At 41.3% G+C, this 111,554-nt stretch overlaps 9 protein-coding genes across 14 annotated transcripts; 3 read left to right on the forward strand and 6 right to left on the reverse strand.

Annotated features, from left to right (window-relative positions):
* Positions 1–351: 351 nt before the first annotated feature.
* Positions 352–11,615, reverse strand: LOC129717560 (uncharacterized). The gene is made up of 5 exons (XM_055667548.1): positions 11,210–11,615; positions 10,808–11,135; positions 1,825–2,244; positions 1,092–1,755; positions 352–1,032 (listed from the first exon to the last, which is right to left on the reverse strand). Exons 2-5 carry the CDS (start codon positions 10,952–10,954, stop codon positions 659–661), a joined length of 1,605 nt encoding a protein of 534 aa, XP_055523523.1. The 5' UTR covers positions 10,955–11,135; positions 11,210–11,615; the 3' UTR covers positions 352–658.
* Positions 11,616–14,718: 3,103 nt separating this feature from the next.
* Positions 14,719–20,475, reverse strand: LOC129717746 (uncharacterized). The gene is made up of 6 exons (XM_055667870.1): positions 20,284–20,475; positions 20,107–20,215; positions 17,771–19,402; positions 17,458–17,712; positions 16,540–17,393; positions 14,719–16,467 (listed from the first exon to the last, which is right to left on the reverse strand). Exons 1-6 carry the CDS (start codon positions 20,361–20,363, stop codon positions 15,120–15,122), a joined length of 4,278 nt encoding a protein of 1,425 aa, XP_055523845.1. The 5' UTR covers positions 20,364–20,475; the 3' UTR covers positions 14,719–15,119.
* Positions 20,476–22,031: 1,556 nt separating this feature from the next.
* On the reverse strand, positions 22,032–24,328 carry LOC129726330 (protein C12orf4 homolog). The gene is made up of 3 exons (XM_055682984.1): positions 23,680–24,328; positions 22,817–23,620; positions 22,032–22,761 (listed from the first exon to the last, which is right to left on the reverse strand). The coding sequence occupies exons 1-3, from the start codon at positions 24,214–24,216 to the stop codon at positions 22,552–22,554; spliced, it is 1,551 nt and encodes a 516-aa protein (XP_055538959.1). The 5' UTR covers positions 24,217–24,328; the 3' UTR covers positions 22,032–22,551.
* Positions 24,329–32,130: 7,802 nt separating this feature from the next.
* LOC129726988 (histone RNA hairpin-binding protein) lies at positions 32,131–34,200 on the forward strand. Its single transcript, XM_055684324.1, has 6 exons — positions 32,131–32,471; positions 32,556–32,798; positions 32,865–33,000; positions 33,078–33,453; positions 33,520–33,642; positions 33,849–34,200. Exons 1-6 carry the CDS (start codon positions 32,463–32,465, stop codon positions 33,865–33,867), a joined length of 906 nt encoding a protein of 301 aa, XP_055540299.1. The 5' UTR covers positions 32,131–32,462; the 3' UTR covers positions 33,868–34,200.
* Positions 34,147–35,297, reverse strand: LOC129726998 (uncharacterized). Its single transcript, XM_055684332.1, has 2 exons — positions 34,996–35,297; positions 34,147–34,934 (listed from the first exon to the last, which is right to left on the reverse strand). Exons 1-2 carry the CDS (start codon positions 35,097–35,099, stop codon positions 34,163–34,165), a joined length of 876 nt encoding a protein of 291 aa, XP_055540307.1. The 5' UTR covers positions 35,100–35,297; the 3' UTR covers positions 34,147–34,162.
* A 1,276-nt stretch (positions 35,298–36,573) lies between these two features.
* Positions 36,574–43,015, forward strand: LOC129717622 (protein dispatched). 2 transcript variants are annotated; one of them, XM_055667650.1, is made up of 9 exons: positions 36,574–36,800; positions 37,241–37,902; positions 37,963–38,375; positions 38,432–38,523; positions 39,196–39,473; positions 39,538–39,802; positions 39,864–40,096; positions 40,186–40,340; positions 40,415–43,015. In XM_055667650.1, the coding sequence occupies exons 2-9, from the start codon at positions 37,290–37,292 to the stop codon at positions 41,879–41,881; spliced, it is 3,516 nt and encodes a 1,171-aa protein (XP_055523625.1). In that variant the 5' UTR covers positions 36,574–36,800; positions 37,241–37,289; the 3' UTR covers positions 41,882–43,015. The 2 variants fall into 2 exon arrangements, with proteins under 2 accessions (XP_055523625.1, XP_055523626.1); XM_055667651.1 differs by having other exon boundaries at positions 37,259–37,902.
* Positions 38,327–39,383, reverse strand: LOC129717623 (uncharacterized). Of its 2 annotated transcripts, none has more exons than XM_055667652.1 (2): positions 38,710–39,383; positions 38,327–38,621 (listed from the first exon to the last, which is right to left on the reverse strand). In XM_055667652.1, the coding sequence occupies exons 1-2, from the start codon at positions 39,169–39,171 to the stop codon at positions 38,547–38,549; spliced, it is 537 nt and encodes a 178-aa protein (XP_055523627.1). In that variant the 5' UTR covers positions 39,172–39,383; the 3' UTR covers positions 38,327–38,546. The 2 variants fall into 2 exon arrangements, with proteins under 2 accessions (XP_055523627.1, XP_055523629.1); XM_055667654.1 differs by having other exon boundaries at positions 38,682–39,383.
* A 9,799-nt stretch (positions 43,016–52,814) lies between the features above and the next one.
* Positions 52,815–110,357, reverse strand: LOC129718576 (gamma-aminobutyric acid type B receptor subunit 2). 4 transcript variants are annotated; one of them, XM_055669507.1, is made up of 11 exons: positions 110,093–110,357; positions 61,634–63,001; positions 61,338–61,556; positions 60,981–61,276; positions 60,550–60,913; positions 55,676–56,011; positions 55,319–55,622; positions 55,190–55,262; positions 54,811–55,132; positions 54,608–54,752; positions 52,815–54,550 (listed from the first exon to the last, which is right to left on the reverse strand). In XM_055669507.1, the coding sequence occupies exons 2-11, from the start codon at positions 62,570–62,572 to the stop codon at positions 53,778–53,780; spliced, it is 3,771 nt and encodes a 1,256-aa protein (XP_055525482.1). In that variant the 5' UTR covers positions 62,573–63,001; positions 110,093–110,357; the 3' UTR covers positions 52,815–53,777. The 4 variants fall into 4 exon arrangements, with proteins under 4 accessions (XP_055525482.1, XP_055525453.1, XP_055525472.1 ...); XM_055669478.1 differs by having other exon boundaries at positions 54,608–54,755; XM_055669497.1 differs by having other exon boundaries at positions 54,608–54,755; positions 109,341–110,357.
* Positions 95,223–95,968, forward strand: LOC129718593 (E3 ubiquitin-protein ligase CCNB1IP1-like). Its single transcript, XM_055669517.1, has 2 exons — positions 95,223–95,523; positions 95,587–95,968. The coding sequence occupies exons 1-2, from the start codon at positions 95,290–95,292 to the stop codon at positions 95,917–95,919; spliced, it is 567 nt and encodes a 188-aa protein (XP_055525492.1). The 5' UTR covers positions 95,223–95,289; the 3' UTR covers positions 95,920–95,968.
* Positions 110,358–111,554: the final 1,197 nt, after the last annotated feature.

The raw sequence follows: 111,554 nt of genomic DNA on the forward strand, positions 1-111,554 counted from the left end.
AAATGCACTGTTAGATAAAATTGCAGCAAATACTAGAGTTGCAATTCTCTCTATTATTTGTTTTAATGGAATATAAGAATACCGTAGTCCAACGTCATGCGGTCGTGTCTTGAATACCACCCTCCTCCTTTTTTAGCATTTTAATATGAAGTGCGCAGAATTAGGGCGCATCACGGTAGGTATTTTTATTTTTTCGCCTAGACTGAGTTGGATTGGCATCGGGGTTCGAAACGCAGAATATTTTCAATAGTGACACTGAAAAGAGAACACAAAAGACAAAAACCTTACCAATCATTTCGATCGGATTTGCAGGTTACGGCTTTTCTTCGGTGTCCAAGGATACTTCAAATCTTCCTATTTATTAGCGTTTATTAAGTTTGGCAATTTACACAAAGAGGCCTGAACATACTTACCGGATACTTCCAAACTCATACTGCTTGCCGTCTCTCTTAGCTTTACTCTATAATTATAAATCTTACCATCTAGTCTTCTTGCTTAAAACCCCTAGGATCCTGCGCTCATGTGGCTACACAATTTAAAAATATATATTTTACTGCTGAGAATATCCGCACTGTTTGCTTACGCTAAGAAGTTTCATTCATTCATATTTTTGTTTTGTTTTTGTCGCTTCCGGTACTGTTGTTCAACTTCTGTGTGTCTAGTCATTAGTCGCATGAAGAACTACGTGTGGGCGTATTATTTCCTCGATGTCCATCGGCATATCGTCTTTTCCCACGTCATCGTCGACGACTCCGACCACGGCTGCATTGTGGACATCAGCGTCCACAACCGTGGTCACCAGTTGGTCACTACCGCTGCTGCTTTGTTGGACAAAATCTACGATCTCCGATGTGGACAAATGGTCCAATGACGAACTGTGACTGACGGTGGTGGTGACCGCGTTGAGATTCGCTACCGCATTGCTGGTAATCGAACTTGAGGCACCTCCAGTTACGGTTGCCGTAACCGCACTGCCAAGTGTCGTGGTGGCTACTGTCTGTGCATTGATACTGTTGTTGTTGCTGCTGCCGGCTGAGGAAAAAAAAAGACGGTTAGAAAAATAAAACATTCGATGGTTGCCGTGAACCGACCATGACTTGCAACTGTAGCGGCAATAGTGATTTGCTGTAATTCCGCTCCAGCGTGCAAACTTTCCTCCCCATCCGATGCCATCAGGACACCGTCGTTGCCGTTGGACGGTTTACCAGATATCATTCGATCTCTCAGTGACGGTTCGTGATTGTGTGGATTGCCAACTTCCTTCACCTTTTGATAGTCCTCGGTGATGTGAAGGATAGCCTGACAACCTTTGCGCCCATTCCAGGCGCATTTCCACGAAGCAATACCGTTGCGAATCTTCTGTTGCGTACGGAAACGATAGCCATTGAAAATCAGGAAAGTCTGATAGCCGTCCTTTGTGACAAGCTGGTAATGGTGGCGCTTTTGAGTCTCCACATCCACTAACCAACCGTCACCGACAAGGATGTCGTTGGAAATTTTTCGCTTGCTCGGTTGATCCTTTGCTTTACGCTTCTTGCTTGCGCTTCCTGAGGTGGTACTGGTACCCGGTGCTACGGAGGCTTTCGGTTGTGGTACAACAACTGTTTGTTGTTGTGAAGGCTGTGGCTGTTGTGGTTGTTGTTGCGGTTGTTGTTGCAATGGTGGGGTCAACATTGGCGGCTTAGTATCTTGTGGAGGATTGTCAGTTACTGATACCGGAAGTCCATGGTTGTGTTGTCCAATTTCCGCTACAACCTACAACGTCGGGTGGAGAAAAAGATATCACTAGCATAAATTTATCTTACAACTCATTCCACTGCTGACCTGCACATTTTCGTCAACCTGGATCATGGCAGGACATTGAATGTCACTACCAGACGCAACGCAAATCCAAATGCCCAGCTGCTCTGGTGAGGCGGTGAACAGCTGTTTCTTAAATTCGATAATATTTCCGTTGAGCGGCGCACCGCCCTCTATACTGATACGATGTTCGAGAGTCATCTGCTGATCGTCCATGGATCCCAATGGATCCTGGGTTGTGCCGTTGCTGCCGTTACTGTTGGCGACCTCCTCTTCCGACGGCATGTTGACCACGTTGTAGATGGCGGTCTGGTCGACAGTTTTTCGTTTCTCACGCAAGAGAGCGTCGTTTTCCTTACACTTTTCCTTGTAATCGTAGAACTCCTCCACGGTTGTCACGCATTTGGCGCAGATGTACGAGTTGTAATCATCATCGAATGTTATCTAAGGTGAAAAAAATTTTTTTTTCTATGAAAAATGTTGTTTAAATAACTCCTTTATGTGCATACTTCAAATCTTAACCCTCTCTCTACCATGGTTACTCTAGAGCATCACAGATTTAAAAAAGTCTTTCGAAATATTTAATAATGCTACTCGAAATGCATAAATATTAGGGTGGGGAAAATTGATCGATTTTCCAGAACCAAGTTTTTTTTGGTTCCTTTTGGGGCCCCAAACAACCCTAAACTTATCGGAAGTAGATGGTTTTGTCTCCGCTTGGCGCATTGCATTTCAAATTTGTATGAAAATTTATATGAGAAAACCTACTTTTTTGCATTCACCTTTCTAGAGAGCTCAGTAATGATCTAATGATGCACTACATTATGTAAAAGTATAGTATTTTAGATGCCTAACAACTTTGCAGAAGGCACTGAAGAGCTAGGATGTCCCCAAGAAGAGCTATAGCTGTTCAAAGTTCGGTTAGTCGATTTAAATGCAGAAAATCTTGTTTTCTGCCAACATTACAAATGTACCGGTGCCAGTAGCATTCCCATCAGAAATAACCTGTCGTAACGAGTTTATACACTCAGCTTGATTAAACAAACAAATTTAGGTCAATATTCTAGGTGTAGGTAAAATCTACAACGTGTTTCAGAGGTTACTTCTGATGGAAATCTGACTAACGCCGGTACACTGGCAGTGTTGGCAGAAAAAATGATTTGCAACATAAATTTCGACATACACAACTTCGAACAGCTCCAGTATTTTTTTGGGACACCCTAGCTCTCTGATGTCTTCGGCCAAGTTGTTAGGCATCAAAAAACCTACCATTTGAAGTCATGAAACCTATGGTTTGAGCCACTTTGAGCTCTTCAGAATGGAAAATGCAAAAACGTTGGTTTTTTCATTCAAATTTCCATATAAATTTGAAATGCAATGCGCCAAGCGGAGTCTAAACCAATCGACTTCCGATAAATTAAGGATTATTTTGGGCTCTAAATAGAACAAAAAAACTTGGTTCTGGCTTTCTGCTATCAAGTTTCGTTTTATCCATATAACGATTCCCCACCCTAATAAATATATTCTTGAACAATATACTGATTGTTCAAGTACATATTTATGCATTTTGAGTAGGATTGGTAAATATTTCTAAAGGCTTTTTGCATCCTAACCTAATGGTGCTCTAGAGTAACCATGGTAAAGAGAGGATTAACTCAGGAAAGCCTGAGCCGAAGCTTCAAGCTTGGCATACGTGCTACTTGTACGAAGAAGGTAGTCACAGGTATCTGCCCCGGACCCACCCACACTCAAATCCAGCTCTGGTCATATGCCTAAAATGAACGATTTAATTGCCCGAAAAATGAAACAGAAAGTTTTTCTTAAATCTTATGGGGCGACAAACTAAATGTTACGCGATCATTGTCGCGTAAACCATTAGGGCATCCCAAAAATGCATCAAGTCTGTAATCCCACGGGCTCACCCTCCAGATGATAGAAAATAGTGTTACGAACAAACTGTTGTTCGGCGGCAGCTCTAGAAAATGATGTTTTCAACTGATAAGGGATAAATTTGTATCGGATTGTTCATCGTCAATTTATTTTCCTAAAAAAAATTCTATCCTTTGAAACGGAGATTTTTAAAGTACATTTTGACATTCAATCAATAAAAGTGGGTATCAAGCGTTTTCCTACACTAAAATGTTTATTTGCCGTATCAGATAGTATTATCAATTCAACTAAACTTATTTTTTAAATCGAAAGCAAAAAAGGTAACAATAACAAAGGACAAAAAAAGAAATAAACAATACTAGGATGCTAAGTAACCAACAACTAAGCTTTTGTTGAATTATTTAGATTTTTGCGGTTTTCTGATCCAACCACGTTTGTTATACCTAATCTCCTGCTGCTCACGGGGTCGTTCTGCAGGGTCATTGATAACTGTTAAGCTGTCACATTTCGAGTTAGCATCAAGATAATCATTTCTTTCTATCTATGGGATCTTCCTTATTTTAAAAAATTGCTATCAAGCCGCAGTCTACTGGAAAAACTTAAGTGACTTCTCTGTGACGTAGTCCACAAAGTTTTTTACAGACGAACATTTTTGCACTCTTGAAATGTCATTTTCACTGCTTTCCTTTTTCAAGTTTTGTACCACCTTCCTTTTCGAATCATCATTAACATTTTCATCGAAAAATACCAGGCTAACATTGACCTCCAAAAGATACCACAAGTGCAGTCTGCAGACCCGGCCATTAGCCAAAACACCGTGCCGGAAACATCGGAGATTGCAGGTTCGAGTCCCATTTGAATGAGAATTTTTTCTGAGTTCTAGTCATACTTTCTGTCCTTGTTCATTTTTCACACCCACGAAAAATTACATTCATTTCTCCCCCTTTTACTAAACTTGATATTGTTTATTTTAAAATTGTTTTTAATTTTTATTTGAAAAATAAGTTTAGTTTAATTAATAATACTATCTGACACGGTAAATAAACATTTTAGTGTAAGAAAACATTCAAATGCAACTTTTTATTCTACAGTAAATCACGAGTAACTTAGAACCACGTTATTTTAGAGCTATGCAGTCTTTGGCAAAGTTTTCCCCATAAAATTTCCTATCTTTTGATGGTATTCAATTTGGGATAGCATTACGCTTCATACCCACTTTTATTGATTTAATGTCAAAATGTAGGGTATCGAACGTCTTCGTCAGTGGTTTTCTTCGGCCTCCTTTTGCATGAGATTGCTGCAGAAAAACTGCCGAAGAAAACCACTGACGAAGACGTTCGATACCCTATTTGAAAAATCTCCTTTTCAAAGGATAGATTTTTTTTTTTTTGGGAAAATAAATTGACGATAAACAATCCGATACAAATTTTTCCCTTATATTTTAGGCCCTAAGGAACCTGCAAAAAATATAACAGGATTGGATTTCATGGGAAATTGAATAATTGTACATGTTTTTTGGATTTAACATAAGAAAAATCAATTTTTTTCAAAAAAGTCATCGGGGCCAGTTGAAAACATCATTTCCTAGAGCTGCCGTCGAACAAAAGTCTGTTCGTAACACCATTTCTTATCATCCGGAGGGTGAGCCCCCGGGATTCCAGACTTGATGCAATTTTGGGACGCCCTAGTAAACCATACTCCAGCAGTAGAGGAAATGCTCTACCAACTGGCGCTCGGTGGGTGAAATTTGCAGCCTCTCGTCCGAAGTACCTTCTTCCTCCGCAAACATATCCAAAAAATCACCTTACCAACAGACATAGAATCAAACTGATTACGTTCTAATCGACGGCAGATTCTTCTCTAACGTCATCAACCTACTGCAGTGCGAATATAGATTCGGACCACTACCTAGTAGCTGTATAACTATTGAAAGTATAACTGTATAACTATCAAAGCCCTCAGAAAATGAATAGTTGTATTTCTGACATGTAATAATAATTGCTGAAACTCAAGGCTTGCTTCAGCTTAAACACTCCTCCACAAACCGCAGAGTCCCATCACCTTATGATTTTTCCAAGCCTTAATTCATTGTAGTGGTTTGATGAGACCATCCGCAGCTCCTCCGTCTTCTATGAAAGGGTGGCGTATGTCAATGTGCTTCGTGCGCGGGTTATAACCACCATTTTTCACGATCGCAATGCAGCTTTGGTTGTCGCATCAGAACCTTCATAGCAATGGATTCAATGTCATTTTTCGGGCTCGCATCTTTGGTAAGCTTTTCACTGCTGTTCATCGGTACCTTCAATGGTTTGCATCGTTTAATGTTGAACTGCTTCATAATCGACTCTGTGTAGGCTTCCTGGTCCAAGCTAATGGAATCATTAGCTCTTCTGACTCGGATTCCAAAGTAGTGTTGCGCTTGTCCCAGATCTTCCATCCGAAAGCAGCTGGAGATATACTTTATGCTTTAGTTTGTACTTCCATGCTGGATCGTTGCAGAAAATCATCAGATCGTCGACGTATATTACAACAATCATCATCTTGCCTCATCTTGGCCAAAACGTCGAAGAGCCGCATCGAGTTTGTGGTTCTAAACTCAGTTTGACTGCTTTAAGCCGTACAATGCCTTGTTCATCGTTGTTGGATTATCGTCCGCGAAACATGGAGGCTGCTCCATTTAAATCTTTTAATCGAGATCGCCTTGTAGAAAGGCCGTCACTGCATCCATCTGGTCAATCACAAGGTCGTATCTAGGGCGAAAAGGTATCACAGCGAACTATACCAAACGACGCGAGCGTACGTCTCATCGTAGTCTACCCCTTTTCGCTGGGAGAAACCTTTCATGACTAAATGTGCCTTGTGTCGTTGTACCTTGCCTTCAGCGTCCCGCTTGGTCTTGTAGACCCATTTGCACTGAAAGGAAGGCATCCTTTCGGTAGCAAAGTCCACCAGGGCGTCAAATTCATTCTGCATAGCACACTTCCAGGCATCACTACCGTCGCATGCAAGCGCTTCCTGATGTAAGACGGGATCGTCGACGAATTCGCCATTCATGCCCGATGTCACCGCCACAAAACCATGGTGCCTTCATCATCGGAAAAACCAGGGAAGTTGCTCGAGTCCGAATCTCTATCAGGGATTGGCTGTGGAAGACTAGGAAGGCCAGTGCTATCAATATGAAAGTTATTGTACTTGTCTGCAAAAACGTGCTCCCGTCCGCTGCGCTTCGACACCTTCGACCTAGGTGGTTGTGTAGATTGTCGCGGAGAGAGCACATGGTCAGTGAAGGTATCTGTACTGGTTTCGCTTTCGTCTCTTGGATCATCTTCTTCATTAAATTCGTCTTGGTTTCTTTATCCAGCAGTACACACTCCAGGGATTTGGGGTCCCACTTACGTCGCTTTTGCTTTGGGACCAGGACCATGGCTTCAGTCCCAAAAACTCGAATATGTGAAAGATCGGACTTTCTTCACACGTTTCTGCCAAGTAGATTCCACTAACTTCTGTGCTAATAGATGAAACATTTCATATCTACGTGGAATACACTCGCATTTCAGTTCACAGCACAAAATCAAGTGTCTTACACTTCAGTCAGCGTTGCAAATCGAGCGAGAAGCAAAACCTTTCTTCTCCTATCTGCTTGAGAACGAGACATATGCTACGCTTCTCAAGTCTTTTGCACACACGCTTTGGAGATACTCTTTCTTCTTCATGCATTCCCCTGAGTGGCAGCAAGCACGTACCGACACGAACAAACTCTTTCGTATTGCTTCTCAGCTACCGTAAAAGAGTACGCGAGTTCCTGCTAGTGAGTAGGAGTACTCGACTAAAATTGCTTGACTAGGAGGAGTGCTTGAAAAACTGTGCTCGAAAACGAAAATGCTTTCTTCCCGACATGCACCGACAGCCGACAGTGGGGCAACGTGTAGGGTATCGGACTGCTTCGGTAAGTTTTTTACAGCAGTCTAATGCAAAACCAGCCGAAGCGAACCGCTGCCGAAGTAGTCCGATACCCTATCATCGCAAAGCATCTTGAATCATGTCTTCGGCTGGTCGTTCTCGCGAGTTGGGGAGTAGGTATACACGAGTACACACGAGAAGAGTAGACGGGAGTGTGTGCATATGATCTCGGGAGTAAGAAAGAAAGCAGGAAAGAACGAGAAATAGCTTGAATGGAGAATTCTCTACTGTGTGAAAGCGGCGACACCGAGAACCTCACATGAGGTGTTGTATGCTGCTTGCGAGCGAGACTAACAACACTGACTTCAGTTTGCCATGTCATGCATACCAAAATCAATATTCTTACACTCAGACTTCCAAAACACGTCAAAATATCGTGGATTCCAATAAAAGTTGTTGTGGGTGGACATGTTAAAATGATTGGTTTAGTTTATTGGTATTCATGTGTCAAGAGCATTTGGTATGAACGTGTGATTTTTTTCAGTGCAGGTCACTTCGGGCCCTTGGATGAAGTTGGTTGCTTCACTAGCTTTAAAAATTTTTTATTTCGTTTGTTGATTGCGAAGGCCTGACTGTTTTTCTTGCTGCTAAGCAATGGTTGCTCCTGGAGAAGTTTGGTTCTCACGAAGTCCCCATTATGGCGACCCCGGACAAGGCCATGATCATGGGACAGTATTCATCTGGAAGACCAACCAACAGAATCATACCAACCCAGAGTTCTGACAATTTGAACCCGATGCCATTTAGTTGATGCGCTGTAGAAATAACCTGATTTACTTGAACTTGAATTTGTTTGAACTTGCAGTCATTTGCTAGCATAGACTGAGCCAGTAACCCTTTAAAGCAGGGTTAGTTAAGGCGTCCATCTTTGCTAGTAGTTAGAACATGAATAGTTCCAGAATACTTCGTGATAAGGGCGAATCTAACAAATTGTAAAGAAATAGATTTTACCGAAAATTCTACCTTCAAATATAGTATCTCTTTTCCACCTATTAAAAAAATCGATGTTTATTAAGGACGAAATCCTCTTTAATTCAAAATGAACATAGAATTAGGAACGCACCCTTTTTGTAATACTATAACGTGAATACGGCGTATAGTATAGGCACAGGGTAAAGGGCGATACTGTCGAGCAGATCGAAAAAGCACATAGTAAAAGGCGAAACAACATGTTCTCGAATATCCAGCGTACAGCGACTGAAATTCAAGTTTTAGATTTAAGGAATTTTAGGAATTTAGGAATTTAAATTTATGAGTGAAAAATTTGTTTGCCTTTTTTGAGTTCGGTTGTCATTGTAGGCTTCGCCCTAATCACGAAGTAGTCCGGAAATGTATTTCTGACATGTAATAATAATTGCTGAAACTCAACGCTTGCTTTAGCTTCAACGATATTTAACACCCGCCGAAGTTGAGTGTCGCAACCAAATATTAAGCAACTGCGGGACGCCGGAGACCACGTGATCTTTTTTCGGACTTATAATTCATTATTACCATCAAGTCAAGAATTATGACTGTTGTTACAGAAAACAAAGCATTCATGTTTGATTTATCCGCAGAGAAGTGTACAAGCCAAAGCTGAGAAGCGCTTGAAGCTTTTGCGATTTTTTCTTCAATCAATAAATTTATTTGACAAGGCTTAATAATTTATAATTGTCATGAAAAGTTGGCGATTCGCCAGCAATTAAATAATGTAATCAAATTTTCGAAGTCATGCCAAATATTGTAAATTTATCAGTACGAAAATCAAAAAATAAGTTTTATTTCCGGCTTTAAGGCTTTGGCTAATATGGCAGTTCGGCCGGAATTTCTCAGTGGCACGAGCTAAAACATCAATTGTACGACTCAATTCCAAGCATGATTCGAGTAACCTCTTCTGCCGTTGGAGACATAAGTATCACATGTGCTAAGGGATTCCAGGGCAATCGTGATAGATATGTGCCCTAATCTGACTGGAAAATCACAGTCTATATTTTTGAATGAAGAAATTGAATAATAATTTGAAAATTGAAAAATTGTGTGTGCAAAAATAAATTTCAATAATTCAAAGCGAGCTTCAGATAAAATAGTTTCTTTAATTAACAACATTGGAATAATAGAGCCTCCTCCAATATTGAACTAGTCGCTACACTCTTCCAACTTTCAAGCACATTTGAGCTTGACCGATCGTACATTTCGTAGTTGCTACTTCGTGATGGATCATGCACACAAAATCACCGTAAAATTTAGGATTAATTTACCAACTTAAATCTATAACATTTCAGCAGCGTCTGCTACTACTACATCCTTACGTTAATTGTTGCTTAAAACCGAGTTCACCTCTGCATCTTTGACGACTGCCACGAAAAGGAAAGGTTTGCCACCAGTGCAAGTGGCGGATTTTTATACTTTTATCCCTCTCATCTGGTCTCGAGCTACGATGCTGACTAACAAGTCAGTCATTGTAGGTTCGAGTCTCGGCTCGGGAAATACTGGTAATTACAGTTGTCTGGAACAGTTGTTCTGTGTATAATAAACAGAAGGTCGAGCTCTGCTTCGGAATGTAGTACCATGGCTTTGATTTAACCCTTTAGGTGTGATTGAAGGGTCAAAGTGGACTTTGTAACGTGCTCCTCGATCTCTCAACACTCAAGCATTCATGTTCAAACTAGTGACTATAGGGTAATGACGATAGATTTTTTGATAATTGTTTTTCTACTATTGAAGTTTTCCTGTTTAGAATCAATTCAGACAATTTTGATACCTTTTTTCATAAGAGTAAAAAATGCATGGACTCACTCTCCTCTTGTATCCATTTCTAGTCTTTTAACGTCTTAACTTGATGATTTCCAGTCGAAGTTATAGAATTTACAGAACATGTAGTACATGATTTTGAAGAAGAAAAAACTGTCCTCTAACGCGAACAATTTTGATATTATTTTCTGTTAATGTTATAAAAACGTTGAAGTGTATATATTCAATAGAGAAAATAACTTTTTCAACTGTTTGTAAAACTGTATAAAACGATTAAAGAGCAGTACACTCGAAAATGTTATTTTCTTGTTAGAAACGTCGATCGAATTTTCCTGACTTCCACAAAATTTTGTGGAAAAAGTGACAATAAATGTTGCCTTCGATTCGATACAGTAATATACAAATAATAAACAATACATCTACTCACGGCCACAGTAACGCAGTCCATAATCTTGATAAGCAGAGATTCGTTGTCGTTGCCAGCTCCCGGAAATATTTCGTACAGCTCGACGCCTTGGGTGAAGCAAAGTCGACAGAACGGCATTTCCGTTGTTTGTAGCTGTAAGTGCTCCATGGCGTTGCAATCTAGAGCGCGTTCCTGTTGATTACCTGCTGCTGGCGATACTACTGGAAGTCCTCGGAGTGCCTGTTAAGCCATTCACTAGGCTCCAACCGTGCTCGGTCGATGCCCTTTTCTCGATGCGCCTAAGCGAATAAGCCACTGTATAGCCAATATGTCAGCACATTCACAGCGTCTATGTTGGAGGAAGGAGGGAATATGAAGAAACGTGAAACCGCGAGGTTCCGAATGGTTGTCTTAAATACTAACTTCCCAAGCACAGATCTATGGTAAGAGCTGTAGCGGGAAAGGAATTCGTGTAGGAAAATACGGCACAGAAGGTTTACACTTCTAGACGTTGTTCACTGTTTTCGTAGTCCACTCTCTCTTCCTTCCCCCAGCAAAAGAATCACTAGCTGGAGGAATATCGCATCGAATCCTTGACTGGTTGGACAGAATTTTCCCAAAATGATATTGAATTAGCGTGTTTACAAACACCAAAAAACTGTCAAACAATTTGTTCTTGCTGTGCACTATGCTTTACGAACTTTTTTTTTGTTTTTTGATCTGGCTGCAGATCGGAATGGAAGGTTCTTTCATTCACTCTTTTTGGCTTGTGTTGGCAGTAGCAGCTTGGGCGCAGATCGTGATCGAAGCCGTTCGTGTTGGTTTGCTCGTGATTTGACAGCCGAGTTTAGACAGCTAAGTTTTAGCTCAAAGTCAATGAGCAGCGTGCCCGAGCTCATTTTAAGGGATAAGAAAATGGTTCGTCCATGACATCTAGTTGTCAATAGCGGCACCCGAAGCCAAGCAGCTGTGAGTGAATTAATTTTTTATTTTTTGTTTAATTAGTTCGATAGTTATTGTTATTTGCCCTGACGGAATTGAATCATCTCCTTCACACACATTGAACTGCCCGTTTGCGAATTTTAGGGAAAATTACCAAAATAGTTGCTATTACACTCACCCTTGAAAAAAATTCTATCCTCTGCTTTCATATAGTAAACAAATTGAAGGTGGCAGCACCGTAACTCCGTCAGAGCGAATTGAAAATCTTGCCAGTTGGTTCACAAACCAACGAATAACGATATTCGCGTCCAATGAGGTATATACAGGTGAGAAAAGAAGACATTCCTCTGTGTTGTAGCAAAAAATAGGCAAAGGAACACCCCCTTTTAGGTTTTAACGTAGATCTTCATCAACGAGCGAATGTCATTTAAAATGGTGTTCCGCGTTGTTAAATGGCACAAGAAGACATTTTCAACCGAAAACTTGTAAAAAAAAAAATTTGAAAAACAACACAAGGGTTGTAGGCAAGGTTGACGTGGAACTACATAAAGTTGTTTTTTACAATACTTGCTTCGAATATGTTTAAAATTTTGTGCAAAAGCAGAGTTGTAATGCTACCGAATTTCAGTTTGCACATGCATCATTGAACAGGAATGGGACAAACACTATACAACGCAAACAAGTTTCAACAGTCAGAGTGCATGCAGATTAAATTAACATTTTACTTTAAATTCAAACGCAAAACGAAAAAATATCAAATTTTCAATACTTTGTTTGTTGTCCTTATAAGGAAAATTGCTTTTCAATTTCATATCGGATATAATGGTGATCGCATTTGTGTGCTACCCTGACATAGGGGATTCAAGGCATTTTTCTGATAACATAGTTGAAAGTTGTTTTCACACTGAAAATTTGACGGCCCATATATTTTGAATGCCAGCGTCCCAAAACGTTTGCCAAATGAGGAGGTGGCCTGCTGATGTATCTGCTACTGATGCTGCCCCACTACCGTACAAAGGCAGCATTGTACTCTAAAGGAAGTCCCGCTGCATTAGCTGGCCCTACCACTATCGTAGCTGATATCCGCTGCAACTGCTGCTATCCGTTGCCAGCGGCAACTTGCCACAAGCTGCTGCTATCCGCTGTCACTGCTACTGCTTAGTTGTTAGCTGTTGTCGCTGTCTAGAACTAATATGAGCAGTTTCGGCTGAAACAGGCGCTTATATAGGTCATATAGAGTTCTACGAGCAAGATCTCACGAACATTAGCACCATTGCAATCTAAAATAGTGTGCGTGGAATTCATCTCTGTTTATTTATTTTTTGTTCGAGATTCTTACAACAACAAAAAAATCTTACAGCGAACAAAAACAACTACCTCACTTACACTAATGCATTACACCAATACATAATCAAATGAACTCTATAGTACATTCCGAATTACTAGGTCTATAATTACTTCGACCGTGCTTGGAAAAGCAAACATATGACGAACAATCAGAGGTCGAATTTTGCGTTTTGACAAGGCGTGACAATTATAATAAATTAAAAATAATATATAAATATTAAAATTACAATTTTCTGCATTTGGGACCAAAATTTCAAAATAATCGTTATTTTTCTGGTTGATGAAATCGTCATCGAGGGACACGTCTGTTTGTTTGTGCTGAAGCTATTTTGAATTGACCATTATTTTGATCCACGAAAATAAATTTCGTGGTACATCTGTTTGTCTGTGCTTGAACCACAGAGAATAGACATTCATGTTTATATGAAAAAAATCGAAAATCGTGTGTAAAAATTTGAATCAGGATACCACAGACTAACAGACATAACACTTCGAACAAATTTTCAATAAAATCATCGTTCGGACGATTCCAGTACCTTACGTTAGTAGCACTAGCACCATCTGCTGACGTGTTCGCGCTGCGCCATATATTTCGACATCAGCGCTAGCGTTACTGCATGTGTCAAATGGGGAACCACAAAATATGCATGAGATTGCATGACAGCGCCCCAAGCGGCGTTGTCGCGCGAAGACTGTTACTAGTTTGGGAATTTGAAATGATCGTTTTTTGTGACAATGGAGCTAGGTTCCAGTGTTACGTCTGTTAGTCTGTGCTAGCTCCATCGCCACAAAAAACGATCATTTCAAATTTCCAATCGAATAACAGTCTTCACGCGATAACGCCATCTGGGGCGCTGTCATGCAGTCTCTTACATATTTTGTGGTTCTCCATTTGACACATGCAGTAACGCTGGCGCTGATGTCGAAATACAACACGCAACGCGAACACGGCTGCAGATCTAGCACCAGTTACTAACGTAAAGTACTGAAATCTTCCGAACGCTGATTTTATTGAAAATTTGTTCGAAGTGTTATGTCTGTTAGTCTGTGAGGATACGTTAACATACTAACGACATCTGTCTTGTGGTGCCCCAGTTGTTGGTTTGTCGGTGACGCGAGTGTCACACAGTGGGAGCATTACTACTTACAGTTAAATGACGGTTGCAAGTTTTTACACATCCTTTGAAAATAAGATGAACGTTTGTTCTGTGTGCTAGAACCACGAACAGATGTTTAAGCGAGAGCAATATTAGTCGGAAACTCCGTGCAAATTTTCAAACAGAAATACGTTATAAAACACTTATACACTAGCGCCGCATAGTGACCTTATTGCGTCGCTAGTAGCGCTATCTGGTGACGTAGAGCTAGTACTATTATTACTGTAATTACTATAAAAGTTGTATAAAAGCTAGGAGCATGTGAAATTTGCAATTTGAAATTTTAGCGAAATATACTTATTCAAGTTTTCACAGAAAACTATCCCTATAGCGGAGAAGGTGAGCTTTAGAAAAATTAAAAAAATGTTCATTAGAAAAAGAAGCCTTAGCTAGTATTTAACATATCAGCAAAATTTTATTCTGAATAGAAATAACTGGAAAATACTCATATGTTATTTGAAAGAAAGGAGATTTTATTAAATAATTAAAAATTGCCCTTGCGTTCTACCTTACTTTCACGCAAACTTTAGTTTTACCTTCCTCTTGTGAATCGAAATGCGCGAGTTTACAATTAGAGCAAAGTAAAAATTGACCGCAACTGTCTGATCAGAAACATAATAACTGTTCGCAAGCTGTTGAGTTTTTCACTAGTGCGTGAATGCACTAGTGAGTAGGATACGTCCAACAACTTTCAAAAAGGACAGTAGTCAAATTTATTATAAAGGCAAAACTATTGAATACACGAGTATCATATATTTTAAAGGATGTTCTGTAACCCATGTGTTCACATTTTGATCATTCAAATGTAAAACGAGTTCTTATTCTATATGCTATTAAGATTATAAAACTAGAGATTTGATGCAAAAATATGAATTTTTTTTAAAAATCTATAGAGTTTGTCGTTTTTTACTCTTTTTGTCAGTGTCTTTCTCTTTAGCAACCTCTCCGGAAACGCCCTCAGCTACTGTTCGTTTACTCTCCGATTCAGTTGGCTCCTCAACAGGTTGCTCGTGACTGTGCGTAAACCTATTCCTAGCCATCGAACGGAAGTTTCCCTCCATCGTTAGAATCGCCTTGCATCCGTAGGTTTGTCGTTGAGCACACCGCCAGCAACTGACATCAGTTTTAGAAATCGTCAGGCAGCTATAAAAATACCCGTCGTCTAATTTCAAAAGAAACACGTTTTTCGGCCGCTTATAGAATGTGTATTGTCGTTGGCTTTGTGCAATAGAATCGAGTATGTAACCCTCTTCCTCTTGCGGGCGAGCCAAAAACATATCCTCAGTAGACGCCGGATGGCAATGGTTTACTCCGCTCATGACTGCAGTCCTACAATTCTCGTTGAGGTGAATTTTCCCCCGGCAAGCATACTGGGGAGACAGAACGCATTTCCAAACCGAATACAATTTGTCTATTTTATCCAATTGATAATTGAATTGGTTAAAACGAATGAAACATGATTCATTCTCTTGTGGTAGAACTTCGAAATTTCTATCTGGATTTGGTTCTCGCAGCCTCTGGTAGAAGGCTATTTCACGTTTCAATGCTGCCAATGAATTGGGATTGATATTTTTCGGCTTTTTCGTGCTTGGCTCCCCGTTGGTGGTACCTTTCAGCAACTCCTCAAAATCTTCATTTGGCAGGTCTTCCTCTGGTGTAAATTGCTGCGTGTTCTCCTCTACCTCGGGATCAGTGTCAAAGGGTACAATTTCCGTGATATCACCCTTTCGTCTGAATTGACCAGTCAACGGATCTAATACTTCCGCATCGTCATCATCGTCCTCATTACTACCCAACAGAAGTGCTCTGTTTTCCCGTCGGCGTATGTCGGATTTTTTGCAAAACTCCCCACTCAGAGGATCCAGAACGATTTCATCGTCATCAGACAATTCTTCTTGCTCATTCGGTGAGGTTGTTTCTGTCGGTTCTGCAGTTTTGGGGAACAAATCTTCAATTCCATCATCGTCATCATCAACTTTTTTATCATCGTTTTTGATATTTGTTTTACCATCATCGTCCGTCGTTTGTTCGACGGAATCGCCAGAAGCTGGGGTTTCATCCGACTCTGGAGTGGATGTTTTATCATTATTTTTTTCTGGCTTTTTGGTCACATCATCATGGATCAAATCAATCACCGGTAAAACAGGTTCATGATTGTGAGGCCCACCAAATTGTTTTGCTATACTGAACATCTCGTCCGTGTCAAGCCAACTTGGACAAGTTATGCATTTGCATCTGTATGATGAACAGAGAAAAAAAAATATTAGAGATTTAGTGTCGCAGTCAAATTAAGAAAAAGGTACTAACCTAAATCCAGGCTTTGTTTCCTCTAGGACCTCGTAAATGTAGTTGGCAAAATGTAGCTTAACCTTGTTCTCCTCCAACTTTATTGCAAAACTAAACGTTCTCCGTATCTTCAAATGCATCATCTGACCTTCCTGTTCTTTGATATCCGCGATGTGAACAGTTTGCACCTGCTTCACCTTCACATTGGGGATACCGGTCGAGGCGAGCATTTGATATTTTCCCACACCGTCTTCATTGGTAATAGGTTTAGGTACTTTGTGATTGTGCATCCCATATTTAGTCCATAAACGCTGATTGTTTCCCCGGGTTTCCAGAAGCGCTCCACAGTGCACTTGTTCCCGTAGCATACAATCCCAGTAATTGCAGTGTTCATGGAACCACTTGATTTTGTAGAGATGTCCTTCGTAATTGAGCATTTGGTCGGATTTTTGCAATTTCACCAACTGCACTGTTTTGGTTGGTTGTTTCTTGCGAATTGGTGTTTCTCTCTCTGGAAGCGGATTGCTTGCTGGTTCAGGTGCCGCAGGAGATGGCTCTTCGATCTGCCTGGGATTATCGGCCGAAATAACGTCAGTGGCCATGTCCGTGTCACTTGTTTTGTTGCTGCGATTTTGGTCCATACTAGCATCAGTGTCGTTACTCGCTTCATCAGCGGAATTCTGAAGCGGTGATACACTAGGGGGCGGTGCTTGGTCATCATCGTTTAACGCTTTGTATTCCTCATCGAAGCTGGATTCAATCTTTTCGTGCGGTTCAGTTGGAACAGCGATTGGGTCTTCCGCTTCCAAATCAGTACTCTCTGCTTCAGGGATAATTCTAGTGCATTTCACCCTTTTTATTGTTGTATTATGCAACTAAATGGAGAAAAAAATGTGTTTAAATATGTAGCCAAAAAATTGAAAACTGTAGCCATATTACGTTTATGCTGGAAAATCGCTTGACGCTTGCAAGAGATGACACCCGGACACCGCTATCTTTGTTTGCTAGCGTGGTCGGCCTAGTGGAACCAGGTTTTGGTTGTGGTCTAATAAGTATGGCAGAATTGATCCTGTTTAGCGGTTTCGGTGCCACAACTCTGGCAGATTGTTGCTTGAAGCGATTGCGAAACGGCGTTACGTCAATGGGAATGATAGGCGGAACTTCTTCATCGTCTTGAAGGTCGTTGAGGTTGTCCTAAGGAAAAATGGCATGTTAGAACAATCATACTAATTCGAACTAGTCATATTCTTACATCGTCCGTTTCTGTCGAATTTTGAGCTGCCATACTCGCGAATGATGCTACAGATATAGAGGAGCTCATACTCATTATTGGTAGGTTGTTATCCGATATATTATCAAGAGACACTGAATCAGCTGAGGGTGGTTTTTGTTTCGATAACCTAGGTGGTACTGGGATTATCTCATCCGTGATGGTTTCTGGTTCTTCCTCTTCTCTTTCAGGTTCATCAAAATCTAGCTCCTGTTTTATGTTCAGCTCCGATGCTGACACTTCCGATGAGGTATCGCCAGAGTTTGCCTGCTCCATAGCAAAACGCAGCTGCTTGTCTTTTTCAGCAGCATCTTTATTTAGTGACATAACGTGCAAGATTTTCGGCATACCCTGTAGGTTAGCAACGGCGGAGGGAATAAGTGGTGTGCTTGCTATAGGGCAAGGCTTTCTTATCTGATGTTCGGTTGAAGGAACTAACCTCCTCGCCGATTGGTGGACCTTATGTACTTGCCTATGTTCAACATTTGCAGATTTATTGGGTAACCTAACATGCGGAGTAGCTGTCGGTTGAGCTGCAGTTTCGGGGTTGAAAGTTATGTTATGTTTACTGAAAACACTGTTGGAAAACTGAACAATGGCAGGTTGAGGTATCGGTTCACAAGGTTCTGGGTTGTCAGAAATAACGTCAGATATTTCAACTTTTATATCTGGATCGCTTAATAATGGTATCGTATCTTTTGGCTGTTGAAAAGCTTGTGCTGGTGGCTTGTGAACTGGGGTTGGCGGTAATTCTTGCGGTGCTCCTGCAGGAACACCTGGCAGCACTCTTTTTTGCGGATTAATTACCTTCATCAGCACTGCCGGTTTGGGTTCGATGGACAGCTTATTCGCTAACGCACCCCACTTCAGCCACACTGGAAGGTGAAAATGTACACCATGGAATTCGACAATTCCGTTAGTCATGGTCATCGATCCTAAACAATTAGTCCGTATGCAGTTCCAGTAAGATATATTGCTTTGACGGGATACAGTCTCGTACCAAAAACCTTGGCACAAAGCAAGTTCACGTAACGGTCCTCGAATCAGTGCGATGGATTGTTTAACTTTTTTTTCAGCGTCAATCACCGCTGATTCTATAATAGTTTCCCTGGCATGGTTGTGATTACCCGCTGATAACACCTCACTCCTATCGTTTGTAATCAAAACTGCGTTACATTTGTTGTTAGGATCATTTAAGCTTTTGCAACTGAACAGTAAAGTACGATTCTGGGTTATCAAGTCGAAACTAAATCGAAAACCATCGTAAACGAATTCGCCATTGTTGTACAACTGCTTAACTTCTTCCATTTTCTGCTTATGCAAGTGTTGTGCATATTTTGCGCAAACTTTGCCGGAAGGGTATGTAACGATGTACGCTGGACAGCAGACCACACTGCAGCCCCAGTGGACAGATTGCAGATTTTTTCCCATACACGAGTACCAGTACCAATTTTCGCCGTAACGCAACAACTGCTTCCGGTCTGGCTGGTTTGTTTTGCGCATGGCCAAATAGGTCGCATAACGTGAGCAACGCGCTCGAAACTGATGAAACTGCTCGAGACACTCGTAGCATTTTTTGCACAGCATTGACTTGTTCAGCTCTCCGGCGGGAATCTGAAACGGACGGATATAATGAGCGTGACCTTTATTTTGAACAATCGATAGTTGTAACGAAGATTAATTTCAAGTATGGCTTTCAATGTTTTCAACCTTTTTGTACTACGTATTTGCTAAACTCATTTAAATAACGTTTTTAATCAAAAAAATGATTTTGCATTTATCTTAAAAAATATTCGCGCAGTTTTCTGGAAAATTAAAAAGCAAACCTAAAGCATAAGGAACAAACATTAACCCAATACTAAATTTATCCTCGTTCATTGCAAATTCACCCAAAAATAATTTTCTACTTATGGCAAAGTTGAATAAATTAACACATTAACACTGACCTTCCTCCCATGAAACAAATATCTTCAATATATAAAAACAAAATCATTTTTGTAAACAATATTATTTATTTTATATTTTATTTAATGAAATAAAATAATAAGTGAAGTTATCCATAAACGTGAAACTTCTGGTAAAACCATTGCAGTAAACAATAGAGCAACAGAAACAAAAACAATCGCTCAAGATCACAAAAAAAAACAAACACTTTTGACAAACAACTATCAAGTAAACATAAAAAACTAAGCACAGCTCACACAGATTTTCACATTTAAATCCATCATAATTACACTTTGCGCTTACCGGCGCCTCGCAACGCTAGTCTATCTAGACCGTAAAATAATACCAACTCGATTTTTGACCATTTGACTTACCGACATATTGAGACAATCCCTAATCTTCGTCGCTAGTTGACCGAGAGCTTTGTCGTCTTTGGGAACAACCATCTGTACATTCTCGGCAAGGCATAGCCGACAGTAATCGCTAAAATATAAGAAAAAAAAGTTTTCATTGACACGCACTATGAAGCTCACCTTAAAACGTATCCTTACGGTAACACTTGCTCCGCATCAGGTTCACCATACGGCAGAACGATCGAGTGTGAATTTGCCGACACGTTCAGCATCGCCATTATTTGTAATGCATTTACTTTTTTTCAAAATATGTATTTTTTTACAAACTATATTCCAAGTGCTGATCTACGAAACATCGATTTCTCTAGTTTCCGTAGTCACCACGAGAGAGCGACTTTTTGGTTTTCTGACAGCTGTCTTTCAACGTGACGTTTTGCCGTCAAACTATTTACGCTCGAGATATTTACATTAAAGATGGGTATGATGGAATGGATGAAACACGCTTCAATTTTTACTATTGAAGATAATCGTACAATGTAGTGAAATTTAATATGAACACAATGTTTATTATATTCTAATTTAAAAGCTCTTGACTTGAGCTCACAGAGGTGAAAATGAGTGGAAGTTTTCCTTATTATTCTCTAAAGATATATGTTTTTATCAACCAAAATTTAAAAGTTACTACTGAATGTAAAATCGAGATTTATAACATACAGCACTCAATAAATTGAAAGAACACAGAGAAAATAATTCGACAAGAATATGAAGGTTTTCATTTTACGATATGGTACATGTACCGATAGTAGAACCTTTTTCGTTTTGTATCATTTGACATTTTTATTTATATTATTAAAACAAACTAAAGTTCAGTTCTCTTTTTCATATAATGGACGCGGTCTTATTACCACTCTAAAGTCAAAGTTAACAAAAAAATGTTATTCGCAAAAAAAAAAATTCACCATTTGATTTGCGTGACGTGAAATTAGATATTTTAGTTTGCGGAGTAAATTATGATTAGGGTTAAACTAGGAAGAACATGGGTAGGAAATCATCAACATCAAAACCAATAATTATGTTGTTAAATCGAAACGTCAAATGACGGTCAAGAAAATCTTTTGCCATCCATAAATATATCAAATGTATCAAAAGCAAAACAAAAACTTTGTTTATTATCGCTCAACGTACCCTATACATATGAGCACAGAGCCAGACGCAGCTCAACTGCTGTCAAAAGCTACATGTGTGAGTATTATATTTGAAGTAAAAATTGCCGAGGTAAAATAAAAAGAACACATAAACAAGTGTCACATATGATAACTTGGAATAATATACACTTGTTCAAATGCAGAAAGCATGTTATTAGAAAAACAACCTTAAAAGCACTGTTTTTTTTTAGAGTATTTCGAGCATCTTCGTGATCAATTTAGTATAATCAATTTCGCCTTTCTGGATCATTAATCGTTTCCTTGCTTTTTTGTTATCTTTCAAGCTCATAGTTTTTATCTGAAAGAATCAGTTTTACCTTTTTTTGTTCGAATCAGATTCGTTCTGTTTGAATAAATTCGAACGAGCGTTCTCACGCTCATTCGAATCGATCTTTTACTATGAATTTTCTAACAATTTTATAACTAGCACGCAACTTGCTAGAAACGACGGAACAAAATAACAAAACTAAAAAAATTAAATCTTACAAAGAAAAAATAGAAACCGTAAAAAGTGTACTAAATAAAAATTGTGTTTAGGGTATCCGGTCATTTTGGTAGGTTTCCTACAGCAATCCAATACAAAACATCCTGAGGAAAATCGGTGCCGAAATAGTACAATACCTTATATACCAAACTTTAACTATTAGTTGAAATGAATGAATTGAATTGATTAGACTCTGTTTATTATTCTTAATATTAAAACAAAATAAAAATCTTTCTTTTTTTTTTTTTGATATTTGTTTTGTTTATTCCGTATTTATACTGTTCATAAAGCTAACGTAAACAATTTGTAATTAACCTGTTTTACATTTCGATCATACTTAATGGTTCGACAGAATAGTAAAAATTTCGATTGCTGCTCAACCGTCATTTTTTCCGAAATCTGTACAGTGTACAGAATCAAACCAAATTAACAAATGAATTATATAACATAATAATTAGCATTCAATTATCAAGATTAACTTTTTTGGCTTCGTTTTTTTTTTAAATTGAAACTAAAATTAATTCACACAGAACGAAACACGCTTCACATACAATTTTTCCAAATTGTCCCGTAACTTCTTTTTAGTTGAGAGTACAAAAACCGAATGCAGAATAATAACTCTGATTTATACTACATATTATAATATTTACATACTAGCATCTCATAACGATGCACAGAATGGATTTTATCATAAATTTGGATCCACCCCCACCCACGATGACTGATAACTGCGTTTGCCAGTGACATAGTATTCAGCTCCGTGCGGAAATTCACAGCTTACTGTAAAATTTTAGGATTCGCTACTCGAAATACGTGCGGAACCATGTCAGCTAGCGTTCGAAACAGTTCTTCGGAAATATCAAACGGCAAGAGTAACTGCAGCGTGTTCAGCTCTGCTCCACCCCAACTTGCTGATTCGATCATAAAGCCTTTGGCACACTTGAATACTAGTTCGGCACGGCGAACACACCAGCTTACCGTCATGTCCTGAAAAAATGAAGTGAAATTATGTTTATGTAATCCCTTAAATTAATACAATTACCTCTGACATGGTGTGCCTCAGCAAAGCTGGTATTGTTAGTGTCGTTACATCATGTCTGCTGGAAATTTTAAGAATATTGCGCAATCCCAGAATAACCGGATGGCGGGAGTTAATTTCGCTTGGGCTCTGGAATGTTTCGTCCGAGATTAGATGGAAGATTACATGCGAGTGCGACAGGTTCGAGTGACGGGTGATGTACACGTCTCCTGGTTTCAGTCGACAATCACTCTTACTGTCACGCTCAGCTTCCCCCGTCTGTCTGAGCTTTCGCAGATCATCCTGAATTTTTTCAATCTGATAATCTACTTGATCGAAATGAAATTCCGTTGACATGTTAGCATTCCGCCGTATTTCTGAATCCGGTGACACTTGTCCGGACGGCGTTAGCACCACTATCCCACAGAGAGAACTCGAATACAATCCCAGAGCAACATTTGGACCACCAAAGCTGTTCTCTCCGTACAATGGGTTGCATAAATCGGAAAGTTTGGTGCTCAGAATGCGAATGTTATGCATGTGCTTGAGTTGCGACCCCAAATGTATGGTGAAGCTTTCTTCCATCGATGGTCCCTGAGTTGAAATCATTGACCAACGATTTCCAATTTGGGTGGGGCTGTCCGATTCCGCTAAAAAGTTCTCATCAATATGTGTCGTAATCCAATCTCGATACTCATATTTCTGATGACCTCTCGTTGACTCCAGTTCCGATTCACATTGTTTTCGAATCATGTTCTGCATACCATACTGTTTAGCCAAAATGTGATTGATATTTTCAGAAGTAACAGATATGTCCAGTAGTTTCATCTGCATAAATGATAATTTTTTATCAATGAATAGGTACTCATTTTAATCATATTTTTTACCTTCGCTTCAATTTCGTCCTGGTGCAGTGTGTTCATAGTTGTAATCTGTTGGGTCATTTGGGCAGTCAAATTTGTTATCGTTTTGGCATAATCTCTCTCTTTGTTCAGAATCTCAGAAAGAACCGACGAGTGAACCAGCTGGTGATAGCTTTGTGCAAAAATCTCTTCATCCGAAGGCCCAACTCGATCGGCGTATTCCAATATTTCGTCCTTGTACAATTTCTCTAGATCCAATGCAACCGAATCGACGTCGATGTGACCTGTTGCAAGCTGTTCGAGTAACAGCTCATCCTGTTCATCGTAGAACTTTTGATTCTCCGTTCGAATAAAATGGTCAAGTGGTACTATTAATTCTTTATCGGCCAGCAAAAACTTCATTATAGGGTCCATTCGTTTTGCAACTATCCGATGCGCCAGTTCGTTCGTACTGCTGGTGTACGGGATGCTCACGGGATAAATTAGTTTTATAGTTACAGAATCGTTGTAGTTTTTGAACTCATAATAAAAATCTACCATTTTACTATTCCGAGAACACATAACGAGCTAGTTTTATCACAGATTCACACAGATCAATTTTACCGGAGCACTTTCCTTTCACAAATAATATAGCGTTAAAAAAAAACAAGGAGCAAGGGAGCAACACCTGAAAATGACAGACGTCTCAAACACTGCCAAAAATTGTTATGTCAAAGTCGTTGTTGCGATTACACACAAAGAAAATATTACAAAGCGAACATTAAAAAACAACATTAATTTACTTAAATCCACGTGGACACGAAAATCGTTATTTTAGACCCTCCCCCTCCCCCCCCCCCCCCCAACCTTCGTGGACAAGCGTGGACAATGACCCTCTTTGTCCATGTGGAATTTTTTTTCTTAAAAAGAAAAGTTGCAGAATGTTTATTTCTGTGGGTCATTTAGTGAATGAACAAAAAAATGTCAGAAAAATAATTACAATAATAATATCAGAATCAGCCCAAAACCACCTAGACCAGAAAAGAAATAAATGATAAGAATCCCATTTAAATTCGACGTAAGAGGGCTCAGAAATGCATTAAAAGAACGTTTTGCTCAGAAAATTACACTCTATTACCTGATATACAGTCGCCGTTCGATAACTGCAAGTCTTTTAACTGTAACGCTTTTTAACTGCAAGACCGATAACTGCAACAACTTTGCAGTTATCGGACCGCAATCCGTCAAATCTGAAGTCAAACTCATATTTGACATTGAAGTGACAAATCTCGCGGGGGGATTCTAAATGCATTCGAAAATAAAAATTGTTGAATCTCTAGAAACATTTCAAAAGGACTTTTCATTTTTCTCGATTTTTTTCGATTCCGTTTACTTGTTGTCTCTTCATTCTAGATGGGAGATTATAGATCTCCACTATTAATCAATGAAGTCAAATCACCATGTTATGTGGTTAACTTTCCGTAATTATTATAAGAGAAAAAAAAATCCTTGTGCATTGTTTGGCTAGCTTTCACGTCACGGATCCTGCTGACATTGATGTTGCTTTTACTTGCGTTATGTCAGCGGCTCCGAGCTTTCTGTCAAAATTTCATTCATGAATTGAGTTCAGAATCGCCTCGTAAAATGGTCTTCTGTAGTGATGAACTTTATCTTCGCCTACATATTGGTTATGTAAAGTAGTTACTAAAACGCAATAAATTATGATGCGGAAATATGACTATCAAATTGATTAATCAAAAAGCTTACCTATTTTGGTTTTCTGCTATTTTTTGCTACTATGTACTCCATTAAAAAAATACATTTCAGTTATTCATATTCTAACCACTACCAAAGACAGACGTCTTAACTAACCCTGCAATAGGTTATGGGCTTAGTCAATGCTAGAAAATGACTACGAGTTCAAATAGCACTTCAAGTTTCAACGGAGTTTCCGGATCATCCAACATTCCAGCCATTGAACGTTTGAGAGGACGTGAAAACTGGTCGTCATGGAAGTTTGCTGCGAAAACTTTTCTTCAGCTGGAAGGCCTCTGGGATGCCATCAAACCGAAGATAAAAGAAAACGGAACCATTGAAGCGGTGGATGAGCGAAAGGATTTACAAGCCCGATTGAAGCTAATCTTGCTCCTTGACCCTACAATCTATGTCCATATCGAAGACGCGGAGTCAGCGCGTACGGCGTGGGACAAATTGGAAACGGCGTTCGAGGACAAAAGACTCTCCCGGCAGATCGGATTACTCCATAAGCTCATCAAGACGAATTTGGATTTGTGCGACTCGATGGACGAATATGTAAATCAGGTGATTTCGACAGCGCATCAGCTGAATGGCATCGGGTTCAAATTGTCGGATCTCTGGGTTGGTATGATTCTGTTGGCTGGCCTTCCAGATGAATACCGTCCCATGATCATGGCCTTGGAAAATTCCGGGGTCGCCATAACGGGTGACTTCGTGAAAACCAAACTTCTCCAGGAGCAACCATTGCTTAGCAGCAAGAAAAACAGTCAGGCCTTCGCAACCAACAAACGAAATGAAAAATTTTCAGAGCAAGTGAAACAACCAACTTCTTCCAAGGGCCCGAAGTGCAGGAAATGTGCTCGATTCAATCACATCGCCAGGGACTGCAAGGACGGAAGGAAAGGTGAAACATTTCACACGGTGCTTTCTACGATTTGTAAGGAGGACAAGAACGATTGGGTTTTCGATTCTGCGGCGTATGCACACATGACAAGCAATAGAGAGCTCCTAACAAATCTCGAACAAGCGCACGGCAAAGTTGTCGCGGCTAATGGTGGCACGATGGATATCGTTGCCTGCGGAATGGCAAATCTTAAACCATTGTGCAGGAATCTTCAGGACGGCGTTGTGGTGAGTGACGTGCAGCTTATTCCTGGGTTGACTGCGAATCTTCTGTCAATTAGCAAAATTGTGCAGAAGGGATATTCCGTGATGTTCAACAACAATGGCTGCAAGGTTTTCAATCTCAACGACGAGCTGGTGGCAACAGGAAGCCACTCCAACAATCAATTCAAGCTAGACCAAGCGGTGGATAGCAAACAGGTTTTGTCGTGCACCGTTGCTGGAAGTCTTGATCTCTGGCACAAACGGATGGGCCATCTTGGTATCAGAAATTTAAAGAAACTTGTTGGTGGCTTGGTGACTGGAATTTCACTGAATGATGAAACTAATGCTACGGACTGTCGTGTTTGTCCGATGGGTAAGCAATCGAAGCTGCCGTTCCCAAAAGGTGGATTTCGTGTGTCCGAGGTACTACAGCTGGTTCATTCAGATATTAGTGGACCGATGGAAATGAACTCGATCGGTGGGAACCGTTTTTACATCACATTTATCGATGATAAGACCAGACGCATCTTCGTGTACTTCCTATAAACCAAATCAGAAGCGGAAGTGTTAGCAGTATTCAAAAACTGCCACGCCATGGCGGAGCGCCAAAGCGGAAAGACGCTCAAAGTGATTCGGACTGACAACGGTAAGGAATACCTAAACAAAGGTTTCCAAGGTTACTTACAGAAGGAAGGTATCCGACACGAGAAGACCAACGATTAAACACCCGAGCAAAACGGTTTGGCAGAGCGCGCTAATCGAACAATCGTAGAAAAAGCCAGGTGTCTCTTGTTCGAAAGCGGCCTATCGAAAGGATTTTGGGCAGAGGCTGTGTCCACAGCCGTTCATTTGATTAACCGATCGCCTACGTGTGGTCACGACCGGACCCCCGAGGAAGCATGGAGTGGAAGAAAGCCCAATCTTTCACATGTTCGAGTTTTTGGGACTAAAGCTATGGTCCAGGTCCCAAAGCAAAAGCGGTGTAAGTGGGACCCCAAATCCCACGAGTGCATTCTGATGGGATTCGATGAAGAAACCAAAGGCTATCGTCTGTACGATCTAAAAAAGAAGACTACAATCAAGAGCCGTGAAGTCGTTTTCCTGAACGAAGGCGTTCCATCCGAAGCAGCGTGCCCCGAAGCGCGGCGTGTCAAGCCATCATATGTTAGACTGGACATCGAAGATCCGGTTGAAACCGTGCTTGAGCCGACACTTTCGACTGCAACACCCTGCGAATCGGAATCAGAAGACGAATATGATGAAGGTGATTTAGAAGACGATAGCGAAACCAGTTCAAGTACCTTGGCTGATCTTGTGCTCCCTTCGCGACAATTTTCACAACCACCTAGGTCAAAGGTGTCGAAGCGCACCGAACGGGAGCACGTTCTTGCAGGCAAGTACAATAACATTTATGTTGATAGCACTGGCCTCCCTGGTATCTCACTTCCACAGTCAACCCCTGATAAAGACTCGAGCTCGGACTCAAGCGACTTCGCTGGTTTTTCCGATGATGAAGGCATCAACGATGGTTTCGTGGCAGTGATATCGGGCATGAATGGCGAATTCGGCAACGATCCAGTCTCACATCAGGAAGCGCTAGCCAGCGACGATAGTGATGCTTGGACTATCACTTCGCTACCGAAAGGAAGGAAGGCAATCAAGTGCAAATGGGTCTACAAGACGAAGCGAGACGCTGAAGGCAATGTTCAACGGCACAAGGCACGTTTAGTCATCAAAGGTTACTTCCAGCAAAAGGGGGTAGACTACGTTGAAACGTACGCTCCCGTCGTTCGGTATAGTTCGCTGCGGTACCTTTTCGCCCTGGCAATCAAACACGACCTTGTGATTGACCAGATGGATGCAGTGACGGCTTTTCTACAAGCCGATCTCGATGAAGAGATTTACATGGAGCAGCCTCCATGTTTCACGGACGATAATCAAAAAACGATGGTGTGCAAGCTGAACAAGGCATTGTACGGCTTGAAGCAGTCAAGCCGAGTTTGGAACCAAAAACTCGATGCGGCTCTTCGACGTTTTGGCCTGAAACCAACACAGTACGATCCATGTGTATATATTGGTAACAAAAGAGGCAAAATGATGATTGTTGCAAAATACGTCGACGACCTGATGATCTTCTGCAACGATCCAGCATGGAAGTACAAACTAAAGCAACATCTCTCTAGCTGCTTCCGGATGAAGGATCTGGGACAAGCGCAACACTGCCTTGGAATCCGAATCAGAAGAGCCAATGATTCCATCAGCTTGGATCAGGAAGCCTACACAGAGTCGATTCTGAAACGGTTCAACATGGAACGATGCAAACCAGTAAAGGTGCCGATGAACAGCAGTGAGAAGCTTACAAAAGATGCGAGCCCGAAAGATGACAATGAATCCACTGCTATGAAGGACGTTCCGTATCAGGAAGCAGTCAGGTGTCTCATGTATTTGGCGCAGAGCACTCAACCGGATATTCTATTTGCGGTGAACACTCTTAGCCGGTTCAACAACAATCCCGGGGAACATTGGAACGCAGTGAAGCATGTTCTGCGTTACCTACGTGGAACTTCCGGTATGAAGCTGATCTATAGAAAGGATGCAGATTCTAGCGTGGTCGGTTATTGCGATGCTGACTGGGGAGCGAATCCAGATGAAAGGAAGTCCACAAGTGGCAACATCTTCATGGCACAGGGCGGTGCAATCTCGTGGATGTGCAAGAAGCAATCAACAGTGGCGCTCTCAACGTGTGAAGCCGAATACATGTCCGTTTCGGCTGCCGTGCAGGAGGCGTCTTGGTGGCGTGGTCTGTCAGCACTTTTCAATAAAAACAACGATGAACCGATTGAGATCCGATGTGACAACCAAAGCTGCATTGCGATCGCGAAAAATGGTGGTTATAACCCGCGCACGAAGCACATTGACATACGCCACCATTTCATAAAAGACGCTCTTCGCCGTGGTGTGGTAAACCTGACGTACATTAGCACAGAGGAGCAAATTGCGGATGGTCTCACCAAACCACTGCAACGAATAAAGTTTGAAGAAAGTTGCAAGTTGATGGGACTCTCTGCGGCTTGAGGAGGAGTGTTGAAGCTGAAGTAAGCCTTGAGTTTTAGCAATTATTATTACATGTCAGAAATACAGTTATTCATATTCTAACCACTACCAAAGACAGACGTCTTAACTAACCCTGCAATAATTAATAGTGGAGATCTATAATCTCCCATCTAGAATGAAGAGACAACAAGTAAACGAAATCGAAAAAAATCGAGAAAAATGAAAAAAGTCCTTTTGAAATGTTTCTAGAGATTAAACAATTTTTATTTTCGAATGCATTTAGAATCCTCCCGCAAGATTTGTCACTTCAATGTCAAATATGACTTTGACTTCAGATTTGACGGATTGCGGTCCGATAACTGCAAAGTTGTTGCAGTTATCGATCTTGCAGTTAAAAAGCGTTGCAGTTAAAAGACTTGCAGTTATCGAACGGCGACTGTATCAGAAAAGACGTGAAAAACTTTTAGTGACTAGAACCACGATAAGGAAAAAAACTCTAGAATCGTGTGTGAAAAAATCGAAAATGAAAGCAATTTTCAAACTTTTCCTTACCAAAAAAAAAAAAAAATAAATTAAATGCAAATTCAAATGTCCAATAAAAGAAAATTATTTTTAAAAACTGCTGAGGCCAAAAACGAAAATAATAATAAAGTAATGAAATTTACAGTTAATTATTAAATGGAAGTCGGAAATATAATCCCTAATTCCTAAGTCAGAACTGAGGAACGAAAAAGAAAACCTTACGAATGAGCAGAGAAATGCCTTTGATACAAATGTTGAAGCGCTTGTTCAGCTACAATTGGGTCATAAAGTTTAAAACGGTTTTCTGATTTTTATATATCAGCTGAAAGAGTGCAATTTTCTGAGCAAAACGTGATTTTTAAAAAATGTTTATCGTTTTCCTTCGATTTTTAAATGAAAAATTAAAAACTGCTCGAAATGCCTTAAATGACAGCTCTCTCATATACCGTAAATGGGCGAAACGTCAACTTAGACCTTTCGAGCAGTTTTTTCACTCTTCATTTAAAAATCATAGGAAAACGATAAACATTTTTTAAAAATCACGTTTTGCTCAGAAAACGCGGCTTTTTCAAATGATATATAAAAACTGGTGTAGCTTTAGGACCCAATTCAGTATATATACAGCCTATGTAAAATTGTTAATGAAATAAACTGGAAATAGATGTACGGGTTAAATCGATACGTATGCATGGAATTCGAGATAGAAGAATCGGCAACGCGCTCTACCAGCAACCTTATGAGCATAAGTTCGAGATTCGAGACTTGCAGTAAAATAATTGGATACTAAAAAGGTAATTTTTACTAACAAATATAAAAATAAATAAAATTACACACAAAAGTGCAAAAAATTGAAACATTTAGATGTGTTCGAATCACCCAAGCAATAAAAAAATGTCTAATTAAGATGAATATACATTTTGAATTATATTTCGCGTAGCAGTAATTAAGCTGAAAATGTACTTTTTCAGAAAGACAGTCGCCTGCTCTCCCAGCAAACAGTTTTGTTGGATAACGGCTTTTTAAGCTACAGTTCAGCCGAAATCCACTTAGAAACAGCTTGTTAAGCTGTAAATCAACAAAATTGTTTGTTGTGCTGCTTTACTGCGCTAAAATCAACTGCCACTCTGCCGGTTTAACAAGATTGTATTTTTTATCTGAGTTACTCTGATGCTCGGGAGTAACTCTAATTTACTCAATATTACTCTGAAATTTCCAGATGCTTCACATCTTCGATTACCTTGAGAACAAGAAAAATATATATACGGTGAGATCGAGTAAAATTCTTATTTATATTTTTCACGTTTTCTCAGAAAAACTCAAATTTACTCACATTTATCTGAGTTACTCTTTTGCTTGGGAGTTTCTCTAATTTGCTCAATATTACTCCGTAATTCTCAGATGATTAATATCTTTGATTACCTTGAGAGCAAGAAATATATATGAACGGTGGGACCGAGCAACAATCATTTGCGGTGGGAAAAAAATTTACGGATGGCTATTAGGAGACACGAGAATTACTCAGATTTGCTCTTCATTTTTCAGGTTTTCTCAGAAAAACTTGAAATTTACTCACTGTCTTACCCCTCATATGTAGTAGAATAGTTAGCACCACATTTCTACGCATTTTGGCAGAAGCATAGCTGATTTTCCAATGGATTGCTGTAAGAATCCGTTGGAAATTGATTGAATTTCAAGCATTTAAAAGTGTTTTCGTGACTCTTTCGATGTTTTTGGTTTTTCAGTTTGTACCTCAATGTTGCCGTAATACGTAACTCTACGTCGAAAAATCATATTCATGATTTCAAAGCTAATTTGAAATATATATAAAAAATTATTGAATAATTGAATATAAGCTATTCAAAAAGGAGCAGGAACCCAAATGCTTTGCACAAATTCTTGAATAGACATTTTACTGAACAGCACAGGTGCTCAAATTTCCTCAACTAAATGAACGGAATCAAAGGTGGCAACCCTGAATGCACGCAGTTTTCCGCGTTTTCTTGTGCGTGCAGTCTGTTTTGTTTACAACTTGTATTTTCCCGCGCGCAAGTTACCGTAGGCTGGCAGTTTGAGTCTCACTTCTCTTCTCAGGCTTTCTCAGGAACAACCGTGTTGTTAGTGGTGTCCTTCATTCGTGTTTTAAAGTTCAGACGAGCAGGAATATTGGCTTCCTGTATATTTAAAGTTCGCGTATTTTGGTACAATAAATGTGAAAAGTTTTTATTTTGTGAGATCGATAAAGATCAAAAGGGAATAGTGAGTTTAAAGTAAATTTCGACGCATCGAAAATTAAACCTATGTTAGAAGGTTTGAAAATTTAAGAAATTCATCGACAAATTGACGATTTTAACTTTTGTATTTCAAACGTAAAATTTGAAACAAGTAAAATGATTGTGGTAAGTAGTTCAGACAAATGTTTGCAACATAAACTAGTCAGGATTGTTTCGATTTTTGATACTAATTTTTTGGCGCCATATCAGGATTACGATGAGGACTCCCTGTCAGACGGTGAGCTGTCAGATTTATCTCCTTGCAAGGCGGAGAGCAAAACAACAATAAGCGATAGTTTACTACCGTTATCGGCTTCAGTGTTCAGTATCAGACAGAAAACAAAAGAACTGTGTGCTAACGAAGCTAAGGAAAAGCATTCTCAACCACAGGAGAAAACATACATCCAATGGAATGATATTGTTGAAGAGGAAAAACGAGAGCTACTAACCTCGGTAAGTTTGTGTGTTTTATGAAGGAAGAAGGTAATTAAAGTTTTGGGATTTTACCGGCGGTAACAGAAATCGGAAGACTCAATTAAGAATTCAATGTCTAGCATGGACCTAGCAGTTACTGATAGTAAGATGTCTATAGAGGATAGCTGCAGTAATAGCAGCAGCAGTCGATCTGGGAGACAAATTGAAATAGATATATTAGGTAGGTATCAGAATGACAATTTGAGGTTATGTTCGGTTCGGCCAGGGTACTAAGTATATACATCTATTTCATGCCAGATTCTGCCAATGTGGAGAAATACGAAAAGCTGATTCGGACCGATAAGATCAAGTCTCCGTTTAAACGTCGTCTATCAGGTGGTGAAGAAGATGACGATGACGACGGTCACGTAAAATTCAGTGAGGAAAACGTCAACTGTGATGATGCTTCGAGCAAAAATCAACATAAAAAGACTAAAAAACACGAGGAAGATCACGGTAGAGAACGTTTTCGAAAGGACAGTTCTAGCTCGGGTGATGGCAGCAGCAGCAGCCAGAGCAGTCGTAAGCCGGTGGAATATGAAAAGGATATGGCCATTCTAGTTCGGCGTCAGAAGCAGATTGATTATGGTAAAAATACGCTGGGCTACGAGAACTATATGAAGCAGGTACCGAGGTAAGTGCTACGATTTCACTTTGTGTTAAAGAATAAAAAGTCTATGTTTGTACTGACCAATTTTAGAGAACAGCGCACAAAAGATCATCCGAAAACACCTCCAAAGCATTTGAAGTACAGTCGTCGTGCCTGGGATGGACTGATTAAAGTGTGGCGGAAGAAATTGCATTGCTTCGACCCCAACGCTATGTAAGTGTGCATGGAATTGTTATTTTGTTTGATCATTATTATTCTTGTTTGTAGCCGTATTCAACATTCGTACGATAAGATCGATTCGAATGAGTCAGGAAAAATCTACTCTCATTTTCGATACTGTCGTACGAATGGGAACAAAAACAAGAATGAAGGCATCTGTTTTCCAAACTTACTCACTAGTATTTCTCGTACCTTTTCAGGCCAGAAGCCGATAACTAAGTCCTCATACTTTCGTTAAAAGTAGTTTTTTGTGTTTAACTAAAAGATTTGAATTGTAACATTCATTTCTTCGAGCGACTTTGCAATTATTCGTTTGCTGAGCAGGAAAAACTAATTTGTTGTGATCAGTCGTCTCTATGCAAGTCATTGGTAGACCAGAATTTCACATGTTAATTCGGTTTTCAACCCTGCGTTTATGTACACTATTGCTGGAAACGCTTAACCAGTTTTGCAGTGTTAAAGTCTTGTATTGTTTCGTGAAGAAGTAGAAACTGAATATTTACACTTATAAAACTTATTGTTTATTCTCAATGAATTCTAAGAGAGAAATTATCTTATCTAACTTTTGATTTTGCCGAACCTCCATTGCCTTTAGCTTGATATCAATTGCTCCTTCTAGCTCTGTTAATTTCTTATCGATATACTGCTTGACTAGAAGCTCACCAAAAAGAGAAGAAAATTCGGGCGGTTGATGTGGCTCTATTTTATCAGGTTCTATATCTCTCCTTTCAATGTGATCATCACCAGCGTCAGGATATAGATCAGTATTATTGTTCAATGTATTTCGAATTTGTACAGCAGCGTGTGGCTGTTGAAGGTGTTTACCCATTGATGCCAGGAGAAAAGCTTTGGCTTTTGCTGCTTTTTCCGACAGTTTTTCATCGTCTAAATGACATTCGAGCATGGCTTGGTTAAGTGACACTTCACTTCCTAGTGAGTTGGAGTTCTTGACTAGTATCAAGTGCGTACCATACAGACAAAGGTTTGCTCCCGAGGGAACGATGAACCGCAGAGTTACATCCGATGGTCCTTCGTTGGCATCGAATAGTATGTCGAAACGATAGAGCCTTGATTCCCCATCAAAAATTAAATCGCCATGGTAGGTGTGGTTGTACTCTTGTGCTTTGCCGATATATGACTCGATCGTGCAACATTCGGCTATCAAAGCTATTGCAGTTAGATGGTAACCTGGATGAACACTTAGCACTTGCTCGCAGAAACTTTGGTCTTCTCCAGATTCCAGCACCAAACAACCGTCTGGGTTAAGCAAGTCGTCCTGTGAGATACTGTATATATTTCATTCAGAAGCTGATGCTATTTGAATACTGACTGTAAAATATTACTTACGATATTGGTGCTCCGGACGATGCAAGGCTATACGCGACTTGACGATGTTGGTCGCCATCAACAATCTCCCAACTGTACTTAAAGCGGTACAATAGACTGGTCATTTTGGATTTCTATCAAGATGTTTCTCAGCGATCATCACCACCAAGCTGCGATTCACAAGGACTGATTATTTCTTAAAAGTTGAGCAAGGATGGCATTTTTGTTGTGTAGAAAAGAAAAGAATATTTTTTCTGTATATCGACAGCTAAAACTAGTCAGCCTATACAGGTTCCTTAGCTAAAACCGAACCGCTCAATGTTTTTGACAATACTAGCATAAAGGGATAAAAAGGCGTATGCCTTCAATTCTATCTTTAAACCAAGGTGCCAGACACATTCTTTTGTATTATATTTTAAGGTGAATCGGGACGTGGTCGCGAACAACTCGAATTTTGCAATCTAATTTTTTCTTGATTTATGAAGACTACGTACATGAAACTTTGATCAATTGTTTTCACAACTGTTGCATGCCTGAAGTAGCAATTTGAGTGCTGTTTATTCAGTGGAAGCCGAATTTTTTATGATCAAAATACAGAAGTAAAAAGAACTCTAACCTCAAAATTGTATAGGAAAAGGCCACAATCCCGATTCACCTTAAACATTATTTTAATTTGTGTACACATAAACTCTTCGATTAACATTTACACAGTTTTTAAAGTTTTTAATGAAATAATGATTAAAATGTAATACTGTTTTAGGTAGAAAAATAAAGATATGCATTCTGGTTGTCTGACTTTTTCTTCCCTTTTATGTCTTGTTTTTTCTTACATAATGGTTGAGGGTTATAATCCTGTTATCGACGCCTTATGGCAAAAAATCGTACCTTTTTTGACTCCGACACACCGCTTGAATGAAATCCGCTGCCGCACGAAGTTGGTCATCTACAAAACACTGATCAGACCGGTAGTCCTCTACGGCCACGTAACCTGGACCATGCTCGTGGAGGACTATTGCGCCCTTGGGGTTTTCGAACATATGGATATGGAAAATGGATCATGGCGGAGGCAGATGAACCACGAGTTGTATCAACTGTTGGGAGAACCACTCATCTCTCAAACGGCGAAAATCGGGAGACTACGGTGGACTGGTCGTATTGTAAGAATGTCGGACGACAACCCGGTGGGAATGGTTCTTGATAACGACCCGACTTGAACGAGGCGACGGGGCGCGCAGCGAGCAAGGTGGCTCGATCAAGTGGCAGACGACTTGCGAGGCCTCTTTGCAAGCGAGAAAAAGTCTTCCTGGTGGTCACTTTTAATTGCATCTGTTAGCCGGATCATGGACCATGAAGATGTTAGTTACACAGCAAATATATTGCCTTTATCCTTCTTTACGACCGTATCGTTCGTACGAAAGTATCGGAGATTTACATTCCTGTTTTTGTTCGATGAGCGCTTTCGTACGAGAGTTGTTTTGTATACGACCTGTGTAGTTTGTGGAGTTGTAGAAAGTTTGTTCCAAATTTTCTGGCATCCCTGCACACGGAAAGAAAGTTTCTAACCATCTGGCAACTGTGAGTTTCATCTGCTACCGCTGTCAGAAAGACAGCTCACAATTTTCAGTTTCTTCTCCTCTCGGATTCTTGAGAAAAATTTTGTTTTTGAGAAAATGGTGATTTTTAAACTTATTTATTGTATTTTGTTGGTTTGAAATGTATGTGGCAGCTGTTCTAGCGAACATAAATTACACGTGCAGCAAGAAAAAGCAAGAAATATGTTGGTGAGGCACATAGCTTGAGAATCGCGAAAACTGTATTGCTGTGAGGTAAGAAATAAGCATGGATACTATAATAGTGGGTGTCTCATTCAACTTTAGATGTTATGAGTTTTTCTTTGCAAAGTGCAAATAAAATTGTATTTTGCCTGCAAATAAAAACTGTTTAAACATATTTTTTCCCTGTAGGATACCAACACATGTAAAAAACCAAAGAAAAATGTAAACAAGCATGCAGCAGCAGCAACAAGATAGTGAACAGTGTTGCCAGTATAAACTAGATAACTAGGGTCTAGTAACTGATTATGTATCCTTTCGTCTCATATCACGTTAGTCAATGTTTGAGGCTTTTTAACTTCCTGCGTCTTACTATGAAACTATTCCGATTGGAACATTACTAATTAGTTCGTACCATTCATTCAGTTTGCCATAACTATATTCACTGTATAAATACTTAAATCAATATTTAATTTATTCGATTTTTCCTGCAGCTCTCCCGATCATTACAGATCTACCGATAGCAGAAATCCTCCGCGCACTATGGACTGGTACTATAAGCTGCTTGCACGGCGACCTCACTTTGTAGTGTTTTCAGTCGGTGTGTTCTCTGTGGCCTGCATAATGGTGGCATTGATCGCCAGGAAGCTACCCGACTTCGACGATCCTACGCTGGGGTTTGAGGCTCGCGGAACGTCAATTGGAAAACGGTGGACAGCGTGGCGCAATTTGCTGGAGGAAACGAGCCCAAGCGGAAGGCTCATTTCAAACCCGAAAGAGCTGGAGGAACAGCCGAGTTTGGATTACAACTATGGATTCCGCAGCCAAAAACGTAAGAAAGGACGGAAGAAAACGAATGGCAATGCCAAGAAGCGGAATAGACTGAACAAAAGCATAAGAATTCTGAAAGAGATATCTACTAACAAATCGTCCAATGGAGAGTTGATAAGTTATGAAGAGTATGACAATGATACATTCAGCAGTCGGCACGATAACTGGGAATATGGGAAAAATATGTCGTTTTACGCTGAAGAAACCGGTAATAAAACAATGGAAAAGAAACGTGCCAAATGGGACACGTTAAGAAATTTGAAACCTCCTCCGGATTCGATTGAGATTCATATACCTGCCGACGGATTTTTTTGTGAATCGCCTAGTGAGTTGGATGTCTTTGAAACTTTTTGATTTTTTTTTAAATTTTTTTGTGACATTTCAGATAAAGAATTCGCCCACTTTGTAGTACAAAGAGTTAACCATAACTTAAATGACACCTTGTTTGAGCTGAATGCCTTCTTGGCGATGTGTGATCTAGAGCAACGAATCACAGTTGGGGAGCACTACACGGATCTTTGCCAGAAGGAACTTACTAGTGACAACTGCTGTAGACCATGGTCGGTGGTGAATTATGTTACGTTTCTCTCGAACAAGACTTCCTGTTTCGAACTGGACGAGGAGGATATTGCGATGGTTAAAACGTTACTATTTGATTGTTACCAATATTATCACAACATGAAATTAAGCAACGACTGCGTCAGGTCGAGTTGCGTTGTACCGACAGGGTGCAAGCAACATAATGCGGTGTATAACATTTTGCACTATTTGACCGATGTCGAGTTTATTAAGCTGAACGTAAGTTAACAGATGGTAGATTTTTCGCTGTATCTTTAATATGTACATTTTTTCAGGAATCTGCCGAATTTCTAGGTGCTGCCATGATTTTTCTGCCGATTGCCAGGAGCATTAAGTCGCTCGAATTTTACCACAGTTTGCGGCAAGAGTGAGTAGCAATTGAATTTATTATTATTGTTGCGAATTCAAATTGGTGGTTGGCATCTGAGCTAATGCCGACAGGTCATTCCAGTTCCGATGGGTGCTCTGCAACGCATAAAAATATAGATATTCAGATAAAAGATGTTCTATATGTTCAATAGTTACGGGAAATTGTAAAAAAAGCTTCGCTTACTGCTGAAGTTGTATATTTGAACTCCCAGCCAGGGGGAAGCGTAACTGCTAATTTTTGAGCTCGTATCTTTTTCCTAGTCACGTCAATTGAGTTGACCTTCCTATCAGATTGGCAGTAGTGTCTCCGATAGGTTGAGTTTTGTTGATCTAGCATGTTTTGCTGTAATGTATCGATTTCCAAATCTTTCCCTTCAAAATACTGTCGATAGACGGAGCTGTGCAGATCGCTCAGACGTGCAACGAACTGCTCGTAACTTTCTAGTTCTGAATGCTGATCAGCAGACAGCTCTGTTGGCGACTGAAGATATAGATTCTTGAATGCGTAACCGTTAATAAGGTTCGGGTCGGTTGATTCTATAGCCGTTTTGATAGGCGATGATGCGTAAAGTTTTGGTTTCCACACACCCGGATGCTCAGCAACCCTTCGATAGAGTGTTTTCTCAAATTCCGTTAATGGATTCATAATTTAATTTTCGTATTGTTCCAGGAATCTTGAAAATGATTTGGTAGCGGTAGTTGCTATTGATATGGGCTTGAAAAACGCGTTGTTTGATGAATGCCTTCTTAGAGACGGTTGGCTGCTTGGATTGGGCGCACTATTCGTGGTGGTTTCTATGTGGCTCTACACGAGGTCACTGTTTGTTACTCTAATGACTGTGATTGCTGTGATTTTCTCACTCGGAATAGCCTACTTCATCTATGCACTGATATTCGAGCTGTCGTTCTTTCCATTCATGAATCTTCTCGCAGTAGTTGTCATAGTTGGTAGGTGTAACAAAATAAAAACATCTCATTCAAATGATAATTTGAATTAATTTATTTATTGTAGGAATTGGAGCCGATGATGCATTTATCTTTCTGAAAATTTGGCAGTGTGTTATGGAAGACCGCATGAAAACTGGTGCCATTGCTATGGGTCCCTTAGCGGCCCCTTTTGTGGTGGAAGGTGTAACAAGTCGATCAGATACATTAATCGGAATTATGGCCAAAACATTGAAGCATGCAGCCTTGTCGATGCTAGTCACGTCACTGACAACAGCAGCAGCATTTTACGCGTCGTATGTGAGTTCCATCACGGCCGTTCGTTGTTTTGGGTATGTTGGGGTAAAACTCCTATCTCATAGTTTCTAACACACAAGTGAAATTCTCTTCCAGCATATTTTCTGGCACAGCAGTAATGGTTAATTACCTGCTAATGATAACCTGGCTGCCTGCTTGCGTATCGATTGCAGAACGAATATCATGTTTCTCGCTGGTCAAACCGGTGGAGAACTTCGTTGACAAGCTTATGTATCCCTTTAAGGCGATTAGTCAATTTGGTAGAAAAATAGAGGATGTTATAATATCATCAGTTATCAAAGTCCCGTTATTGTGGATTGTTTTGCTAGGTAAGAATACAGTGAAATAGCGATTTAGCTAGTACTTTTTGAGATGTAAAAGGTTCGCTGCTGACGCAAATTTTTATAATTGAACACAGGTGCTACTGGTGTGTTGAGTGGGGTAATGGTGTTGCACTGGCCAAAGTTGAGACTGCCTGATTCACCGGATTTTAAATTGTTTATCAGCAGTCATCCGTTCGAACGATACGATAGTGAATATAAGGAACAGTTTTGGTTCGAGAAGATTTATATAGTAAGTCGAAACAACGCATTGTAGTCGGTTCGCGTCTTAAATTATTCATTGTTTTTTTGTTGTTTCTTCTCCAGACTACGGATACCTTCAAGCTGCCGCTGCGCTTCGTATGGGGTGTCCAGGCGGTCGACAGTGGAAATTATCTCGACCCGGAAAGCCGAGGCACGCTTTACTTCGATGAAAGCTTCAACATGAGCGCGCCTGAATCGCAACAGTGGCTGCTGAGCTTTTGCAAGAACCTCAAAAATCAGACCTTCTATCAAATGAGTTACGGCCTCCTGCTACCGAATTGCTTCATCGAAAACTTCGTTAACTGGATGTCGCGACGCTGTAATGATTTTATGGGCGAGATCGATCGAACACCTTGCTGCGAAGTGTCGTCCTTCCCGTTTGCCCCGGATGTGTTCGATCAGTGCTTGCCGGAGTCGATTTCGAGCCTGTATGAAACTCCTAGGCAGTTCTTCATCCCTGGAGTCGCCGGGCCTAAATTTGCCAGACAATCGTTTGAAAATGCTAGTCGGCCTGCAATGGTGAAGGCGGTTGTTATCGAATATGAAAGTAATCAGGTGTTTACCATGTCCTACACGGAGATTGATGCTTTTGTGCAAACAGTGGAAGATTGGTTAGAACGAATGCTAGTCGATGCACCCCCCGGAATGAAGAACGCTTGGTTCATAAGCGAATTAGAGTTTTTTGATTTACAGGATACATTGTCCACTGGGACAATGATCGCTATTTGTATGGCGATGGGTGTTGCACTGCTAGTACTACTTTTAGTGACGTTGAATGTGTTGATTAGTTTATACGCTGTAGTGACTGTTACGTTTACAATTTTGACGACGGTAGCCGTTCTAGTGCTACTGGGTTGGAAGTTGAATGTGTTGGAGAGTGTAGCTGTTAGTACTGCAATAGGATTAGCGGTAGATTTTAGCTTACATTACGGCGTCCATTATAGGCTTTCGACCGATTCGGATCGAAAGTCTTCGACGTACTACTCGATGACTAGAATGATTGGTCCTACTGCGATGGCCGCAATCACTACCGCCGTCGCTGGGGCACTGATGTTGCCCTCGAACGTTCTTGCGTATATTCAAATAGGTGTGTTCCTGTTGATCGCTATGTTAACTAGCTGGATATATGCCACATTTTTCCTAATGAGTTTACTCAGAGTTATTGGACCACAGTTTGGTTTCGGCCAGTTTCGGTATCCACATTTTCGGGCAGGACTTCGCGAGAGTACAAAAGCTCAAATCGACACCGCAACTCGACAGAACCAATTGCACCACCAGAATACGGTTTCCGAGCAGCTGCTATCAAATTCTAGCTCGGCAGCGGGTGAATTCGTTGGCTCCGAGTCCCATGAGTTGGACTCCCTAACATCCAATTCTATTATCAAACCCATCAACCTAGATATTTCAAGGCCTATCAATTTCGACAGAGCTTTTAAGAAAAAATATTCATTACCTCGGGAGCAAAGCCCATCGACGGCTAGTGCAATAACGGTGGTTTTACCGGATGACGTAGACTTCAAGAATGGGTAATGATTGATTTATGTTGTAGAAGCTCCGTATTGCATTAGATGGTTTGGTCATCGAAACATGTGCAATTGTAAAACGAGTTTCTGTAAAAAATACTAGATATACGAAGCTTAATTCAGACAGTTCAGTTTCCGTTTAGCTGAATTATCTAAACTATTTTCTCTATGTTACATAGATGTGTGTTTATGTAGAAAACAGGAATCAGCAGTGAAACCCTCATGAAAGCAATACTATTGATTTCACTCCTTTCATTTTATTGTATTATTCTGTTTTATTTAAATTTTATCTTTTTATAGTAGAGTGGTATGAGTATAATTGACTAATGATTCCAGCCATATATAATGACCAATGTACTTAATGTAATTAGTATTCTTGATTTAACCATACATAAAACCGTGCCAAAATATTATCCGACAACAGAAAGCTAACTTGTATTTGTTTTTCCATTTATTCAAGTTAATCAAAATCTATGACAATACCTATAAGATTACATTTGTGCTGTGTACTTTCATAGAATTAATCGTCGTAAATACGTACACTAGCAATCTAGTTTCGATTTTTTTAAATATTTCAACTAATGCTCGTGAAAAGTAGCATTCTACTCGGTGCCATCAATGTTTATGTATTTTATTGATAACACAATCAGTGTACTGAAGATGTATAAGGACATACCTGTCTGTTAGTGTGTGTGTGTGTGTGTGTGTGTAATGGCAGCACGTTCAATGGACTGCGCATAGGATCTCAACAAAACGTTATATTTTTACTTTTTACCAGAAACAAAACATACAGAGTTTTTAGGCCAGAGCTATACTGCCGTTCCAAGCATATCTGTCCGATGTTCTATGGAAACCTTATGGACGCTGGGACATTTATGCTTGGAACGGCAGTATAGGCATTTCTCAGAGCTGAAGCAGAACGGTCTGAGTACATATGAAATATTTCTCTCTTCCACGCGAGTAGACGGAAGATAACACCGTGAAACGTAAACTGTAACGCTCAAAATATTGTGAAACAATTATATAGAACATTTTGTGATATATACATAATAGGTGACAATGCAAAAAACTATAGTTTAACTTTGATGCGAGCTGTAGAAGCAGTAATCTGAAAAGAATACAAACCATTTTAAACAAATAACCGTAATGTTTTTATAGAGGGAAAAAGAAAGTCCTCCACGAAGCATGGAAAAACAGTTGATTCCGATGTGTTTTTATTTTTTTTCGGGTGCTTCAGTCAATCATGCGAAGGAGGGATATTTTCCAGCAAATGTCCTTCATGGAATACATCTAAAAGTTCAGACGGTTTATGTAAAGCTTAGGTACTAACATAGGATTATTGGGTATTCGTTTATGCAGGGCGATTGCGGAGCTAGCGCTATGATCTTAGATACTACAGTCTTTCCCGAACCGAACCGGGATTTGAGTTGTTTCTAGCGATTTCGACGGTGACCTTGAACTTTAAAACGTATAAAAGCGGCTGCGCTAATAGCGAATTTCTTTATTCCACTAGGCCAGTGCAAATCTACCCAGAAATAAAGAAACGACATCGCGATTTACGACGCAAGTAAAAAACTAAAAAATTTTACGGTGCGCTTTGGGTAGCACGTTACCAATGAGTATAAAAGAGAGCTGAGGAGGAAACTTACTAACACTTGCACGCGCCCCTCTGCCCATAGTTGATGCCAAATAGTGACGTAGCTATTTGGATTTACCATTGAGTTCGTCTAGTTGTTTACATTTGAAGCATTTACTAATACTAGAAAAATGCACTCTCCTCCTCACCTCTCTTTTATGCTCATTGGCACGTTACGTCAACACTGGGTCAAAATCAAGCGAATAAAGGAAGGTTTTTGACAGCAGTTTACAGATTACAGTTCTTGTTAAAAACCCAATCCATGTTCTGTAATCTCATTCACCCGAAAAAAAATCCACCCTTCGAACTACAATCCAGCCTACTGTATAACGGGCAGAATAAATCTATCAAAGCGACTTTTGTGATTTCAGTGATACTTTGGCTTAATTACTATCTTCAGAGTATTTTATGTTTCACATTAATCACAAGTTGACTCAAACACAGTAACGTGAAATGGCTTTTATCACCTCTCATGATAATGATGAGCGTGTCATCCTCTCTGACACGGAAGCATCAATATTGGACAATATTTTAACATTTTCTTGGTTTCGTGTAGCTTTGCAGAAACCAGAAGTCGTCAATTTGATTTGAAAATGGCATCAATTTTCGGTTGCCAATAAAAGATTGGGGAGTATTAAAGCAGTAGACCGTCAGAAAACGGAAGTCGTATAACAAAAGCTGGACTTTCCTATCAATAAGGATCCATCCTTCCTATGAATCTATGATCAGGGGTTCATTAGCAAATGGAAAATATAACGACGCGGCGATATTATAAAAATAATAGCCTAATAAAAGGTTTCAAGTGAACCTTAAAAAAATAGAAATTTTAAATAGAAAATTAGAAAAAAAAAACAGAATAGGATTGCAACGGTAAACACAGGTTTTTCCCTAGAGCATAAACTTGCAAAAATGGAAGATTACAGCTTTTTGACCATTGCTGTGAATTGTGGTGCTCTTAGCAAAGATAACTTTACTTGAATAAGATTTATCGTGAGCGAGCGTTGAAGCGACCAACCCGGTGAGTAATTACTGTTGGCCTTTTGACGCACTGCCACATTTTACTAAGAGTGTAAACAAGGGAAGGTTCAGTGGGACCTTCGCTGTAGGAGATCGTGTGAACCTGTGCATCTCCACAAAGATCATAAGAAGGTGATTTTGTTAGTAGGTGTTACAATACCGTCTTAATAAAAGTACGGACTCAGGATTATAAACTGTATAAAACTTTATTGCTAAACTTATAATAAAACATGTATGCACGTGAGATGATGATCGCAATCACAAAAGATCTGATCCAACGGATCTGACCGAATGCCACATTGATATCTGTCACCCGCTGACGGCTGTCAGCCGGCCGAGCCCTGATGGTGTCGGTAACGTTTCCGATTGGTAGGGTTGTCGTCCCAACACCTCCCCTTTCTAGTAGAGGCTGTACGGTTCGTACCTCAATGGTTGCCTTCGAGTCCTTGAAGACTGGCGAGTAGGAACCGGTTTCTGTTTCGGCTTACTGGGGGGGGGGGGGGGGGGGTTCGCTCAGGAGTTTGTTGAATTGTCGGTTGTTGTAGATCGTCTGGTAGGGAATTGCCAGTGGATCCATGTCCACATCAGATTCAGGTGTTGCACAGACAAGGGTAACTGGGTACTCGCGCTTGGCCCTTCATTGTCCGAGCTTTTCTCCGATTCATGGCGAGTCCGCAACTGGTTGCAATGAGATCGGATCAGGCTCAGTTTCGATGGCAGCCACACATTGTACATCACACTGCCGATGCGCTCGATGATCGTTCCATACTGCCAAGTCCACTTGTTGGCGGAATACACCTTAGCCCATACGAGATCTTGAGGGTGATAAATACAAGCTTTTGTTCCGTGTTTTCGGTTGAACTGTTGTTCTTGAGCACAGCCTAGTTGCATTTGGAACGTCGTTGGCGGCCGAAGTAGCTCCAAAGCTGTGCGAAATTATCTGCTAAACATTAAATCGCTAGGCGACTTCCCACCAGGTGCACTACGGCAGGGCGTCGACCTGTAGTACTACAGAAAGGTGTCGATGGCTTCGTCGAGTGTTTCTCCCCCTGCGGTAATTTTTTTCAGGGATCTCTTGAAGGTATCGACAAACCTCTCGGCTAACCCATTGGACTACGGATGATAGGGCACAGTCTTAAGATAGATAATACTACGAGCGTCACAGAAGGATCTGCAAGGTTTCTGGGGTGGTGACCTTTTCAGTTCGTACAACTTCCGGCCATTTAGTGTACGAGTCGACAATGATAAGAAAAAAGTTCCCATCCATTGGACAAGCAAAGACTAGATGCAGTCGCTGCCACGGTTTTGCCGGTGCTGGCCAGGATTCCAAGGCTTTCCAACCGATGTAATTCCGTCTCTACAATTGTCTCCATGCTATAGGCAACCGGTCGTTTAGTTCGAAAAACCGGCTTCGGATTGTCTTTTAGAATCAGCTGGACCGGTCTTCTGTTGTACAGGCCTAACTTCGAGGTGAAGACTTGTGGGAATTGAGGCCAGAGGGCTGCAACGTCATTGCTAGCTGAATCGGAAACGAGGTTGCAGAACGACGTAATTGACTGATCCCACAACCCAAACATGTCGATCAGATCGATCCCTAAAATACCAAGATTCACGTTAAGAGCAGCTACGCAACACTTACCCTCTCTGGTGATGTGGAGGGTGATGCTGCATTGGAGTTCTGAGGCTAATTCCAGCGATTCTCCAGACGCTGTCCTGGCTCGACAAATTGTGGGCTTCGTATTGGGACGATCGAGCTTGATCCACGACCGATGGGAGATAATGGATATGTCCGACCCAGTATCCAACTGCAGCCGAAGTGCCACTCCGTTTAGTTTTACGTCAATGAATTTTCTCCCCTGGCTAAATTTATGCACCGTCACCGTTTTCGTTGACTGCTTCGTTTTCTTCTGGTTGTTTCTCTTCGCTGGTTGCTTTTCGTTATGCGCTCTCGCCGAAGACTTCGATAAAAAACAGGAACAATACCCTTCAGGGTAACCTTGCTTGCCGCAGTCGCGACATTCATGTTCACGAAAACGACAGTCTTTGCTGGAATGCATCCCACCGCAGGACCAGCAGGGCGATCTGGGCTTTTCACGGAAGGGACTTTCGCTACGTGGCCGATGATTGAACTTCGAATGGTAGTTGTGGGCAACGAAGTTTACCGATGACGCATTCTCCACTAGAACGGTATCCTGCTTGAGATTTATCAGGCTGTTACACTGCTCCACAACTTGCTGGAGGGTCAGGTCCTCAGCTTCATTTAGCTTGTTTATTAGCCGCATCCTGATCTCAGCATCCTGTTTCGATTTGAGGCCGCACACGAAAGTTAAACACTTAAACTGCTCCTCCGTTAATTCTGACAGTTTAAAATCAACGCAGGATTTATTGACCTTGCACGAGTAAGCAAGATAGTCTCCACTGTTCTCCTTGGTTGTTTGGAGGCAGTTGTACCGTCGCCGGAAAATGGAAACGGTTGCACCGAAAAGGGCCTTGAGCTTATCGATGGTTTGGTCAAAAGTGAATTCCCGAGTAAGCTTCGGTAGTATAAAACTATTATACCGCTCATGATCCTGTGGGCTCAGTTTTCTCAGTAGAAGTCGGACCTTAGCAGCGTCGTCCAATTTAGAGGCATCCCTGTCAAACAGGTCGGTGTACCGCGAAAACCATGCGTCGAATGTATTACCACTTTCTTTGTTGTACACAAACTCCGCCATGTTACTCGAAAGAGAATCGAGAACAACCTCGTCTCGGGACAGATTCGTGATGGCGGCCTGCGTAGCGACCAGCTGCTGTGACATTTGTCCCATGAGCACTTGCTGGTTTCGGAGGATCTGCACAATGGTATCCGTGATGTTGTTCGGGGTTGGTGCTGTTCCGCCTCCTGTCGCCATCGCAAAAACTTTCTGCTACCGTCGTTTAACGAAAACGCCTTTTCCTCGGGATGATCGCGTGTAATTACGACCGACTTCACTACCACCTCGTCGCCACTGTTACAATACCGTCTTAATAAAAGTACGGACTCAGGATTATAAACTATATAAAACTTTATTGCAAGACTTATAATAAAACATGTATGCACGTGAGATGACGATCGCAATCACAATAGATCTGATTCAACGGATCTGGCTGAATCCCACATTGACATCTGTCACCCGCTGACGGCTGTCAGCCGGCCGAGCCCTGATGATGTCGGTAACGTTTCCAATTGGTAGGGTTGTTCTCCCAACAGTAGGGAAGGTTACGTTTCCTATAACATACATGTAACTACCACCCATCAGTTGGCAAACGGTAGGACACGTGTAACTTGAGACCCTAATGTGGTCATTCACCTCTGTCCAGCAACTCCTAACCTAACCTCCACGAGGTGCCGATAGGGATACGAGTAACTATGGTCGTATGCTGACTGGAAAGGGGGCCGTACGCGGCTGTGTCTTCATATTAGAGGCGGTGTACAACAGCGTCTGACCCGGAACGGACAGCTGAATTATAGGAATGCTGTATCCCTCCAGCAACACCTTAGATTTCAGCCCCATCAGCAGGATGTGGGTATCGCGACCTCGGTAAGGTAGCATACCAAAACCTTTCTTTCAACCACTAACAACGAAATTAGAAATACGGAACGGATCAATCGGCAAAGACCTAGGCTACGAACACGGATCTCTCAATGAATCGGCGCGGGCTGGCTTGCTTGCTCGAGAACTACAGCGGTAGAGAGTCGAAATCGCAGTGATTCGGGAGGTTCTGTGGCCAAATTCCGGAGAAAGGGAATTCCGTACAGTAGACCCCATTGCACACACTTCTTTCAAGTACCACATCTACTACAGTGGCGACAAAGCAGCGGAACGGGGTGTCGGTTCCGTAGTGCTGGGAAATCAGATAACAAGAGTCATCCGTTGGAGCCCCGTAGATAACCGTATATGCGTGCTGAGGGTTAAGGGCAAATTCTCAAACTACATTTTAATCAACACCTACGCACCGACAAACGACAAACCGATGAAGTCAAAGATGAGTTCTATGACAAGCTTGAGCGGATCTATGACGAGTGCCCAAAACACGTCGTAAATGTTGTCATCGGAGACGCAAACGCACAGGGTGGGAGTTCTTCCACTCGTCAACTAATGAAAACGGCCTGAGGCTGATAAACTTTGCCGTGGCCACAGGAATGGAGAAGTCTGCTCCCAGGTCGATCACGTGCTGATTGACGGTCGACACTTTTCGGACGTCACTGATGTTAGGTCTTTTCGGGGACCAAACATTGACTCTGGCCATTACCTCGTCGTTTGTAAGATGCGGAGTTGTCGAACGGTCAGCGGTTGCAAGCTGATGGCGTGGCAGCAGAATACGCCAGAGTGCTGGATCAACGGATCGTAGAACAGGAGGAGGAAGGAGTGGAAAACATAAATCGGCTGTGGAGTATCCACGGCGCCATCGAAACGACTGCGAGGAAGGTGGTAGGTACGACGCGTGGAAGACAGCTTAACGGCTGGCTCGACGCCGAGTGCCAGAGAGCGACAGATGAGAAGAGCCGTGCCAGGAGCCGCATGCTCACTGCGGCTACGCGTCTAGGGAACCTATACATTAGAGAAATGACAAGACACTCACCGTTAAGGCAACTGTCAACATCAAAACGGGCGAGTTGTATCATTTTGCATTGCCGTTATCCGTTTTGATGTTGACAGTTGCCTTAACGGTGAGTGTCTTGTCATTTCTCTAATGTATAGGTTCCCTATACGCGTCAGAACAGAGAGAGGTACAGGGTGGCAAGAGCTGCTGAAAATAGAATCCACCGTCGGAAGAAGCGCGAGTACGAGGAGCAGGTGCTCGCCAGCGCAGAGGACAGCTATGCTCAAAACGACGTGCGGAGATTCTATAGAACTGTCAACAGAGTCAGAAGCAGGAATTTCCCGGTGCCGGTCATGTGTAATGACAAGGACGGCATACTGCTTAATGATAAACCGACGGTTGCAGCCAGGTGGAAGGAGCATTTTCCAGCGCTATTGAACGGTGAGGAGCAAGGATGGAAAAAATCGTATCGCATAACAATCATTCGGGTATAATTTCTGAATGTGCTATTCATAAGCTTTCAATCCCAGCAAACCATCGCTTACATTCTACACATTCTCACATTCACACACATACATACACATTCTCACGCATGCAAGAGACAAGTAAGAGCAAAGAAATTATATGGTGGCTTTCTTTGATGATTTTGTTTCAGTGCCTTATACGGAGCGAGCAACATATAGCGAGTGTTTCACGAAAGAATCGTAAACGATTGCACTCGAGCGATCGAAATTATTCTTCAAATGTTGGTTGCTTGTAGGCGGAATTCGGCTACTCCACGTCGTGCTTTCAATGTGATATACCTCGATGATTCTTGGTAACTACAATTATCACATGCTTATGCACCATGCTACAACTTCCATGAGCATCGATGCATCTAGCATCGATACCCACTCGCTCCGGTAAGCAAACAGTTGAACGCAATCTAACGTTCATTTGGATTCATGATTTTGTATCACTGGCGATAATCTCAAAGCTTTTTGCGATACTGTTGAATGCAAGTGAACTTGGATACAATAAATATTACGTGTTTGAATCATTCAGTATCTTTCTATGGTATTCAGAACACTTAGAAGCGAAAAACAATCAGCAGCGTTTCTATGGAAAACTTGTACGCGAGTGGAATTAATCGGATGATACCTGATGAATCAAAGAACACATTTGCATGAAATATTGCTAGTGAGTGAAAATTTCCATGCTTGGTGAGGAGCCCGATGAGCAGAGCAGGAACAGGATGACGATTAGGAGTGACGAACAAGCTGTGGAGCCACCAACACAGGGGAAGGGGAAGGACGGTATCCCGGCCGAACTTCTAAAAGCGGGAAGCGTGCGGCTGAATCACTAGATAATACTAAGGATCTGGGCGGATGAACAAATGCCGAACGACTGGTTGGAAGGCCTTATATGCCCTATCTATAAGAATGGTCTTCGATTGGATTGATGCAACTATCGAGGCATTACGTTGCTCAACTCCGCATATAAAGTGTTCTCCCGTATCCTGTTCTTTAGGTTGAGGCCGTTGACGGAATCCTTTGTTGGCGAATACCAGGCTGATTTTCGACAGGGGCGTTCCTAGACGAATCAAATTTTCACCCTGCGACAGATCCTTGGTTTATGGACGACATTGATATCATCGGTATCGACCGTAGGGCCATGGAGGAGGCCTTCGTGCCTTGCAAGAGGGAAGCTGCGAGATTGGGACTTGTCATCAACTCTACCAAAGCAAAGTACATGGTAGCTGGTAGGGAGTGTTGAGTTCCCATGGTGTTGGTGCTGAGGTGGAGATAGGGTTTGATCAATTCGTTTTGGTACGCTTGTGACATGTGACAACGATATGAGCCGTGAAGTGAAACGACGAGTTGCAGCTGCAAACAGAGCTTTCTACGGACTACGTAACTAGCCAAGGTCCCGTAGTTTGTAAACTCGCACAAACCTAGCGCTGTATAGGACGCTGATACTCCCAGTGGCCCCGGATATGAAGCATGGACGCTGTAGGAAGCTGATTGACGAGTGCTCGGAGTTTTTAAGCGTAAAGTTGTGCGGTCGATACTTGGCGGTAAATTGGAAGATGAAGGTGGATCCTTCTCCGAATGCGCAACGCTTTAACGCATTCAACAGTGCGTCCAACCGTGAATGTTTTGCTGTAGCTATAATATCTTGCATAGTCCAAAACTGAGCAAACATAACCGTTTTCCAAAACCATGATAGCTGTTTCTATGGTAACGAATTTTCTTCGTTGTTTGTTGATTTCCTTCAAATATATTAAAATTGGTAACAGAAACGAACTGGAATTTTTGTGAAATTTCCTTCGTATTTCTTTTGGACTTCTTCTAATCCGTTCACCGGCCTGGAACCTATAGTTCCCTTCGCCTATACTTTCCACCTCAGTGAACTAGAATTTAGCGTTCCTTACCGTGGATGAAATTCCGCTCACCTCAACGGACCAGAACTTCGCGTTCTCTGCGCTGAATAAGATTTTTATTCCACTTCTTTTTTTCAAAGTTTCCAAATAACCGAGTCTTTCTTAGTTCTAGAACCTGAATTTTAAATTGAACCAGGGACGGCCAACCAAACACTAATCAAATGAAGCTCAGCTGGCTCGGTGTCCAAATACAGAATAGTTTTATTATTTAAACGAGTTACTATGATCAATATTATACATATTACAATTTGAACACCGTATTACAACAGCGTAACCAGCGTTTTTTTATGGAGACAGTCCGAGTACGCAGCCACTAACTTATTTATCTTATAATCTCTTCTGCGACACTTCATGGTGTAGAACTTCATTTCCGCGGATTCTCACATTGGCGTCAGTTTCACCGGTAGTACGAAATCACCGAACTTCGTAATCCCTTTCCTCCATGCTCTGCACTAAATAAAATTGAGGAAGTCAAAGAAAAATGCGATCGAAATTATAGCACTTTTTACAATCACACATGATTTTGTTGGTACTACGGCATCCGAACAACCGAGAACAATAGTGCTCAATAAAGCGGACTGAAGCATTTGGAAAGGCGAACCGCACAGATCGAGTGCTAGCTCCAAACTCTTTTCCTAAATTTCTTTGTTATATGAAAAACACCATTCAAGTGGATTAGTGAGCTTTAGTGGTCTATTTCCTAAGGTAAAAAGGAACATTTTTGATTAGTATAGCAAGAACGAGAAGATATGGTAAAAGTGCCCACTTTTTGTTTTGTTCAGAATAGTTTTAGACAGTATAATTGTTTATGTCTGTGTTTTAAAATAAAAAATTGTTTAGTGTAGGATCTCTAATTCATTTTTTTCAGTATTTTCAAAGAAGCTTCAGACCATTCCCTAGAAGTCATCCCTCGATATTTTTTTTATCTCATGGTATTATTCAGATATTTCAATTTATAAAAATAATTTCACCCCTTTTCAAATGTCAGTACACATGAATTTCCCAAGAAAAATATGCAAAGTTGCTTAGTATTGGCCAACACATCCACAAAGTTTAAGAGGGTGCTGCCAACATCAGGTCGAGTCCTCCGTACACTGTTATACAGGGCGCCCCCGTTGATTGAAAAAAAAAAAAAAAGTAGACGCGTGGTCTTTTATGTCCGTACGAACAAACAGAGTATTTCGATCGAGTGATCAAAAATATAAATGAAGAATAGCTCAGATACATGCGTAGGGCCAGCGTTGATTGAAACAGGTTTTCATTATTACACAGGTTCTCCCCGTAGAATAATACAAACATTCGTAAAATGCAATACTTTTTATTCAAAATTAAATTATTCAACCGGGTTTCCACCACTTGCCATGGTGGCTGCTCTTTTGCCTTTTTGACAATTGTGAGTATTTTGTGAACAATTCTAGTCATATTTTATTTTCCATTATATGCTACATACTTGCATTCATTCATGTTGGCTCTGGGGGCCGGTATGCGAAAGTTCTCCTTTCATGGACTCGTTAAAGCGACCGTTGGCCAAGTTTTCTATTAACGTGCAGCGCGTGTATGATTTTTGTTTTGTTTTTTTTTTATGTCTCGCTCTCTCGTTCACCTATTTTATTCCACCTGCCGAGCCTACTGAGAGCTCGTAAGTATAACTTTGGTATATTCGAACTTTCTGCATTAGCTAGTTCAGCTGCATCTATCCAGCTTGCTGATTCATAACATCATTTGCTAAAACTGATTCGAGTATCTCGAGGTTGTGTTTCGTTTTCAACTGGTAATCGTCGGGAATATAAAACGTTCAACTGATTATTAAAATGTTCGTGTTTAACTTGTAACTAATGACGAAACAAACTTCAGATCAGCCTGTGGTGCGACCTTTGTGCATTTTGTTTGTTGGTTATTTAAAACTTCTTGCGATTTCGGTAGGAAGACGATCGTTAATTCTACATATTTTTTTTTTCTTCGTTAGACTACACACTAAAATTCAGCTTGCTGGTGGGCAAACGCAAATGTGGCGAACGTTTAGAATTTGTTCTATGATATTACACATGGAAATACACAATTGCTTATTGCTTTTATGTATTGCGTACTTCTGTGGTAAAAGGTGACAAAAAGGTGCTCTTCGATTTTAAAAAGTTGAAACCGAATGTCACTGATTTGGTTTAAGGAAACTGATTAACTGTAAAGCTATACTGTAAAGGTAGTTCGACATGAGTTTCGTCCTTACGATGAAACGTAACTAACATAAACGAATCCAAAGGTTTCTATTTACAGATACTCAACAATATCACATTTAATCGATATATTTGGGCAGCTGGCACCTACTGTATTCCTAGTTTTATATTTAGAGTCCTTTTCATTTAGCAATTTTCTGAAAATCGGCAGAATGGCCGTATCTCCATCTAGAAGCTCCGATTCGGAGCAGGCGCCGTACAAGTTTGGCTTTGAGCTTGATTCTTTTTTACGGTGTCGAATGTGGGTGCTGCCAGTGGATCCGACGCTGGCTTTCTTCTCCGGGGCCACATTTGGCGTTGAATGGTGATGGGAGTGCTGCGATTTCGATAGTTTTCGTGAGGTGATTTTCATCGGCGTGGTACCATTTCCGGTGGTTGATGTAATTCCAGTCGCAGTGCTGCCAGCCGAACAGACGGCCGACGGGAAGTTCTGATAGTCACGTTGTTCTCGTTCGCTATCTGTTTCGCTCTGACAAGTGGTGGATTTTTGTTTGTGTCGATGCTTACTGCGATTCTTTTCCGAAACGCTACGTTGGATAGGACCGGGTGAGGATGCCGTGCTGTTATCTCGCTCATGGTCATACTGGATCGGTTGCTGTTGTTGCTGTTGCTGCTGCTGCTGTTGCGGCGGTGGGTGGCTGTGATCGGGACAACGGGATTGTCCTCGTGGTGATTGACGTTGATGCTGTTTAGCGTGCGATAACGTATGCGTATCCCAAAGATCACTTTGCGAAACGACGAAATTTCCTTTCAACGAAGAAGTTGCCTGTACACTGACTCTTCGCACAGGCTCATTGACGGGTTCCCCTGGGATATGAAATAGATCTTAAGTAATGTTAGTACAGGTTGCACTAAAAATGTTACCTCTGCTTTTGCCACTAGGCTTACTGTGGTGGCAAACCTGGTTGAGTTCGTTGTTCGAATGATTCAACGATGTACCCGAGGTACAGTTGACCTGCGTGTTAGATTTTGTTACGCTCTGATAATTACAATCCACATCGTGATGGTCCTGCTAAAATCAAAACTCTGTACTCTCTCTTTCTCTCGTTAACAACTCACAAACCTACCTTCGTTTGTCCTGGTGACCACTTCGAATTGGAAACTGATTCTCTGCGTACATCGTTGAACATTGGTTTGTTTGGATCTTGTGGCACGCTGGTACAACTTCCCACATTATTCGCCACGACTGCCGGAGGTTTCGCTATTGCTGACTGGCTCACAACAGATGCTATTGTTTGAGCCACAGCAGATGTCACTAAGGAACTCGCTCCCATCGCAGCAGGCGAAGCTTGTGCTAGAGCACTCTTTGCTACAGAATGACTGACAGGAGTTACTGGTTTTGCCATTGCTGGTTCCTCTCCTGGCAAAACAACCGTAGTCTTCTTCTTCCTGCAATAACAGTATGTGAAATTGTGAAACAATTTGACCTGTGTTTGGAAGTCGTACCTTTCCGGAGGAACCGAGTCTAGCGTATCGTTACTGGAAACAAGGCTTCCAACTGAAGTGAACTCTGTACCCTCTGTAAACAGAATTGATTAACTAAACAGAACATGTACTTGTTCTACCCATACAAACCACTCGCGTAATCCTTCTTGACTTGAATCTTCAGAGACTCCTTGTTCACGTCCGGTTCCGAGGTGCTGGTTTCAAGTCCAATCCAGGCCCGGGCGTCGGGACCTAACCGTTTAATGAGTGCCTGAAGCTCAGCTTCCTTTTCCATCAGCACTTTTCGGAACCGGCAGTTGGTTTGCTTCACGTCTCGCATTCGTTGTTCCAGTTCGCAGGCGGTCGAATCTCGTCGGTTTTTGGACATGGGCCGCAGCGTCGCTCGTACCTTTTTGTCCACCACGCCACTCGGATTTCGCTTTAGTTCTACCAACTGCAGAGTGAGAAACTGCTTAGTTAGCTGTTATACTAGAAACTATAGTTTACCTTCGGTACAAACACCAAACAGAGCGTTGCTGTCGTACAAAAGATGATAAACAGTGATATAAGAATGAACACAGCATCCTTGCGATCCGACAGAACCAGGGCAATAGCGGCACCCATCACGCACATGATCACGCAGTTGTACACGGACAGTCCCACGTGTTTAGAATCGTTCAGAGCAGGTATCGAAACGTGCCGTGTCTCCCATGCCAGGAAGGCTCCGAAGATCAACAGCAAACCCTTGTACGCGTAGATGACTCCAATGAAGATGGTCATTTTGCTAGACTGACAGTATTCATTCTCTTGTACGATGATAACGTCCTCCAGAGTGGGATGTTCCTGGGGGTAAGCAAAGGTGTCAGAACTATTAATTTTGAGACGCTCAAAAACCGTGATTTATTTTCGTGAGCCATTCGCTCATCCCTAATAACACCGTCTGCAACCGAAACAGTCAATTTCAAATTTCAAGCCCGGCCATTTCTAATTCGCGGGCCCTTGTTTTTTCCGATTTTTTTTTCTTCATATATAATTGTTTTTTTTTTATTTTTCAGATAAAGTACAAGTTATGTGAACATAGTTATAGCACAAGTTGTGTTAAGTGCTTGGGACTAATTTACTATAAAAAATTTCAGTAAGTATATTAAATATATATGATGTTCTAATCCTCTCATTATAGAAATTGTAAGCTTTAAGGGATAAACTTTTAATTTACAAACAAACCTTTCAAAGGCTCAAAAGAATAAAACTCTAGAAATTACTCTGAAGAGGGTGCTTGATTACACTCGTTACAAAGGCTACCCAATGCAACCTTCAAATAATGCGATAAGTTCTTGTAGTAATTAATAAGTGGGTAATTTCCTGTGATGGATTAGCCCTAATTGCGAAAGCAAACAAATCACAACAACTCCTACTACACATCTCTAGTGGTGTTGAAAAGTCTTCATTTGTTATTGACCCCACAAAATAATTAGCTGACAGTTTATTATTGGATAGAAAAGTAATAAACAACAACCTCCCTTCCCCTTCTCCCGCTCTCTAACAACAAATTTTATTGACCTTTAATATTGGAAAATGTGAATGAATCGAAAGTCCGCTTCTGCTTGTGTGAAACCTTAATCTTGTTTTTCATTTGCTTTCCATTTAAAAAACCATCATATCGCCAGAAATGGGAAATAAGCCGTCACTCGAATTGAACATGTGACAACAACAATATCATCTCACACTGTTTGCCCTTTTTACCTCTCTCTCTCCCTTGAGGACGTCGTTTTTCATTATGTGCGTCCCAGTTTGACTTGCTCGACATTGTCGCCCCTCACTTGGTGCCGTGTTTTCTTTCGCCCGTCAATTGGCCCTGACACAAGTGAAAGAGATTTTTAAGGCTGTTCGCACCTACGCGAATTCTCATATGCAACTGTCAATTTATGTGTGAAAACAAAAGCAAAAATATTTACCTCCTTCACTTTCGCAAGTAAAAACCAAACCAATATCAACAGAGTCGTCAGAGCCAATTGACATGGCCTCAGGTTTCGCGTTATGTTTACCTTTACAAAGGACGCAGACTAAATTTATGTTCGTTAAGATATGAATGGTTCGTAATAAATAAATGCTTTAAATGGCGGAAAAAAGCCGTACACCATTTCGTTGGAGTTTGCAAGTGGACAACAATTTTTTTTACGCACATGAATTTTCATTTGATCATAACCTCTCTGTGTTTGAATCTCCTCGTACGTAATAAAAGTCGAATATATTAAACATTATCCAAACATTCGCACTTGTCTGGAAACTTTGCTGTTCTTGGTTTACTGTATCTGTAATGAATTATAAGCCTCATCATACTTCATCTGAAAATTTCTTTATATGTTACGTAGGGTATCGAACGTCTTCGTCAGTGTTTTTTTTCGGCCCCTTTTTGCATAAGATTGCTGCAGAAAAACTGCCGAGGAAAACCACTGACGAAGACGTTCGATACCCTACCACATGATTGTACATTAAAAATAAACGTGAAAAAAAACCGCGGTCCCCGTGCCTGTGAGGTAATCTTCGAGTCTCCGAGCGAACGCGTATTTTCTCCGAGCAAGCAAAATTATGTTCAATCTGCTTTGGAAACGGCAGTCCAAAACGTGAACGAGAAGCCGCAATAAATTTGGTCGATTTGATTTTGAATTTTGAGTTAGAGAATTTCACTAAATCATTATCACATTGTCACAAAAATCGCCGAATCCAATCTACTGTGGAGAATTGCTGGGTGAATTATTTAAACTATGGAAATATTTTGAGGTAGTATTACGTCTTACGGTAACATACAAATTGAAAAACCGAAAAATTGAGAGCCTCACGAAAATGGTTCACTTTCAAATACCTAAAACTCGGTCAGTTTCCCTCGTTCTTGCAGCAATCGATTGGAAAATTACCTATGCGTTCAACAAGAGAAAAAATTGTGATTTTGTGAAGCTAACTATAATTGTTTCGACCAATCAGAGCTGAAACAGCTGTTGTTGTTTTCCCCGTTCACAAAGGCACAAGTTTAACTCCCAGTAATCCCGTATTAGTTGTCATTGTATTACCGATTACTGCACCAAGAGGACGATTGATTCAACGCTTTTTTTTTGAGAATGCAAGAAGGAATCCCGTCAGGTTCAGTAGAACACGAATATTATATTTTTTATAGCTTTTTGGACGAAATGATCGACCACGTGGACTATATTCAACTGAAGGAGATTACGCGGAGTGTTTTTTCGATAGCAGAGTTTATCTGTGCGATGAGCGTACGTATTTTTGAAATGCGCAGCGAAAAGAACTGTTAATTGTAATAGCGTGGGGTAATTACCGTGAGTTTTTCGTCGTCAATTTAAGCCTTTGATCAGATTGAGACCACTGTACTTTAAAAAATTCTACAGCTTGAAGCATCCCAGAGGTTGGTTTCCTCTTGGCCACACATCGAGATTAACAATCAATTAATAATCCTGTTTTCGCCATATGTACACGATGTCTATGCACGTCTGAATGGGTTGTTTAGTTATTCACGAATTTCTGATATTTTTATATCAGCTAAATAAGCGTAATTTTCTGAGTAAAGCGTAATTTTTTTTGAATTTTATATCATTGTCCTTCGATTTTTAAATAAGGCATAAAAATCGCTATAAATGGCTATGTTTCTAATTCGTGAATATTTGTTTCTGTCGACCGAGCACAGTAGGCGGGAGTTGTACTGCTCTGTGGAAAACAAATGTCAATTATTCCTCATTCCATTAAAACATTTAGTGAGAAAGGACAGTACCACAGGAAAATATGTCTAAGTAAACGAATGAAAATACATTTCAGTTGTGTCTCCAAGAGATAGCCAACGGAACGTCTACGGTATACGCGGCATGCAAAAAGTACGGTATCCCAAAGTATACAAAACGATGCCGCTTGAGTAATAAAAGGCATAAAACCATACAATGTGTCTTGAAACTATACTGCCTAAGAAAGAAGAAGAAAAAATTGTAACTTTGCTCATTGGCATGCAACTTCGAGGTTTTCCTATGCAGCGCCAAAAGTTTGGAAAACGTTGATTGTAGTTTCTGTAATTTGGCCTAAATGGGAGCCCTGACTCCTGAGTGGCGATTATAAGATAAGTATGGTTAAAAGAGGAGCTTGAAAACTTTTTTTGATTGTTTATATAAAATATCTTTCCCCCATTTGAAAGATTATGAGTAAAATTATTTGTTGATATCATTTAGCTTGTACCTATGTCTCGGTCTTTAAATTGCTCTTGCATTTGTGAACAATTATCTCAATTCTAGTCATTTGTTGCAATACAAAAATGATATGTTTTATTTGTTTTTTAAAAGACCACTTTTGATTAGACTTCTGTACGAAACCACCAATAATATCTCGCTGGTGCAGTGTTGTCATCTAATTAGTACATCAAAGAAAAGTATGATCACATCACACACGTGACGTTATTGTTAGCAAGATTGCACAGTTAAGCATCATGCACAAAGGGGACTAAAATGGAAGATAAAAACTTGCTTTTATAAATCAACAGGATAGAGCACGCTTTCACAAATACGACAGCACTTGGCTACAACTCAGTAAATGCGTTTGGAAAAACAATGCCTTGTTGGCAACAGTGACAAGTTTACCCCTCGGTTCACCCCGCAAAGTTTCGAAAATTGAATTAATCTTGACACTGAAGCAACATGTCACTCGATATGTTTTATTTTGCTCTTGTAAAAACAAAACTCACGCCATAGGACTCAACCGGTAGGTTTTTGTAAGGCAGAATGTCTGAATACAACTTGAATACAGCTTCCAGCATTGTTTTATGTTTTCTGATCTTACATTACCAGCGTTCGCATGGGGTTTTCGACGAAGCCAAGCCCTCAAGGCATCGGGATTCTGCGAATCCGTGAAAATGTAACTAGGTATATCGCACGAATATTTTCTTGTCCGCTTGCAGCATTCTACAGCACAGGCTATTTTTAGATTTTTAAAACTTTTCTATCAGCAAAGTTGGGTGAGCTGATGCAAACAAAAACAATTTCACCAACGCAAACATAAACAAACACATATAATAACAACGTTGGTTCCATTATCAGAGTTGTCTTGGTTTGCCAAAAGTTTCCTACAAAATTTAGGTGGTTTCACCCTTTTCGACTTTAATGATTTTACCAAAACTGCACTATTCGTTTTGCATTCGATTACAATTTTACCCAAATTCACTCATCACATGCGAATGAAGGCGAAGCATTGGCATCGAAATAAATCTTCGTGATGAATGGTTTATCCGGAAGCATTAGACGTACGGGCGTTAAATGCATCACTCGATTTGATCTCAATGAAATCGTAGGTAAAGAAATGTTCCAAAGACCGTTAAATGTGCAAACACTTACCGAGGGTTCAATATGTTTCGTCTCCCGATAGAAGGGATCGGTGATCTGCCAGGTTGTCATAATCGCCAGATCAATCGCCAGCAGAACCCCCACGACGATGAACAGCTGGTAATCTTTGATGACCTTTTTGTTGAGCTTCAGATCCGTGAAGATCGAATGCACTCGCCAAGTTTTCGAGAACATCGCACCGAACGCCAAACTGAATCCAGCCATCAGCAGCCAAGCTCGAGCAGTGCAGATGTACGGGAAGGCGGCCACACTGCTCAAACCACTGTCCAATCCTAGAAAAATCACGCTCATATAGGTGAGGATACAGCCAATGATGATCAGATTGTTCAGATGCGGGCTGGACATTTTGATGTACCTGGAATAAAATAAAAAACAAAAAAAAAATGTTAAGTCCAAACGAACAACATATTTAGCGAGCTTACCGCTGATTCCTATATTTAATATTGACGATCAGAAACACTGTTGCCATCACGATACCAACGCAAGAGAAGCTTGCCAACACAACGTAAATCGTAATGTTCACCTGGCTGTGCTCGATAATTCGCAACGTTCGATCTTTCGGCGGGGACCGGCCAACCCATTTCATTGGCTTACCAATGCTCAGATCTAGCCGATTGGTAAGCGAACTGTATTCACCGATCTTGACCTCCTCGCCGTTCTGGAACTGCTTCAGCAGGAAGCTTGCCTTTCGTTCGTTGTTGTAGAAGCGTACTGGACCCTGTGAAGCAACAAAAACAAATTTGCAAACAATTTTAATTCTTGGATCTACAATATCATACCGTGACTCCTTCGAAGCTAGTATTTCTCAATGCTTCAAGGAATATATTTTCCCACTCCTTCACCCTATATTCGAAGTGCGTCAGTGAGTGTTCTTTTCGCTCGGAAACATACTGGATCGCGCAGGCCACAGCCCATATACCATCGTACGTGTAACCGTGGAAACGTGAATATTCGTTGCCTCGACGACTATTGTACTCAGTCAGATATTCATCGGCGTTCTGCAAAAACAAGAACCAAAAGAACAAAACAAACACTAGAAAAACGTTTACCCAGTAGCGTGACATCGATGACTTACAATTCCGGATATCGTGACATGCTTACTGGTTGACAGTGGTAGCAAGTCCACCAGCATTGAGGACTCCAGCGCCGTCCGTACCTGATCCACCAGGCAATCGGTGTCGTTTTCCGCCCACCACTCGTTGGTGTAGGTTCCCATGATTAGCCACTGATACGATCGACCGTACATTTCCAGTTTGTAGGCCTCGCAGAATACTTTCCTAGCCCAGTACTCGTTAAAATTTGCTAAAATTATTCGCACATCCTTCTCACGGAGCTTTCGTAGGGACTCTTCCACGTCGTAAACGAAACTTTGCGTCTCCACAACATCCAACCCCATCGCATCCAGATCGGCCACCATGTGGTTGTGGGGCAGTGAATATCGTGGTTCGTTCTGATAAATCGTTCCGATTCTTGTCCAGTTGAATTCCTTCAACAGTGCAAGCCGCGGGGCATTGAAAGCATTCTCCGATGGAACCACCCGGAAAAAGTTCGGAAACGAGTCCTTCGTAAACATCGGATGGGTGTCCGCGTACGACAGCTGCGTCAAGTGCCAATGTTTGCTGGCCTTTGCTATGGGATCCGTTACGTGGGTACAGGCCGCCCCGAACAGCATCAATTTGTGCGGGCCGGAGTGCATCATGTCGAAAAACGACTTAACCCCCACGGCAGCATTGCACTCTGTGTCATTCCACCACATGTGCAAGCGGTAGTTTCTCAGTATGGTCGAGTGCTCGTTTACGTGATCCAAGGCAAGCTTCACACTTGGCATCACGCCACGGCCCGTGTCACTATTCTCTACGCCCTCACCGTACGGGAAGAATCCTGCAATGTAAACATCGAGGCGGTGACCGGAGCCCGGTCTAGACCCGTCGACCCAGTTTCGGGACAGATAGAGCACCGTAGCAGCCTGTATGACGATAGTGGCTCTCATCATGCTTCTACTTTTAGCTGTCATGGCATGTAGTACGGTTTTATTCTTTTCCTCTCTCTCTCTCTCGCTCGCTTTCGGTCTCTCTTTCTCGCTTGGCACTGCCGGATAATGCCTGGCAAATGATACGAGCGTGATTACGCGAAAAAGTGTGCTTTTTCGCCCGTCTTTCGGTGCCCGATTTAATTATGCGATAGCAGTTCCAGGAAGTGGTTTCGGTGACGCGGGCTGTTTCCGCTTTCTCGTTTGTGTGTGCGGTTTGTTGAATAACTGTGCCCAGCGGGCTGCCAACGGGCGACAACGTGTGTTATATTTACTTTATTATTTGGTGGCTGTTGAATAGCGCTTTCCTCCATCATATTCTATGCGCTGAGCAGCAGCCTCAGTTCGGGCAATGGCAGTTGAGCGGTTCGGGTCGTCATAATGTGCTGAAATTTGCATTCATTACCGGGTGTCCTGCGGTGATGATGGGGTGTGTGTTTGTGTTTATCGGGTGATAGTTTTGCGGTCGTCGACAAGATAGAAAAGAAAGCAACAAGAAGATATGTTTTTAGTACCTGCTGCAGTATTAGCATATCAACGATAGGATTTGAAATGGGCTGTTCCGCTGTACGTGACGAAGATGGAGCACACGTGTACAGTGAGAATCAAAAGTAAATGTTTGATTTGGGTCACCCAAAGCTCCCTATCTGCCTCCCAGGGGTGAACTGTCATCAGAAGGGATCTGATTTGACGCGAAAACGGATTTACGGCTTGTAATACGGATCGACTGGCTGGAATTCTGAATGGTCTAATAAACCGGAAAAAAACTGTTGGTTGTAAACGTGCTACGTGGATGGACTATTGAATACAAACACTCTTATATATAAACACTGGTTTTGTAAAAGAAAGGATGAAAAGGTCCGTGTGGTATAACCCTAATGTAAACAAGGACCGACCTTTTGCTTTGACAGCATCAAAGGGCTTACGCAGTCTAAGGATGAAAACAAATTGAAAGTAAATATTATACCGGCTGTAAAAAGTCGCTCAAACGTTCATTTTTTCCTATCGTTCCAGCAAATCAGGTTAATAGTGATCAACTTCGGAACAGGTAGAGTTCGAAAAGAGCGGTCCGACGGTCCGAATTGATCCAGCTGAAAATCACGAGCGATTTAGATGATATCGGTATGCCAAATGTTAGGCTAATCTTTTAATCTGAAATGGACAATACTTTACGATTCGTGGCCAGACTTTCCACAGTTAAACTGGTGAAAACCGATTTTCCACAGCAAATGGATGAATTTTTTTTTGTGTTGCTTTCTATCATATTTACAAGTGACCAACTATTAGTGATATTTGTGCTATGCTATATAATATGTAATGAAAAATTATTGATGAACCAAACTAGAATTGTGGATTAAATTTATCTGGCACAAATCTGAATCTTATTCGGAAGATATACTCGAAATTATCTCTATGCATTTCATTTTTTTCGCCAAATAAAATTCTATTGGTCCATTTTTTCTAAAGTCAAAAAAATCACAAGGGTTATATGCAGAGCCACGACCGCAAGGTTAACATAGAACTCCATAACGTTGTTTGCTACATTACTTATATTGAATATGCTTAAAATTTTGTGCAAAATAGGAGTTGAAGTGCTACCGAATTTCAGTTTGCACAGGGAACAGGGATGGAGCAAACATTATACAACGCAAACGAGTTTCAACAGTCAGAGTGCAGGCAGATTAAAATAATATTTTACTTTTAATTCTAGTGCAAAACGAGAAAATATTGGATCTTTGGGATCTTTGGATAATTTGTTTGTTGTCTTTATAAGTCATTTAATAATGTTGTTCGCATCTGTGCTACCCCGACAGAGGGGATTAAGGCATTTTTCTGATAACACAGATGAAAACTGTTTTCACACTAAAATTTGACGACCCACGTTTGTGTATTGTCAAAATGAGGCAACTTTTCATTGGATGCATCTACTATTGATGCTATCCGCTACTGCACAAAAACAGCATCTTTTCGAAGGCTGCTGCTGCTATCTGTTGGCACAGCTTCTGAAACAGGCACTTATACAAGGCAAATAGTACATCCCGAATTACTAGGTCTATAATTCTGTCGACCGTGCTTGGGAAAGCAAACATAAAACGACCAGGGGTCGTTATAATCATATAACGACCAGGGGTCGAATTTTGCGTTTTGACAAGGCTTGGCAATTTTCAATAGTACAATAGTTCGAATAAGAAAAATTGCAATTTTCTGCAATTGGGAGGATTCTCAGAAGATTTTCCAATCGACATGAGTTTCACTGTAGAGATTTTTTTTTCACAACATTATTTTCACACATCACATATATGCTGTAGAGATGTTAAATGAAAATTTAAACTTAAAACATTCAACGAAATACATGTCCACTTTCAAAAGTTTTATAATTCGACCAATTTTCAACGGATATCTTCCAAGCTTTGTTAAAACAATTATCAACCTATCAAAGTTGTGTGGTTTATGCCAGTGAAACGTTCAAATTTTTTATTAAAAAAATCTAAATATATGTGCACATGAATTTTGTCGAGATTTCGTGTAAGGTTTTGAAAGTCAACGATGTATAGATGAATATGAACTCATAAAGCGGTTTATCTTATTGATATTATTATATTATCGTTTCAGAGGTTTTTGAATCGGGATGATGTCCAAACTCCATTTTGAATTTCAAGATGGCTAAATAGACAGTTAATTATAAGGAATAATTTAGAACTCTGAAACCGTGTAGGCATGTTTTTTAATTTCCTCCTTCGTTTTATTTATCAATCCCTCCTCAGTTTATCCTTTAACGATCGCTTCGAGTAGTGGGCCGACGCTAGATCCGGCCAAAACACTGCGTCTTCGTACTATAAATTCGTACTATAAATTTCCCCGTTTACGTCCAGTCCGGAGCCAAAACATAGCGGCTTTGACATCTCCTGCTCACTGATTGTCAGCCACAGCAGCACCTCCTTTTTTTTTTTTTTTTTTTTTTTTTTAAAGGTGGCGGGGAAATCTGCAAACAGACACCTGAGAAGAGAACTCAGGGTGTGGGGATGAGACTAGGGGAGAGATGCTGGGGTAGTTACACTCCCCCAGACACCTACTTATCCCTGTCCCGACCCACTAAAACCCCTCCAGTCTCCAGCCCTGGTCTTCCCGGAACGACGGTTAAGTATTACGTCGGGAAGTGGCTTTTGTGCGTGATGCACCCTCTTTACTCTTATAACCTCCTAGCTAACTACCTGGAGACTGGTAATTAGCTACCACTGGCGTGTTGGTGGTTGACCCGCCACACACGTTGCAGCTCCAGAACAATCTTAGAGGCGGCCGCACAGACCGCGTTCCAGATGTCCGGGTCGTCGCACATCCTCCGGACTAGATTGTCCGGAGTAGTGCCAGGCCCGCTCACAGCCATCATGTTGCTCCTCGCTCTTACGAAACGGGGGCATACGAAGAAGACGTGCTCAGCAGTCTCCTCCTCCTCCACGCACTCGGGACACATGGGGGACACCGCGTGTCCGAACCTGTGCAGATATTGCCTGAAACAACCATGGCCTGACAGGATTTGTGTCAGGTGGAGGTTCACTTCGCCATGTCGTCTCCCGACCCAGCCGGATATCTCCGGTATGAGTCGGTGCGTCCATCTGCCCTTTGTGGAATTAGACCATTCCCTCTGCCAACGGAGCATCGAGAATGACCTTCTGGTACCTCGTATGCCCCTTGTGTCACGTTGGTCGAAACACTCTCTGTCCTCCTTGATGGCGATGCTGATAGGCATCATGCCGGACAAGACACATATTGCATCGTATGACACCGTACGATACGCACTCGCAACTCTCAGGCACATGAGCCTGTAGGTACTTTCCAGTTTGCCACGGTAACTGTTAGTACCTAGCGCTCTGGACCACACTGGCCCACCATACCTAAGTATGGACGAAACCACGCTGGCAAGAAGTCTTCGCTTGCTGCCATAAACCGCTGAGCTATTGGACATCATACGAGATAGTGCTGCAATAGCCGATGAGGCCCTCTTACAGGCATAGTCGACGTGACTCCCGAACGTGAGCTTGTCGTCCACCATAACCCCCAAGAGCTTCAGGGATCGCTTCGAGGTGATGGTGCAGTCTCCGACTCTGACCACCGCCTGTTGCTCCGATTTACGGTTGTTCACAACCATGACCTCCGTCTTATGATGCGCGAGCTCCAGTTTCCTGGAGCGCATCCAGTCCTCGACCTTGCGTATACAGTGCGCGGCCGTCAACTCGACCTCCTCGATAGACTCGCCGTAAACCTCCAGCGTTATGTCGTCTGCAAAGCCGACGATCACAACCCCTACAGGGAACTTGAGTTTTAACACTCCGTCATACATGACATTCCACAACACCGGGCCCAGGATAGAACCTTGCGGAACTCCTGCGGTAATTGGGACGCACTTCTGACCCTCCTCTGTGTCGTAAACAAGTACTCGATTCTGGAAATAATTTTCCAGAATCTTGTACAGCGACACCGGTACATGGATGCTCCTGAGCGCGAGCGCTATGGAGTCCCAACTGGCACTATTGAACGCATTCTTCACGTCGAGCGTGACGATTGCGCAGTAGCGTATTCCCCTTCTCTTGCGCTGGATTGCTACCTCCGCCGTCTTGATGACGGAAGAGATTGCGTCCAGCGTGGACCTGCCCTTCCGGAAGCCGAACTGGTTACTTGCCAGACCGTGTACACCCTCCGTGTACCTCACCAGTCTGTTGAGGATGATCCTCTCAAGCACCTTGCCCGCGGTGTCCAGCAGGCAGATAGGCCTATATGCCGATGGGTCCCCTGGCGGTTTCCCAGCCTTCGGCAATAAGACCAGTCTCTGCCGCTTCCACCTGTCCGGAAAGAGACAGTCATCCAGGCACCTCTGCATGACTGCCCTGAACAGCCCGGGGGCCGTTTTTATCGCCAGCCTGATCGCCAGGTTAGGGATACCATCCGGTCCCGGTGCCTTGCTCACCTTTAGGGATTTGGCGATCACGATGAGTTCCTCATTCGTAACCCTTGCCTCCTCCCCTGCCTCGACACGGCTGTCGTCGCTCACGGATTGGATGCTCGGCAGGTTGGCCGACCATCTCTGGTCTATGTCTGAGATACTGGAACGTCGGACGTGAGACTCGACCGCCGGAGGCCAAGGACTTGGCTCGTGGCGTGGAAAGAGTCCCTCGATGATACGCTCCAGCATCGCTGGTGATCGCTCTGCAGGCGCCAGCGCGCCTTTAGTCTTGGCCATTACGATCCTGTAGGCGTCACCCCACGGATTTGTATTGGCACTCGCACATAGCCTATCGAAGCAGGCCCTCTTGCTGGCCTTTATCGCACTCTTTAGCATCGATCTTGCCGAACTGAATGCTGCGCGGCGCTCTGTCCTCTCTTCTTCGTTTCGTGCACGCTGCATCCTCCGTCTTGCACGGAGGCACGCACTGCGAAGGTCGGCTATCGCGTCCGTCCACCAGTAAACCGGTGGCTTTCCATTCCTAGGTTGGCGAGTCCTAGGCATGGTGGCGTCGCACGCCCGCGATAGCATAGCAACTAGTTGGTCAGCAGTCGGGCGAAGCCAACTGCCCCCCTCGCGCTCCCTTCTCATTGCCTCTTCGAATACCTCGGCATCAAAGTGCGATGTCTTCCACCCGCGAACGGTCGGAGTGTTGGCTCTACCCGTCGCTTGCCCCCTCTCGTTGTTGTCTACACTAAAACAGACCGCCTGGTGGTCGCTATTAGTGTAGCCATCGTCTACCCTCCAGTTCTTGATCAGTACTGGGCTGGAGAACGTCACGTCGATGATCGACTCCGCACCATTTCTGCTAAATGTACTTTTGTTCCCAACGTTGGCCAGATCTAGGTTGAGCTTTGCAAAAGCCTCCAACAGGATCTGGCCCCTCTGGTTCGTGAAGCAACTTCCCCACTCAACAGCCCAAGCGTTGAAGTCGCCCACCACCACCAACGGCGTTAGGCCCGTTAGCTCCATGGATAGGAGGTCGACCATCTGGATGAACCTTTCGGTAGACCAACGTGGCGGAGCATAGCAACTGCAGTAGAACACTCCGTTCACCTTAGCAACTACGTACCCTTCTTCTGAGGTTGAGACAACCTCCTGAACCGGGAACTTGCTCGTCGTACATATGGCCGCCAATCTGGACTTATCCGCAACCCAGTTACCGTTTCCGGGAGGGATGCGGTAGGGGTCCGATATGACGGCGATGTCCGACAACGACTCAGTGGCTGCTTGTCGTAGCAGCTGCTGAGCCGCGAAGCAATGGTTCAGGTTCAGTTGCGTCACCCTTACGCCCGTGGTTTCGCAGCCGGCTTACCGGCTGGGCACCTGGGGCCTCCCATAAAGTGTTTGGCGTCCCGTTTCCCGGAACATACCATGCACTTGGGAGACTCCCCACAGTCCTTTGCTTAATGGCCTGCACCTCCACATCGCCTGCACAGCTGGCTCCTATCGGGCCCCTTGCAGGTCCAGGACTTATGTCCGCCCTCGAAGCACCGGAAGCAAATGTCTGGTTGCTGTAGTATGCCCAGAGGACATACCGACCAGCCGACCTTCAACTTGCCCTCTTTCAGGGCCAGGTTAGCGTCCGCCGACGGTAGTCGGAAGGTAGCTACCTGGGTCCCCGCCGGACCTTTGCGGAGGCGGATTGACTCCTTAGCCACCTCCACCCCGCACTTCGCTTTAAGGGCTTGTGCAATGTCGCACCCCTCAGTGATTTCGTCCAGGTTTTTAAGCTGGAGAGTCACTTCTGAGGTGAGTGCCCGCACTTGCATCTCCTTCCCTAGGACCTTTTCGGCTACCGTTTTGTAGGTAGCCCCCTTGTTCTTGGCGTCCTTCCGGAGCTCAAGTATCATCTCGCCAGTGCGAGATCGGCGGATACTCCGCACATCCGCCCCCAGATCCTTGAGCTGGGTTTCCCCCCTCATCTTCTTCAAGACTTCTGAGTACTTCGACCCATCCGTCTTGAGTATGAGGGCATCACCCCTACTCCGCGCCTTTTTGACCTTTTTTGGTCCTCTGGCTGCTCCGCCATCATGACGCGTCGCACCTTCCCGACGCTTCCTACCCTCTACGGTAGTCCAAGGATTGCCCGTAGCCTCCACCTGTGCCTTTTCCGCGGTGGACCTTGAACCGGTTGGCGTGTGTTCCCGTGGGAGTAGCACGACCAATCGTTTCTTAGTGTTCCCGGGGGCCGTTTCCCCCGGGGACTGCCTCGTTCGCTTAGCGACCTGCCCCGTGGAGCAGACCGACGCGAACGAGGGGGCGTCTGTCTGCACCTCTTTAGATGCAGTCGCCCTCCCGGTCCTGGCCGCTTTCTCGGCCGCCTTCACCCGAGCTACGAGTTCTTCGTGCTCCTTTCTGGCTTCATCAATGGTGCTCCGAAGCAGGAGGAGGCTCTGCTTCAGGTCGCCAGCGATGTTTCGCCTGTTCGCCGAGAACTCGATTATGGCATCGAGTTGTTCAGACAGCGCCGCCACTCTTGGCCGCGTGTCCATGCACCTTTCGACGGCCTTGACTAGCAAGGGACCGTCCACCGAGATGTCTGGTGTGGACACCGACGGATTCGCCGTTTTTCCACCTCCAGACTTCGCCGCATCCGTCTCCGCCTTCTTCTGCGGAGACCGCTGGATGCCACCTCGTGCGAAGGGATTTGGTAACCCCTCCGCACCCGTCTCTTTTTGGTTCTTCGAGCTCATTTTTGTTAATTGGGTCCCCCTTCCAGCCGCTATCCTTGTCCATAGATGAGAAGTCGCTTGTATGGTCCCATGGTAATCTATGCCGAAGCAGTGAGGCCATGGGTAAGGGGGGTCGCCATAGTACCTTATGAGCACTATGACGCCCCCGCCCGCGTAAGTCAGGAAAGGGGCATCTTGTCCTAGGACTAGTTCCCCCCCATCTGATCCTTCTCTGCCTGATTCCCACCAGGCAATGGACGCGGAACGTACTGGAAGGCCTGCCAGGTTTTACGGGACGGAGACCCCTGCACCGGGTACCATCTCGCCGTTTCAAGCCGCTGTCACGCGACTTTACTAAGGGAGCTCGATGCAGGTGCCAGCCCTTGGTCGTGGTTCCTTAGCGTATCCGACTCGAATCCGTTTCGTTCGCTGCCAGTTGCCATAATTGGGACCTTACTGGTGTCGGCCCCAATGGACGGGGGAGTGCATTTGGTTGATGGGAGCGGCACTACTCGCTCCGTCAGAGATGCTTCCGGGTAATTGTGGCATTTACGAGGAGTCGACGGCCCAGTGTCCGACCCTCACCACCCCTAAGCAATCTCCCGCTGCTGGTCCAGGGCTGTTAGGTACTGTCAGCGGTCGCCCTCATATAACGTGACCTCGGTGGTCGCCACGCGCCGACCCGTGGTGGCATGCAGCTCTGCCAGGAACTTGATGTGTAAATTGAACTTCACCTTGGAGCTCACTTTCTTTGTGAAGGAAGTAAAATATGAAGTGCTCTGCCAGTCGTTGCCATCCAGGGTGAGATGGGCCGTAGCAATATTCCAAAGCACTTGTAACACAGTCTTCTATTGCTACGCATAAGCATCGACAGTGCGAGGGTCGACTACGCTGCGCTCATGAAGCGTGCGGAAGCGGTGGAGAAAGCGCTCAAGTGCCAAAGCACACTTCACACCGTGTCTAAATGCACAAAAACGGTCGCATTGTCGTTCGTCGAGGTTTGTTCTACAGAACCGGCCGCGAAGCGAACGAGGCAGTCTCCGGGTGAGCAGCCCCCCGCGAGCATAAAAAAAGGTGGCTGGTCCATCAACGGCGAATGTTGGGGAAAATGGACTACCGTGGTGAATAAAGAGCGGCAGAAGCGGGAAATGCGCGAAAAAATGCGAAAATCGCGCCGAGAAACAGAAGAAAATGAGGAAGAGTAAGGGTGACGCGCTTATACTCAAGACTGACGGGTTTAAGCACTCGGAGGTCTTGAGGGCCATGAGAGGCGATACCCAGCTAAAGAATTTGGGCGAGGATACTCGGGCCATTCGTCGATCTCGTACCAGCGAAATGATCCTTGAACTACGCAGGGACACGAAAGGAAAGGGAGCTACGTGCAAGGGTTGCGGGGCGCCTCCCAAGTGCTTAGCATGCACCGGAAGGCAGCCGGGCCCACGAGCTCGACTAGCAAACCAGCTACTTAACCGCAGGCGTAAGGGTGACGCAATTAACCCTAAACCACTGCTATTGCTATACCAAGCGGCCACTGAGTCGTTGTCGGACATAGCCATCGTATCGGACTCATACCGCATCCGGTAACCGGAAACAGTAACTGGGTAGCGGATGAGTCCGGGATGGCGGCCATATGGACGGTTCAGGAGATTATGTCGACCTCGAACGAGAGCTACGTGGTTGCCAGGGTGGACGGGGTATTCTACTGCAGTGCGCCGCGTTGGTCTACACAAAGGTTCGCTCAGATGGTCGATCGGGTAACCGTGAAACTAACGGGCCTAAAACCGTTGGTGGTAGAAGGCGACATCAACCCTTGGGCTGTTGAGTGAGGAACCAGACCAGAGGGGCCAGATCCTGTTGGAAGCATTGACGAAGCTCAACTTAGATCTGGCAAATGTCGGTGCTAAAAGTACCTACAGCAGAAACGGCGCGGAATCGATCATCGACGTGACGTTCGGCAGCCCCGGACTGATCACAAACTGAAAGGTAGACAACGGCCACACTAATAGCGACCACCAGTCGGCTATAGCATGGACACGAGGCGGCAAGCGACGAGTAGGGCCAATACCCCTACCACCCGCGGCTGGAAGACATCGCACTTTCATGCCGATGTATTTGCGGAAATAATAAGGTGTGGGCGTGCGACGCCGCCATGCCTAGGTCTTGTGAGCCTAAAAATGGAAGGCCACCGGCTTACTGGTGGACCGACGCGTTAGCCGACCTCCGTAGCGCGTGCCTTCGTGCCCTAAGTAGCATTCAAATCAGTTAAGGTAACGCTTAAGAGCGCGATAAAGGCTAGTAAACGAGCCTGTTTCGATAGACTCTGCGAAAGTGCCAATACAAACCCACGGGGTGACGCCTATAAGGTCGTTACGGTCAACACCAGAGGTTCGTCAGCCTACGCAGAGTAATCACCAGCGATTTTAGAGCGGATCATTGAGGAACTCTTCCCACATCACGACCCAAACCCCTGGCCTTTGGCTGCTGAGTCACCACAAATAGCGAGTGACGGCAGCCGCGCAGTCACTCGAGGAGGCGGCAAGGATGACGAACGGTGAACTCATTAAGATCGCAAACTCCCTGAAGGTGAGAAAGGCACCTGGACCTGACCGAATCCCGAACCTGGCCATTAAGACGGCCTTAAAGGTAGCCCCCGGGTTGTTCAGAGTGGTCATGCAGAATTGCTTAGACGACTGCTTGTTTCCGGATGAGTGGAAGCGACAGAGACATCCGGCGTCCACAAAGTTTTGCACGATGTTCATTTTCGACGCGGCGGGGTACCGTTTTTCAAACGCGCACATTTCTGAACGGAGTAGCTTCATTGTTTTCGCCATCACGGTTTGAGTTCGACTGATAAAGCTGTCAATTTTTTTCTGCTGACTCATGGGTTACTGTGATTGATGTTGCATGGATAGTTTCGTCAAGTTTCGTCAGTGCGTGTGAGAGTAAACTCAAGTAAAATCGGCAATTTTGTCTATTTTTTTCCTAATCCAAACGTTAGTTCGAAATTCTACCGTTACGTGTTAAGTCTTGCGGTCTTCAGTAAACTTGTTCAAACAATAAAGGGCTTTTGACAGCTCAGAGAAGAATTCTTCCGTACGAAATTCGTATCGCGATTCTGATTCTCTGGAAAATTGCGACTTTACCAAAGTTGCTTAGAAGATCAATGGCATTTGGTTGATGGACAGCTTAGTACAGAAACCTGCCCCTATGTGCTACTAGTATGGACACAATGCTTCGTATTATGACCTTAACTTATCTCGCGATTCTCACCTCCAAGAAAGTTGCGATCGTCAGCAAAGTTGTTAGAAGGTTGAAGGTTTCTGATTGATTAACAGCCTTAACTTTTCTCGCGAGTCCAATTCTCCAAAAAGCAGCGATCTTTACTAAAACTGTTCAGAAGGCTTTTGGTTGATGAACAGTCTAGTGCAGGATTCTGTTGCTTTGTAACGCATGTGAGTATGAAATTCGTCGTGTTTTTACCTGTGCCAGTACCAGCATAAACTTTCCAAAGTTTTGGAAGAACATGATGATTGTATTTATATGCGAAAACTTGTGGTAAAAAAACATATCAAATGGATTCAGCGAAAAAAATGCCTTAATTTCTTATAAGAATTTCAATCGCTATGTTGCTGAATACTGCAATTTTCTAAGATCCTAAGGCTACTGACATACCAAGGCGTCAAATGAAGCGAAGCGTTGAGCGTTTGAGAAGCGGAATAAACAGAAGCGTTGGGTGAAGCTTCCTATGACATACTGGAACGAGCGTCGCGAATTCGTTGTGTTGTCATATTCCTAGATTCCGTAGCGGTTTTGTTTGAAGGAAATATGAATTCGCCCAATGATGATTGTTTTGCTTTTTCAAGCATGGTAAATTACGTTTTTAGTAAACATAGAGATTTTTTTATGAAATAAACTAATATTACTGAAGTGAGTTGCGCTACAGACGTAGTAAAAAATATAAGAAATTATTCTAAATTTTAAACCCGTTGACCCCGAGCAACGCTCAACTAGTTTATTATATCTGTTAGGATTTGAATAACCCATGTGAGCTCAGCTAGTTACTCAGCGGCTTGCATTTTCACGACCAAAGAAGTTCAGCATGCTAGATTTCTGGCCATTCAAATCAAAACTCAACAATGAAAATTTTTCCCGATAGTATTTTCTATCCTACTTTTTTTAAGATTTAAGACCTAAATAAAGCAAATATTAAGTATCTGGCGATATCAGGTTTAGTCTGAACATGGATTTACTGCACAACCCTCTTTTAAACATTTCAACATTTTCTAAACGAAAATGTATTTTATTTGCTTTTTTCAATTACCAAACCAAAACAAAGCAAATATAAAGCACCTGGCGATAAAAGATTCAGTCTGAATATGGTATTACCGTGTACATATACGCGCGTCAAAACACTACTCGTTCTGTTTCGCCGCCTCTATCGACGCGTCTTTGCCGCTCCAATATGACCGGTTTGAGCGTTTCATATAGACGTTCGAAGAAGTAGCTCTGACGCTTTTGAGACGCTTTTTGCTTCCCTTCATTTGACGCCTCAGTATGTCATTAGCCTAACACTCAAAACTAGATCCATACTGTGGCACTAATAGTGGTCTTTTTCTTACCCACCATAAACCTAAAGCCAGTGATTTTCTCACCAATTGTTTTGAAGACCGCAAGTTTCTTAGCGGTAGAGTTCACTAAATAATGTAAGTAGAGAGTACTCACAAGTAACAATCAACATGCTTCAAAGATTTAGGATTGTTTTGTTTTCGTTTTATGTTAACTTACATTAAAGTCTTTGATTATAATTTGGTTTTATTTGATAGCCACAAAACATGATTCGCAAGTATTCTTTACAGCCATCCTATGCCAACCGTCATACGCATGAAGTTGTATGATAGTCCCTCTGATGACCAAATAAAACTAAAAACCTGCAGACTATAATTGTGGCTTAAATAAAACTTGATGATCGTAACTTAGGCCGATGAATACCGTGATAGGCGTATTGGATTTAATATACGCTATGTTCTGATCAAATTAAGAGAATCAGTTATGATGGAGGATTTTGAGAGCGTTCGAAGGTTTATCCGAAAACAACATGTCGCCTTGAATGAAAAAAGCAGAATTATGAAATTCAATCCTAAATCAGCAGTTTATTTTACTGTATCACATATCACGAAGTATTTTTGAAACTCGAATGATAGATAAAGTCATACATTAAACAAAATATGACGAATCAAGGCATTTATTCAATCATCATTCTAGTTCAGAGGAATTAAATTTTGATTTAATAGTCATTTTCTACAGAATTACGGCGGCGAGCGGTAATTACGATAAAATTTCTGGCTTGTTTCACCATAAATATTTCACGGCATGTGTTTTTACTTGCACGAAAACGATTCAAATGACACTAATAATCAATCTTTATAAAAAGAACTCACACATTTCTGTTTTCACGACACTGTCGGAATATGGCATTAAGAAATGAAACCAAGATAAAATTTATTGCTTCACATTTAATTTGGAGAATATATCTCAGTTAAAATTTCGAGGACATCCTGTATGGCAGGCAAATCGGCCTGTTAAAAACATCTGGTCCTATGATGGAGCGCATATGAAGTTTCGATGACTGCATTAAACCTTGGCCCAGGTTTAAGCCATGACACATGTATATAGCTGTTGTTAATAGGTTATTATAGCCGCCTGGTCGGCATTGAAGGTTTTGTTTTGGTTCTATCTAGCTCTAAAACTCAGATATAACCTATTTGGTTACTTGGGCTAGAAACTTCATGCACTACTAGCACCACGTTGTGGCAGAATTTCCGGTTAAACTATTAGCCAACCAAAGTGATTTTCTAAGCAATTGATTGTGTGGTAGAGGTCGACGGTAGGGGGTACCAATAATAGAGTTTTTGCTTAGCAGTCTTTAAACTCTCGATCTGGAACGAATTGGTTTATATTCGTCCCAACGCTTCAGGCACTTGTTGGTGCCTTCATCAGGGTAAAAATAGTTGTATTGTTTTACGTTAGATGAGTTTCAACACTACAACTATGGTTAACAATTTTTAAACTTTAGATAGGTCAATTTTGACGAGATTTTTACACTTGGTGGTGGGTGAAATTGTTTATTCTTTGAATTTGGCGATCTTTTCAGTGGTTTCTCTAGTAGAGTAACAAGATCCGTTTGTTTTACTATGTGACGCTGACGGTGATGAAGATGATGTATGCATATTCATTTAGATTTTATGTTGGATGGATAAAATGAACTGTTCGCTAATAACTAATAACTTGGAGGCCACTCATCCTTGGTGATGACAGAGAGAAAGTAGGACTTGCATCAATCTTGAACGGTCTTCTTTGTGTGAGCCGTCTTGCATGAAGGTCCAGTTTTGAGTTTCTGGTTTCTGGTTTTCTGGGCCAAACGAATATCGACCCGCAAACCGACTTTGCATTTTTGTTGCAATAATTATGGCGCACCCTGTATAGTAAGATTTATCTCTGTGTTATTTTTCTTCGCAGAGACTCGTTTTCCATACAAAAAAGTACATGATGCTATAAATTTTAAAAATATCTGAGACATGAAAATCTTTGGGCTATTTTTGACAACAAGAAAAATAGTGCGTGAGCTGTCCGATTTCCGTGTCTACAGAAGTTTTGTATACCGTACAGTTGAATGATACCTGAAGATCGTAAGTATCTACCGAAACACGGTTTGGAGAGGGACGATGGGCTACTTAGTTGATATCTGACGAGCTGCCGATCGTCAAGAGATGCGCTAAGCTAATTCTCGATGTAGTGCCGGTGGATCTCAAATTCTTGACTACACCAAAGTTGTTTAGAAGATCAATGGCATTTGGTTGATGGACAGCTTAGTGCAGAAACCTGCCCCTATATGCTACTAGTGTGGACACACTGCTTCGTATTATGACCTTAACTTATCCCGTAATTCTGAGCTCCAAGAAAGTTCCTCGATCGTCTGCGGTTATTGGCTGAACTCAAGGGCGGACGAGTTTAACTTGACCAGTGATTTTTCAAAAAGTCATACGTTTTCAAGTAAAATTCAATGAATTAGATAAAAAAATGCTTTTGTTTTGACAAATTCATCTGTTTGTTTTAATGTAGTACTTCAATTGCCGGACCCTGTGTATTCCGAGTTCAGAATATTTTACTATCATTTACATTTACATTTTTGTACTGAAACGAACAATTAAACAACAACTTTAGAGGTTTTTATGCAAAGGTTCACCTTAAGAGCTTTACTCGTTTACTTGGATACATAAATTAGTCCATATTGCATATTTTACTAAATAATAATTGTTACTGACCGGGTTGGTTTCGTACTGATTCTAATTGGTTTCGTACTGATTTCTAGGATGTATAATTCATGAATTTTTGATGTAGATGAAATATGAAATAGAAAACAGACTTTGGTAAAACTCATTTTTCAAACAAAGCAGGATTCTAGAAAACAGTTTTTTATGTGAGCTGAACGTTTAGTAAACGTATGAGCCCGCACAAAATCTTTTGTTCTTAGCTCTTGATTAAGCTATAATTAGGCTTTTAGGCATTCATAGGTTTCCTAGATTAATCTCCATATAGCCAAATAACTTCCTATGAAGAGCACCAATCTCCCTATGGAGGTTCTGCCTTTAATTATTGATGAATGTTAATTTGTTTTCTAGCTTTAGTAAGAAATATCTTGGGAAACCTCTCCGGATCGGGTAGTTTATACATATGCATACAAAACGATACGATATAGCGTTGCAAATCATTGACAGACAGCAAAATGGACCGACACATCAACCACAAATCAGACGAAATTTGCATACCAAATGAGGACACTATTGAGCATATCAATGGAAATTGTATTGTTGTTTGCTTCGTTGCGCTGTTGGACTGAACAAAAGTGAATAACATCCACGTTGCAGTGTGCTCCAGTTCATTTTATGTAAATGTAGTAGCAATTGCGGTAGTATCGCAGCTTATCTTATTGATATTTTTCCGTTCGTTCTTGAGGTATATTCGTCTCTAGAATGATGACCAAAATTCACAGAAAAGGTTAGAAAGTATAATCCCCAATATTTTTCCAGTTTGAGCTCTAGGGCAAAAGCTGTGTTAACCAGTGTAATCTATAACGAAATGGCAATACCACAGGGAAAAGGTCTTGCTAAAATAGGTCTACTGATTTTCTAATCGTCATTTCTTGAAACCGTTCGAACAATGAGACCAGGAAATGCTGTTCACCTCAAGCATAGGTAATGATCGGGTTACAACCTATAACACAATGTGAAACGTATAATCTAGTAAGACATTCAATTGAAATCGATTTTTCTTGCCTCGGATAGAATATAGATATTTGACGATACGTAACTAGGTTGCAACAACATAGTTAATGGTGTGTAAAATACAGTTTCGTTACATAGCAATGTTTTGAGAGATTTTCATCATCAATCATATTGATTGGTTTTCAACGCCGGTGCTTGCATTACGAAACCGTTCGTTCTCATCGTAAATCAAAAGTAGCTTACTAACTTTAGAAATCAAAAACTGAAACCATAAGTTTATAGGTTAGAAACCCGTAGTTTCGACTGTCGTTCTGAATATATGACATGATTTTGCAGCCTTTCCTTGCAAAACAGGTAAGAAGCACCCAAGGATTCGTTGTCCGTCAAATCAGCCATTCACAGGGAAATTGCACTTATCGTAGTGTAGGTATCGACTCTTTTATATTCTCCCTGAAACCCGTACCCATAGCCCGCTGTTTATTTTCGATTTCACAGCTGAATTTTTTACAGCTAGAAAAAAAAATGGGTACCTACCACAGGTTGAGCACAAGAAAAATTGGACCCGGAAATTTTGTTATAGTAATAGTTTTGTTATTTGAATAAAACCTATCCAGAGTAAAAGTATGTATGCTTAAGAATTATCACTCATAAATTGAAATAGCAGCAAGATTAATAGTACATCCAATTTTTTGCGTGTTCAACCCCAATTCACGCAAAGCGCACGATGAAGCTCCGCGCACTGAATATAAATGGCTTGGAAAATTGATTTGATGATTCGGTGTGGTCTTGAAGCTCTGGGTACGTAATGAATCAACCATCTCGCTCGTCTGTTGAAGTGGAGTTTGATGAATGAGAAGGCTCGGTTCCTTTAAAGCAAGATAGAACTCCACAAGATTGCGGAGAACGGTAGAAAAAAAAGAAAAAGGAAAATTATTTTATTGTGAAGTAATTCTTCGAAATTCCGAAAAACAACATCCTAATTTCATTGCAAAATGACCGATTTGCGGCACTTGAGAATAAGTGATTCACTTGAAAATTTCCGCCGTTTAACAAATAAAAAAATAGCCCATCAAGAGAAACTGTCATTACTTTGTATGCTTGTATTGCTACATGCCCTCTAGGGAATCACACCACCAGAGAGCACCACCCAGTTGACACGGACACGACCGACAGCCCAGTTAATGCTATATTATTGTGCAGTCATGCAAGGTTGGATTTTCTTCCCGCCTAGTGCTGGGGATATGATTTTTTTTTTGCTCTTAAAACAACACCCTCAACCGTCAACTAACGGCAAAAACTCTGGATTCGATGAGAGATTCTCGACGCTTATCGCATCGTTTATGATTCACGCTTATCATGCAATGTGTCATTTACGACATGCAATGGGTGGTCTGGGAATGTTTTGATGAACACTCCAAATGGACAGAACTCCATCGTACCGTCGGCGGTGGAAGGAGAGATAGATTATTATTTTTTTTTTCTCTACGTCATTGAACCGGGAAAAATTGAATGTTTCCGTCCGTCATTCGAGAGCTGAAGTAAATTATAGGACCATAATTAAGTGGTCAATAAAATTCTGAGCGCAACCTCGGGCAATCGACAAATAATATCACCCGATGTAATATATCTACACCAATATTAAAAAAAAATATCGATGACAGGCTTTTAGCAACACGGGGCTCTTGGTAAGTAGGAAGTTAGTAAGTAGTTATAGAATATAGTTAGTAAGTTCCACAGTGTTAATGGCTGAGAAATATTTGTTTGTAACGTGCTAGATGAAATATATTTTTGGAAGTGAATTCCTTGCGAAAGTTTGCGTTGCAATTCTTTGATAGACACTACTCACCGTTATTTTGGCATTAGGGTAAGGAACGGCTTAAGCAGTGGCGTCTATTTTAATCAGTCGAAATAAACGGGCCTCAATCTCCTGAATTTTGATCAATATCGACAATTTTAATTATGAGAACGAAAACTCTGATTAACTAGCGGTCTTACGAATACATAAAATTCTGTTTAACACAGAAATACCTATCTTTGAAAAAACATCAAACGAAAAAAGTTGCAGCTATTCTGGGGCTATTTGGGTGCTAAAGAAAACCCCCTGCAAAACAGATGCAAACTACTTAAAAGGTTCGGCGTGATTGGAATAGTGTCCCTCGATAGGAAACTTTAATTGATTATTGTTAAAGTTTGCTAAATCGGTTTTAGAATCAGAAAACAAGTGCTGACAGAGAAAAAGATAGAGAACAAATTGATATACCTATGTTTGTGTATCACCTTACAGATTTCAAGTATTTCGTCTCAATACACAGGCGGCTGCTAAAGCTGCTTAAAATTCGTTCCCTACCCTACTTTAGTGAGTATTGCAATACCAGTTTAAATATTGCAGCACCCCGAAAAGTTTAGTATCACCTGAAATTGGCTGTTTTATGTCACTCTATCTCGTAATTCCGACAACCTAGAGAGTTGTGGTCTTCAGCATAGTTGTTGAAGAGGTCGAGGGTTTCCATTTCGCAGTTGATACCTAAATTTACTTCTACGTAGCGAATGGTAGATCTGCTTAATATAGACCACTTCCTTAAGTGGACCACCTGAACTTCTTACACCAAATTACACATTATAAATATACTTATTTTGATTTATGCTTTGACAACTTCAATAATGTCATTCGTTGTTTTGCTTTCGTCTCGATTAGACGCAAATTGTTTATCTCCGTTTGAGTTCGCAAAATAACAATACACGAGTTATCGTACGGGTGTTTTTTTGTCGATTAGTTCTCGTGCTGCGCAATAACAATAGACTGTTATATATCGGCAGAAACATCTGCACACTGGTAGGGGCAGGCTACCCCGCCAGTGATTCGATACGCAGCTGATATATCAGCAAGAATAATTCTCCCGCACCGCTGTTACCCCGCTAGCAGCACGGACCATCATACGATCGAGCGAGTGGAAGTCAACTACAAGTGGCATCTACAAGGTCGCGTGTAGGACACGGCCACTGTGTCTCAACACGAAGCTGGATCGTCATTGTTTGTTCTGCGGAGACGCTCGATTAATCCTACTATCAGCCGTGAGGTCGTGACTTAGACGTTCGGTGAAGTATTACCTTTAGAATTTTTACTATTATTATCAATATTATTACTATGTTATAATATTATTATTAATATTATTATTGATATTATTATTGTTATTATTAATACTATTACTATAATTATTATTATTATTATTATTATTATTACTATTGTTATTAGTATTAGTATTACTGTCTTTTTTTTTATTTGATCCATTGTAGATTGAAAAATTGTTTTTAAAATTTAACATCAACTACTTGAACCCCCCCCCATATTCGAATATTTATCGTTTGTGTGCGGTAGAGCGTAACGCTCCCGCAAAATGGACGACATGCAGGTGCAACTTTTCCTGGAGGTGGAAACAAACGGGGAAGAAATTGAAATTTCTCCCATCAGCACACCCCTACCTTCCCCTGTGCCCTCCCCTTTGCCAAGTCCTGTACCAAGAGTACCGGAAGTACGGGTAAAAGCTTACCCAGATGCCGCTGGCGGTCCCTACGTTGTTTTTTTCCGGCCCATAAAGAAGCCATTGAATATTATCCAAATTGGCAAAGACCTGGCAAAACATTTTTCGGCCGTAACCGAGATTACGAAGGTGAGGCCGAACAAACTGCGAGTTGTCGTGAGTAGCTTGAAGCAAGCAAACGAAATTGCTGGCTACGAGCTCTTCACGAGAGAGTATCGCGTGTACATCCCTGCCAAGGATGTAGAAATCGACGGTGTGGTTACCGAGGGGAATCTCACTGTCGATGACATTTTGCGTCATGGAGTTGGCTGCTTTAAAAACCCCTTGATGCAAAGTGTAAAGATACTGGATTGCAAGCAATTGCATTCAGTATCCATCGAAGAAGGGAAGAAGAAATTCCTCCCTTCGGATTCCTTCCGAGTAACATTCGCCGGATCCGCGCTGCCGAACTACGTCCGCTTGGACAGGGTTCGTCTACCTGTACGCCTGTTCGTACCGCGGGTCATGCATTGCCAAAACTGTAAGCAGTTAGGTCACACAGCCACCTACTGCTGCAACAAGGCACGCTGTAGCAAGTGCGGAGGCAATCATGCTGAGAACGCTTGCAGTGGGGATACTGAAAAGTGTCTTTATTGCGAGGGAACTCGGCATGACCTTCCGGCATGTCCCGCGTACAAACAGCGCGAGGAAAAAATTAAGCGTTCCCTTAAGGAACGATCAAAGCGCTCTTTTGCAGAAATGCTTAAGAGGGCTGAGCCACCCTCGACAGGAAACATCTTTTCCTTTTTGCCAACCGATGAGGGTACATCTGACGATCCCGTCGAAGGGTGTTCCTATGCCTTGCCAGAGGGATCTAGGAAGAGGAGAATGCTCAACTCTCCTAATCTTTCTCGTAAAGGTCGTAAGATAACCCCTAGCGGAATGACCAATAAGACAACACAAAAAGGAAGCGGTGAAGAAAAACCGAAGCAAGTACCCCCCGGTTTTATTTTCAAATCAAACCAGGAGTACCCACCGCTTCCTGGGGCACCAAAAACCCCTCGGGCACCCATTTCTCGATCAGAAGACATAAAAGAAACAGGGTTCATAAAATTCTCTGATATTGTGGACTGGATATTTAAAACATTCAACATACCAGATCCCCTTCAAAACATTCTTCTTGCCCTTCTCCCAACAGTGAAAACCTTTTTGAAGCAACTCACAGCAACTTGGCCCCTCATTTCAGCTATCGTATCTTTCGATGACTAATTCGTTGAAAGAGGTTAGGAATTTTGTCACTGTGTTACAGTGGAACTGCAGAAGTATCATCCCCAAATTTGATTTATTTTCACATTTGATAAACACATACAATTGTGATGCGTTCGCGCTTTGTGAAACTTTTCTCAATTCAAATGACCAACTTAATTTCCACGATTTTAACATCATTCGTCGAGATCGAGACTCACACGGTGGAGGGGTACTTTTAGGGATCAAAAAGTGCTATTCTTTTTTCAGAATTGACCTCCCCTCGATCTCGAATATTGAAGTTGTTGCCATTCAAACGAATATGAATGGAAAAGACCTTTGCCTTGTTTCGTTATATATTCCCCCATCCGCGCGGATTGAACAGAAGCAACTCCTTGATATAGCAGAATTGCTTCCCGCACCTTTTTTGATTTTGGGAGATTTTAACTCTCACTGTTCGCTATGGGGGTCGCTGTACGACGACAACCGATCTTCTTTAATCTGTAACTTGATCGACGACTTCAATATGACAGTTTTGAATACTGGGGAAGCGACACGCGTACCTAATCCTCCGGCACGTGAAAGCGTGCTTGACCTATCCCTCTGCTCGACATCACTAGCGTTAGATTGCCAGTGGAAAGTAATCAACGATCCCCACGGTAGTGATCATCTTCCAATCGTTATATCAATTGCTAATGGTTCAACTCCCCCGAACCCAATCAATATTTCCTACGACCTTACACGTAATATTGATTGGAAGCGTTATGAGTCTATTATAGCGGAATCTATCGAGACTCACGAGGAACTTCCTCCGGAGGAAGAATACGCGTTCTTAGCTGGCTTGATAATCGACGCCGCGACGCAAGCTCAGACGAAACCGATACCCGGGGTAACGATTAGACAACGCCCTCCCAACAAATGGTGGGACAAAGAGTGCTCTGAGCTGTACGCGCGAAGGTCCGCGGCGTATAAGGACTACCGGGAGTACGGCACTGTCAACCTACTACGAAAGTACGAGGCACTGGGCAGGCAGATGAAGAGCTTAGTAAAGGCGAAAAAACGCGGGTACTGGCGGCGGTTCGTAAACGCGTTGTCGAGGGAAACAGCGATGAGCACTCTTTGGGATACCGCCAGGCGCATGCGGAACCGTGACGTTTCGAATGAGAGTGAGGAGTATTCAGATCGCTGGATACTCGATTTTGCCAAAAAGGTCTGTCCGGACTCTGTACCGGAACAGAAAACCTTTCGCGACGCGTTTATAGTAACTACGGAAGAGCCTCCATTTTCGATGTTGGAATTTTCAATGGCTCTCCTGTCGTGCAACAATAAGGCTCCAGGGTTAGATAGAATAAAATTCAACCTGTTGAAGAATCTACCCGACTCTGCAAAAAGACGCTTGTTGGACTTGTTCAACAAGTTTCTTGAGCTAAATATTGTTCCGCATGACTGGAGGGAGGTAAAAGTCATTGCTATTCGGAAACCCGGGAAACCTGCCTCTGATCACAATTCATATAGGCCGATTGCAATGCTCTCTTGCCTCCGGAAATTAATGGAGAAAATGATCCTCTTACGGTTAGACAAATGGGTCGAAACAAACGGTTTACTTTCAGATACTCAATTTGGCTTTCGCCGGGGCAAAGGGACGAACGATTGCCTAGCGTTGCTTTCTACTGAAATTCAACTCGCATTTGCTCGAAAAGAGCAAATGGCTTCTGCGTTCTTGGATATTAAGGGGGCTTTTGACTCTGTCTCTGTAGAAGTTTTAAGCGCGAAACTTCATTCGCAGGGACTTTCACTAAATTTGAATAACTTTTTGCTCAATCTGTTGTCAGAAAAGCATATGTATTTCTCACATGGCGATTCGACAACTTCCCGAATTAGTTACATGGGCCTTCCCCAGGGCTCATGTTTAAGTCCTCTCTTATATAATTTTTACGTCAATGACATCGATGAATGTCTTGCAAATTCATGCACGCTAAGGCAACTTGCAGACGATAGCGTTGTATCCATTACTGGTAGCGAGGCTAGCGATCTGCAAGGACCATTGCAAGATACCTTAGACAATTTGTCTGAATGGGCTCTTAAGCTGGGTATCGAATTCTCTCCGGAGAAAACTGAGTTGGTCGTTTTTTCTAGGAAGCATAACCCAGCTCAGCTGCAGCTCCTACTAACGGGTAAAACGATCTCTCAGGTTTTAGTCGCTAAATATCTCGGGGTCTGGTTCGACTCTAAATGCACCTGGGCTTGTCATATTAGGTATCTGACACGAAAATGCCAACAGAGGATTAATTTTCTTCGTACGATTACCGGAACCTGGTGGGGAGCCCACCCAGGAGACCTTCTAAGGCTTTACCAAACAACGATATTGTCAGTTCTTGAGTACGGCTGTTTCTGCTTCCGCTCCGCCGCGAACACGCACATTATAAAATTAGAGAGAATACAATATCGTTGTTTGCGTATTGCCTTGGGTTGCATGCAGTCGACCCATACGATGAGTCTTGAAGTGTTAGCGGGTATTCTTCCGTTGAAACATCGTTTTTGGAATCTCTCTTACCGGTTGCTAATTCGATGCACAGTTAGGAACCCATTAGTAATTGAAAATTTCGAGAGGTTGGTCGACCTTCAATTTCAATCCAGATTTATGACTTTATATTTTGACTATATGGCTCAAGATATTAATCCTTCTTCATACGATTCCTCCAATGTCGCACTTTTAGATACTTCTAATAATGCTATATTTTTCGACACCACCATGAAACAAGACATTTCTGGTATCCCGGATCAATTGCGACCCCAAGAGATCCCTAAGATTTTTTCGAATAAGTTCAAACATGTTAGTTATGATAAAAGGTTTTACACTGACGGATCTAATCTAGATGAGTCCACTGGCTTCGGTGTTTTCCACGAAAATTTTACCGCCTCCTACAAACTCGATGCTCCTGCTTCCGTGTACGTCGCAGAACTTGCTGCTATTCAGTACTCTCTTGGAATCATCGAAACCCTACCCACAGACCACTACTTCATCTTCACAGATAGTCTCAGTGCCATTGAGGCTCTGCGATCGATGAAGCCTGTGAAGCACACCCCGTATTTCCTGGGGAAAATACGGTGGTTTTTAAGTGCTTTAACAGATAATAATTACCGGGTTACCTTAGCGTGGGTCCCTTCTCATTGCTCGATTCCGGGTAACGAAAAGGCTGACTCTTTAGCTAAGGTGGGTGCTATTGATGGCGATATTTATGAAAGACCAATTGCTTATGATGAATTTTATAGCATTTTGCGTCAGAGAACACTCAACAGTTGGCAATCATCATGGAACTCAGATGAACTGGGACGGTGGCTACATTCCATTTTTCCTAAGGTATCGACGAAAGCATGGTTCAAGGGGTTGGATGTAGGTCGGGACTTCATTCGCGTGATGTCCAGACTTATGTCCAATCACTACACGTTAAACACGCATCTCTTTCGTATAGGGCTTGTAGACAGTAATCACTGCGTTTGTGGCGATGGCTACCATGACATCGAGCATGTTGTTTGGTCGTGTACCGAATACTGTGGTGTTAGGTCCGAGCTTATAGATTCCCTTCGGGCCCGAGGAAAACAACCGAACGTACCCGTTAGAGACATTCTGGGAAGCGGTGATCTCCAGTACATGACACAGTTATACTGCTTTCTGAAAAACGCTGACATTAAAATTTAAAATTTTCTTTGTCTATTTGTCAGATTAAGGATACAAATATGCTATGCTGAAGACACGGAAACGAAGAGCCCGCAACTATGCTTACACAAATATTTTGAACCCACAACAAACAAGAATACAATTGCTCTACCAGTTGAAAAACAAAGTTCCAAAATAGTTTTAAGTCAAAATTGTATCTCCCCTCCTCTCACCTTAAATCCCCACTAGCTCGTAGTCGGCCGCGAGAATAAAGAAAAGGCCTCCCTCTCTTCCCTGCTAACGTAGAATTAAAACGAATTGTACTTGGCTCAGTAAAACAGAAAATGTATCGTGCCGTGTCAAATAAACTAATTTAAAACTAACTTCAATAATGTTTTTCATTAGAAATGTTGCAACAGACGTTTACTATAATATTCTTCATTAAAGCTGCAAAAAATGTCTTTTAATAACAGCTACCTGGTTTGACATGGTTTGTTAACGTTTTCATGGGAAATGGCTTTACCAAAAACTGTACTGACATCACACTTTCCGAGCGAAAATAATGAGATTTTCGATGAACGGATAGGATAAGAGTGTCTTTAAAATAAAAGCAATAAATTTTACTAGAAAAACACTTAAAATATTGAAAAAATAGTGACCCAATTAAGGGTGGAAATAATACTGTTTTCCTTATTCCGGCATGCTTTATTCCGAACAAGAGCTATCATCGAAATAACGCGCGAATCATAGTTACCATAAATTTGTTATGATTGAGTTATAGTATAAAATTGCTGCTAAAATGGGAAAAACGCCGGAAATTGGTAAAAAATATACTAAAGCAGCTGTTACTGAGTGTCTTCAAACAATAAAAAGTGGTGTTTCGACTAGAGAAACTCGCAGGCGCTCCAATGTTCCACGATCCACCGTAATGTTCCGTGCAAGCAACAAGTGGTCAGAAAAACCACGAAAAGGTGAACAAACTGCATTGACTGCCGCGGAAGAGGACTCATTTGTTCGCTGGATAACTCGGAGGACACGTAAATGATTCCCTATTACGAAAGAAAGGGTGCAGTCTACAGTTGATCCAGATCCAGATCTCTCATTGCGTAAGCCAGAGTTAGTTTCATCAGCTACGGTTGAAGAGATGTTATATTTAGACCTGGCCCAAATTAGGAAATTGTTGTGGCCCAAATAAGGAAACGGTGGCCCATTAAAGGAAACTGAAGCGATGATTTATTTCTTTTATTACGAGAAAATAAAGGCATTATTTAGTTGTTTTTCATGCAGAAAAGATGATAAACATGTTACTTCATGTTTATACATAATGAAATACTTAATTCAGTTTAGATATTTACACTTTTTCTTGTAAAATTTGCAACTACGCTACTATATGGACCATTAAAGGCAGTTATACCCTACAGTGGTCGAAAAAATAATAGGTGTGAACATTGGTTATAAATTCATCTGAATTCTAACCTATCATGTATGAGGCATATTTGAACGCAATATCTGTGTGAGATTGCTTACATTATGGGCAACGAATAGACAAACACCATCTGTCAAAATTTATGGTATTTGTCCATGAGCGGCAGAAAACATTCATAAGTGAATAAAAAATAGGTGTCATTAATGAACAAGAAAAGACAAGGAAGGAATAAAAAAGACCCTAAGCAGACAAAACAGTGATAAAAAATAACAATTAGAAAAAATCCAATTTTTTTTCTTAGTTTCATGTTTGCTACGTAGCTTGGCTTGAACCCCCACCCTCCCCCTCGTCACATTTCGTCACAAAACTGCAAACCCCCCCTCCCCCCTCAAATAGATGTTGTGAGGAAAAAACACAATTTGCTTATTGAAAAATATTAATTTACGGTTTGCTGTGGGGGGAAACAATTAGTCTATACTGGTAAATTCATAATTCATAAGTTGGGTTTATAATTTTGTTTTTTGTTTACCGATAAAGGGTCGCGGTAAACATTTCAGCTCTGATGAAAAAACGGCTAATCAAAAACTACAATATAAAGTTGAAACTTTCAAAAAAGGCAGAAACTATCGGCTGCTCACAGAACATAGTTGAAAAATCGGTGAAATATCAGAAGAAATCAGAAACACGAGGGCGGAAAGGAAAACTAATTCTAGGAAGCGCCGAGTATTGAAATTCGTAAAAAAGATGCATTCCTCTCATCTATAGCTATCAAAACGGAACTTGTGACCTTAAAAACCATCCGGAACCTTCTGATTGATTGTAAATACCGTGCTCGTACCATCAGAAAAACTCTTTCCCAGACAAGGAAAGTTTTTGCCAAAATAACTGGTGTATTTGTAAATATCATCTGGAGAATCTAGAACTATTTCTCACTGATTCTGGAGCGTCTAACATAGTGTCGGCTATCTGTTCTGGATTGAATTGCCTTTTTTTCGTCACTCCATAGTATACTATTAATACAGCTAGCTCCATTGTGGTTAAGATTCTTCAACTGAAGTTTAGTGAATACCAGCATTTTCTTTTGCAAAATCTTTCCTCGCCTGGGAAAGATTTTCTCTGATAGTACGAGCACGGTATTTACAATCAATCAGATGGTTGATAACCCGTTTTTTATCCGAGCTGAAATGTTTACCGCGACCCTTTATCGGTAACCAAAAAGAAAAATTATAAACCCAACTTATGAATTACAAATTCAACAGTACAGACTTATTGTTTCCACCCACAGAAAACCGTAAATTAATATTTTTGCCTTTCTCCTAGAAAGGTATAGCAATCACTTGCAAAACCGAAGTATAAAAGTATGGCATATATCACTCGACTCAGCTCGACGAGCTGAGCATTTTCTGTATGTGTGTGTGTGTGTGTGTATGTGTATGTGTGTGTGTGTGTGTATGTGCGGATTTTTATTCTCACTCACTTTTCTCTGGGATAGCTGGACCGATTTTCATGAAATTAATTGCAAATGAAAGGTCTTGTTGTCCCATAAGACCCTATTCAATTTAATTGTAATCGGATTTTTGGTTTAGAGGTTATGTATCAAAATGTAAAAATCATGAAACATCATTATCTCTAAAACTACACAACCGATTTGAACAAAATTGGTTTTAAAAGAACGGGCTACCAAAAAAATCCTAAACTTTTGAGTTTTATAAAGATTGAATTTGTGGTTCAAAAGTTATGAAAAGAAACGTGTTCTGAAGACTGTTCAATCTCACTCATGTTTCTCAGAGATGGCTGCACCGATTTTCATAAAATCAGTGTCAAATGGAAGGTCTAGTTGCCCCATAAGACCCTATTGGTTTGTTTTGCAATCGGACTATTACTTTGCCTGTTATGTTTAAAAATGTGAAATCCAGCTATGAAAAGGAACATATTCCGAAGACTACTTGAACTCACTCACTTTTCTCAGAGATGGTTGACCCGATTTCCACAAAATTAGTGTCAATTAATAAGTCTAGATGCCTCATAACACCCTATTGAATTTTACTGTAATCGGACTGTAACAATATTATCAGATGAGCGGGCTAGTTAAGGGTTAACTGGTGAATTATGATTGAACACGTGGTTTCAAAATTTGGCTGCTCTATACGTTCCCATTTCATTTGATCATGATAGAACTTAAGGAACCGTTATGTATTAAATTGTTAATAAAACAACGAAAGTCTATTATCTCAAAGATTACATGACTTATTTGAACATAACTAGTGTCATACGAACGAGTCATCTCTCAAACTTACAAATAACAAACTTCATAAGAATTTGATATGTGGCTCAAAAGTTATGGAAAGAAGAGAAATTCCAAGACTATTTAAAACTATACCTGCTTTGATCGATATATGTGGCCTCAACATAATTTAAATGTGGTATTGTACAATTTGAACGTTCCAAATTCAGTGATTCCTTGCGATGTGTTTAAAGTCTAGTTCCGGATTTTATAATATTGGGTGGAAATCGGCCATTATTTGTTACCACTAAAAACATTCACCTGCCAAATTTGGTCCATTTAGTTGGTTAGCTCTCGAGCTGAGCAGAAATTTGTGTTTCATTTGTATGGAACCCCTCCCTTCCAGAAAAGGGAGAGGTGTGGAACCATTATGGACATATTTGTTACCCCTAAAAACATTCACATGCTAAATTTGGTTCTATTTACTCGGTTAGTGCTCGAGATGTGCAGAAATTTGTGTTTCATTTATATGGAAGCCCTCCTTCCAGAAAAGGGAGGGGCGTCCAACTACTGTGGACATATTTGTTACCCCTTAAAACATCCACATGCCAAATTCGGTTTCATTTGCTTGGTTTGTTCTTGAGTCGTGCAGAAATTTATGTTTCATTTGTATGGGACCCCTTCCTTCCAGAAGAGGGAGGGGTCTCAAACTATCATAGCAACCTTTATCGGCACCAAAAACCCCTACACACAAATTTTCACGTCGATCGGTTTGGTAGTTTTCGAGCCTATATGGATCAGACAGACAGGCAGACCGGACTGTATTTTTAAGATTTCAACATCGATATTTTAGAACCTAAAGAGTGAATATACATTTATAAGATTACAACATCAATATTTTAGAACCTAAAGAGTGAATATACATTTATTGGATTGAAGCGATTATGTAAATCTATTTTTACAAATAAAAGTTTGAATGAGAAAGGCTGGGTCTGACCGCTAGGTGGATTAATTTATGTTTTCAATAAGTAAATTGTATTAACATACACCGGACGATGTATATTTTACTTTACACCTATTATTAAAATGTTGATCAATGAAAGTATTTTTCAGCTCACAGACGAAATACCACGAATTTCGACAGATAGCATTTTTCTATACACTTAGTTTCTTTTACCGAACTCAGCAATTTTTTTAACGAGTTCTCAACAGCTGAGCCATCAGCAATATGTTCAGTAATTCATTTGCTTGACGAGTGTTCGGTAATTTTTCATTCTCGCTGAAACGTCAAACATAGAAGATAGCTCAGTAAAAATTTACAAAGTGTTCATTAAAAATTGCTACATAAGTCGGTATTTACAATGCTAACTATTCGTCACGAATTACCGAGTGTTTTGTAAATTTACAAAGCTGACGATTCGTCAAAAATTACCGAGCGTTCTGTAAACGTACAGCGAAAAGAGAAAAATAAATACGACCATTGTGAAAGCTGCTATTATAACCGTTGAATAATTTTATAAAGGTATTTCGGATTGTTTGGATCGATTATACTGGTGTTCCCAGCACATTCAAGTAAAAACTTGATACGTTTAATGTTATGATGAATATAGGCTTTTTATTGCAGGCTTCTAGTAAACTGCTTTCCTGTGGTGGAAAAATTTCCATATGCTGACTGAAATGATTTGCATTATCTCAATCGTAATAGATAGAATCTTGGGTGAAATCATTGTTGCGGATGTGCCATGATATGAAACATTCAACTAAAATACACGAATACGTAAATATTTGATAAATAACAACTTACTGAATAGATCGTGTACTTCCACGTCGTTTTCTTGTAGATTTGAAAGTACGGTATCCATTTTAATTTTTTTTTTTGAAAATCACACGCGAAACACTTTAAAAACTCAACTTCGAAACTCTTTGAATATTTGCAAAATGACGGACTTTTGATGTTTCGTTTTGACAGATGCAGAAAAATTGCCGAACAGTATAGTAACAAACATCAAGAGTTCAGTAAATCAATTGAAGGGTTTTCAGAAACACCTAGATAGGTACCGACAGATCGTCAAATATTTACTGAACTTTATGAAAGTGCAGAACATACTTTAGTTTACAGAAAAGGTCAGCAATGGTTTTTTGCTGAGCTCGTCAAGTGCCTTTTGTATAACGGTAATTCGGTAAAAACTTTAACCGACATCAGTTTTTTTTTGAGGAAATTACAAAATGATCAGTATTTTTCCAAATTTACTGAACATGACCGTTATAAAAATTACTGAACAATTAAAACGAGAATAAGTGTGTAACGGAAACCGATAATTATTTCTATTGATTTCTTAAATCACTCTGCTAAGACGCGTGGAAGGTGGACCCACAATTCGGGATGGTTCACTTTGCTTCTACACAGACGGTTCTAAAATGAATGGTTCTGCGGGTGCGGGATTCACAGGACCAGGAATTAATAATTTTTTTTTTCCAATCGGACACTGGCCAACAGTATTCCAGGCGGAAATAAACGCGATAATAGAATGCACGAATACGTGTCTGGAAAGAAATTATCGACACGCAAATATATGCATTTTCTGTGATAGGTAGGCAGCACTTAAAGCCCTGAATTCTCCTTTCTGCCACTCTAAACTAGTATGGGAATGTATCCTGTCGCTCCGAAAGTTAGCTATGAAAAACCAGGTGAACTTATACTGGGTTCCTGGTCATTGTGGAATCGAAGGAAACGAGAAGGCCGACTTACTAGCCAGACAAGGGTCATCTACTAACTTTGTTGGCCCAGAACCTTTCTGTGGAATCTCCCCGAGCGCTCTAAAAGCTGAACTCGGTGAATGGGAAAAAGCGACCATCAAAGCAAACTGGGATGTCATAAGTGGATTACGACAATCGAAAAGATTCATAGAGCCAAATCGCGAGAAGAGCCTCGTGCTACTCAGATTAAATAAGAAAGACTTGAGGACATTCACAGGTCTTATTACAGGGCACTGTCCGAGTAAGTATCATCTCAAGAAGATAGGCAAACTTGATGATGAAAAATGTCGCCTGTGTGGCATCGAAAGCGAAACTTCAGAACATCTACTCTGCGAATGCCGAGTATTAATACAACGCAGATTGCGTATCTTCGGTAAGGGACACATAGAACCTACCGAAATTTGGAGGGAAAGTCCTGGTGAGGTAATAAACTTCATACGAAGCGCGTTGCCCAACTGGGATAAATGTGCAATGTGGCAAGGACATCAGCTCGCCAAATAGTGATGTACCTGCTCGTACGCACTTAGAGTAAGGTGAAGCATACCACAATAGATCAAACAATGGTCGCAGTGGTTCAGTCTTCTACAAGGGAAAAAAAATTTTGCAGGCGATCGCAACAATCTTGGGGGCCGATGTAGCGAGATAAGTAAAGGTCATAATACGAAGCATTTTATCCACACTAGTAGCACCTAGGGGCAGGATTCTGCACTGAACTGTCCATTAACCAAATGCCATTGATCTTCTGAAAAATTTTGGTGAAGTCGCAACTTTCTAGAAATTCAGAATAGCGAGAAAATTTAAGGTCAAATTGTGACGAATTTCGTGCCCACTAGCCATATAATTGAAGAATTTTGCTCTAAGCTGTCCATCAGCGAACAGTCCTTTACCTGTTGAACAAGTTTGTTGAAGACCGCAGCTAGCTAGGAAGTCTAAATCGCGAGATAAATTAAGTTTAAAATAACTTGCGGAATTCAGTATAAAAAAATGAAGCAATTCCAAATCTTAGTCAATTTTCTTAAAAAAAACCTTACACATAATTCGATCCATTGAAGGCACCATAAAAATTTTTTCGTTCGTCCACTTAAAAAGGGAAATTTTCTCAGAAATGATTAATTCTGACCGTTTTATTAAAGAGGATGATTTTTACTGTCTCAAGTCTTTAAACCAATGATAAATTACTGCAATCAAAAGCTGTCCAATCCGCGAAACCATAACCAGTTTTATTTAAATACACAGATTGTAATTCGTAGAATTGTCAAGATCGGATTTTTTTTTTGGTAACAAATTGTCTTAGAAATGCATAAACCTCAAGGTTTCGAATCGCAAATCTCATGCTTATTTTTCATCGTTCAAAAAAGTGGTTGTTTTTTTGCCAACTGCCGTACGGCTGTCGTTGTTTCCCCCAAGGGAAACAAGGTGTCTAGTATAAGCGATTTATTCCGGCGAAACAATGTCAGGGAAATACACTATTTCAGACTATGAAAGATGGTAATACATTTTTGTGACTATATCTGATTCTGGGAAAGAGACTGCACGATCAACCTAAAATTTTGCATAAGGAATTTTTCGAGAAGACGGAACTTTTGAGACCTTCCGATAAACGAAGTTCGAAATGTTTATTTCCATTGGTATTCTACTGTCTATATCATGCCATAAATAACAATTCGAATGTTGTTCTCGGATTGACCATTGAATGAACTACGCAACCTACATCAAATGTCAAATCCCTCCGCCATTACCGCTCGTGGAAAACAGGATAAACGTGTTGGTTTCCAAACTACCTCCTGATTTATTGGGTGCTACCCAAAACAATACCTCTTCAAATTCTCTTCAAAACGTCTTAGTAAACAATCGTTCTTGCGAAGCCTACTAGTACTGGTACACTATTGTTAAGCCAGAACAATCAGTTCACAACGAAATGTCATCCGCACAGCAACGTGATCACTTGATCTGTAATGCCCGCGATTGCTTCCAGAAAATCGAGAGCGTTGCGTGGGTAACATGCTGTTCGCATGTGTTCTGCGCCCAACACGGCCAAGACATCAAATTGCGTCAGTCGGTCTCGTCTTGTTGTCCTGCCTGTGGCACCAGGCTTCGCGAAGAGTTTGGCATAATGGAACGTTCCCTGCGCGATTCGGTTCATTCTAGAACGGTAAGTACCATAACCACAAACATCTTATTTGGCTTGGTTAGGAAGTTTTGCGCGTAATTACAGTTCCTATTGTGTGGCTACAGTCCGGAAGTCGTAATGGAAATTGCCAGCAGCGCCATCACATTCTGGACCTTCCAGAAGCAGCAGATGTGTGTCAACTTGGAACAAAAAGTGCAATATTACAAAGAGACCGTCAGCAAACTGAAGCAAGACATGGCGCTGGTCAAAAGTGATGCCGAGGTGAAGATTCATCGATTGGAGCAACAATTGGAGAATACTCTGGTAAAGGATAGGGCATTGAACGAAACTCCCCGAGTCAGAGAAACCCGCGGTGAACACTATAGGCAAGCAGAGCAGCATGCAAGGAAGCGTAAGATGGATGATTTTCTGCTTTAGTAACAAGCCATCACCAATAGCTACAAATCTCCCGGCGGCTCGATAGTAGGACAACGAAAATAAACTGCTCGATGCCATGCCGTCTCGCGTTATTTCTCAACCATCGAATCAAATCACGCAATCCCTGTTTTATTGCTTTTCAATGACTGGTGGCTTACGGTTCGAGCCTCTGCTCCTTGTGGTTGTGGTGGTGATAAAATTCGCTACATTCCCCAGCACAGTACAATAAACAACCCCTCGTAAGTCACGCTTTATGCTGTTGTGATGGTAACAGCCATGTGCGAAACGCAAAAGACAAACGACAGCCTTGAGGGAATATTGCCAGCTATGTAGCGGAATAGTAGATGGGTTCAAAATTATAACCGCCAGGATTAGTGAACTTTCATTTGCACGCGTCGAGTAAAATATTCGCAATATGTAGATGTAACTTTTGCACGTGCCGTAACCTACAACTTTTTGCGTCTAGCACACTCGCAATCTTTAGTATAATGTAATTCGTCTGTGGCATGTCGACATTTTGGGTGCTTTGGCATATGGCGTTGAAATCATTTTATTGCCACAAGTGTTCAGGGAGCATATATGGCTTTCCTCTTCCACAAAAGCAACAAGTAACATTTTGGTTTTGGATTTTAATCCTAATGAAAATCTGTCGAGGTTAAGGCCTATTTAGAAAGTTTTGACAGTCTATAATAAATGTTTACATCATTGCTTAGCCAACATGTATCTGTATCGGTCTATTGTTAATTAGGTAACCACATTTCTTCACCTTTCCAAGAAAGAAACAACGTTTCAAACATTCTACCCTGAAGGCTGAAATTTGTTTCTTCTATTCTTTAATGTGGAGTCAACTCTCACATTTCCTGAAAGGACTTCCCATTGTTTAACGTGTATCCTCCGGAAATTATATCGTCGTTTGGTTTGCATTCACCTATTCTCCCCACGGGGGATCTACGGGGGACCCACCACAAATAGCAAAACGCAGCGCATTATTGCTGTGTGCCGTCGTTTTGCGAGCCATCGTCAGGTTAATGTTTTTCATCTGACGGAATACTAAATGTTGGTATGCTGTTTCCCGCAAACCAGGCTCCAACGCTATGCGTGAAGCCCAGAATCTTCGCCAGGGAATTAAAATTGCATGTAATAGAGATCCAGCAATGAATACGAACGAATGGATGTCTACTTTGCTGAACACAGTGGAAATCTTTCGGGATTATATCAGCAGGGCTGAACAGTTAAACGGATTCGTTTCACTCAATGGTTTTCGTCACTATCAATATTCCACTCCGCCGGCATCTCGTCGTCGGGGGTGGATTACTTCCGGTTCGTACAACATCACAAAAAAAAGGTTTTCTCGTCGTTTTTGCTTTTCCTCTAGAAAGGTATAGCATTCAGAAAATAAAAATGTTAAAATAACAAACTCTGCGATTAAAGCTCTGCAGCGTAAAGGTTCGCACGTGGCAAAAAGTTGTATTGGCTTTTTGTAGAGCCATAAACACTGCTTACAGTGTACTGCGTACATTCTTTTGCAAGTAAACTGACGAATACGTAAAAAGAGTTGTTATCTCAGATACGCTCTTATAACATCGGCGAAAGTGACGCGGGGAGAAAAATTTGCACCACATTCAGTTACACTAATTTCATTTTGTCTATGTTGTACTCGATATAAGTAAATATTTGAAAAGTCAAGCTTCTACATAAAATGAAGTATAGATAACATAATGATTTGGAAGCTGCTTCGCCGCAAGGATACAGAGTCCGCTTTGACAAGCGGGTGGTCATGGGTTCGAATTTCAATAGAATCGGGCTACTTTATGTCAAAGGACCTCGAAGACTTTCTATTGACAAAATAACTCCCTCGTATAACAAAACTGGCCAGAGGAACACAGAGTTGAAAGCTCCCCAGAAAACTATGGTGTAACTCCGTCAGAGCGAATAGTCTAAAAAGGTCATCTAAAAACGTTAGAAAAGTGAAAGAACTGTGTATCTTTTTTTTCATTTGTCCTCAATTTTTAGTTGGAACTTACTGAATTCTTTTTTGAATATTATTTTCTCATAAGAACTTTTGGTTTCTACAACTTATGCCATATCAAACGGATTTGTAAAGTTGTCACTTTTAGAAAGTGAGCCTCAATAATCTTCTCATTACTATTTCGTCAAATCATGATTCAAATCCGATATTTCGTGCTTTTGGCAACTGGAGATTTTCTGGACATTTCAGCAGCAGATAGAAAAGTTTGCATGAAAATGGCTCACCGCAAGGTGGATTCTCAGAAATATCTGGAAATTTGATGTGATCACACGAGATGTTCATCACTGTTGACTGATCACCGTTTGCTGAAATAGGATTAAATTCTTGTTTTCGCAACCTATTTGGGTGACGATGATGACCCTCGTACTTCCATCGTTCCATTCCCTGTCTAATGGGTTGGTCTGCAGCAGTCCGGCGGTGATGGTATCTTTGTTCCATCGTTCCGCCCGTCTTCAAACGATGATGTGGGGCTGGTGGCTGTCGAGAAATCAATTGTATCCCTTTTTCCGGCCGACCCGCTCGGCATGGGATCCAATTCCGGAAAGATTGCACGTAGTGTATTGTATTGTCTCGAGAATTTCATTTTAACACTTATTATTGTTTGCCTCGCTCGCTCTACCCATCGTTTGTTACGGATGAGAACAAACTATAGGCGGTGGTGTCTAGTGACAGCTGAGATTGGGTGGGAAAAGTTGGTTTTGAACCTTTTTTTTGTGGAGCAAAAAATTATATCTTGCTGTAACAAACGTTTCAATCTTCAAGGATAATGGGAACAAATGATTTTGTTTTACATTAAAGGCAAATCTCTTGAATGGAAGCACCAGCTTACCCACAAAATTCAATTGATTATATTATTTTTGTGGAATCTAAATCTAAGCTCCGGTAGACATAAATAAAAGTCTTTTCAGGAATAAAAATTAGCGAAATATTAGTTCTTGAAATCAGACGGTTATGAACATGAAATAAATATATATGATAACAACATAATTAATGTTGAATAATACTCACATGTTAAACTTCAACAGTCTATCTAGCTTTCCACGAACGATAATAATGAAAAGTGGACGTAGTCCAGTTAAACATCTACTGAAGGTAATTAGTAAAAGTAATTATCAATCACAGAAACTGGATGAATAACCATAGCAACTTTTACAAACGGTGGGTGTATTGTTTCCTCAATTTTATCGCCCGAATGCGTCCTTTGATGTTCTATTTTGGTTAAATTCTGTAGAAAAACAATCCAGTTTGTACGAACCCTTTCCGGATTTCCTGCGAACCATGGTTACTCCGTGCAGCTTCAAATTTCTCCCAGCGCCTAATTCCAAGTATTGTTAGTTTTCAATCATAGGCACCGGTAACCAGAAATTTAGCGGAAGTTTAGCTTGTTTGTAAAATATATACTACAAAGTACCTCCTAAAAAAGAATAATATTTGATTCGAACGAGTAGAGCTATAATTACAGTAAGTGCACTGTCATTTGAAGAAATGCTTGACGTGGCAAAACTTTAATCCTAATTATACTTGTAATTATTCCAAGCTTGCTTTTGTAGGTTACTCAAAACCCTATTTAACGGTAAAAAGATGGACTTTGGTCGGTCACTTGAGACACTATTGTAGATACGCGTAACATTAGGTGAAAACTTTTGTCGTATACTGATTGGGAAGGGAGGTCGTACATGGGCGGAGATGTTAAGGACGGCACACAAGAGCGTCTGACCCGGAATGGGCGGCTAAATCATGAAGTACCCCGGTGAAGGTGGCGGCATGAAAACAGGGGGTTAGAGTCATTGGAGGTCAATCAGTGATGCGTGTAGAGAATTCAAGGCTAACTCTTTTATTACAGCCTAATCAATGAGTAAGCACCGACTAATGATAAACCCGATGACGAGAAGGAGGAGGTATATCAACTCCTTGAAAAGACGTACAGTTAGTGCCCAGGATACGACATCAAGATCATCATGGAAGATGCTAATGCGCAGCTCGGGCGGGAAGACTGCTTCCACTTCGTGATTGGTGAAGAAAGCTTTCCCTTTACTACGAAGGATAAAGGCTTATCTATTTCGCTGCAGTCAGAGTCATGATTATCTGTAGTACTTTTTTTTCTCTGTGTGGACTCATCACAGCGACCAGAGACATTTGATCTATTGTGATATTGCCCAGATGTTTTCTGTACTCCGCACTTCATATCATTGGCAGTATCCCAATTGAAGTAAATGATGAGCTTTTCATTTATTATTTCAAGAGGAAGAGGTCTTAACGGCTGTGACATGTCAGGCTGGAGCATTTAGACCCGCTGAAAAAAAAATCCATTGCCGGAAGAAACGTCAGCATTGGTAGTGTGTTCTTGGGAAAGAAAAGGCTTGCTTCTCCAGACACGACGCGATGAGCTTCTACAGAAAGATTAGCGGAATCAGGAACCGAAACTTGTCTGCCCCTGTCATGTGCAACGACAGGGAGAGGAACCTGATGGTCGATAAATTGGAGATGGCCAGGTGTTGGAAACAACATTTTGGTGTGCTTTTGATCGGTGGGATTGAGGATGGGTATTGAGAACGATGGACAAGTTAAAAAACTACAAAAAGGCCATTGCCTGGACTCTAGTAATTATCGGGTTATAACTCTTTCCAATACCATGTACAAAATTCTCTCCCACATTTTGTTCCACAGACTAAGGCTGTTACGGGAAACCTTTGTTGGCGATGGGGACGCTCCACTACGGACCAAATGTTTACTATGCGACAAATCCTTGATGTATTTCGAGAATTCAACATGCAGACTCACCATCTGTTCATAGACTTCAGGGCAGCGTACGACTTAGTTAAGAGAAACGAGTTATGGTGAACATGGTTCTCAACAAAACTACTTACACTGATTTCTGCTACCCTTGAACGGTTTCACATCATGCGTCAGAATAGCCGGTGAGCTATCGGACGCTTTCGTGATGTTAAGACCCAAATACACACGGCGTAATAACGTCTTCTCCATAGAAATCAGAAGGCGTGATAGCGCTTTCCGTTGGTACGCTTTCTAACCAAAATCTTTGAATTCCGCTTTCTAGCGGAAAAGGCGGTTGTCTACCGCTTTCTACGGCGCTTGATTGCCTTCCGCGTAGACAATTTGTGCCTTCCACACAGCGCATTTTTTGTCGCCTTGTATTGGCGAAGGCGCTGGCAACGCCGTGTTGTATCATTTTTCGCCTACTGGTGATCCGATTTTTTGAAGTAGAATACTTCTCTCAGGAAGTTCGGCTACATAGGGATGTGAAATGAAAATCTAAAACCGAAAAAGTGAAAAATATGTCCAATTTCAAATGCTAATAAATCGGTTAGTATTCGATGGATTTCCTTCGTTCTTGCAGCAATAGATTGGAAAATTTTCTAAGATTCTTCCCAAAATAAGATAATTGTAATTTTATTATTCACACTATTGTACTATTGAAAATAGTCAAGCATTGTCAAAACGAAAAATTCGACCTCTGATTGGTCGTTATATGATTGCTTCCCAAGCACGGTCGACAGAATCATATACCTTGCAATTGAAAACATGCTATTTGGCCTATATAAGAGCCTGTTTCAGCCGGAGCCGCTCATAATAGTTCTAGACAGCGACAACAGCAGTCGTCCTTCCTTAGCAGCAGCACTAGCCCTGTGGTTGGTCACCACGTCTCAGGAGCAGCGCGGTTTTTCTCAGCGTGTGTCGCCAGACAGCCATTATTCCCCCCGTGTTGGGGCAGCATGATGATTGCCATCAGGAAATCCAATTTCGGAAATCAAAATGCCTTTTTTAAGGCAAATAAACAAGTCATTGAAAGTTAATAATTTTTGTCAACGCAAGCAAGCATTCTGTGTTGTCTAATTTACTGAATGTGAAACAGCTTCCACAGTGCATGTTGTCCGTGTATCTTAATTCCCCCAATGTTAGGGCAGCTCAAAGGTTGTAATTGGCAACCGATTTTGAACAGCAAAATGCTTTTTTGAAGGCAAATAAAAAAATTATTGAAGGTTAATAATTTTCTAGCATCAACACAAGCAGACATTCTGTGCGGGATGCAATCGAATTCTGTTGTAGTTGTATAATTTTTACTTTATTTAGTAAACTCCCCACTGTAGGGGCAGCGCAAACGCTGCGATCAGCATAACCGACATTGAATAATAAACTGCCCTGTTAGTACGCATTCACAAAAGCAGTTAGTTCGACTATGCAGAGCTAATATGAAGACGATTCAATCAATCAGCATAAACAGAATTTCGTCGTCTCCCAGCTGCCAAGTTGTCACATGATGCAACACGCAACAGCGAGCAAACGAAATCGCGCGATGTTACAAACCGCAATAAGATAAGGGTTAAAACCGTTGCGTGTGTGAGAGCACCATCGGTGTTTATAAAGCACAGCTCTACTGATGGCTGTACATTAACCTACAGCTGAGCGAATCGGTTCGCGTCGCTTTTCGCGTCTATTATGGTAGAGGCCTAATGGGAAAGTTGTATCATTTTGTTCTGAAGAATATTACTGTCGGTAATATTACAGAGATGCGTTTGCGTAAATCCGATTTTGAATTGAACAATTGTTCTTTTGAGAACAAATAAAACACTTATTTGAAGAGTTAATAGCTTTTGGTACCAAAAGCAGTACAGTGACAGCCTCAGCGGTAGATGCAGATGCAGCCGGTACTTCCCTGATGCCGATGTAAAGGTAAATGGGAGCAGCACGGCGAAACAGTTCGGGTTATGCTTAGACGCGCGTCTTTTTTGGTTGTTGATATTCCCCACATGAAACGACGCGCTTTCGTATGATAGCGGTGGTATTAGCGGTAGATGCATTTGCCAACACTTCCTCCAGTAAAGCCGTGTCTAGTTTTCAATGTGAAAACACCTTTCTCATTGTGTTGACCGTGCGCCTTAGTCCTCACTATCAAGGTAACACAGAGATGTAAGATAAACACTACATCCTATGATAAATTGAACAATTGTTCTTATAAGGAAAACAACTGAATTAATGAAGATTTAATTTTGAATAAGAATACTTCTCTCAGGAAGTTCGGCTACATAGGGATGTAAAATGAAAATCTAAAACTGAAAAAAGTGAGAAAAATTTCAATTGCTAATAAATCGGTTAGTTTTCGATGGATTTACTTCGTTATTGTAGCAATCGATTAGAAAATCTTCTAAGATTCCTACCAAATGCATGAAATTGAAAACTCTTAAGCCTTGTCAAAACACAAAATTCGACCTCTGATTGGTCGTTATACCGCGCTTTCCCAAGCACGGTCGGCAGAGTTATGGACCTAGTAAATTGGGAATGCATCATTTGGCCTATATAAGAGCTTCATCAGATAATAAACAAACATTTTATCGGATATTAAATTGAACAACTGAAATTTGAAGAACACAAATGATTATTTGAAGAGTTAATATTTTCTCGTTTTGCGCTATAATCCAAAGTTAATTATCTTCATCTACATGCATACTCTGACTATTATTGCGTGTTTGCGTCGCTTAGTGTTTGGCTACGGTCATGCAGAACGTAAATAACGGCGCGATGTGATTAGGCAAGACGAAATCTGTTGAAATGTATAGCTCTACTTCGCCTTAAAAAGAGCTATGCATTTCACCACGGTAAGGCGAATCGCATCGCGGCGGCATTCGCGTTCTGCATAATCATAGCCTTTGTTCCGTTCCCGTTTAATGATGTCGCATTAAATGTGCATATTACAATTCGGCAGCACTTCAACGTCTCATTTGCACAAAATTTCAAAATATTCAATGAACTTCATTCAAAATATCAGACAAAAAGAAATAACAATACTGTCAATGAACGGTCAACGCTTATTTACTAGAAAAAATGACTGACACGCAAGCAGCCGGGTTATCTTTCTTGTAAAAGTATTCTACTTCAACCTTGCGGTCGTGGCTTTGCATACAACCTTCTTGTGATTTTTTCCTCCAAAAAAACATAAATAAACATAAATAACTGAAAGCCGTTACAACAAGGAGGCGCTCACATGCCGGAGCTCGGGACGGCGCGATTGCGACTTCCGTGCAGAGGTGGTTGATGATAGAAGGCACATTGAAAGGTTTAAAGAAGATTCTGACAATTTTCGTTAGGAAGGCGTTGTTACGCCGTGTATGCATTCAGGCCTTTAGATGGTTTGAAGCAGGGTGACATTCTATCAAACTTATAGTTGAACATCGCATTGGAAGGTGCTAAATACAGAGTGCTAGCGTCCAGAGAAATGGCTCCACCATTACGAAGTCTCACATGCTCCTACGCTTTGCGACCGATATCGACATCATTAGTATCAATCATAGGGCGGTGGAAGAGGCCTTTGGACCTCTCAAGAGGGAAACTCCGATAACAGGGTCTGTCATGGTCTGTCAGAATGAAGTAAATGGTTGCTGGTTGTGAGCGTGGTAGCCCAAATTTACAAACCCGTAGGAAACTAGTGCTTCAGAAAACACTACTTCTCCCGGTGGCCTGTATGGAACCAAAGCATGGACACTGGTGTTTGGCGCAGACACATGAATTATCAAGTGTACCAAGCTTACAAATTGGCGGCTGTAGTCATGCGGATAAAACACGGCAGGCTTCAGTGGGCTGGACAAGTAGCTAGAATGCCGTAGGAATGACCAGCAAAAACCGTATTTGGATGTGTATTTTCGACGAGGATGCTTGCTTAATAAGTGTTATTTAGTAAGATGGACTCGCACTTGTTGTATAAAGAGAGGAACTTTAGACAACATAGATCACTGCATGGAGTGGCATAACTTCACTTTTTGACAATTCTGGAAGGTTTTTTTTCTAAATGAAGCTAGAATTTGGAGTGACAAATCGATTTTTTTCTGTTCTTACGATGATTCCACTAGAATTCCACTAGAAAGTGCATGAGAAACTAGTAATAATAAACACATTTCCGAAAAGCGTCAGAATAAAAACCTCCATCGAAAATAAATCTAAGTCCGCAAATTTTACCTTCCGGAACTGTCAAATAACGCCATCGTGAAAAATGAACATTTTTGGAAAATTGAACGCTATTTGAATGAAACATACGTTCTATAAGTAAGCAGATTATTTAAAGATATCATATGAAGCATTTTATGCTTTGAAGGTCAAAGTTGCGTCAACGGTCGCTAGCGGCTCAAAACCTAGAGAAATCGCTAACCGCTGCCTGAAAATTGGCGTCGCTAATCAACGAGTTAACAAACCACAGCTAATATAATATTTTATAAAATTATTATTTTTGATTAAAGTTTCGACGAAAAACTACGTCTCTCAGGAAGTTCGGCTACATAGGGATGTACAATAGAATTCTAAAAACGAAAAAATCTAAAATATGTCAAATTTTGAATGTTAATCAATCGATTAGTTTTTGATGGATTTCCTTCGTTCTTGCAGCAATCGATTGAAAATTCTTCTATGCATTCTCCCGCTTTCTCAATCACGATCGAAAGAATTATAGACCCAGTAATTCGGAATGTACTATTTGGCCTATATAAGAGCCTGTTTCAGCCTAAACTCCTCATATTAGTTCTAGACAGCGACTACAGCAGTCTTTGCTTAGTAGCAGCAGCTGTGGTAGCGAATGCCGAATAGCAGCAGCAGTGGCAGCGGGTATCAGCACCGATAGTGGCAGGGCTAGCTGGTGACATTTCCTTTAGTAAAAAGCTGCCTTGGTGCGGTAGCGGGCAGCATCTGTAGTAGATACATCAGCCGGCATTTTTTTTTGAAGAAAAATTGCCGCAGTTTGACAACACTAACGTACTGGAATGTAAACCAGTAATTATGCAAGCAACTGTATGCTATTGAAAATCTTGTTGAAACCCAGATTTCGATAGATCTGATTGGGCGTTTAATGATTTGTTTCCCTAACACGGTCGACAAAATTAAAGACCTAGTGAATCGGGAAAGCACTATTTCGCCCATATAAGAGCATGTTTGTGCCTAAGCTAGTCATATTAGTTTTAGACAGTGACTAGGATAGTCTTCACTTAGCAGCAGCACCAGTGGCAGCGGATAGCAGCATTAGCGGTATCAGGTATCAACAGCGATAGTGGTAGGGCCAGCTGGTGCAGATGCACTTTCTCTAGAAAAATACTTTGTGCGGTAGCGGGCAGCATCTGAGAAATACGATGAAATTATAAAATTTAGAATAAAATTAGCTACTTCACAGAAAAATGCAAATTTAGTTAAATAACCCCAGCCGAATCAGTAGAATGTTAAATTTGGAGTAAGGGTAACTAGATTCAATTCAGTATCACTGCAAAAGGTGAGAGTGGGTGCACACTTAGCTTCATTTCAGGTGTATTCCAAGCATTGAATGTGAGATTTTGTAGCTCTGAATCTGAGCCGATCCATTGCATAAAGTCAATGAAATAGATAAAAATCTTCATGAACAAGCACATAAGCATCGCTAAAACAACAAAGCGCGTGCGAAATCGTAGTAATCAGAGTTTAGGGGTGGGCGAACCGGCTCGTTTGCAAGAGTGGCTCTAAACCGCTCACTCACCGTTCCGAACCGACTCATAAGACCGACTCATGATTCACAATGATTCACGAGCGTTGACAGTTTGTGTTTTCTCGGTAAACTTCGGGTTCGCGTGAACCCATCAGTTCAGAAACTGATATTCACAGCTTTCAATTTCAACTGATATTCGGTGGCTGACAGTGGAAATTCGAAAACAAAAACCCTAAAGTACTGTTCGAAAAATCAAACACCTGGTCCATAATGGGTTAAGTTTTACGAATATAGTCTACGGAGAAGCAAAAAACAAAAAACCTTTATGGAATGCACACAAAAAATAACCCCACATTTTCACAGTTCAGGGATGTCTATTTACAGGGTGTTAAATTTTTTTCCGATTTATCAAGTATCGATCGTCAAGTCATCGTCACTATGGATTAGTGCGGGGTAGTCAGCCTATACACCAGAGAGACACCAAGACACTCACCGTTAAGGCAACTGTCAACATCAAAACGGATACCGGCAATGCAAAATTATACAGCTCGCCCGTTTTGATGTTGACAGTTGCCTTAACGGTGAGTATTTTGTCGTTTCTCTAATGAACCTGTGCGGGGCAAAGGTTCTCACAGGGTGAAAGTTTATGGTGGCTTTTGTAAAACACATGAGTGATAAAAAATCTGGCAACACCAGGCGATCGAACGTGTAAACGTGGGGTTTCTGGTGTAAAACGCACCAGTTAACGAAAGCAGAATTTATTCTTGTTAAAGCTGAGAGATAAAATGATCTGAATATCAAAGCCCTTATTCATTGGTTCAAACTCGCATCAGGTATTGAAACATTATAGAAAATGCATAACACACAGATTTTTAAAGTGAGTGTAATAATTTGGAAAAGTCACTAATCGAGGCAAACTTCACCCTTGCTGTGGTAAAATGCACCGCAACAAAGTGTCAAGAAGTACCATGCAAATGAGGTAAAATGCACTCCATTAAGGGGGCAGAATGCATTACAATATTGGGGCGGTACCGCTCATTTTGGCATCTGGTTAAAAAGGCGAAGTGGTTTGCTTTGGAATTCCATACATTCGAGTGGAGTTTTGTTTTTTTTTTTTGAAATACTGTTTCTGATTGCTGGAAACGAGATGAAATACCTAAGCAGAAAAATTGTTTACCTAGAGTCCTTTTGCTCCGAGCTACGGGTAGCGTTATGCCCCGAACGTAACAACAGAATGTTTCCGGTTACATACCGGTAATGCTCGTTGAAACTTACCGATATTTCATCAGAAATTTTTTGCTCGACGTATATTCGGTGCAATACCTTTTTTGACTAGTGGCAACAACAATTGAAGAGCTAAAAAATACTTAATTTTGGTGATACAAAATTACACTGTATGCAACGAAAACTTTTTTTTGTATTTATTTACATTTTCTGACATTGTAGTGCTGCCAAATTGACAGAGGAACTATAGAGAACATAGATTCAAATGATAGAAGCATTATTTTGTTATTAAAATGTTTCTCCATTGTAAATCGAAGGAGCTGCATCTTGCCTCAACAATGCTTATAGACCATCGCACGGTGATGTCACCCATCTGAATTTGACATCTACTGGCAACTTTGTTTATTTTCGGGCGATGCAGTTTTGCTCTCAATTATAGCAGATAATTTTAATTGTTACGAAAACGTTCTTTAAATATTGTGCGTGAGGTGCCAGTACTTTAAGACCAATTATAAATTGAGCAGCATTTTCACTAAGCACACGATTGCTCCACCAGAAAAAAAGCACGAGTCCAAAATGTAAACAAAGTGGCCACTAACTGTCAGAAAAGTGAGGTTAAAGAAATTCGGTGAGACGGTCTATTACCCCAGGTACCCCTACAAATGATTTCATTTAACTGGTGCCTAGTTATGAAGTGAGTCGTGTCTTGAATCGTTTTGATTTAATTCGCATAGATTTTAGGAACACAGTTGACATAATCTTAAAACACACAACATTTATAGTGGAACAAAAGTTTGCACTAAGTTTTTACACTTGGAAGAAGAGCGTTTTTCAACTTTTCTTAGTTACGATGCTTTCGTACAAAAAACTCACAGTATTATTTATTAGCTAGAAGCAATCTACACCAGACTCCAGAGATGATCGAAATAGCCAATCAAAGGCTTTGGAATTAAGCTTTTTGTTGAGGTCAACTATCTAATTCATTTTATCCTATTTGTATGGAGTTGCCATGGATATGTATGTGGATATGTTGTCAAAAAACTTTCAGTTTCAACGGTTCCCAATCCGCAACTCGTAGCAGAGGCAACGAAGTAGTGGTAGAGGATTTGGATTTTTGACAATTATTGACGAAAAAGAATGAATGAATATTAGCCAAAAATAAGTTTGCCTTCATTCACAGGTTGTCACAAATACACTATTTAATCAGGGGGAGCTTGTGCTCCGTTAAATGCGAGCTTTTGTATCTCTTTTAGAGCAGCGGTTTACATTTGAGATTTTTTTTCAGAATTTGTAATACAGACAAATTTCGAAATGTTCTGGTGACACATTTTGAAGGTAAGAGGTTGAAGTGCTTCAAGATTCAGACAAAGTTTGGGAATAAAATTTCTAGAATATTACAACAAATTTGCACAAAATAAAATCCGTACAAAAATTAGCAAATATTTGCCTCGTCTAAAACCTGCTTAATAAACTTTGCAAATTATAAGCATAACGTTGAAACATCGATTTTACAAATCTTAACCACAAAGATTTGCTATAACTTGCTCTATAAGATTCTAATTCTTCGAATTTTCGCTATTTCATTCTACAGAGAATCGATTTTGAAAATATTAAATAGTTGCTTGTTTTCATTATTTGACTATCTATAGTGAATTAGAGAGCAGTCATTTTCTATTCACCTGTACGAAAACCACACCTTGGTTGGAATTCACTTACATCGGAAATCCTCCAAAACCTCAAACCAACTTCAACGCCAAGTATACAAGATTACAAGCACAGATTCTGGCACGCGAGGTATAGAGTGTTACGTTACGTCAGCAAGCAAACAAACATGACGGCACTTATCTTATGTTCTCTCGTCGCGTACACAAAATAAACACCACGAATTCATATTTGTAATCCATTACATATTACGTCAACAGAATGTTGTCACTGTTGAGCTGGTGCGGGCGGACGGAGCGGAAGCCCGAATAATCCAGAAAATGCAATCATTGATTTCGCATGTTTTCCCACAACACAATAGTGTAGCAGCACACACTCCACAAACGAAATAGACCGGGGTGCTCCTCGGAAAAATTCTCTTCTCTCGCGAGTTTTCCTCGATGCGACGAAAGAGGATCACACTGTCGCTCTCGCTTTTACACTCGGCTCCTCTCGCCGTCGCAGCAGTTTTCGTGAAGGCAAAGGAGCGGTTCCTGCTCTGCACTGTAACATGTACTACCTTTTGGCTGCTGGCAAAGAAAAATCCTCTTATCAATTATTAAAAGCAGGGACCGAAATTAAACCTCCTGACAATCATCACATTTTTAGCCTTTTACGTCCCTGCGAGTACTTCCGCAATTAAAAATTACACCTTCACAACCGATGTTTTCCACACAAGCCTTTTTTTATTTCGAACTGCCTTTTGAGATTTTATTTTTTTAAACTGATGTGGTCTAAGCAAATATGTAAATGATTTTTGCCTTCACCTCTCTAACTGTAGCTTTTTCCACCTGGAAACTGGTTACATTTTTCCACAATCTCTCACGAAAGGGCAACAGCAACTTCAACTTTTTCACACCATTTTCTACATATTCAAGCGAAACCAACAGAAAACACAACGCGACAACTACAAAACCGAAAATTAAACCGATAAAAGTTGCAGTTAAAAACCTGCAACTTAACTTATTAACTGGTGGGGCAGCAAAGATCTAGTTCGCAGCAAGATGAAAATTCCGTGCTAACTCAGCCACTGACTTCGACCGAATGGAAAAAGAATTTTCTCGTACCAGGACGAAATGGCGAGAGACTGAGTGTGCGAAGGAAAACTCGATTTTTCGCTCACGCACACCAGCAGTGGACCAGCGTGCCAGTGGATGGCCACTGTTTGCTGATGGTAGGACCACGCGGTACACACGGAAAGCCGGTTTTCAGTAATTTGGTAGTTTTTCAAGCTTGAATATTTTAAAAAGGATGTTGAAAGACTTTGTTTTAATATTTTATTTGCATTGCAAAACACTTTGCAGATATTAGTTTTCAGTCGTTTTCTTTAAAGAATGCAACCAGGTAATCGCATCACGTAGAGTCACGTAGATATTTTCCTTGAATATCATTCAACGAAGAACATTTCATCTAGCTTTTAGTATTGCATGTGATCGTGCAAAGTTGAAAAGCACGAATTAATCGGGAATTTATTACATTCCAAAGATGACTTATTAGATTTATACAGTGTCTTAAAAGCAAAGATGTTCAACGTTACGATACCTAACTGAAAATATGTTTAGAAAAAAGTTTGACAGTGTTTTTTACCAAGCCGGAAATTCGCTATTCATGCTTTTTCGTAGTTGTTGATATATCCTTACTAACTAGGCAAATAAATACCGCGAAATTAGGTGTTTTAAGTTGAAAAGTGTTTCTTAAATGAATGAATATAAGGTATGTAGCATTGCCGCTATTATTTTTTCCAATATGGATGGGCGATTCTGCTTTTGACATACTGTTACATCATGTTTCCATACATCGTGGTTGCCCCTATCCGGGTCTTTGCGGAATATTATCTTTGCCGGTCGCTAATCCGATAAACGTGATGCGTGGTCAACCCACTGTGATCTGTCGTGTTTCAGCAGCTTGACAATATTGTATACTTATTGCATACTTCGTGGAGCTCGCGATTGATGCGCCTGCGCTATAGCTCAATTTATCGTTTACCACTGAGTATTGATCGCAGGATTCTGCGCTCGAAGACCCAAACGCTCGTCGATCGGCCATCCTCAACGTTCACGACTCACGAAAAACAAATTCATCAATGACTTCGAAAGTATTACTACTCAGCACCATCGCAGCACTAACATCCGTAGGGCTACCACGCTCTCTGCCAGTTACCATGTACTTCATTTTTCCAGTGTCCATGTCTATGTTGAGTCCAAAATTCGCAGTATTTCTTCTGAGAGC

The sequence above is a fragment of the Wyeomyia smithii genome, chromosome 1, assembly GCF_029784165.1.
Source record: "Wyeomyia smithii strain HCP4-BCI-WySm-NY-G18 chromosome 1, ASM2978416v1, whole genome shotgun sequence".
Taxonomy (NCBI): domain Eukaryota; kingdom Metazoa; phylum Arthropoda; class Insecta; order Diptera; family Culicidae; genus Wyeomyia; species Wyeomyia smithii.

What these genes read in the sequence shown, in the direction of transcription:
- LOC129717560 (XM_055667548.1), bottom strand. Translation starts at nt 10,954, where the DNA reads ATGGAGCACTTACAGCTACAAACAACGGAAATGCCGTTCTGTCGACTT. An exon ending in TGGACTGCGTTACTGTGGCC is followed by an intron (nt 2,245 to 10,807) that starts GTGAGTAGATGT and finishes TTTTCACCTTAG; the next exon opens with ATAACATTCGATGATGATTA. An exon ending in CGCTACAGTTGCAAGTCATG is followed by an intron (nt 1,033 to 1,091) that starts GTCGGTTCACGG and finishes TTTTTTCCTCAG; the next exon opens with CCGGCAGCAGCAACAACAAC.
- LOC129717746 (XM_055667870.1), bottom strand. Translation starts at nt 20,363, where the DNA reads ATGGCGATGCTGAACGTGTCGGCAAATTCACACTCGATCGTTCTGCCG. An exon ending in ATTCGACAGAAACGGACGAT is followed by an intron (nt 17,713 to 17,770) that starts GTAAGAATATGA and finishes ATTTTTCCTTAG; the next exon opens with GACAACCTCAACGACCTTCA. An exon ending in AGCGATTTTCCAGCATAAAC is followed by an intron (nt 17,394 to 17,457) that starts GTAATATGGCTA and finishes TTCTCCATTTAG; the next exon opens with TTGCATAATACAACAATAAA.
- LOC129726330 (XM_055682984.1), bottom strand. Translation starts at nt 24,216, where the DNA reads ATGTGTTCTCGGAATAGTAAAATGGTAGATTTTTATTATGAGTTCAAA. An exon ending in AGGACGAAATTGAAGCGAAG is followed by an intron (nt 23,621 to 23,679) that starts GTAAAAAATATG and finishes TCATTTATGCAG; the next exon opens with ATGAAACTACTGGACATATC. An exon ending in TGAGGCACACCATGTCAGAG is followed by an intron (nt 22,762 to 22,816) that starts GTAATTGTATTA and finishes TCATTTTTTCAG; the next exon opens with GACATGACGGTAAGCTGGTG.
- LOC129726988 (XM_055684324.1), top strand. An exon ending in AACGAGAGCTACTAACCTCG is followed by an intron (nt 32,799 to 32,864) that starts GTAAGTTTGTGT and finishes CGGCGGTAACAG; the next exon opens with AAATCGGAAGACTCAATTAA. An exon ending in AATTGAAATAGATATATTAG is followed by an intron (nt 33,001 to 33,077) that starts GTAGGTATCAGA and finishes ATTTCATGCCAG; the next exon opens with ATTCTGCCAATGTGGAGAAA.
- LOC129726998 (XM_055684332.1), bottom strand. Translation starts at nt 35,099, where the DNA reads ATGACCAGTCTATTGTACCGCTTTAAGTACAGTTGGGAGATTGTTGAT. An exon ending in TCGTCCGGAGCACCAATATC is followed by an intron (nt 34,935 to 34,995) that starts GTAAGTAATATT and finishes AAATATATACAG; the next exon opens with TATCTCACAGGACGACTTGC.
- LOC129717622 (XM_055667650.1), top strand. Translation starts at nt 37,290, where the DNA reads ATGGACTGGTACTATAAGCTGCTTGCACGGCGACCTCACTTTGTAGTG. An exon ending in TCGAGTTTATTAAGCTGAAC is followed by an intron (nt 38,376 to 38,431) that starts GTAAGTTAACAG and finishes ACATTTTTTCAG; the next exon opens with GAATCTGCCGAATTTCTAGG. An exon ending in GGTTCGAGAAGATTTATATA is followed by an intron (nt 40,341 to 40,414) that starts GTAAGTCGAAAC and finishes TTTCTTCTCCAG; the next exon opens with ACTACGGATACCTTCAAGCT.
- LOC129717623 (XM_055667652.1), bottom strand. Translation starts at nt 39,171, where the DNA reads ATGAATCCATTAACGGAATTTGAGAAAACACTCTATCGAAGGGTTGCT. An exon ending in TCAAATATACAACTTCAGCA is followed by an intron (nt 38,622 to 38,709) that starts GTAAGCGAAGCT and finishes TATGCGTTGCAG; the next exon opens with AGCACCCATCGGAACTGGAA.
- LOC129718576 (XM_055669478.1), bottom strand. Translation starts at nt 62,572, where the DNA reads ATGACAGCTAAAAGTAGAAGCATGATGAGAGCCACTATCGTCATACAG. An exon ending in GTTTGGTGTTTGTACCGAAG is followed by an intron (nt 55,623 to 55,675) that starts GTAAACTATAGT and finishes CTCACTCTGCAG; the next exon opens with TTGGTAGAACTAAAGCGAAA. An exon ending in GACTCGGTTCCTCCGGAAAG is followed by an intron (nt 55,133 to 55,189) that starts GTACGACTTCCA and finishes CTGTTATTGCAG; the next exon opens with GAAGAAGAAGACTACGGTTG.
- LOC129718593 (XM_055669517.1), top strand. Translation starts at nt 95,290, where the DNA reads ATGTCATCCGCACAGCAACGTGATCACTTGATCTGTAATGCCCGCGAT. An exon ending in ATTCGGTTCATTCTAGAACG is followed by an intron (nt 95,524 to 95,586) that starts GTAAGTACCATA and finishes GCGTAATTACAG; the next exon opens with TTCCTATTGTGTGGCTACAG.